Here is a 144,179-nt window from a genome sequence, read left to right as displayed (position 1 = left end):
CATTATTATTACACTTACTCCCAGAGAGAACTCAAAATGTATGAATGACATTTCTTTTATGCTTTATGGCACGAGCACGTTGTTACTAAGCAACCGCTCGGGTTAAGTAATGTTGGTTAAAACTCCATTATCAAATGTCCATTATAATTTTGTTTGCAATTGTAGTACGTTGTAATTACTGCCCCAATTGTAATTTCGGTTCAAAGTTTATATAGTCTGATTAGGATGTCACTTCCTCTGTCATTCTCTCTCTCCCTTTCAGCATTATAATACAAGACACTGAACATACTGTATGTGTGTGTGTGGGGGGGGTGGGGGGGGGGGGTGTTCCCTTAAGAAATAGACACATCAAGCAAATCCAGGGAAGAGACCTAATGGCCCTTTCAACAAAGGTTCCATACAAAGAAAACTGTGTGCGTCAACAGTTCAGGTCAGTGGTGGTGTAATGGTGTAGGGAATCATTTCTTGGCACATATTGGTGCCCATCTACTGCCAAGCTTGTATCATTTGAATGCTGTAATATTACTGGGGGTATTTTTCTTCCCTCAATGATGCCTCAATCGCTAACATCTAGGGGCAAGTTTAGAGCAGCCAATCCACCGTTTGCATATTAATGAAGGAGGATTATGAGGAGTGGATGTAAGCACCACATACACAAACTATACACAGTCAAGTCACATTATTATGACCACCAGCTAATATCCAGAGTAACCGGCGTGTGCAGCATGGACAGCAGCTAGACGGGCTGGGAGTGACTCAATAAGGTCCTGGTAGGTTGTCACAGGTATCTGAAGCCATGCTGACTGCAGTGCATCCCACAGCTGCTGGAGGGGGTGTTGGGGAGCATCCATAGAGCAAACACGACGATCAAGGTGGTCCCACAGATGCTCAATATAGTTCAAGTTTGGGGAATCAGGGGGCCAGGGTAATACTTGGAAGTCTTGCTCATGCTCTTCCAACCAATGTCAGACATCTCTAGCCGTGTGACATGTCGCATTGTCTTGCTGGAAGATCCCATCCGCCCCAGAGAAGACAGTTTTACCCATGACAGCAACGTAAATAATAACAATAACTCCTGCAAATTAAGACTCAGTTGTTACAATGCAATACATTTACATTTTCAGGATTAGGCAGACACTTTAATTCAAAGTGTATGGAATCCAAGCAATTGAGGATTAAGGGCCTTGCTCAAGGGGCCAACAGTGGCAATCTGGCAATGTGTGGCTTATACCTGCAGCCTTCTGATTACTAGTCCAGTACCTTACCAACTGAACTACCACAGTAGTTCCCTATGCAACACTTAGATAAACCGTGGCATGTAAACAAGGCTTAATGGGTATTGGGGGACCAAATGTTTAAGAAAACATTCCTCTTACGTAGACACAAACCAAATTCTGACCCTATAATGTGCATTTTGGGGCAAATATCAAGAACTGTCCATCGCCCACTGTAAGTTAAGACTTCAGTTTTGGCTGACAGCAGTAAAACCCAATGAGGTCAAAGTTCTGTATGTTGGCTTTTTCTGCAAACCATTAAATTACTGTAGACTTCCTGTCAATTTAACAAGTCTGGCTATTCTAACTAGAAAAATGCTGCTCACTGGATGTTTTTTCATCTATTTATTTATGCATTTTAGCGTAGCTAAATAGTCTTCCAATGCTGGTGATCCCGACACATGCGCAGTCCCTTAACCCCATTCTTTTTCAGCTGTGCTTCAGTGGATTCACACATGAGACTCATCCACTTCTGCACAGGCACTTCGATCTGCTAACCAGAGTCCTTACACAGTGTTTGAAGACCCCAGTCCGGTCTTTTCTCACCCAGCAGACTCAGTGACCAATTTTGTCTGCTGCACGCACTGCCAATTTAGCCACCTAGATGCGCCCTGCCGACTGGTAGCAGAGGAGAGATTCGAACCGGGGTGTAAAGAATCTTAGCGCTGGTGTGCTAGCGGAACATCTCGCTGTGCGATATATTGCGCATATATTGTTTATGCATTTTCTCCCCTTTTTCTCCTGACTTTTAGCGCATCCAATTGCCTGACTGTCATGCTTCCTCTCCACTAATGCTGGCCCCGGCTCTGTTTGAGGAGAACGAAGCTAACCCACACCCCCTCCGACACGTGGACAGCAGACGTATGCATTTTGTCACCGTACACAGGGCTGGTCCGCAGCTGATCTTGTCTAGTGTAGAAGAGACACACCTTGATCTGCTCTCTCTCCCTGTCTCTGTGCAGGCGCCATCAACCAGCCAGCAGAGGTCGTAGTTGCATCAGTTATGAGAGAGTCCCTATCCGGCTGAATGCCCCACCCCTATATGAACAACAGGCCAATCGTTGTTCATGTGACTGCTCAGCCCAGCCGGCAGACAGAGCCGAGACTTGATACGATGTATTCGAGATCCCGGCTCTGGTGTGCTAGCGTGTGTTTTTACCGCTGTACCACCTGAGCGGCTGGCTAACAGGACAATTACACAAATTATCAGATGTACAGGTGTTTCTAGTAATGTGGCTAGTCAGTGTAATAAAAGAAATCCAATGCAAAGAGAATCATTTATTCAATTAAATGAATGGGTTAAAATCAGAGACTAGATATACAAACAGAAGTACTGGGGTGAGACAGAGGTCCAAGGTCCAAAAACTGACAATATAATGGGGGATGGAGTCCACATAAGATTCTATAAATTACAAAAATAAATAATACTTGAACAATAACTGAATAAAAAAAAGAAAGAGCAGCACACTGTTTGGGTGATTGTGGAATTATCCCAATGGAGAATACATAGTGTCGTTATAACACCCAATTTATCCCTAGGTGTGAGAAATGACAACCAGGGGAAAAATCATGGAAATGAATGCGAATTATTAATCATTTGAATTTGTCTGACTTTTGAAGCATAGAATCCCACCCTATTTATAAGAGGCAGCAAAGTCTTGAGGTCCTTTGTGAAATATACCGAAATATCCCCTGTAGAAGGCCCAGTAATCAATTTGAGTTTAGCAGTCCACAGGCAAGAGCCAAACTGAAATGATGGTTTTATGACATAACAGACGCCGGATTAAATAAAGAGACACGGACAGGCTCAAACTATGACACAGCAAAAATTATTAGTACAACAACAAGCGTTTCATTGTGTTGTCTTGTGCTTTGGCTTTGTACTCCTATCTTTGTTAAATTTGCCTGTACTGAAGTCTTTATTATTTATTAAATGACCATTAGAGCACTTTTCTCCCACAAATGCTTCTAAAAGAAGTGCTGGCCACTTCCCTCTACCACCCACGCCTTAAATTTCTTCAATTCACATTGAGGCCTGATACTAGAGTGAAACAGGCATCCTGCAAAGTTCGGTTTGATAAAAATGGAAAGATTTTGGTTCGCTTGTGCTCAGTCGGTGCTGAAAAGTTCGCCGTCGGGACGGCCTGAGCATCGGTGCTCGTGTGCCTCTGTCAGGAAGAGGAACCGAGATGCAGTTTGTTAGGACGATCGGAGGATCGGTCCTGGAAGAGCTTCAAATCAGCTCGAGTACCTTTAAAAAGAGGACAAACACTTTGTTAGAAGACTGCCAGAACAGATTTACATACAGATTTAAGCACTAAATACGATTAACTCCATTCATTAAGAATTTCAAAAACAAATGACATCACTTTTGATAAATGGCATTTTTCCCAGCGTTGTACCAACTTTTTAATGCCATCAGCAAAAAAAGTGTTGGTTGAGCGAGAAGTCACTGATGCACCGCTGCTTTCACATCATCATCATATGAAAATCTTCTTCCCCTTAAAGCTTCGAGCATCCAAATAGGTGGAAATCAGATGGTGCCAGAGATGGGGATTCGAGTCGCACACACAACGACTTCAGACTTTACTCAGACTCGTTTCAAATGACTCGGACTCGACTCATGACTCGCAAAAAAATGACTCGTCAACAACAAGAGTCCCTAGCGTCTTAACCCGCAACGCACGCAATGGGTAAATGTTCCAGCCAGCTTCCGGTGTAGTGATGAAGCGTCACTCCCTACTCCCTACACAGTTTGAAGTTCACTTCATTTGAACATTTTCGTTACCTTTGGATTGGAATCTCACTTAAATGGTGGAATACCCTACGTAGTGCACTTCACATGAACAACTGGGGTGAATGGAACGCTCCTAGAGAATTGGCGCTAATGGTTGAAAGAACGCTTTCTGAACCAATCAGACCTTCTGATTGTAATTGTTAGTAAGAAATGCTGTTATTTGCATTTATTCAGTTTGCGTCACACAGATGTGTCAATGAAACGCTTGATTGGCTTTCTAATAAAATAACGGATTATATTCCTAATGTGACACACGCTTATAAATTTAATAGCATCTGGAAGAACATAAGCTAAGGTAAGCAGCGGTTATGATTTTTTTTGCTGTGTTTTGGATTTTGGCCGATGTGCTGTGATTTATCGTGCGCTTTTGTTTTGCAATGAACACAAAACATATCAGTTTAAGTTTTTAACTGGTACCAGAAATTACATTCATTTGCACAATGCCTAGGACAGTAAAAGCACAAAGTAAAACGGCAAAACACAGTCACTAATCTGTTGTTTTTTTTTATCTGAATTTACATATTATTTACACAAGGGGCCAGTGATAGCTCAGTGGTTAAGGTACTGGACTAGTAAACAGAAGGTTGCCGGTTCAAGCTCCGTCACCACCAAGTTGTCACTGTTGGGTCCCTGAGCAAGGCCCTTAACCCTCAATTGCTCATCGTGTTCCGCTCATTGTGCAAGTCGCTTTGGATAAAAGCGTCTGCTAAATGCTGAAAATGAAAATGTATTATTTGTTTATTTCTATGCTACATTTCCAATATATGTTTTGTGTATATTATATTGACTCGCGATTTGACTCGGACTCTAGCCTAAAGACTCGTGACTCGACTCGGACTCGTATTTTGTGACTTGCGAACATCTCTGGATGGTGCTGAATCCGGACACGACCCGACCAATTACTACTCCTCCCACCCTCACTGTTTCCAACCAAAATATAAAAGTGCAGAAACTTTTTGAAGATCCCTTGTAATTTTCGAACTTGTAAGACATCCTTAATTCTCCAGCCATTGGCATTCATATGGCATAATAATGACACTATGAGTCTGTCTGAAAACCTAGTGAGCGCTCTACATAGATGCAATTCACGTCATCCTACGCACTCCCGAGAAGAAGACATGTCTAAATTATTAGATACCTAAAAATGCTGCCTACTGAGGTGCCTTAATTCTAAGCGAATGACTAATTCTGACTGAATGACGAGAGCGCATCTGATGCTTCCTCAGCAGTGAAGGCAATCGCAGCATTCAGTACGGCACAACTTTTCACGTCTAAATAATCTGCCTTATACGTTCGATGTCTTATTAGAATCCTCTCTACTGGTTAAGAAAGACTGATACAGTGTATACGCAGCTTCATCTCTAAAAACAATGTACAGAATAATAAAGAAGCTGAATGATGTGACAATTCATGCACCAGAATAAAACCAATTTAATAATGTATATACATTTAAGAAAAAGTGGACGTACCTTGATTGTTCCTTGACTGTTAGCTGCAATCAGCACATTAGACTCCTGCGATTTGGAAAAAAAAGCACAAACATTAGAGGTGCCACTGCAAAATGTTAGAATAATCATTTAAAACTAAATGTTTTACCCTTAAAGCTCTAGCCTACTTTTAAAATGACTACATAACCTCTACATACTGTAATAATGATGAAGTGAAACCGTGCCTGTTTTTGCCAGACATAGCGCTTGCTGTCCAACCCAAATTTGAGTTCCTCAATTTAACACCGAGCGGGCTGTCATGTGCCTTTTACTCAAAAGTGGCTTCACTTTTTTAGAGTGACCACTGGGTTCCCTTCTAGCTCGAATGCCTAATCTGGCCAGACGAGCAACTTTCAGATTGGAGGCCACAGTGATGCAGGGAACAATAAAAGGATTTGTCCTAATCTATGCCTTATAAACTTCTGACTATGCAATTGTGGGCCCTAATGTAGGTTTTTTTAAGCCAAAAAAGGTACATGAACTTGTACACAATCGCCCTTTTGTGGAGGCTTTACATTAAATCTTGTAAACCACAGTGGGACCAGATTGTACAGAGTAGAGCAGAGAGCAGAGAAATTGAAACAGCTGGACTCAAGTTCTTGACACATCTCAATGATAATTAAAGCAAACCGGATGCACTCGACGACAATTTGGACAACCTTCGGTCTGATCAAGGAGAGCCGGAAAACCACATGCCCCTTTCGGCATGTATCCAATCTGTAGGCGCTTCTAAACACCTGCCAGTTTTGGGTTCCCACACAGAGCAGTATCACATATGGAGAGCTTAATGTGACTCCCAACCACTCGCACAGGCAGGCACCTGGACCAGTCCAGGAAATTGCATATCAGTGTAAAGAGATCCAGCCCGACCTTCCCTCCCTCAAACATGGCCAGTTTTTTTTGTGAGGACACTCAACCAGGTTGGTGACTCTGTGGAGACACTCAGCAGAGGTGTGCTGTCACATTAGACCGTTGCGCCACCTTAGTGCCACTCAAACGCCGCGCTAAACCATAGCGGTACCGGGCCGCCCAGAAATAATGAATAATTAAAGATCGCTACATGAAAACACTGCTTCCATTTCCAACATCCTATCACTGTGAAGCGGGATTTTCTGCAGTGACGGCAACCAAAACAAAGTTACGGAGTAGACTGGACATAGGGAACACGCTTGGGTGTTATTGTCTCCTATCGCCCCTAGGTTCCCACTAATTTTCCATCATTAGTGAGTAGTATTGTTGTGCACTCTGCGGTTTTTATTATGCTCACTGTATAATTTTATTTAAATCATCTCATCCCCCTCCCCTCCCTGGTCCATGAAATTATATCTTATATGAAACCATTCGATTATGCTGTTGCAGTGGTAAGAACTCTCAAGCACTCCTTAAAAATGTAAGCGATGAAGGCTTAAAACTCGTACCCCGTCTGGAAGAGCCCGCCAGCAGACGGCACTGACGAACTCGTTAGTGTCGTCTTCCTTCTTATCCTTGTCCAGCACGCTCTTTACAGTGTCAAACTTGAAGGTCAGCAACATTTTGGATAGCCCCTTGTAGTACAAGTACAGGGAGTTGTTTTCACTTCCTGTCAGCAGCAAAGACAAAAAGAAGAATCAGAAAAACTGCATTTACAAGTCCATCTAGGGTTAAAGTAGCTCCTAACTAGCCAAGACTGACTCTAAAATTACATATTAAAAATGTAACATTAAATTATTCAATGCTTTCAATGAATTTAGGGGTGTTTTCACACCCTTTAATAAGTCTGATTAAATTAGACTCAAGTTTGTTTCCCCTTCTCAGTTCGTTCATTAATTTGGGCAGATGTGAACACAGTAATATCATTTGGGACTGGACCAAAACATGGTCCAACCTTAATCCAGCCAAACTAGCATGTCATTGTACATTCTTAGGGTCTGTCTGCCAACCTAGTAATCTCTCTAGTCTACATAGACGCATTTTACGCCATCCTACGCACTCCCGAGAAGAAGGCTATCTAAGTTCTTAGATACCTACATGTTGCCTACTGAGGTGCCTTTATTCAAAGCTATAAACTGACTGAGCTGACCGATGCTTCCATAGCAGTGAAGGCGATCCCAGCATTCAGTGCGACAACTGTTCTCACCAAAAAATGACAAATATCCCACCAGAGCTGGGATCTTGAATACATCGTATCGAATCTCAGCACTGCCATCCGGCTGGGCTGGGCGGCCACATGAACAACGATTGGCTGTTGTTCAGGGGTGGGACGAGCCGGATCAGGGTTTCTCATAACTGGTGCAATTACGACCTCTGCTGGCTGATTGATGGGGAATAATGCTGATCAGGGTGTGGCTCTCTGTGCGTAATGCAACCAGGGTAATTGGATATGACTGGATTAGGGGAGAAAAAGAGGGTTTGGTTTGAATGGCCTCAGACTAAATGTGTTAGCTAAGTAAGCGAAAACTGTAGTGACGCAATCACTGTCTAAGTAGTGCGTCTAAATAACCTCCCTTATAAGTTTGATGACTTATTAAAATCCTCTCTACTTAGGCAGCTCACTAGGTTTTCCAGACCCCTATTATAAGCTCAATTATTCTGGCATTTTGCTGATATAGTTTAGCCCTGTATGTTGCCCAAATAATTACCACAGCTATAAACAAATGCCATCTTTGGCTGTACATTAGGTTTGATTGCATAGAAATACGCACTAGTCCTTTTAAGGTTAACGACTCATATACTGATTCAGACCAGAGTGAATGAATTAGAGGTGTGAAAATGCTCTAAATGTAAAAGGAACTAGTTTGTACAGTCTGTTTAGACTGTATTTGACATGGTAGCCTAGTGTTTAAGGTACAGGACTAGTAATCAGAAGGTTGCTGATTCAAACCTCACCAATGCCAGGTTACCACTGTTGGACCCTCGAGCAAGACCCTTAACCCTCAATTGCTTAGACTGCATAATGTAATGTAAACGGCTCACCACATGCTACATAGTCTCCGTTGGAGGCCAGACCCACGAAGTTCTTCTCATTGATGTGGCCTTTGAAGGAGCGCAGACAGTGAGGCTTGTTCACGTTCCACAGCTTAAGCTGGCTGTCTGTGGAGCTGTGGGAATAAGACAGTGCTCATAAATATTCCTAAGCTTACATGTAGGGGTATCTCTAAGTACTTTCCATTACTTATTTTATACTAATTAAATAATTAAACAATGAATTATATACATACGCAGACACGATCTCTTCTCCGTTGACGAACTTGGCATAGGACACGGCCTTCCGATGACCTTTGAACACCATGATGGGCTGTTTAGTGTTCCTCAGATCATAATAATGAACGCAGTGGTCTGAAAAGAATAGTGAGAAATTACTTTTAATGGTCTATGACCGCCAACCAAATACAATGTTGGGGTGCTTATGTGTTCCAAAAATTCTGAGCACCTCAGTGACTAATGCCACCAGGGTTCTACTACTGTGTGTAGTATGAATGTATTCCCACGTTCTCAGGGCTTAGGGGGGCAAATGGCTTGGAAATTGGGCAAAGACTAAGGGCTGTTTTGAGCTTTGTTTTGGTAACGTGATGGTATATAAAACCCTCAATTGATTGCACTGTATTCAGACATTGTATTTTATCCTTTACAATTAATGCCCATTTAATTCTCTTGCCACCTGTACCACCAAAATGCTGACAAATGACAGATGACTATCATGCACACCCTTCAACACTTCGGCGGATGCATCATTTCACCCGCCAGTAGCAAAGTCTTAAGGTAAGTCAACCAATAGACTCCGCAAATCAGCCATCACTAGAGCGGGTGCTTTGACCTGACACCAGATGGTGTACAAGTGCCAACCTCCTTCAGTAAGGATGCCCATTCAGATCAATAGCATCACCTGGAATTACCACTCAGGAGCATGAGATCTCAGCAGGTGGGCTGTGCCGTCTAAGCTCCCTCAAGGAGCAATTTCAAGAAGTCAGTTGACCTCCTGCATGTTTTGGGAGGTGGGAGAAATCCAATGGATACAGTAAACTAAACCACAAACGTATCCAGATGTTGCTCTGCAGAACCCACTATACCAACTGTGCCACCTTTGGGGGAATACGTCCAAGCACATTACTCCTGTTCTTAAGGGCAAATTATGCGTGAAAAGGCTACAACATTAGTAGTTAAACGATAAGTCTAGTACTCCCCAAATCAGACATCACTAGTGCAGGCGCTTTGGCCTGACACCAGAGGGATCAATAGCAACTAGGACCATGGGAGCTTAGAAGTGTTGGGCAGTGCTGCCTGAGTACCCCTCAAGGGACCATTTTAAGAAGGCAATTCACCTCATACATGTTTTTGGGAGGTGGGAGAAAACCCATGGACTAAAATACAGATGTAACCAGATGTTGCTCCGCAGAACCCACTATACCAACTGTGCCACCTTTGGGGGGATACGTCTAAGCACATTACTCCTGTTCTTAACAACATAAGTTATATGCACTAGCCAATCACCACTGAGTTTGAGTCTCAGCTGTGCTATAGACCAGCCGGGCCTCTCCATAGACATGATTGGCTGTGTCATTAGTGAAGGGACGTGGTCGAGCAGGGGTTCCTTGCTAACTGCGGCTACAATTATAGCCTTTGCTGGAAGGTCAAGGCACCTGCACAAGGGGCGGCTGATCAAGAGTGGCAGAGACCTCACCTCTGGCAAATGAACAGAAGAACGTGACAGTCTGTGACCCCTCTTGATTGAGGGTTGGGGCAATTTCAAGAAAAAAGTTACAATGGTGACAACTTTGCAACTATACACTGATCAGCCATAACATTAAAACCACCTCCTTGTATCTACACTCACTGTCCATTTTATCAGCTCCGCTTACCACATAGGAGCACTTTGTAGTTCTACAATTACTGACTGTAGTCCATCTATTTTTCTGCATGCTTTGTTAGGATGGTCAGGACCCCCGCAGGACCACTACAGAGCAGGTATTATTTGAGTGGTGGGTCATTCTCAGCACTGCAGTGACACTGACAAGGTGGTGGTGGTGTGTTAGTGTGTGTTGTGCTGGTATGAGTAGATCAGACACAGCAGCGCTGCTGGAGTTTTTAAACACCTCACTGTCACTGCTGGACTGAAAATTGTCCATCCAACCAAAAAACATCCAGCCAACAGCGCCCCATGGGCAGCGTCCTGTGACCACTGATGAAGGTCTAGAAGATGACCGACTCAAACAGCAGCAATAGATGAGCGATCGTCTCTGACTTTACATCTACAAGGTGGACCAACTAGGTAGGAGTGTCTAATAGAGTGGACAGTGAGTATTTAAAATCTCCAGCAGCGCTGCTGTGTCTGATCCACTCATATCAGAACACACACTAACACACCACCACCATGTCGGTGTCACTGCAGTGCTAAGAACAGGGTGAATGCAGGCTAAAAAAGGTATGTAGAGAAACAGATGGTCTACAGCCAGTAATTGTAGAACTACTGGTAAGTGGAGCTGATAAAATGGACAGTGAGTGTAGAAACAAGGAGGTGATTTTAACGTTATGGCTGATCAGTGTACAATGCCAATGGTTTTAATAGAACAGAGAAACTGCTAACTGCTGCAGATGGGTTCTACCTGCACAACCGAAGGCGAGATGGTACCGAGATGTTGGACTGAATTTGACACAGCATACATTGGCCTTTGCTTCTATGCTTGCAACCGAGTTGTCCAGGTTCGTAGACCACAATTTGACTGATGGGAAAGAAGAAAGAACATTTTGCTTTTATACTACATTTCTGAAGCTATGTTTTGATCTCTATTTATAATTGGTTGAATTACACACCTTTTGTATCATCTGAGCCTGAGGCCAAAAGTTTGGGATCCATGAGGTTAAAATCAACACTCCAACATCTCTTTTCATGCTCCTGTGGACACATTGTAGGCAATTAAGACAGGATACAGTCCTGTCTTACAATCCAAGTAAGTGATTGTTAAGGGAGTTACTCAAGGGCCCAACAGTCAAATCAAAAGCCTAATGACTTAACTGCTGAGTCATTCCAGCCCATAAAGACGACAACAAACATTTAATAACAGTTGTGGCCTAGCGGTTAGGGTACTGGACTAGTAATCAAAACGTTGCTGGTTCAAGGCCCACTACTGCCAGGTTTCCATTATTGGGCCCTTGAGCAAGGCACTTACCCCTCAATTGCTTAGACTATATACTGTCACAGTACTGTAAGTCACTTTGGATAAAAGCGTCTGCTACATTTACATTTACATTTTCAGCATTTAGCAGACGCTTTTATCCAAAGCGACTTACACAATGAGCGGAACACGATGAGCAATTGAGGGTTAAGGGCCTTGCTCAGGGACCCAACAGTGGCAACTTGGTGGTGGCGGGGCTTGAACCGGCAACCTTCTGTTTACTAGTCCAGTACCTTAACCACTGAGCTATCACTGGCCGGCTAAATGCCGAAAATGTAAATGTAATAAAGAACTAACCCAATTCCAAAAAAAGTTGGGACAGTAGTAAGCAATGATTTATAAATTGTCTAGATATTTAATTACCAACAGCACAAATAAATACTTTTATTAAAACGTACACTAATTCCTAAACTAATGCTAGTAGCACATTTAAAAAATATAGGACAAAGTCAAGTTAAAACCAACAAGGTAGGGAGGTGAAAAAAGTGCTGTCCTGATTGGTTATTTATGAGCAGCACAGTTTGGTGGGCAAAACAGTTTAAGAACAATGTGACTCCATGAACAACTGCAAGTAATTTAAAGAATTCACCATATACTGTCCTGAACTGTCTTGAAAGGTTTAGAAAAAAGACAACAGTATTGGATTTATATTGGATGCCCTGTGTGACCAACAATTCTTTAGATGGCACTGCATTAAAAATCTAAATGCTTCTGTAATAAATAATAGACACAGGCTTGGGAATACTACGGAAAGTCTGAAATGGGGTCTGTTCGAAAATCTAGTCAGCTGCCTTGCTGCCTACTGCCTTCCCTGGGCAGCTGCCAAAGTAGAGAGGATTCTAATAAGACACTGAACTTATAAGGCAGATTATTAAGACGCAGTGTATAGACAACAATTATCGTGATTACGTGACCACAGATCACAGATGCTTACTAAGCTAACACAGTTAGCCTCAGGCCATTCAAACCAACAGGTTGAGGCGGCACAACCCGCTAGCATGCCAGCTTACATCCTGCTCTGTCTCGGTGTACCGAAAACGGTTGAACTGTCACTCACGAGTCCGTAATTGCAAATACATTACACTTGTAAAATTATATTATAATTATTATTATACATATTATTATAATAAAATAATTACATTATACATATTATATTTCTGGGATTGCCTTTACCGATTAGGCAGCATCAGATGCTCCCTCGTTATTCAGTCAGATTATCACTCAGAAATAAGACACCTCGGTAGGTAGCATTTTATAAGGCATCTAGGATTTTAGACATGCCTTCTTGTCAGGAGTGTGAAGGATGACGTAAAATGCATCTATGTAGCGAGATCACTAAGTTTTCAGACAGACCCGTGGACTTAAGTTTGCTGCCATCTTGACAAAAGTCTTAATAAAAGGATGTCCCTGCTTGCTATAGCAAGGCAATTGTACATCAAAAACTGCACGTTACTAAAACTTTGCTTAATAGAAGAAAGAGAGTGCAAGTGCTAAACTGGCCTGCCTGTAGTTCAGATCTGGTTCCTACTGAAAACGTATGGAGAACTATAAAGTGCAACGTCACATCTTAGACTGTGACTTTTTGGGTGCTATATTAAGCAATAATGGAAACAACTACTAGTGTGACACGTGAATACAATAGACCACTGAAGTCGTGTCGTCACATTGTAGTCCACGCCATGTTATTATGCCCATATTTGGTAACCCGGGTCTAAGAGAGATTTTGAATGGGAAAAATGAATGGAGATTTTGAAAATTGCCTCTCTCGCATCCTGTAGTCATAAAAAATGTTGTTACGTTTTGTTTTATGGAGATTCTTCTGTCTATTATCACTGGGTCCTCATATGTCAAAATATGAATATTGCTACATGTAAGCCAATGCTACTGCGCACTGAATTGACAAAACTAGACTGGAAGCCTCTTAAATAACCGCACGAAGCAGCGCGATTCACCAGTGTATCAGTGGAGTGATATTCACAAGTTTTAGTTGAGATTTTTAGTAGCTAGCTACATTAAAGTAGAAAGCAAGGATGGTTGGGTGTTACGCCTTTGGTCGCAGTCACCAAACTGGAGGTATTGCGGGCTGCTCATTGTAGTTCAGTGACGTCTAATGAATGCGCAGTAGCATTAGCTTTCGTGTAGCATTATTAGTACTACGACCCAGTGATGTACAGGAGAAACATGTACATAGGACAAAACGTATAGGGTTCTGAACATGTTTATTAAGCACAGGACGCGTTAGAGCCGATTTTTTTGGAAATCGGGCTTAGACCCGGGTCTCCAAATATGGGCATAACGAGGACTACAGAATGACGCACGACTTCAGTGGTCTATGATAATGACGAATGACCATCAAACCACAGGGGCTACTGTACACGGGCTGTTAGTGTACCTGATAAACCTTCGACCTCTGCCCAGTGAAGCCATCCCAAAGGATTACTGTTCCCTCATAGTCGCTGCTCGCCAGTAGGTTTTTGTGATAACTGCTCCAGCTGATACAGCTACGTAAATGAGAACAAGACAAAACAATTAAATTAAACTGTTATGTTCTGTTCTGTTCTGTTAACAACACATGTTATTTTGAATTGAAAAACCCATAAAATACATTATTGTTTATGCACCTGATTTTGGAGTTGCACGTCATTTCGTTAACAGGATAATGAATGTCCACAGCATCCTGGATCACAGTCCCGTATTCGAAAACTTTGATCTTCTTGGTGACACCGGCAATGGCGAAGTAATCACAGTCACGGTCAAACTCAATGCTGTGTAGAGATTTTCGTATAATTAATCCATTAGCTTAAAGCAACCTATTTGAATATTAATCGAGAACGCTTTGGCCTGAACGTAGCAGCAACGTAAAATGTAAATACCGTGATGAAAGCTTGAAAGCCTTCAGAATGTAATTTACATTAGAAGTATTAATACATAATCAATAAGTGATGTAGATTTGCTTAGGGCATGATTGCCAGTAGTCATATTCCAAGAATACTGCAACAATAGAATGTTACTGGATGTGTACATGATGTATGTGATAAGAAGTGCGTTAATTGCATTGTATGGTGTCCAAAACCCAGTTCCTATGTTAACTGTGGAATCTCTCAGTGTCCTACAAGGTCACCTACAATATACACCGATGAGGCATAACATTATGACCACCTTCCTAACAATACATTGGTCCCCCTTTTGTCTGCTTGTCCAGCACATCCCACACATGCTCTATTGGATTGAGATCTGGGGAATTTGGAGGTCAAGTGAACACCTCAAACTGGTTGCTCCTCAAACCATTCCTGAAGCATTTTTGCTTTGTGGCAGGGCTCATTATCCTGCTGAAAGAGACCACAATCATCAGGGAATACCATTTCCACGAAAGGATGTACATGGTCTGCAACAATGCTTAGGTAGGAGGTACGTGTCAAAGTAATATTCACATGGATGGCAGGACCCAAGCCTTCTTCCATTGCTCCGTGGTCCAGTTCCAATGCTCACGTGCCCATTGTTGGCGCTTTCGGCGGTGGACAGGGGTCAGCATGTAGCCCCATACACAACAAACTGTGATGCGCTGTGTATTCTGACTCCTTTCTATAAGAACCAGCATTAACTTCTTCATCAATTTGAGCTACAGTAGCTCGTCTGTTGGATCGGACCACACGGGCCAGCCTTCGCTCCCCACGTGCATCAATGAGCCTTGGCCGCTCACTACCCTGTCACCGGTTTACCACTGTTCCTTCCTTGGACCACTTTTGATAGATACTGACCACTGCAGACCGGGAACACCCCACAAGAGCTGCAGTTTCGGAGATGCTCTGACCCAGTCGTCTAGCCATCACAATTTGGCCCTTTGCTTCTAACAGATCAACTTTGAGGATAAAATGTTCACTTGCTGCCTAATATATCCCACCCACTAACAGGTGCCGTGATGAAGAGATAATCAGTGTTATTCACTTCACCTCTCAGTAGTCATGATGTTATGCCTGGTAGGTGTATATAAGGATGTTTCTGTGTCTCTGTGTGAGACTGTATCGGTGTGATCCTTCTGTGCAGACAAGATTAAAACTCTTTTCTACTCACAATCCAGACTTTGAGGTACGTTATTAAAGGTTTTTCCACCACAGTACACAGGCTATACAGTTTTTTTTTAACGCTAGTCTTTTAGTACCACAGGCCTGGCATACCGCTTTACTAAAGCAAGTACTTTAATTGATGCAAATGTTAGTTGATCTGTTAATAAGCCCAATAATTTAATTACATATCAAGCCTGGTATACACCCATCCCATTCCCCCCCCCTATACAGGGCTGTGAAAGGGGGTCATCATCCTGTCTAAGAAGCAATTTGAGGCTGTCTTTTTGAGAATGAGCTGTCAACCTTCTCAAAACGGCAGCCTCCAATTGCTTCTAAGTCAGGATGATGATGCCCCTTCACAGCCCTGTACACAGGGGGGAAATAAAGGGAAAATGGGATGGGTGTATACCAGGCTTGTTATGTAATTAAATAATTAAGGCTGCCGTTTTGAGAATGAGCTGCCAACCTAATGTAACAAGATAAGTGAAACCCCATTAAGTAGGCCGTGACGTAGGCTGTTTTTTTCTAAGCAAATTCCATTATCAAGTATAATTTTTGATTTTGCTAACATTAATACACTGGAGGTGAGGCGATGCCTTACATCTAGTGAGTGGCCCAGTCATTACTATGTTTTTCTATATGTGGCCCTCAGTAAAAAAAAAAACTTGCCTACCCTAGTTTAAGGAAAACGTCTCTTTTGGTTCCAAGCAACAGTGATTTAAAATAAATAAATACATACAGTGTATCACAAAAGTAAGTACACCCCTCACATTTCTGCAAATATTTTATTATATCTTTTCATGGGACAACACTATAGACATGAAACTTGGATTTAAGTTAGAGTAGTCAGTGTACAGCTTGTATAGCAGTGTAGATTTACTGTCTTCTGAAAATAACTCAACACACAGCCATTAATGTCTAAATAGCTGGCAACATAAGTGAGTACACCCCACAGTGAACATGTCCAAATTGTGCCCAAAGTGTCAATATTTTGTGTGACCACCATTATTATCCAGCACTGCCTTAACCCTCCTGGGCATGGAATTCACCAGAGCTGCACAGGTTGCTACTGGAATCCTCTTCCACTCCTCCATGATGACATCACGGAGCTGGTGGATGTTAGACACCTTGAACTCCTCCACCTTCCACTTGAGGATGCGCCACAGGTGCACAATTGGGTTTAGTCCATCACCTTTACCTTCAGCTTCCTCAGCAAGGCAGTTGTCATCTTGGAGGTTGTGTTTGGGGTCGTTATCCTGTTGGAAAACTGCCATGAGGCCCAGTTTTCGAAGGGGGGGGGGGATCATGCTCTGTTTCAGAATGTCACAGTACATGTTGGAATTCATGTTTCCCTCAATGAACTGCAGCTCCCCAGTGCCAGCAACACTCATGCAGCCCAAGACCATGATGCTACCACCACCATGCTTGACTGTAGGCAAGATACAGTTGTCTTGGTACTTCTCACCAGGGCGCCGCCACACATGCTGGACACCATCTGAGCCAAACAAGTTTATCTTGGTCTCGTCAGACCACAGGGCATTCCAGTAATCCATGTTCTTGGACTGCTTGTCTTCAGCAAACTGTTTGCGGGCTTTCTTGTGCGTCAGCTTCCTTCTGGGATGACGACCATGCAGACCGAGTTGATGCAGTGTGCGGCGTATGAGCACTGACAGGCTGACCTCCCACGTCTTCAACCTCTGCAGCAATGCTGGCAGCACTCGTGTGTCTATTTTTTAAAGCCAACCTCTGGATATGACACCGAACACGTGGACTCAACTTCTTTGGTCGACCCTGGCGAAGCCTGTTCCGAGTGGAACCTGTCCTGGAAAACCGCTGTATGACCTTGGCCACCATGCTGTAGCTCAGTTTCAGGGTGTTAGCAATCTTCTTATAGCCCAGGCCATCTTTGTGGAGAGCAACAATTCTATTTCTCACATCCTCAGAGAGTTCTTTGCCATGAGGTGCCATGTTGAATATCCAGTGGCCAGTATGAGAGAATTGTACCCAAAACACCAAATTTAACAGCCCTGCTCCCCATTTACACCTGGGACCTTGACACATGACACCAGGGAGGGACAACGACACATTTGGGCACAATTTGGACATGTTCACTGTGGGGTGTACTCACTTATGTTGCCAGCTATTTAGACATTAATGGCTGTGTGTTGAGTTATTTTCAGAAGACAGTAAATCTACACTGCTATACAAGCTGTACACTGACTACTCTAAGTTATATCCAAGTTTCATGTCTATCGTGTTGTGCCATGAAAAGAAATAATGAAATATTTGCAGAAATATGACAGGTGTACTCACTTTTGTGATACACTGTACATTTGTTACCACCCAATTTTGCATACATTTTGCTAAACTAAAAAACACAGATCTATTACAAGCTCTACAGTAGTTTCCATATTAATGCATTTGGAGAACACATACATGAGATAATGTACTAACCTAGAAACAATACTAGAGCCATTGTAGAGGTCACTTGCATAAGACAAAGTGGCCAGAGGGCGCACCGAGTTATAACGTGTGAACTTGGACAGGCACTCCATGAAGTCATCCAGCTGGTTGACAGTCCTGCTATCATCTTAAAAAAACAAGAACAAGGACAGACTTGCATTTAAAATCTATTTAATCAGACTAGTCAAACAGACTAACAGTTAGCTGATTACCTGTACGGAACATGATCAATCTACCCAAACTTGTGTCCATGCAACAACTACTAGTACTGTTCCTGCAATGGTTTACACTGACCTGTAATTCCAGACATCCTGCTAGAGAAGTAGCACTGCTCCAAGTCCTCAAAGTGAGCCGTTAGTCTCTTTCTTCGTGAGGCCAAAGTGCTGTTGTACGATGTCTGTCTTTTCCCCTTATAAACACAGCAAACAAGCAAAATAAATTTAAAGTGTTATCTGTGTGAGATGCAATCCCGAGGAAGTGATAATGGTGCAATATTGTTGTTTACCTGTGCGCTTCCACCAAACTGTGGAGGCTGGATATACTCTGTAGGTTCTACCATGCTACTGCTGGAGAGAGAAATTTGAATTAAAAACAAACAAGACTTGCCAAGCGCATTAGTATGTACACCGATCAGGCATACATTATGACCACCTCCTTGTTTCTACACTTACTGACCATTTTATCAGCTCCACTTACCATATAGAAGCACTTCGTAGTTCTACAATTACTGACTGTAGTCCATCTGTTTCTCTACATACATTTTTCGCCTGCTTCACCCTGTTCTTCGATGGTTAGGACCCCCCAGGACCACCACAGAGCAGGTATTATTTAAGTGGTGAATCATTCTCAGCACTGCAGTGACACTGACATGGTGGTGGTGTGTTAGTGTGTGTTGTGCTGGTATGAGTGGCTCAGACACACAGCAGTGCTGCTGGAGTTTTTAAATACCGAGTCCACTCACGATTGCTCATCTATTGCTGCTGTTTGAGTTGGTCATCTTCTAGACCTTCATCAGTGGTCACAGGACGCTACCCACGGGGCGCTGTTGGCTGGATATTTTTGGTTGGTGGACTATTCTCAGTCCAGCAGTGACAGTGAGGTGTTTAAAAACTCCAGCAGCGCTGCTGTTGGATGCCAAAACAAAAAAGCCAGTACTTGCTTTACCAACGCACTAATAGAATATGAATTTAAGATAATAAAAAAAAGTTAATGTCTGGCGCCATCTAGTGTTAGAGCTTTGAAAATTATATTTTGCAAAATTCTGCATTAAATTGTTGTGAACTCTAAATGTCTTACTTTTGCAAAAACATCACTGGTAACAGAAAACCAAAAACCCCTTTTTTTTTATGTCCAATCATGGAATAAACAATGAATAAAAGGTTTACCCAAATGTAACATATAGTATTGGATTAAACACAGGGCTGATAGTCCTGCAGTGTTCATTATAAACACACATTGTTCACATATTAATCAGAAAGTCACCGGTTCAAGCCTTGCCTCCACCACTGTTGCCAGTGTTGGGCCACTGAGCAAGGTGTCATTATGTATAACTGGAATTTAATTATTTAGATAATTAAATATAATTATGTTGGGCTGATGGGAGCTATTTACATGACGAATGCAGCAGACATGAGACCTGAGTGAAAATCGTTATGGAGTCTCTAAATTAAAGACCATATAGATATTAAAGCTCATGGTCAGCCGTCCATTGTAAGAACCATGAAGTCGGATTATTACTCTATTAGTCTTAAGAAAACCCTTGCACCGTCTAAACTATGTGAATCACTTAAAATCACCACAAATACCACATGGCCACTTTTTATTGATTCAAAGGCCTTTTAAGCCAGACAGCACATAACCTATTTACACATGGCTTCCTTCAACAGAGAATATCCTGGAAGACCTCTCTGGGGTCCACTGGCAGGTACCTACTGGGAAGCTACATCATGATCTACAACCTTGGGGTCTGAGATCCGGGTTTGAACCTTAGCAACGCTATAGGTCGACCAGGCATCCACACAGACATGTTTGGTAATATCTAAAAGGGGATGGTCAAAGTCCTGCAATGAATTGGCACCCTGTCCTAGAGCAGTGTTTCCCAACCACTGTGCCGCGGCACATAAGTGTCCCGTGAGAAATCATCAGGTGTGCCGTGGAAGATTATCCAATTTCACCTGACTGGTACTGCGGTGTGTAGTGACAGGCAGAACAATTACATTCTCTTCCACTAGAGGGCAGTACAACTTCTTGGTGGTGTGCCTTGTGATTTTTCTAATGTGAAATATGTGCCGTGGCTCAAAAAGGTTGGGAAACACTGTCCTAGAGCATTAAGTAAGTTTTAAATGTATCAAATAGGGATTACTGGATCAATATTAGTCCCGAAATTGGCTTACCTGGGAGCAGGGGAGTTAGCTTCCCCAAACTGAGGAACAGTGCTGTCCAAATTAGGGTCCATGTCAACCACTGGCGAGTACAACCCACTCATTTCCTGAATACAGCACAAATAAGCTCAGCTGAGTGTAAACTCAAAACCAGTACATTAATCAACAAATAAAGCTCAGTTTCATTTTGTACCTGAACACTTTTTATGTCCTCTTCCAGGAAATTTAGCTCTTTCTGTAACTGCTCCAGTTGCTATACATATTAAAAGAAAAATAGATTTTAGGTCCTAGCATATTGCATTTATAATAGATTTGGAATCTCTGTTAAGCTCTGTAAAAATGACCTCTCTTTTATTCCGTCTAGCTTCTTTTAAAAACTCCATCAAGATTTGACGCTGCGCTGCTTGAGATTCCTGTGAAGAAACAAAAAAAAAAACTAATTGCAGGTTTAAACAAAGCGTATTAGCTACTACAGGAACACAAATGTTACTAAAATAACACTTTGATGACGACCCTGATCAAGCAGTCATCCCCTACTGCTCTAAACACAAAGTACTAGGGATGTAACGATACACTCTACCCACGATACGATGCGATTCACGATACGATTTTTTCCCGATTTTTTTTTTTAATTGAAGACAAATGATGACAGTTTCCTTTTATTATTTCTCTTAAAAAAAAAAAAAAAAGAAAATACTGTATTTGTGATTATCTTTTATTTATCTAAATAATGAATGCCCTTTCATTTCTGAGGTAGGCACAAACTATGCAAAACCATTTTGAATTAAGCCCAATTTGGCTCGAACCCCGAATTTGGCAACCAGGCGTATGGCACCAGTGACGTCATCAAGGCGAGGTGTGTAGCGCCAGTTCCCTCTGCTGTTTAAAGTGAATATCGATTCACTTTACATGTGAAATGGATTTGAATCGTGGAATTTTTGAATCGGTTATTAACTGTATTGTGGTGAATCATTACATCCCTACAAAGTACACTAAATACCGCCAAAGCAAAACTGACTTTTATCGACCGAAGATGCGCACATCTGTCGGAATCGAACTGAAACGAACTGATAAGGAAAAGATTAAATGTACATACGCGTCATCGGTATACCGCGAAGGGAATGAGTGAAAACCTGAGCACAGGTAAAATTCCATCCTTTGAGGGAGCATGTGAGCTCACTCTCTTAGAGAAGGAGGGAGATTTTACCTGTATTAGCGCTGTGTATCGGCACAACGAGACGGAGACTTATCATTGCGTGGTCAAAGGGGTCAAGAGGAGAAACCCAGGACGATGAGGTAGGTGCCAAATGTGTGTTTATTGAGTCCAATACATGCTCCAACAAGGTGAATATTATTTACAAATATTTACAAAACTGCACAAAAATAATAAATGGCTCATAGCAGCCTATTCCGTGTTCCAGAAATGGCAATTAAATCCGTATACTAGGACCGAGTCGGACCCGAATCAAATGACTCCGATTCCCACCGGCTGTCCGCTCGACTCATGAATCAAACTCGACTCAACTCGACTTAACTCAAACCAAGTATTTTAGTTGTGTAGATTATGGTGGTATATCGGCGACTGAGTGCTGACAGCGTTATGGGATGTACACATACGTATGACCACTGATGTGTTATTGTATATACCGATTCGGGTGTAAGGGATGCATAAGCGAGCGTACGGCCAACAGCGGGGGTTAGTTGGTTTGAGTTAAGTCGAGTTGTGAAGTGGAGCGAGCGAGAAAGCGAGAGACTGATTCATGAGTCGAGAGGACAGCGGAGTCATTTGATTCGGGTCCGACTCAGTCCTAGTATACGGACTTAATTGCCATTCTTGGAACACGGAATAGGCTGCTATGAGCCATTTATTATTTTAGTACAGCTTTGTAATATTTGTAATATTTGTGTGTTGTTGGAGCATGTATTGGACTCAATAAACGCACATTGCACTTTGGCACTTACCTCATCATCCTGGGTTTTTCCTCTTTTCTCCTCTTGACCCCTATGACCACACAATTTAATCTCAGCCTAGTGGCCAGCGCACACTAGTTTTATTTAGCAGCAGCGGGGTCACGTTTACAAACACGATGTGAATAGACAAAGTTAAGGCCATGAGCAATGCACTGAATTTTCAGCAAGCAGCCTAAGTTACACTGAACAAACAAAAAAAAAAAACTGGATAGGGCACTAGGGTGAAGCAGCAATTTAATGCTAGTCCACCACTGGTGTGATCTCTCCAGCTTGAACCTCAGCTATCTATCAGTGAATGGCAAAACATCCTCCAGCTTCATGTTTCAATTTTATAAAATGGTCTAATGATTCTAAAATCCTGTTAAGATTGTTAGACGTACATCAGTAAACGGAATATCATGACTTGGGATGCATCGATGCCATTTTTCCCCAACTGAGTACAAGTACAAGTACATGTATTTTTGTACTTGCCGATACCGATACCGATACCTATTTAGAATACCGTTTTTTTTTTTTTTTTTTAAACAAAAACACGTGAGAAGTGACGAGAAGTTTAATGATACCACGTCCAAAAATGCACGTCAACAAGTAGCGAGTGATCAAAGTGTTTGTGCGCTGATGTGATGAAATCAAGGAGGAAAAATAAATGAATCTGAGTGGATTTGGCAACACGAACAGCATGGATTGTTCTGTAATGAGTTGGAGGTTAATAAATATTTTTGCAATGTTGGTGTTTTGTTGTTATGTTTTGTAGAGAACGATCAGGTCAGAAATACTGTAAAACGTGTGTGTGTGTGTGCCGGTGTATTCTGATAGAAACTATATTATCCCCCTGTCCCACCTGTTTACACTCCTCTCCTGCGTTTCCCCTCACACCGTACCCTGCGTTCTCATTGGCTGTTCGACATGTCACTCATTCCCAGTCGCACATCTCAGATCAGATATCTGACGTGCTAGAAAACTCGAGCGCTCGGCGAGCCGGTCGGATCAAGTTGTTGGATAGTTCACACTTAGCGATCGAGAGCCGAGTTTCGATCGCCGAGCGAACGCCGAGTCGCTCCCGAGCCGGCAAATCTAGCGCCGACCAGCCGTCAGGGCAAAAATCGTGTAGTGTGAACCAGGCATAACGCAGCAACGTGCACTAGGCACACGGTATCGGATGTTTAGTATCGGAGCCTCGTTTGCGAGTACGAGTACGAGTTAATGAGCGCGGTATCGGGCAAATACCCGATACCAGTATCGGTACTCATGCATCTCTAATCATGACCATTACAAATAAAACATTTATTTAGCCACAATCAACCTACCAAAACATATAAAACAATATAAATATACTATAAATAGACAAACCGCTTCAAGTTGCTTCTTTTTCTGCACTAGGAGTTCCAACATGTAGTTGACGTTTGCTAAATCCAGATTCTCTTGTTCCGGGCCAAGAACATCTTGGAAATACTGCCATTTTGTTCCGTTCTATAAAACAAAGCACAATCAATCCAAACAGTGGCATTATTCAAATATAGACCAAAGCACTGTCCACTAAGCTGTGCATGTATTACAACTTCTTTAGGTTTTTAATACGTCTCTGATGTATGAGAAGACAGTGAGACCACCACAATGTAAATCAGGGTTTTTTTAAAACATGATTTTACCACGGCCCATGCAACACATCAAATTAATCAAGACATCAACTTCATGAAAACAACACATAAAATGAAATATACTAGCAATCTGGTCCCACTGTGGTTTACAAGGAGGCCTCCACATGGGGGCGTTCGTGTACAAGTTCAAAATTTGCTTATTTGATTATTATTATAGTCTGCGACCCATTTTTTGGCTCGCGACCACCCAGGGTTTGAGAAACCGTGATGTAAATGACAGAAATGGTACTGGTGTGGTGCTTAGTGTAGAAGTGTAACTGAGGTGCACTTACGGGGTGGTCCCGTTTCACCCGCTTTTCTTCGCATCTCTGTTTCTGCTTGAGGATCAGCTCGTTTACTACGAAAGAAAAAGACAATATGAATACACCTGATTTCTACTATTATTGCTAATCTGTTACATCTAAATGTTTCAAATTAATTTATTCATATTTATTTATTTATTAGGGTTTTAACGTCATGTTTTACAATTTGGTTACATTCATGACAGGAACGGTAGCTACTCATTACACAAGGTTCATCAGTTCACAAGTTTTATATCGAACACAGTCATGGACAATTCAGTGTCTCCAATTCACCTCACTTGCATGTCTTTGGACTGTGGGAGGAAACCGAAGCACCTGGAGGAAACCCACGTGGACACGGGGAGAACATGCAAACTCCACACAGAAAGGACCCGTACCGCCCCACCTGGGGATTGAACCCAGGACCTTCTTGCTGTGAGGCGACAGTGCTACCCACTTAGCCACTGTGCCGCCCCAATCATTTAAGTCAACATAGTGAAACAGTAGTCAGTTACAGTACATCAATGATGGGTTATCTTTGTCTATATTTGTATATAGTACTGCACTCACCTAAGAAGTTAGGGTATAGTTGATCCACGTTATCGATAATGTAATTACACTTCGGACACCTGTTACTGTCCTCCAAACTCCGTCGTATACATTTGTAACTGAAAACAAAAAGGCAAGAATAAACCTTGATGAAAGGAACATACTAGTGGAATTATATTCAGTAGAGAGAAACGTTAAATCTTACCAGAAACTGTGGCCACATTTTGTCATGTGAGCTTCTTCAATCATGTCAAAACATATGGGACTGCAAAGAGAATGTGATAGATGCAATCATAACATAATTCAATGTGTGGGATCAATCAATGCAATCTCAAAGATATTCTTCACAACATTAGTTAAAGATCAGCAGATGCGCCAAGGGCGGGACGACCAGACTATGTGGGTGGGGTTTTCAAATGATGTGCTGGGGCCCTGACTGGCAGATAGAGAGGCACCTGTGCAGAATGCATAGATGAAAAAGGGTTACGCAAAGGGCTGTGTGCGGGTCGAAGGAGTAAAATAAAAATATCAGCAGGATCCAACCTTCATGTTGGGCCATCAGGCAAAATATTAGGTATGTTTCTTGGATTACTATTAAAAAATGAGCTCCTAATGCCGAGTTCACACTACACGACTTTCCAAGTCGTCAGGTCGCTGTACAGTTCACACTACACGACTGAATCTCCTGCACTCGGGAGTCTTTCAGTCGGTGTATATTTCACACTACACGACTGATCGGTGATATGGGGTTTCACACTACACGATCCATCACCAACTGGAATCACTGGCGAGCTTCTCTGGTCTCGCTTTTTTTCTTTCTTTACAAAAACACACGTGAGAAGTGACGAGAAGTTTAACGATACCACGTCCAAAAATGCACGTCAACAAGTAGCGAGTGATCAAAGTGTTTGTGGTCTGATGTGCAGCGTAAAATCAAAGAGGAAAAATAAATGAATCTGAGTGGATTTGGCAACACGAACAGTATATGGCTTGTTCTGTAGTAGGTTTGAGGTTAATTAATAATTTTGTAATGCAGCGATGGTATTATGTTTTGTAGAGGACGATCAAATCAGAAATACTGTAAAACGTGTGCGTGCCGGTGTATTCTGATATAAATTATATCCTCTCCTGCGTTTCCCTTCACGCTGTATCCTGCGTTCTCATCGGCTGTTCGACATGCCACTCATTTCCAGTCGCACATCTGAGATCAGATATCTGACGTGCTAGAAAACTCAATCCAGTCGCCGAGCGGTCGGCGAGCCGGTCGGCGAGCCGGTCGGGTCAAGTTGTTGGGTAGTTCACACTTAGCGACTGAGAGCCGAGTTTTGATCGCCGAGTGAACGCTGAGTTGCTCCGACCCGGAAAATCAATCACCGACCAGTCGCCGAGCGAAAATCAGGGCAAAGTTCGTGTAGTGTGAACTAGGCATAACAGGGGATGCATCACAAAAAATGTTGCAATGTGCAAATGTGTCACATATCTCACTCATATCATTATAGCACCACATTACAGCCGTGCTAAACAAATCAAAGCATCTCAGATCTGTGTACATCTGCATTCAGAGTTCTATTAGGCATTAAAATCAAACGAATCAAAAGATCAATACATTTAGGCAGTTGTAGCTTAGAGGTTAAGGTACTGGACTAGTAATCGAAAGCTCGCTGGTTCAAGCCTCACCACTGCCAGGTTGCTACTGTTGGGCCCTTAACCATCAATTACTCAGACTGTATACTGTCATAGTACTGTAATTCGCTTTGGATAAAGGCGTCTGCTAAATGCTTAAAATGTAAATGTACATTTATTCAGATATAACTGGGAACTCTTCTGGAATGTTAAGTTATTCTGTCCCTAATTTATGTGTTAATGTTGTTTTGTTTTTGTTTATTAGGATTTTAACGTCATGTTTTACACTTTTGGTTACATTCATGACAGGAACGGTAGTTACTCATTACACAAGATTCGTCAGTTCACAAGGTTATATCGAACAAAGTCATGGACAATTTAGTATCTCCAGTTCACCTCACTTGCATGTCTTTGGACTGTGGGGGGAAACCGGAGCACCCGGAGGAAACCCACACAGACACGGGGAGAACATGCAAACTGCACACAGAAAGGACCCGGACCGCCCCACCTGGGAATCGAACCCAGGACCTTCTTGCTGTGGGGCAACAGTGCTACCCACTTAGCCACTGTGCCGCCCCAATCATTTAAGTCAACATAGTGAAATCAGTTACATCAATGATGTGTGAACTCTGTATTCAATTCAATTCAAAATTTCTGAAGGTATCTATGTTTTACAATCACACGGTTTTAAAACAAAAGTTATTGTGTAAAACACTCCACCTGTTGTTGATTATTATCTATCCACTTTTATTAATTATTATAATAATGGAAAATTAATGAACTTAATGACTTGTTAATATGGATGTTGGGTATACAAACTATTACACTTAATTGTGGACAACATGTTTGGGCATTTATAGACTTGAAACAGAGCTCAGCTATACATTAATATTGGGCATTAGTGCACAAAAGTAGTCTACAGACACGAATTAACAAATAAAAATACAAATAAAAGTGTTATCTTAATTCAAGTGTAACCTGTGATTTCTAACATCGTTGACGATATATCCACCAAGTTAGCAAGCTTGCTATGTTTATTGATTTAATGTTTATTAAATTGCTATGTTTATTGATACTACTTATTGCTGACACACAATGTTTAAGACGAATAAATATACTGTAATTAAAACACAACCTGATAGAATGTGAGCTTATTTTGGCGGAGGACGTTTTAAAAAGAAGGGAAAAGTAACGTAACATCTATAATTGTTAGCATTTTGCTAGCTTAGGCTGCGTCTCAAATCGCACAGTATGTACTAACCTAGTGTGTAAATAACAGCTACTTCTGTAGGACTGTAGAGCTCTCAATAGCACACTCTCTAATATTGAAGTATGCGATTTGAGACGCAGCCTTAGCAACAGTTAGCTACCAGCTAATAACAGCTCTGCTCGGCCTGTTTTCAAACAAATAAGCTACTCACCAGACAAAGTCGTTACTCTTATCTTCATAAGGATGAATAAGACCGTTATAAAGTGGTCTTTTTCTGCTGTTACTCGCTCCGGCTTTCTGCGAGCACAAAACATGCATGTCGTCCGAACCCACCTCTCGAAAACAGAATACTTTAGCACTGGCGCTACTACTGCTCTTATTAGCCATGCTAGCAGCAGCGGTGGTGCCAGAACTGGTTCCCGGTGCAGACCCCGAACCAGAGCCGGACTGCTGCTGTTGTTGTGGTTGTTGCCGACAGCCAGACATCCTGCAAGCCGCTCCTCAGCACCTTCTGTAGACCCGCCAGTAGCTAAGTGCTATTGTAGCGTTAGCTTCTTCCAGAGCTTTCACCGCATCCGGCCGGCTAATGCTGGCTAGGTAGCTGCTAATAAAAAGACTGGGAACGGGGAGCAGCTCCTCTCAGCAGACCTCGCTCTGATCCGTTAGTACATGAAGTACATGTCTGTTACAGAAAACAGAGTAAAATGAGGACCGAGTGATTAAAAATTGGAACTTAATACCGCAGCGATACCTCCGGCAAATCTGATGAATTTTACACATTCAGTTTATTGCAGAAGAACACTTCACCAAGGGCTGGGCTACAGATCACCAGTTCCACTGCCGCGGTGTGGTTTGGAGCTAACCTGTCTGTCAACCCTCTGCTGAACTGAGTATTTATTTATTTATTCATTTATTAAGGTTTTAACATCATGTTTTACACACTTTGGTTTACGAGTTTAATGTCAGACACAGTCATGGACGATTTTGTATCTCCAATTAACCTCACCTGCATGTCTTTGGACTGTGGGAGGAAACCGGAGCTCCCGGAGGAAACCCACGCAGAGAACCCACGAGGAGAACATGCAAACTCCACACAGTAAGGACCCAGACCGCCCCACCTGAGGATCAAACCCAGGACCTTCTTGCTGTGAGGCGACAGTACTACCCACCGTGCCGCCCCTGAGCTGAGCACTGATTTTTTTATACTTTAGACCTGTTGTCATTGGCAGACATTGAAAAGACATCCAGTCTGGTCCATATACAGTCTGGGTAATTCCGTATTTAAATTTATATACACCCGTGATGGACAGGTCGACAGTGAATTGCACCCACTGCAACCCTGACCTGGATAGAGCGGCAATAAAACAGACAATAAATAAATTAATTAATTTATATACATCCACATGTTTATAGCTATAGTATATATATATACAGTGTATCACAAAAGTGAGTACACCCCTCACATTTCTGCAGATATTGAAGTATATCTTTTCATGGGACAACACTGACAAAATGACACTTTGACACAATGAAAAGTAGTCTGTGTGCAGCTTATATAACAGTGTAAATTTATTCTTCCCTCAAAATAACTCAATATACAGCCATTAATGTCTAAACCACCGGCAACAAAAGTGAGTACACCCCTTAGTGAAAGTTCCTGAAGTGTCAATATTTTGTGTGGCCACCATTATTTCCCAGAACTGCCTTAACTCTCCTGGGCATGGAGTTTACCAGAGCTTCACAGGTTGCCACTGGAATGCTTTTCCACTCCTCCATGACGACATCACGGAGCTGTCGGATATTCGAGACTTTACGCTCCTCCACCTTCCGCTTGAGGATGCCCCAAAGATGTTCTATTGGGTTTAGGTCTGGAGACATGCTTGGCCAGTCCATCACCTTTACCCTCAGCCTCTTCAATAAAGCAGTGGTTGTCTTAGAGGTGTGTTTGGGGTCATTATCATGCTGGAACACTGCCCTGCGACCCAGTTTCCGGAGGGAGGGGATCATGCTCTGCTTCAGTATTTCACAGTACATATTGGAGTTCATGTGTCCCTCAATGAAATGTAACTCCCCAACACCTGCTGCACTCATGCAGCCCCAGACCATGGCATTCCCACCACCATGCTTGACTGTAGGCATGACACACTTATCTTTGTACTCCTCACCTGATTGCCGCCACACATGCTTGAGACCATCTGAACCAAACAAATTAATCTTGGTCTCATCAGACCATAGGACATGGTTCCAGTAATCCATGTCCTTTGTTGACATGTCTTCAGCAAACTGTTTGCGGGCTTTCTTGTGTAGAGACTTCAGAAGAGGCTTCCTTCTGGGGTGACAGCCATGCAGACCAATTTGATGTAGTGTGCGGCGTATGGTCTGAGCACTGACAGGCTGACCCCCCACCTTTTCAATCTCTGCAGCAATGCTGACAGCACTCCTGCGCCTATCTTTCAAAGACAGCAGTTGGATGTGACGCTGAGCACGTGCACTCAGCTTCTTTGGACGACCAACGCGAGGTCTGTTCTGAGTGGACTCTGCTCTTTTAAAACGCTGGATGATCTTGGCCACTGTGCTGCAGCTCAGTTTCAGGGTGTTGGCAATCTTCTTGTAGCCTTGGCCATCTTCATGTAGCGCAACAATTCGTCTTTTAAGATCCTCAGAGAGTTCTTTGCCATGAGGTGCCATGTTGGAACTTTCAGTGACCAGTATGAGAGAGTGTGAGAGCTGTACTACTAAATTGAACACACCTGCTCCCTATGCACACCTGAGACCTAGTAACACTAACAAATCACATGACATTTTGGAGGGAAAATGACAAGCAGTGCTCAATTTGGACATTTAGGGGTGTAGTCTCTTAGGGGTGTACTCACTTTTGTTGCCGGTGGTTTAGACATTAATGGCTGTATATTTAGTTATTTTGAGGGAAGAATAAATTTACACTGTTATATAAGCTGCACACAGACTACTTTTCATTGTGTCAAAGTGTCATTTTGTCAGTGTTGTCCCATGAAAAGATATACTTCAATATCTGCAGAAATGTGAGGGGTGTACTCACTTTTGTGATACACTGTATATATATTATTAGCTCCACTAATCAGCTCCACTTACCATATAGAAGAACTTTGTAGTTCTACAATTACTGACTGTAGTCCATCTGTTTCTCTGCATGCTTTGTTAGCCCCCTTTCATGCTGTTCATGCATCCACTACAGAGCAGGTATTATTTAGGTGGTGGATCATTCTCAGCACTGCAGTGACTGACATGGTGGTGGTGTGTTAGTGTGTGTTGTGCTAGTATGAGTGGATAAGACACAGCAGCACTGCTGGAGTTTTTAAATACTGTGTCCACTCACTGTCCACTCTATTGGACACTCTTACCTAGTTGGTCCACCTTGTAGATGTAAAGTCAGAGACGATCGCTCATCTATTGCTGCTGTTTGAGTTGGTCATCTTCTAGAACTTCATCAGTGGTCACAAGACACTGCCCAGGGTGAAAGCAGGCTAAAAAAGTATGTAGAGAAATAGATCGACTACAGTCAGTAATTGTAGAACTACAAAGTGCTCCTATATGGTAAGTAGAGCTGTGGACAGTGAGTGTAGAAACAAGGAGGTGGATTTAATGTTATGGCTGATCGGTGTACATCCACATGTTTTCATTGTATATACGTTGATGAGCCAAAACATGGCCATAGCTCAAATAACATGCATAGCAATGCCTTTTTCATAACAGCTGTATATACAGTGTATCACAAAAGTGAGTACACCCCTCACATTTCTGCAAATATTTCATTATATCTTTTCATGGGACAACACTATAGACATGAAACTTGGATATAACTTAGAGTAGTCAGTGTACAGCTTGTATAGCAGTGTAGATTTACTGTCTTCTGAAAATAACTCAACACACAGCCATTAATGTCTAAATAGCTGGCAACATAAGTGAGTACACCCCACAGTGAACATGTCCAAATTGTGCCCAAATGTGTCGTCGTCCCTCCCTGGTGTCATGTGTCAAGGTCCCAGGTGTAAATGGGGAGCAGGGCTGTTAAATTTGGTGTTTTGGGTACAATTCTCTCATACTGGCCACTGGATATTCAACATGGCACCTCATGGCAAAGAACTCTCTGAGGATGTGAGAAATAGAATTGTTGCTCTCCACAAAGATGGCCTGGGCTATAAGAAGATTGCTAACACCCTGAAACTGAGCTACAGCATGGTGGCCAAGGTCATACAGCGGTTTTCCAGGACAGGTTCCACTCGGAACAGGCTTCGCCAGGGTCGACCAAAGAAGTTGAGTCCACGTGTTCGGCGTCATATCCAGAGGTTGGCTTTAAAAAATAGACACATGAGTGCTGCCAGCATTGCTGCAGAGGTTGAAGACGTGGGAGGTCAGCCTGTCAGTGCTCAGACCATACGCCGCACACTGCATCAACTCGGTCTGCATGGTCGTCATCCCAGAAGGAAGCTGACACACAAGAAAGCCCGCAAACAGTTTGCTGAAGACAAGCAGTCCAAGAACATGGATTACTGGAATGCCCTGTGGTCTGACGAGACCAAGATAAACTTGTTTGGCTCAGATGGTGTCCAGCATGTGTGGCGGCGCCCTAATAAGAAGTACCAAGACAACTGTATCTTGCCTACAGTCAAGCATGGTGGTGGTAGCATCATGGTCTTGGGCTGCATGAGTGTTGCTGGCACTGGGGAGCTGCAGTTCATTGAGGGAAACATGAATTCCAACATGTACTGTGACATTCTGAAACAGAGCATGATCCCCTCTCTTCGAAAACTGGGCCTCATGGCAGTTTTCCAACAGGATAACGACCCCAAACACAACCTCCAAGATGACAACTGCCTTGCTGAGGAAGCTGAAGGTAAAGGTGATGGACTAAACCCAATTGAGCACCTGTGGCGCATCCTCAAGTGGAAGGTGGAGGAGTTCAAGGTGTCTAACATCCACCAGCTCCGTGATGTCATCATGGAGGAGTGGAAGAGGATTCCAGTAGCAACCTGTGCAGCTCTGGTGAATTCCATGCCCAGGAGGGTTAAGGCAGTGCTGGATAATAATGGTGGTCACACAAAATATTGACACTTTGGGCACAATTTGGACATGTTCACTGTGGGGTGTACTCACTTATGTTGCCAGCTATTTAGACATTAATGGCTGTGTGTTGAGTTATTTTCAGAAGACAGTAAATCTACACTGCTATACAAGTTGTACACTGACTACTCTAAGTTATATCCAAGTTTCATGTCTATAGTGTTGTCCCATGAAAAGATATAATAAAATATTTGCAGAAATGTGAGGGGTGTACTCACTTTTGTGATACACTGTATGTGTATAGGGTTTGAATAAGTGCACTTTTAATCAAATGAATTGTTTTATTTATATTGTGTTGAAAATAAGTGATTAATATTGCTTTAACAGCCCATTTTGATCATGTCTAAGGTGTCAATATTTGCAGAGAGAACTGTATACATTTACATTTTCAGCATTTAACAGACGCTTTTATCCAAAGCGACTTACACAATGAGCAATGGAGGGTTAAGGGCCTTGCTCAGGGACCCAACAGTGGCAACTTGGTGGTGGCGGGGCTTGAACCGGCAACCTTCTGTTTACTAGTCCAGTACCTTAACCACTGAGCTATCACTGGCCCCTAGCATGCACTTTAAAGTACAAAAAAGCAAAAATAAAAAAGATAAATTAGTACTTTGTTCTAACTTTGTTAGTATCTGGTATCTTTTTTAATTAATATTATAATTTAATATTTGATTACATAAACTGTAATCACTAAATGTGTGATCACGTGTGTGTATGTCTAAGGACTTTTTGCAGCCCAAATACAAATGTACTGTACATCTCAGTTAATTTTCATTTATGGTTAATAATCAGTTATTATTCAAGATTAACCACCACTTCTGTTGGGATACAAGGTTTGAATAATTGCACTTTTAATAAAGTGAATTGTTTTGTTTATAGTGTATTGAATTAAAGATTAAAAATAAGTAATAAATATTGCTTTTACAGCCCATTTTATTCATGTCTAGTGTGCCAATATTTGTGTGTACATAAAAGTAGCATTCACTTTATAATACTTAAAATTAGAAATTAAAAAAAGCAAAAAGTAAAAAAAAAAAAAAAGAAATTAAATTAATACGTTAGTATCTGGTTCCCTTTATAATTAATATTATAATCTTAACCGCTTATCCAATTGGGGTTGGGGGGGGGCTGGAGCCTATCCCAGCTTTTCAATGGGCGCAGGGCGCACAGTAACACCCTGGACGGGGCGCCAGTCCATCGCAGGGCAGACACACATACACACACCCATTCTCTTATAGGGCAATTCAGTGTCTCCAATTAACCTGACTGCATGTTTTTGGACTGTGGGAGGAAAAACAGACACGAGGAGAACATGCAAACTCCGCACAGAAAGAACCCGGACCGCCCCGCCTGGGAATCGAACCCAGGACCTTCTTGCTGTGAGGGGACAGTGCCACCCACCGAGCCACCGTGCCGCCCTACAAAAGAACATCTCAGTAAAATTTCATTTATGGTTAATAATCAGTTATTATTGAAAATTACACACCCAAGTAAAACTGTTACATTTAAAAATTTAATTAATATTACAAAATAATACAACAAAATTTTTAGCTAGATAATGTAAAGGTTTGACCTCTAGAGGGCAGAATGCAAATGCAAATATTAGAACACTGTATGTAATTTTCCTTTTTATCAGCACACAAATATATTGAAGTCGTCGTGAAACTACTACTACTACTACTACTACTATTATTATTATTATTATTATTATTATTATTATTATTATTATTATTATTATTATTATTATTCCATGGCGACCTTGACCAGGATAAAGCTGTTGTAAACCTAAAAAATTAAATGAATAATAATAATAATAATAATAATAATAATAATAATCTAGATACAATAAAATACTATAATAAAATAGATTACATAATACATTAAATATAAAAAATAAACCTAGTTGTGCCGTTAAAGGACACTTTGCATTGCAATTGGATATGCATACTTTAACACAAGTATGCTGTACATGCGTCCCAATTACTTTGTTGAAAGGTGCATCTGAAGATTTACTTTAAGCATTATATTTACATTCATCCCTCCAATCAATTCTTACCAGCTTCATTTGTCCCTGCCGCCGAGTGGAACCCCCATAGTATGATGCTGCTCCTATCATGTTTCACCATAGGGGTGATGGAGATCGGTGCATGACTCTCCACGCGTGATACAGTTTTCTGTATGAACCCGCCACATGCAGCTAAAAAGAAGCAGTTGGCTACTGCACGTGTCGAAGAGGGTGTGTGTTAGTCACGGCCATTCCTCGGTCAGGAGTGGAGGTCAGCAGCAGTAGAGAAGAATTATGACAGGGTAATTGAATACGACTTGATTGAAGGAAAACTGGGGAAAAAGCATAAAAAGTTACATTTGACTCATTAGACCAGAGAATCAACTCCAAACAGGTTGTCACATGCATTTTACTTACCATTTTACTTATGACTGACTTATGAAGTGCTGCAGAGATAGCTGTCCATCCCAAAGTTTCACCTATTTCGGCACTGAACTTTTGAAGCTCTATTGAAAAGACTGTTGAGTTGTGTCTTACCTCCTTGATCAAGCCCCTTCCTGCCTAATTTAGCCAGACAACCAAATCTAAGAAGGTCCAAGGTTGTGTTAAACTTGTTCCATTTTGATATTACTAAAATTACAACCACTTAAAGACTTAGATTGGTCAAGTATAATAACAGGATGCACCTGATCACGTTTTTTCCACAGATATATCTCGATTTATAAATGAAGCATTCATTGCTAATTAGTTATATAAAATGAATAATATGCTTACTTATATATAAATATGCGTCACAGGCTTTTACTGTTTTAGTATGACTTTGCCCCTGTGCACAAACCAAAGTCCATAAATACTTGATTTGATGATATATAAGTATAATAAGCATATTATATTAACAATTGATGAGGTTCAGAGCCCGCCCTTGAAGTGCCAATTAAAGAAACCAGCACTGTCAATAATCAGATACCTTAAAATCCTCCTTTTGTGTTTTCTGATAGAAAGCTCATTGATCACATAAAGTTCAAGTTTTTTGGAGTATCTGTACTTTACTGGAGTATAAAAATTGTCTGCAACTTTTACTTTTACTCCACTACATTTCCTAAAGAAAATGTGTACTTTTACTCTGATACATTTGCCGTATGTAAATTCGTTACCTGTACTACAAAAGAAAACGACAATTTTTTTTACCTAAATGATGTATCAAACTGACAAGATGTGTCACAGACTGAGACTGAGCAGGTTTGGCGAATCTGCGCTTGTAAGTTAGATCAGCAGTTAGTGCAAACAAACGTTCTCTGAAACCGACCGGAGTGAAGCGCGACGTTCACCCAAAGACACTGAAATATCGGCATTTCAGAACCTCGCCGTCCAACACACTGATGTAAGTTAAGAATGATTAACAAAGTAAAGCCACACCATCATCATAGTTTTCCGTTTCTTATTATTAGCATTAAGATTGTTCAGATATCTAGAAAAGTTCATAAACTCACCTCAACTAACTTCTGTATTACACCGGCAGAGGAAACGTTCATGGTGTTGAGGAGAATACACGTCTCTGTGTGATCTACCAATATTTTAGAGTTTAACACATTTTAATCAGGGAGTAGATCAGGCCCAGACAAGATTATTTAAATACAGCTTATTTTTAACCAAATATTTCGATTTAAACTAATGGTTGAGCAGATCATTAAAGTATTATATATTTCATGTTTTGTCTGGTCAACTTCATTTCAACTCTTAACATACTCATACATGCATTTTAGGCCTTCAACACATTCCAAAAAAGTTTGAACAGGGCAATTTAGGGCTAGTAAAGAGGTTAAAAAAAAACTAAATAATTACGATTTCAAACAGGTAATGTCAACAGCTGATTATAATCATGATCTGGCACAAATCATGTTCAGATAAAGGAATAAAATGTATTTAGTTCTATAAATTCTTATTTTGTGAAGACCTGGTTTTTCTGTAGGTGTAGGGTCGGCTCCATTGTTAAGGTGGTTTACAGGATTAAAAGAACAATGTTCATATTTTTCTAAATTCTGACCGCTTCCGTCTTTATTTACAGCATTTACTTCTACTTTTAATACTTAAGTACATTTAATATCAGAAAATTAATTTTGATACTTTAGTAGAATAAACATCAGATACTTTATGACTTTTACTCAAGTAATATTCTAAAAGGTGACTTTTACTTCTATCAAAGTAAATTTCTGGTAAGATACTTGTACTTTTACTCAAGTATGGCTTTCAGGTACTTTATACACCACTGAAGTTCATAAATATCAACAACCATCCAAGCCGCTAAAGCAGCAAAGCATCACCACACCATTGTTGTTTTTCTACTGGTAAGACCTGCTAACTGTAACTGATAATCTGTTTTTTTTTACTGTATAGACTCATCTTTTTGGCTACTTCTTGCCGATTCCTGCCAAACATTATTTAACAGTGACCAATATCAAGAAAAAATAGCTTTGTTAGGATTGTGTGACATTTATTTTGGCAACCTTATGTTATTTCTATACCTGTGTGTTAGTAACCCTGGCTTGCCACTTGAAAAGTGTCTTGTCTTTCAAGGGATTCATGGAGTATTTGGCACCTAATGTCTACATAAATGTGTTGCAAGCCTGGTGAGTATCTTATTTAGAGATAAGCGCAACAGCTTTGCCATTTAAAACATGTATCCATCTCATAGGGCTTCTGTTAGGGTTTTAAGCAGAGAGATAAACTACTTTCAGTACAAGGCCAATGTGTACTTAACGCACTTGATGGATTAAAAAAGGACAGGTTGGAAATAAATATCAAGGCCTGAACTTTCCAGGAACTACACACAAAGTGTTTTATTAAACATATGCAGTTTATTTTTTTATCTGGATTAAAAAGGTGCTTAATTCAGAGCCTATCCCAGCAACACTGGAAAAAGAGGTGGGAGAACACCTTCATGCTTTTAGAACCTGTAAAGAAACTGATATATCAGAGAAAATCCACAAACACACACAGAATAAAATGAAGCCCAGGATCAAGCCCTAGAGTTATGAGGCATCAATACTATCTGTAAGCAAAACACTAACGTACAGGGGGGCCAAAAAGTATTTAGTCAGCCACTGATTGTGCAGGTCTCCTACTTAGAAAGATGAGAGAGGTCTGTAATTTTCATTTTGAGAGACAAAATGAGAAAAAAAAATACAGGAAATCACATTGTAGGATTTTTAAAGAATTTATTTGTAAATTATGGTGGAAAATAAGTATTTGGTCAATAACAAAAGTTCAACTCAATACTTTGTAACATAACCTTTGTTGGCAATGACAGGTCAAACGTTTCCTGTAAGTCTTCACCAGGTTTGCACACACTGTAGCTGGTATTTTGGCCCATTCCTCCATGCAGATCTCCTCTAGAGCAGTGATGTTTTGGGGCTGTCGCTGGGCAACACGGACTCCACAAATTTTCTATGGGGTTGAGGTCTGGAGACTGGCTAGGCCACTCCAGGACCTTGAAATGCTTTTTACGGAGCCACTCCTTTGTTGCCCGAGCGGTGTGTTTGGGATCATTGTCATGCTGGAAGACCCAGCCACGTTCCATCTTCAATGCTCTCACTGATGGAAGGAGGTTTTGGCTTAAAATCTCACGATACATGGCCCCGTTCATTCTTCCCTTAACACGGATCAGTCGTCCTGTCCCCTTTGCAGAAAAACAGCCCCAAAGCATGATGTTTCCACCCCCATGCTTCACAGTAGGTATGGTGTTCTTGGGTTCTTCTTCTTCCTCCAAACACGACGAGTTGAGTTTTTACCAAAAAGTTCCATTTTGGTTTCATCTGACCACATGATATTCTCCCAATCCTCTTCTGGATCATCCATATGCTCTCTGGCAAACTTCAGACGGGCCTGGACATGTACTGGCTTAAGCAGGGGGACACGCCTGGCACTGCAGGATTTGAGTCCCTCTCGGTGTAGTATGTTACTGATGGTAGCCTTTGTTACTTTGGTCCCAGCTCTCTGCAGGTCATTCATCAGGTCCCTCCATGTAGTTCTGGGATTTTTACTCACCGTTCTCATGATCATTTTGACCCCACGGGATGAGATCTTGACCCCAAGGGAGATTATCAATGGTCTTGTATGTCTTCCATTTTCTTACAATTGCTCCCACAGTTGATTTATTCACACCAACCTGCTTGCCTATTGTAGAATCACTCTTCCCAGCCTGGTGCAGGTCTACAATTTTCTTCCTGGTGTCCTTCGACAGCTCTTTGGTCTTGGCCATGGTTGAGTTTGGAGTCTGACTGTTTGAGGCTGTGGACAGGTGTCTTTTATACAGATAACGAGGTCAAACAGGTGCCATTAATACAGGTAACGAGTGGAGGACAGAAGAGCTTCTTAAAGAAGAAGTTACAGGTCTGTGAGAGCCAGAAATCTTGCTTGTTTGTGGGTGACCAAATACTTATTTTCCACCATAATTTACAAATAAATTCTTAAAAAATCCTACAATGTGATTCCCTGGATTTTTTTTTTCTCATTTTGTCTCTCATAGTTGAAGTGTACCTATCATGAAAATTACAGACCTCTCTCATCTTTCTAAGTAGGAGAACCTGCACAATCAGTGGCTGACTAAATACTTTTTGACCCCACTGTAACTCTATGTAAAATCCCCAAAACACTACTGGTAATGATACACTGAGACCAGTACAACACACTAAAATAGGGTAGAAGGAGTGATAGGCTACAGTTACTGATTGAATACACACAAAGTGCATTTACATGTTAGGTTTAACTCATAAAGTGTACATAGTAAGATAGCTAAACCTGTTAAAGTGGCCGGTGAGGGTATGTACAGTGGTACCTTGAAACTTGACATCAATTAGTTCTGGGAGTGGCGTTGAGTTTAAAAGGCGTTGAGTTTTAAGGTATTTTTTCCCATAAGGATGTATGGGAAACCTGTTAATGCGTTCCATGGTCCAGCGGAACTGCATATATTTTAGGCTAATGTAAAATAATGGGGTTGTTTTATACACTGAAAATAACACAAATATAATATAATATATAAAAACACTGAGATATATATGAAAAAAATGCTTCTTAATTAGTGAAGAGAACAAATAAGCAGTAATAATTTAAGAGAGGTTTAGTGTTTCTATGTTGTTTTTTTAATACATTAAGTTACATTATTATTAATTTTTTTTTAATGATAAGTGTTTTAGACCCTCGGAAAAGCTCACTCTCACAATTTCTCAGAACCCTGAGCTATAACACAAGTTTAAAAGTGATAACAGGAGGAAATTCCAGATAAACACAGATACATGTGAACGCTTTAAGAGTGAATTTGATGGTTAAACCACAGAAATGCAGATTATATTGGATGTGGTTTGTAAAATACAGAGTGCAATTGTAAAAAAGTCTGAAATTGTTGGCAGACGCATTTTATCCAAAGTGACTTACAGTACTGGGACAGTATACAGTCTGAGCAATTGAGGATTAAGAGTCTTGCTAAAGGGCCCAACAGCAGCAACCTGGCAGTGGTGGGGCTTGAACCAGCGACCTTCTGATTACTAGTCTAGGCTACGACTTGCCTACTATATTACCAGCTGATGACACACAAGATTTGTTCATTCATTCAGTGTCTGTTTTACCACCATCTTATTCAGGGTCTCAATGGGTCTTGGACAGGTCGCCAGTCAATCACAGGACAAACACACACACACACACACACACACACACACACATATTTACTTCTAGGGCACTTTTAGCAGCTCAAACCTGAGTGCTTGTCTTTGGACTTTTTTTGGGGGGGGGGGGGGGGGGGTGGATGCAAACTCTACAAAGAAAGGACCCGTACTACTGCTGTATTTGGGAATCGAACCCAGAACCTTCTTGCTGTGAGGCAACAGTACTACCCACTGAGTCATTGTGCCACCCTATGACTTTTTCAAAACATTATCATGACTAATATACACTAATCAGCCATAACATTAAAACCACCTCCTTGTTTCTACACTCACTGTCCATTTTATCAGCTCCACTTACCATATAGAAGCACTTTGTAGTTCTACAATTACTGACTGTAGTCCATCTGTTTCTCTGCATGCTTTGTTAGCCCCCTCATGCTGTTCTTCAATAGTCAGGACTCTCCCAGGACCACTACAGAGCAGGCATTATTTAGGTGGTGGATCATTCTCAGCACTGCAGTGACACTGACATGGTGGTGGTGTGTTAGTGTGTGTTGTGCTGGTATGAGTGGATCAGACACAGCAATGCTGATGGACTTTATAAACACCTCACTGTTACTGCTGGACTGAGAATAGGCCACCAACCAAAACTATCCAGCCAACAGCGCCCCGTGGGCAGCGTCCTGTGCCCACTGATGAAGGTCTAGAAGATGGCCGACTCAAACAGCAGCAATAGATGAGCGATCGTCTCCGACTTTACATCTACAAGGTGGACCAACTAGGTAGGAGTGTCTAATAGAGTGGACAGTGAGTGGACACAGTATTTAAAAACTTCAGCAGCGCTGCTGTGTCTGATCCACTCGTACCAGCACAACACACACTAACACACCACCACCATGTCAGTGTCACTGCAGTGCTGAGAATGATCCACCACCCAAATAATACCTGCTCTGTGGTGGTCCTGTGGGGGTCCTGACCATTGAAGAACAGCATGAAAGGGGGCTAACAAAGTATGTAGAGACACAGATGGACTACGGTCAGTAATTGTAGAACTACAAAGTGATTCTATATGGTAAGTGGAGCTGATAAAATGCACAGTGAGTGTAGAAACAAGTAGAAACAAGGAGGTGGTTTTAATGTTATGGCTGATCAGTATATATACATATATATTTCTTTACCATTTAGTTTGGAACCTCATGTAAGATTTTAAAGCCATTGCCTATTTCGGTCACTTTAAATGGATTGGGGTTCGGTCCCCTCAAATAGGGGATAATCTCTTTGAGGTCCTTTACAGTGTTGGGGGTGGAGCCTAGGAGCTTCCATTCACCTTTTTCCCCCTTTTTTTAAGTTGCAGCTGGATCTCAATACATGTTATACAAAAAAGCTGAATGTTTTGCAAGGGGTTCCTCTGGATGGTTGTGAAATTCTTACCTCCCACTGTTTGAAGCCTTGTTCTCCCCCTAAAAGGGCCCCCACTGTAACTGCCAGAAACCCTAAGCTTGCAAATTGAGCCTGACGAAACCGGTGAGGGCAAACATCTTTAAGATCTTGGGCTTGTCCTACAGTATGTTTGGATATTGTGACTAGCTATGGAGTTATAGTTATTTGTTTATTGATTTGTATTTGCCTTAGTTGAAAAGGGTCTTACAGGCTAATCTAATATTCTAATTAGGGATGTCCCGATCACGTTTTTTTGTTCCCGATCCCGATCCCGATCATTAATTTTGATCCCGATCCAATACCGAGTCTCAAACCAATACTTGTATTTTCTAGATATTGACTAGATAGGAACTAAATAATACTGTTCACACAGTGCACACTTCAAGTACATTACAGTTATTCAAATTAATCCAATGTATATGTTTAACAACTGAATAGCTCTGCAGTGCTGTAGGAAAAAAATTGCCTTCATCCAAGCTATTGCTTAATGTTCTTTTATTTTTACAAAATAAAAGTAAACAAACTTAGTGCAGCATTGTAGTAGGAAAACTAGAACACTCAAAATGAAGTGAAGGTTCTTTTTGAGGAAAATCAGCATCTCTGCCGTGTTAGCGGACGGCCGGTTCCTCTTCTCATCATATAATAATAAACTCGCTGTATTCGACTGAGTGTTTATTTTTTAGGTGCCGTATCAAATTGGTAGTAATTGTAGATCGTTTGGTTAAATGATATCTGGTTTGTTTCTTATGAGCCACCATACTTGTATGCGTGTTGTAACTGTAACAAACTTTTCTGTGCTTGTATTGTGACAATGGTTTGATGGACGTTTCTACGCGAAGTGAGTGTGTTTTGACCCTTTGGGGCTTCCATAGTGCATGGAATAGCGTGCTTGGCTAACGCGATGACTCTAGCTGTCTGCTATTCGGTACTGTAACAGAAGAAGTTAATAAAGTGTTATGCTTCTGACAATTTGTGAATTTACCGTGTATTTATTTCTTTATTAAGCAAGTGCATCACTACGACGCTCGGTTACATAACTAAGCCAATCAGAGTGTTTGATACTGAGATGTCGTTCAGTCTTGTAACACGTAAACTGGTAAAAGCTGTATGTTATGGTCCTGAAGTTTTCATACTCGGATGAAAAGTTATTGTTTTGTAAACCGGTGTGATCCTCGACTCACACACCATATAAATAGTAAAATTCTACAGTAATGAACGCAGCTCTGCTCCTACCGCCTCGTGAAACGCTCGCATTGCAGACATTACACTTCGCTGTTGGACTTGTTTCACTTTCCAATTTAAAGTATTTCCACACAGCGGACATGCTGACGTAAAGCAAAGGATCGGGATTAGGATCGGCCTTAGTAAAGCCGATACCGATCAGTTAAAAAATGCCTTGAACGGCCCCGATTCCGATCTTTGAGATTGGATCGGGACATCCCTAATTCTAATTAATGAATCAACCACATATTTACTCATTTTATTTGTTACAGAGGATTTTCATCCCTTATTATACTGTATATCCCTTAATTCTTAACTGTCTCCCTGTCTCATGATGACGCCACTACCATGGAATAGTATTAGCCAGGTGATGTGCAGTACCAGTTTTTGGCAGACTTAGACCTTGCTGTTTTGCCCCAAGAGTCTTCTTTTGCGTCAGACCAGAGAATTATTTTCCTCATGTTGACAGAGTCATATGCCTTTTACTCTACAGCAGCTTCCGTCTAATCCCTCTTCCATAAAGACCTGCTGTTTTAAGTGCTGCGGAGATGGTTGTCCATCCAACAGGTTCATCCGCCTCTGCACATATCTTTCAAGGTCCATTTTGCACAAAATGCCTAAGAAGGTTTAAGGTTGGTTCTTCCATTACGTGATTATTTAGGCCAATGTGCTCCTAGCAACAACCATTAAATATTGTTTTATATCCCTGTCCTGAGCTATGTCTTGCCAAAATTTAATTGTTGAGATCCACAGACTGTTCCTTGGACTTTATGGCTTGTTTTTTCTCTTAAAATCCAGTATAAACTGTAGGCCCAGGTATAGATCCAGAAGTGCGCATTTCCAAACTATGTTCAAGACAAATCCCCAAGATAGTCAAAGAAAACAGCATCTGACCACAATTTATTTAATAAGTGCCAAAGCAAAGAGTCTACGTCTACGTCTTGCTTTATGTCTGTATGTGTGACTAGGTGCAGATCTTTAGTTAAAATCTCAATAATATAAATTTAAAATCAAATCCACAACACAACAAAATTTGCAAATAGTCAAGGGGTTTGAATATTGTCTGAATCCACTTTATATAAAGAATCATATCCTTGTTTCTACACTCACTGTCCATTTTATCAGCTCCACATACATACTTATATAGAAGCACTTTGTAGTTCAACAATTACTGACTGTAGTCCATCTGTTTCTCTACATAGTGTTTTAACCTGCTTTCACCCTTTTCTTCAATGGTCAGGACCCCCACAGGACCACCACAGAAGCAGGTATTATTTAGGTGGTGGATCATTCTCAGCACTGCAGTGACACTGACATGGTGGTGGTGTGTTAGTGTGTGTTGTGCTGGTATGAGTGGATCAGACACAGCAGCTTCTGGAGTTTATAAATACCGTGTCCACTCACTGTCCACTCTATTAGACACTCCTACCTAGTTGGTCCACCTTGTAGATGTAAAGTCAGAGACGATCGCTCATCTATTGCTGCTGTTTGAGTTGGTCATCTTTGAGATCTTCATCAGTGGGCACAGGACGCTGCCCACAGGGCACTGTTGGCTGGATATTTTTGGTTGGTGGACTATTCTCAGTCCATCAGTGACAGTAATGTGTTTAAAAACTCCAGCAGCATTGCTGTCATATCCACTCATACCAGCACAACACACACTAACACACCACCACCATGTCAGTGTCACTGCAGTGCTGAGAATGATCCACCACCCAAATAATACCTGCTCTGTAGTGGTCCTGGGAGAGTTCCTACCATTGAAGAACTGCATGAACTACAGTCAGTAATTGTAGAACTACAAAGTGTTTCTATGTGGTAAGTGGAGCTGATAAAGTGTACAATGTGTGGAGGTGGTTTTAATGTTATGGCTGATTGGTGTATATATTTAATATATCTGAATCACACATCTTTATGACCCGTCATTATCACTATTCAGTAAACTGAACATGAACAGACACGCTGCTTCTGGTTATTCCACAGCTATAGGTTCACACATGGAACAATGTATTCCCCAATGCAACTGGTCCCCTTTGTTACCCTGATAGATGGACACTACCTGCAGGAAGTGAAGCACTGTCAGTTAAAGACAGTAAATACTGGCAAAAGAAAGACAAATGTTAGAGGCTTTGATTTTTAAATACATGCACACTGGCGTAAAGTAAAATAAAGAAGTAATAATAATTTCAGTAAAAATATGACAATTCAGTAAAGTATTTTTACATATAATTTTACTTTTACTTGAAGATACATCACTGAAAATTTTGCAATACATTGTGCAATAAATGGCCCAATTTTGCTGTTTCAGACACTTCTGTAGCAACAATAATATAGCACATTATATTATTATATTATATTATTATATTATATTATAATATTAAATTAAACTTTTTTTTTTTGCTGTCTACTGCCTACCTAGGCAGCTGCCTAAGTAGAGAGGATTCTATTAAGTCATCGACTTATTAGTCAGGTTATTCGAACGCGGTACTTAGATAGCGATTACATCAGTTTTCGCTTACTAATCTAACACAGTTAGCCTCATGCCATTCAAACCAATGTTGGAACAGGAAGGGGCCATCCCCAAACTGTTTCCACAAAGTTGGGAGCATGAAATTGTCCAAAATCCCTTGGTATGCTGAAGCATTAAGAGTTCCTTTCACTGGAAAGGGGCTGAGCCCAACTCCTGAAAAACAACCCCACACCATAATCCCCCCTCCACCAAACTCCTGGCAACCGCCAAACCCAGACTCTTCCTTCGGATTGCCAGACGGAGAAGCGTGATTCGTCACTCCAGAGAACACGTCTCCACTGCTCTAGAGTCCAGTAGCGGCGTGCTTTACACCACTGCATCCGACGCTTTGCATTGCGCTTGGCTTCAGCTGCTCGGCCATGGAAAACCCATTCCATGAAGCTCACATGAAGGCCACATGAAGTTTGGAGGTCTGTAGCGATTGACTCTGCAGAAAGTTGGCAACCTCTGCGCACTATGCCCCTCAGCATCCGCTGACCCCGCTCTGTCATTTTACGAGGCTACCACTTCGTGGCTGAGTTGCTGTCTTTCCCAATCGCTTCCACTTTGTTATAATACCACTGACAGTTGACTGTGGAATATTTAGTAGTGAGGAAATTTCATGACTGGACTTGTTGCACAGGTGGCATCCTATCACGGTACCACGCTGGAATTCACTGAGCTCCTGAGAGCGACCCATTCTTTCAATTATGTTTGTAGAAGCAGTCTGCATGCCTAGGTGCTTGGTTTTATACACCTGTGGCCATGGAAGTGATTGGAACACCTGAATTCAATTATTTGGATGGGTGAGTGAATACTTTTGGCAATATAGTGTATATATAGAGTATATATACACTAATGTAATGTAACATGTAACATGTAAAAGTGTACTCACTTTTGTTGCCGGTGGTTTAGACATTAATGGCTGTATATTGAGTTATTTTGAGGGAAGAATAAATTTACACTGTTATATAAGCTGCACACAGACTACTTTTCATTGTGTCAAAGTGTCATTTTGTCAGTGTTGTCCCATGAAAAGATATACTTAAATATCTGCAGAAATGTGAGGGGTGTACTCACTTTTGTGATACACTGTATAATGAGGCGGTTTTTCATTTTCAAGCATTTTGACTCTTTATAAAATACATTTTAAGCCCCTTTGGTAACGAATACAGTTGTACATCTTTATGAGTACATCTGTTCAAGCTTTGCACACCTTAATATGTGCAGTTTTTTTCGTTCTTAATGGCAGATCTTCTCAAGCTTTAGGTCCCTGTAGCTAAGTAGCACCCTGATGGCATGATGCTGCTTCCACCACCATGTTTCACTGTAGGTAGGGTATTAGACAGATAATGAACAATGACTATTTTTCACCAGACAGTGTTTGCTGTCCTGGCTAAATAGTTCAATTGTTTTTCATCTGATGTAGTGTTTGCTCTCCTGGCTTAAATTTTCATCCTATTAGACCAGATAATCTTTTGTCAAAGTCTCTTACATGATGTTTAGCCATCTCCAAGTGGGCCGTTATATGCATTTTTTTCAACAGTGATCACTCTTGCCACTGCTTTAAAGTCCTGAGTTATGAAGTGTTGCGGAGATGATTGTCCATCCAAAAGGATCTCCATTTTTTTCAAAGAAATTTTGAGCTTCTTTGGTTGACTTTTTTATTACATCCATGACCTGCCAGATGCCCAGTTTTGCCGGACCGCCAACTTTAGGTTGCGCCAAGCTTTTCTCATTCTAAAATTATTGAGGTCACTGTGATCCTGAAAACACTCAAAATCTTTTATTTTATATCTTTGTTCTGATCTCAGCTCAGACATAATCTGGAGCCTATCACAGCTTTTCAATGGGCGCAAGGCACACAGTAACACCCTGGACGGAACGACAGTCCATCGCAGGGCAGACAGACACACTTACACACACACACACACATTCACTTATAGGACAATTCAGTGTCTCCAATTAACCTGACTGCATTTTTTTAGACTGTGGGAGGAAACCGGAGCTCCCGGAGGAAACCCACACAGACACAGGGAGAACATGCAAACTCCGCACAGAAAGGACTCGGACCACCCCCATCTGGGGATCGAACCCAGGACCTTCTTGCTGTGAGGCGACAGTGCTACCCACCGAGCCACCGTGCCGCCGGTAGTTGAATATAAATGAATAAATGTGTAACTTAGCCAGCAAGCCATAATGTTATGTTTAAGGCCTTACCAAATTCCTGTGCATTATGAAATTTGCTGTAAAGTTTAAAATTTAAGGTGTGTTTAGCGATTTAACATGTTTCATTCATGTAGGATTTGCGTTCACTGGTTAAAGTGGACTATGAGGCGGTCCTAGCAATCCTTCGGCAATTCAGCTAGCGAGTCTGAAAAACTCCCAACCAATTCTGTGGATGCAGAGAGGATTGTGTCTAAACAGGGACAAGAATTTTCGTCTTTAGACCGTCAATGAATGTTCTAGGTTTACGTTCAACCATTAAGTTAGGCTGTGCTGTGTATTGTAGCTTCTATTTCTTCTGTCAGTCCATATATAAGTGTAATTTAATGACTGCCGTGAAATGTGGCTCAGTGAGTAGCACTGTCACCTCACAGCAAGAAGGTCCTGGGTTCGATCCCCAGGTGGGGCGATCTGGGTCTTTTCTGTATGGAGTTTGCATGTTCTCCACGTGTCTGCGTGGGTTTCCTCCGGCAGCTCCGGTTTCCTCCCACAGTCCAAAGACATTCCAGTGAGGAGAATTGGAGACACTAAATTGTCCAAGACTGTGTTTGATATAACCTTGTAAACTGATGAACCTTGTGTGGTGAGTGGCTACCGTTCCTGTCATAAATGTAACCAGGGTGTTAAGCATGATGTTAAAATCCTAATAAACAAACAAACAAACAATATATGAGTGTAATTTAATGACTGCCATGAAATGTGGCTCAGTGGGTAGCACTGTCGCCTCACAGCAAGAAGGTCCTGGGTTCGATCCCCAGGTTGGGCGATCCGGGTCCTTTCTGTATGGAGTTTGCATGTTCTCCCCGTGTCTGTGTGGGTTTCCTCCAGGAGCTCCGGTTTCCTCCCACAGTCCAAAGACATGCAAGTGATGTAAACTGGAGATACAAAATTGTCCATGACTGTGTTTGACATTAAAAACTTGTGAACTGATGAACCCTGTGTAACGAGTAACTACAGTTTCTGTCATGAATGTAACCAAAGTGTGTAAAACATGACGTTAAAATCCTAATAAACAAACAAACAAACAAACAATATATGAGTGTAATTTAATGACTGCCATGAAATGTGGCTCAGTGGGTAGCACTGTCGCCTCACAGCAAGAAGGTCCTGGGTTCGATCCCCAGGTGGGGCGATCCGGGTCCTTTCTGTATGGAGTTTGCATGTTCTCCCCATGTCTGCGTGGGTTTCCTCCGGGAGCTCCGATTTCTTCCTACAGTCCGAAGACATGCCAGTGAGGTGAATTGGAGATTCAAAATTATCATTAAACATTAAAACTTGAACTGATGAATCTTGTGTAATGAGTAACTACCTGTGCTGTCATGAATGTAACCAAAGTGTGTGAAACATGACGTTAAAACCCTAATAAACAAACAAACAAACAATATATGAGTGTAATTTAATGACTGTCGTGAAATGTGGCTCAGTGGGTAGCACTGTCGCCTCACAGCAAGAAGGTCCTGGGTTCGATCCCCAGGTGGGGTTTGCATAATCTCCCAGTGTCTGCGTGGGTTTCCTCAGGGAGCTCCGGTTTCCTCCCACAGTCCAAAGACATGCAAGTGATGTGAATTGGAGATACAAAATTGATCATGACTGTGTTTGACATTAAACTTGTGAACTGATGACTACCTGTTCTGTCATAAATGTAACCAAAGTGTGTAAAACATGACGTTAAAATCCTAATAAATAAAAAAAGGGCCCTATTTATGTTATACAGCAACCAAATGGCCCAGGTTGCATTGCATGACTTGCATGACAAACATTATTAGGGTGTACAGTCAATTTATCCACATGGTGCATTTGGTTTTGCAATATGTATTGCTATCTAGCATTTTAGAGAAGCTGTTCTCTTCACATGTCTGGCAGATGTTCAGTGCAGCGTGCATGTGCATGGGAACCGAACGGGTGAGAAGATGTCAGAGACAACCTGAGGGTGCAGAAGCGCCGAGCGCGCGCGAGCTCTCCCCTCAGTGAAAGCGCGAGACGTGGGATGGTGGTGGGAGGGGGAGTTGCTGTCAGGCTGACGTCACACTTGAGAAATGAATAAAACGGTTAAAGCGCGTGAGTTTGAGCTTCACAGGAAAGAAACCTGAGAGGAACCGAGTGAGGCGGCTGAAGCGGGTAGAAGGAAAATATTCAGGGTTAAAAACATTAGACGCGAAATGCAGGTGGTCCTAAAGCTGTCATTTTTGTTGGGAAAGAAAATATCACTTACTATATTTGAGTTGAATGTAGTTTTCTGCCGGCTGTGACCCAGACGAGGACTTTTTCTTCACCTGCTGAGGAGAGATAAGTGATAACTAACTGTTATTCGACGTCTCCAGGCGGTAAAGCGATTTATTTTGTTCGGAAAATATCAGTTTTCCACCTGAAACTGTTAGTGTGGGAATATTTAAAGCGAGTGTGAAAAGTATTCAGACTTTTAATAACCGTTTGGATTTGAATTAATTTACCTCAACGGGCGAATTTTCTAGAAGCGAGTAACTGATTTGTATCATGTGATGCTGCGCCTTAACAGGTGACATTGCAGCGCGCGCAAATGCGCACGAGAGCTGTTTTGGTGTTATTCAATGGCTGTGAGCGAATCCTTTCATCCACAATGGGGCGCTAGTAATAATACACATTTTCTTATTAATAATCAATTAAAATCCGTGCAGTGTTAGAGAACCAGTAATAAGAACTGTTGTATTAATTTTTTTCATTATTATTCTCTATTTCCCTATCTAAATAAGTCATAAGTAACATAAGCAACCACTTAGTGCAGGGGCCCCTGTAACCAATAAAGAGTGCAAAAAGCAACTGCTTAATAAACACATCCTAAAAAGCTAAAACAACAAATAAAATAATAATACTTGTACATTCTTGTGATGTGCATTGACTTTTAAAGAGGCACAACAAGAAGTGTAGTTTAATTAGAATCGTATTCATTGCAGCCAATGTTTAATAGTACATTTCAGATAATCCAGATATTAATTAATTAATCAATATAATTTACACAGCTTTTTATGCGGTATTATAATTCTTACCCAGCTTGTTACCCAACCGATTTGCTGATATTATGTAAACAGGTCAAATTGGGAACATTTTGTTTTGCCACGGAATTTTATGCTGCTGTTAATGTTGGGCAATGACAATATAACAATAACAATATAATTTTGTTTATTGAACATTTGTTCTAAAATAATTTGCCTAACCCAAAGCTCTATTGTGACAGTTCCCGACACTACTAGCTATATGTACTAGTGCCAATAGATTCCTCTTGTGACAACATGAGTATGGGGTTGGGTGAGTTGAGTGAAACCAATTGCATGGGGTACTTTATTGTGTTTTTATTAAGTACATCTCTCACAGCCTGATTTTTATATATATGTGTATTGTGACTTTTGCAACAAAAGTAGTTTTGCAATGAAATGTGGTCAGTTCTATACATTATACCTTTTAATTCTAGCATTGGCTGGAACTTTGACAGTTAGAACACATCATTTTCCCCAATTTTTCAATTTGACATCAAAACTCAAAAATTAGGTCCATTAGGCCAGTTGATTCCACAATGTTTGTCCGACTACTGGCTCTATTTCTTGTTATATTTCACACATGGCTACTAACACTGGTTAAGTCAGACTATCATCAGCATTATAAGCGAAACCTGGCACAAAAAGCCGCCAAGAAACAGGCTGCTGATGAGCAGTGTGGTTCGGTCAGCCTCAATATCCCGGCAGTTCAACACTATCTTCTAGCAGGAATGCCAGGCAGATATACCCGTCTGACTGGCCAGCTTTCCAAACTAATCCCAGAGGTGGCCTCCTGCTTCAGTAGAAGCACTTCTGACACAAACGATGCACCTAGACTGCATGATGGACCTCTACCAGAAAGCAATGACCAAGACAAACTTGGTGATGTCTCATTACATATGCCTAATCAAGAGAGGAACCTGGAGATAAGGACCTATGAACCACAGATCTCTAGTAAACCTGATCCATGGGACAAAGATAATATTAACAGGTATCAGCAAGGGAAAAGCAGAAAGAGGACGCATTTAAATTTAAAAGGAGCACTGGACTTATCGTACATTCTCAGCTCTACTGCATTTTCCACTCTGAGAAATACAAATACAGAAAGTACAGTCGCAAGACCAGCATCAAACATGGAAAAACTCCAAATACCATGGACACGGAGTAAGAGGAGTAAGGATAGTTTCTCTTCAGGACGGAGAGTGCGTCGCAGCTCCATAAAGTTTCCAAGTGAAGTAAATAAGCATTCAGGGGAAGGAAACGAGGACTTCTCTAGAGAAGCAGATGATAAAAACAGTCAATCTGCCAAAGTTTGGCATACCAGGATCCAAAACATCCCTCCAAACTGGATGATGGCGCTGTATTTCAGTGGCCAGAGGGAGCAGTTAAAATTGAACCCAGCAGATATGGTGGAGCTCCCTCGCTCCAGCTTCACTCTAGAGCTGTGGGTCAAGCCTGAGGGAGGTCAAAACAATCCAGCAATAATAGCAGGTTAGTATCTCGGTTTTACATCAATAGATGCATGCCAGTAAGCAGATTGACTACTCTAATCTGACTATGTGTGTAGGTAAATAGGTTTTTGAGGGTTAAAAAACAAACTAAAATCTTTTATGGGAGTGGGGGGGGATTAAAGACTTACAACACTGAGGTTGCATAATTATGCACACACTTAAACTATTAGTTTATTTAAGCACATTTTGATTTGATGACTTGTTAGGACCAGGACTGGCTCACTGGGCACATGGCGGGAATGCACCCTCAACTGGGCATTATTCCATCCCAGTGCATCATACAGTCATTCACACAGATGTTTATTTTCATAACACATTCAGGGGTGTAGCAGGGGCATAACATAGCAGACTTACTAATAAAGAAATGCAGTTTTTTTCTTTACAGTTATTATCATGTAAAAACTAGGGGTGCACCGATCCGATACTCTTTATCGGTATCGGTCCGACATTGGCCCAAATCACTGGATTGGACATCGGAAGGAAAAAAACGTGTAAGGATCCGATCCTTACTGTTGCTTAATGTAAATAACACTTAATGTAAATAAGGCCATTCAGAAATTAAAACACACTGATCTACTAAAGAAAACCTATCTTGTCCCGGCTTGGAGATCTCTCACATCCTCGACGATTAATCCATTAGTGTTATGAAATAAAACAAACTACACCGTTTCCTGTTTAGCCACAGATGCCCTCTTCAAAATCCAGCAGGGTTTTTTAATAAGCACGCTTTGCTTTTCAATAATCTAAAAACGTGACAGAACTAACAGAAAATATCAACTCTGCCTCAATTCTAATTGGTCCATCGCTTTAAATTTTGTTTTAAATGTTTGTATGGTGCTGTTAAACAAGCCAAAAATGCTGCTAAATGTTCTGTGTGTAAAAGTGAAAATAAAAACAGCAGTTTTGCATAAGTGTGATGTTGTAGGTTCTGTATTTATTCCTTTAGAATATTTGTTTCACAGTCTGAGCATTGTTATTCAGATAGCTAGTTTAACCATGGTGCATTGAGACATGTATTATTACTGCTTAGTTGTTTGAGAGAAGAAATGATGGTATCGGATTGGTATCGGTACTCAATTTTCAGTATCGGTATCGGACATAAAAAAGTGGTATTAAAAACTATTTAATAAATCCTGACGTTTAGCAGACTATGCCTTTTCATGAAATATATTAGTTATTTAATTTGAAATGAATCGTGATATGCCCCATTTTTGACTTAAATCAATATGTGGGTGAATGCAGGAGTGAAGCAGATTTGCACCGCCGACTGAGATCTTTATTTCTGCTAAACTTTACATTTACAGATACATCTTGTAGACATAATGCTGAGTGATTGATGGTTAAAATGGCAGTTATACTCACAAATCCACAACACATAAAATGTGCAAACAGTCAATGGGTCTGAATATTTTCTGAATCCACTGTACATGTTTATCTTTATGAGTGTGGCAGTTAAATCACTGTACACTTGCAACAGCAAAAATGATCTTGACCAGATTCTGAATTCTCTGTTGTCATTATTTAAGGACATTTTGAAGACCATGACAGCAGTATTTCTGACATCAAAGTAAAATGTCAACTTTGTAGATGATTTGTTTTAACTTATGGTGTAAGTTCTGCTGACAAATATGAATTCCGACAAACAGAAAATACGTGCATATTGATATCGTCATGCAAAGACACGTTGTGCCATTCACCAATCCTAAGCCAATGCAAAGATTCTGCATGTATTTTAGTCCCTTCTGATCATTTGTTTTGAATTAATATTTCATTTTTCCAGTTTCCAGCAATGTGTGTGTGTGTGTGAGGGAGTTTGCGCATGTGTGGAGTTGGTGAAGGGGTTCCCTGACCTTTATCTGCCCTTCCACATGAACATCTGCTTTCCAGACTGTAGAAAAGCAGCTGGGTGGACCAGCGGCTGTGTGTAGTGAAAATGACTTAAACTCTTAAACTCCTTTAAATAATTAGATTCCAATTTCAAAACCTAACAGGAACACTGGAGAAATATTTCATGTGTGCTAATGTATCTTATGTGTGTTTTTTTTTCTAAGGTGTGTTCGACAATTGCTCCAGCCCTCACAGTGAGAGAGGGTGGTCTGTTGGCATCCGGACCTCTAAGCTCCTGGGGAAAAAAGATGCCTGCTTTTACTTTACTCTCCGCACAGATCGTGCCCTCAGATCCACCACGCTTTCAGGTCACCGGCACTACCAGCCAGGTGCATGGACTCATCTGGTCGCCAGGTATGACGGCCAACGGATGGCTCTGTTCATAGATGGTGCCAAGCTTGGAGAGAGCAGGCAGCAGTATGGGGACCTATACAGCCCTTTTATCAAGAGCTGCCGCACGTTTTTGCTGGGCGGTGACCTCTCTAATTTAAAACACGGCTTCCGAGGTTATCTAGGCAGCGCCGTCCTGTGGGATCACGCCAGAGATCTGAATGACCTTTTTAAAAGGGATACTTTGCATTCAAAGCAGCATAATCCTCTTTTGAAACTCTGGGCTGAATTTACAGAACTGGGCGAACAATGGTTGCCATACAAAGACAGCCAGCCTCCAACCATCGTCGTTTTACCAGCACCAGAGCAGGAGCAGGTGTCACCATCTCTGCCTCCCCCTTGTGGGGTGACCGTTTGTGACAATCCAGACGTCATCCAGAGCTACAATCAACACTGGGAGCTGTGCACTAGCAAGCGACTTCGATACCGCGTGGTAAATATTTGCAATGATGATGGCAGCAATCCCACAGTGTCACAGCAGCAAATTATTCGCCAACAACAGGCACTTGAGGAGGCATTCGGGCCATACAACCTGACCCTGGAGCTAACCGTGTTCACCGTACGCAACTCAACACTCCGACAACGCCTCGTGCTCAGCAACTGCCATGTGACCAAAGTGGGAGACCGACACTGTGATCGTGAATGCGACCACCCTCTCACGGGCCACGATGGGGGAGACTGTCTGCGCCCAGCTACCTGTTACAGCTGGATGAGGGGTGATGGGGTGTGCCAGCCTGAGTGTAACACCATCTACCACGATTATGATGACGGTGACTGCTGCGATCCAGAGATCACAGATATTACAAGAACCTGCTTTGACCCCGAGTCACCTGGAAGGTAAAGTTTTATTTATTTTTTGCAATGTTTAAAGTAAACTATGGAGATCAGAAATGGGATACTATATTATTATAGTGGTATAACATTCATTCATGTATTTAGTCCAGTTAAAAACAAAACACTGAAGAGTACAGGTTAAAATCAGAAAATAAGTGACCGCTAATTAGACACGGGTGCTAAACCTATCTAGACCTAGACATGTTCCACATCATCTGAATTCAGAGTATGACAAATTGGAAAAATCGCTGAGCATAATTTCTATTTATAGCTTATAGAAAGTATATATGTTAAAGTTTGTGCCTCAAGGATGATGATTGTATTTCTACTTCAAACTAGAGATGTACCGATCTGGGTTTTTGGCACCGATCTCCGATCTCCTTTCAGGGACATCGGCCGATAGCCGATTCCGATCGGGGAGGTTGGGGGGGTTTAGCAGTAAATAAAATAAATAAACTTAAAAAGAGCCTCACAGTGAAGATAAACCGGAGCAGCACGCGCGCCTTTAGAAGACACGCTTTGTTCACAGTATCGCTATAAGTGATTCATTGATTCATGAGTTGATTCGGTTTTATGTGAAGCGTAAGTTTCTCTTCTCGGTTATCTCTCCGTGTTTACTGTTATTAATTAAATGTCGTGGTTTTAAATAAACACCAACTACTACAGAACATTTTGTGTGACTCTCTTACATTAAAAAGCTTCATTAAAAAGCTTAATTAAACTGCTATTACCACAGATCTGTAACCGAGTCAGACTCGTTCCGTCTAAGGAGCTAAAAGTTTTCTGATCCTAAAAGTTCAGCAGATGATCCTGAACTAACGAATTTGCTAATGAATAAACTTTTGCCTCTGATTGGCTCTGTAACGTCTTCTGTTCTCATCTACATCACAAGTAAGAACCGCTTACGATTTACCAAAGTGAACCAGGAGTTTATATAACGTGCTGATAGAATCGATAGATGTGACCGGGTTGAATTATCTTTTTAAAGTAAATATTACAATCAGCAAAATTACATCGTATGTATGATGCACAACGTTAATGATGTTATTTTAGGTCATGAAGAGCTTTCACGATGGTTTCTGTACGATGGTTGATGAATGGTGATGCGATGGTTGGTGCTTCGTAGCTCAAAGTCTGGATCAATCCACTGAGCTGTTAACTTAACGTGATCTTTATATATCACACGATCGGATCGGCTACTTTTAGGAAATATCGGCCGATCGCCGATAGCATATTTTGATCAAAAAAATCGGCCGATACCGATTCGTAGCCGATCGATCGTCCCATCTCTACTTAAAACATAAACAAAACATGGATTTGAATAAAGGGTGTCAACAATTTTGCACAAGACATTTATGCAGTTCTGAGAAAACAACAGATTTGCCCCATTTCAATTTCTTCTGTTTTTGCATTTGTCACACTTATATGTTTCAGATCATGAAACTACTTTTAACATTACAAAGCAATTGATATCTTCCAATCTGGAAAGGTTTATTAATTATTATTTATTAATATTAGGATTTTAACGTCATGTTTTTACACATTTTGGTTACATTAATGACAGAAACGTTGACACAAGATTCATCAGTTCACAAGTTTAATGTCAGACACAGTCATGGACAATTTTGTATCTCCAATTCACCTCACTTGCACGTCTTTGGACTGTGGGAGGAAACCGGAGCTCCCAGAGAAAACCCACGCAGACACGGGGAGAACATGCAAACTCCACACAGAAAGGACCCGGATCGCCCCACCTGGGGATCGAACCCAGGACCTTCATGCTGTGAGGCGACAGTGCTACACAGTGCTACACAGCGCGACAGGACTAAACCAAACCCCAGTGAAAGTCATTATTCACAAATTGTGAAACTTGGAAACATTGGGAACCTTCCCAAGAGATGCTGGCCTACCAAAATTTCATCAAAAACGCATTGATATCTCCTGGATGTCACAAAAGAATCATGTCAATGTACATGATTCCAAGATAAGAACGAGACTGGAGAAATATAGCATCAATGGGAGAGTACAGGTCAAAAAGAACACAAGGGCAGCTGCCACATAAAAAACATCCAGATGACTTCTAGGTAATATAATAGTCTAGACTGAAAAATCTAAGGTAGAAAGGTGGATCTTTTTGGAAGACGTTTTTTTTTCTATTTTATTTATGCATTCTCTCAATTTAGCATAGTCAATTTGTCTTCTGCTCCTGGGGGATCCCTGATTGCAGTCGAGGTGTGTATATTGCTGCTGACGCCTCCTCCGACCAGCATGCAGCCCTTTGCGGAACCCCTTTTCACCGATGCACTCTGCACAGGTGCCTCCATCTACCAATCAGTGTCCTTACACACTTAGGCATCCAGCCCTAGCAGAACCGTGTCTGCTGCAGGCACTACCAATTATGCTAGCTAGATGGCGCCCAGCCGACCGGTGGCAAAGCCGAGTTTTGAACCGAGGAGTTCAGAATGTCCGTGCTGGTGTGCTAGTGGAATATCCCGCTGCGCCACCTGGGCACTTTGGAAGATGTTTTTGGAAGTCCCATTACATACATTATGGAACCATTAATTCTGCTCTTGATCAGAAAATCCTGAAGGAGAATTTCCACTTTTCAGTTTGTGACTTAAAGCTCAAGTGCAGCAGGACAATGACAAGTTGGGTTATGCAGAAGGACAATGATCCAAAGCACACAAGAAGGTCCATCTCTGAACGGATCAATAGAAACAAAATTAGGAGCGGCGGAGTCAAAGACCAGACCTGATTCTTACTGAGATGCTCAAAATCCCTTTAACATCAAGCAGCCAAATTCCTTCACTGTGATGTAAAAGATGCATCATAAGTTATTGCAAACGTTTTATTTGCAGTTGTAACCGCCATCGGTGGCACAATCATTTATGAGGGTTGGAGAAGAAAGAGGGGGGTAACTATCAGGTGTTCTCAAAACACCACTGGGGGAAAAGAGCCAGCTTTTTTATTCTAAAAGAATACTCTCCTAATATTTCTGCAACTGTCAGAAAGCAAAGCTGGAACTCTTTTAAAAGCAAGTCCATACTGACAGGGCCCAAAGTTTAGGCTGTATATCATCAAACAACAAAACCAAAAATCCTAGGTTAGTCAGTGTAACAGATTGAGCTGATTTAGCTCACGTATTCTGTGTGTGATGTCATGCCATGATGTATCTTTCGCTTATCTTTTTTTAAGAGCACTTTTTTAATGCACTGTTGGCACCGGGCCTACTTAAGCTGTTTTGATATAGGAGATGCACAAAGTAATGGAAACAATATGTTAATATGGAGGAATAAATGAGAAGTGGGGATACCCTTAAGAACAGCTATTATTGTTCTTAAATTGGAGTTTGTACCAGAATAAAAAATAGATAATAATAAATAATAATAATCATTTAGTTAATGAAGGAGGGATAAAGGATATGGAGCTTTGTTTCGCAGTCTGCTTTCCAAAACCTGCCCGTCATTGAGCTTTGATCTCCATTCCTTTTTGCTATGACTGCATCTAACAATTATTTTAAGTATTTAGTAATTCTATCATTGATACAGAGTTTATATACAACATTACATAGATAAATCTGTTAACAGTAGGATCGTTTCAGTCAGTAAACCAGCCTGTGAATACTGGCCTATATTATTCATTTGGTGATATACACTGATCAGCCATAACATTAAAACCACCTCCTTGTTTCTACACCCACTGTCCATTTTATCAGCTCCGCTTACCACATAGAAGCACTTTGTTGTTCTACAATTACTGACTGTAGTCCATCTGTTTCTCTGCATGCTTTGTTACCCCCTTTCATGCTGTTCTTCAATGGTCAGGACTCTCCCAGGACCACCACAGAGCAGGTATTATTTAGGTGGTGGATGATTCTCAGCACTGCAGTGACACTGACATGGTGGTGGTGTGTTAGTGTGTGTTGTGCTGGTATGAGTGGATCAGACACAGCAGCGCTGCTGGAGTTTTTAAATATCGTGTCCACTCACCGTCCACTCTATTAGACACTCCTACCTAGTTGGTCCACCTTGTAGATGTAAAGTCAGAGACGATCGCTCATCTATTGCTGCTGTTTGAGTCGGTCATCTTCTAGACCTTCATCAGTGGTCACAGGACGCTGCCCACAGGGCGCTGTAGGCTGGATATTTTTGGTTGGTGGACTATTCTCAGTCCAGCAGTGACACTGGAGGTGTTTAAGAACTCCAGCCGCGCTGCTGTGTCTGATCCACTCATACCAGCACAACACACACTAACACACCAATACCTGCTCTGTAGTGGTCCTGGGAGAGTTCTGACCATTGAAGAACAGCATGAAAGGGGGTTAACAAAGCATGCAGAGAAACAGATGGACTACGGTCAGTAATTGTAGAACAACAAAGTGCTTCTATGTGGTAAGCGGAGCTGATAGACTCTTTAGTACTTTATTGTTGCTCTTAAGTTGTTTTAAAAACCTTAAATACCAACATGCTAGCTGTCCGTTCTGTCCGAGAGTTAAAAAATCTCTTTGTTAAAGTCTCTGGTACTTTAGTCATATACAGGCAAGGAAGCCATTTAGCAGACAGGCTAGGGTGGCAGGCTATTAGTTATTAATCCTACTACGAGAAATCCTGGGACACGAGGTCTTTATTTATTTATATGTGAATTTAAGTGTAAACCTAACATGATGTAATTGACTTGAGTTTCTGAGATACATTTAAAGGTAAATAATAGCCAGTACCATTTGCCAGCACCATGTGAAAATCGTTTATATCCCTTATCGTTTCCGATGCTTTGTGCTTTGTCACTTCATACTGTTGTTGTGGTGCACATCGAGAAGTGCAGTGGTCAACACACTGTGCCATGGGGGCTTGTTTCGATCGTGTAGCCACTAGCCAGCTGTTGCAGTTTTATGGTTCGTTGCAGTTTTATGTTGTCGTTTTATGGGGAAGTAAAGGCAAAGAGGATTACTTCTGAAGGTGCCTATCTGTTCCTGTGGAATTCCCACTGTGATGAATGGGGCCCAAGTGATACTCGTTCATGGTGGTCTGAAAACTATTTTGCGTCAGTAAACTGGGCCATTTTTAAAGATGACAAAAGCAGGTATTTAGCCAAAGCCAAGAGCGGTCTTTGAAACAAAGACAGACGGAAAGAGAGAGAGAGCAATAAGACATGTATTGTATATATCATGAGGCTTGAGTTCACCTTTTATAGCAAACAAGCTGTTTATATTAATAAATACCATTTACCGTATTAGAGCATTTAAGTCAAGGTTTCTCCATATTCTTGACCAGTTATCCCATTTAAAGGATTTACAATATCTGTTACCCCACTACAACCCCACTCCTTATCTTGAGAGCATATTCCACAGAATGTTTTTTATTTGTCATTTCATTTTCATTCACTTTATCTTGGTCAAGGTCACGTCTGGTTCGATTTCACCGGGCTTAACGCAGGAATACTTGGGTAGAAATCCATTGCAGGTCTTCAACCATGGTTAATAGGTTGTAAAGCCTTTCTGCAAGCCCAACTGCATCTCAGGTCACTCAGTCTGGGGTCAAAACCTCATGGTTGAGAACCAATTGCCCATGTGCAAATATGTTTACTTCATTTCTATTTTTCCATTTATACAGTATGTTTGTTCAATTTCTAGATTTTATTCAACCACACCTTGGGTGTTCGTGTCTATGTGGGTGGGTTTCCTTTGTGTACTTTGTTTTTTCCCACTTCCACTTCCAAAAACATGTAGAGGGTAAAGCATCTACTTTAAATAACTCTGTGCTGTGGGTGAACGAGTGATTGTGAGGTGCCCTGTGATAAGTTTGCATCCTGCCAGGGGGTTTATTCCACTTAAACATTGTGTTTTAGGTACCATTAGTTCCACCACAACCTTGAACAATAAGAAGCAGTTTCTGAACATGAATGACCTGCATCACTTTAATGTATTATTTGAAACTAATATTTAATAATTGAAGTGGTAGACCACGTAAAATGACAGGCGCATAGCGCGCAGAGGTCACCGACTTTCCACAGAGTCAATCGCTACAGACCGCCAAACTTCATGTGGCCTTCAGATTAGCTCAAGAACAGTGTGTAGAGAGCTTCATGGAATGGGTCTCCACGGCCGAGCAGCTGCATCCAAGCCTTACATCACCAAGCGCAATGCAAAGCGTCGGATGCAGTGACGTAAAGCACACCGCCACTGGACTCTAGAGCTGTGGAGACGTGTTCTCTGGATTGACGAATCACGCTTCTCCGTCTGGCAATCCGATGGACGAGTGTGGGTTTGGCGGTTGCCAGGAGAACGGTACTCGTCTGACTGCATTGTGCCGAGTGTAAAGTTTGGTGGAGGGGGGATTATGGTGTGGGGTCGTTTTTCAGGAGTTGGGCTCGGCCCCTTAGTTCCAGTGAAAGGAACTCTTAATGCTTCAGCATACCAAGAGAGTCCTGACCTCAACCCGATAAAACACCTTTGGGATGAATTAGAGTGGAGACTGTGAGCCAGGCCTTCTCGTCTAACATCAGTGTCTAACCTCACTTCTAAAAGAATGGTCAAAAATTCCCATAAACACACTCCTAAACCTTGTGGAAAGTCTTCCCAGAAGAATTAAAGCTGTTATAGTTGCAAAGGGTGGGCCGACATCATATTAAACCCTGTGGATTAAGAATGGGACGTCACTCAGGTTCATGTGTGTGAAGGCAGACGAGCGAATACTTTTGGCAATATAGTGCATGTGTGTGTGTATGTGTGTGCATGTAATAAAGTAACTGAATATGTTTTCATTATATAACAAAGATTAAAAGTTTATTATTAATATTTACGACATGCGTACTTAGGCCAAATGTTAAGTTAAATTTTATGCTATTTTATGACACAGCCACTGTATGATATTTAGGATAATTTAAATTCTCAGAAACACTAAGCTCCTGTTTTCTTCCTCAATAAGTTTGCATGTCAGAAGTGAAAGTTGGACCAGGTCCAGAAAACAGTAGGTGATTTCGCTAATGAACCAGACCCTTTAGCATGTTACAATAGGCCATTAAGATTAAGACCATCTAAAGCAGCCAGACTAGTGATAGGAAGCTTTCCAGCTTTGAACACATAGGAGGAGAAAATGACTTGTGACATATTGAGCAGAAAAAACTCAAAAGCATACACTGCGCATTATCAATGCCTGAGAAAAGCCTGGATGTGTTTGTATGTATCACAGCAATAAAGTAGATTAAATAAGGCCTGTTAGGCAACATTTCAAATAATTATGTGCTTTTCGTTCAAGGCAATTGTTTACAAATTATTTAAAACAAGTGTGTGAAATTGTTCACTCTTAGTGTTAAAAAAAATCAGTTTATTTTTTTTTTTTACCTGATACAGTGGTACCTTGAAACTCGACATCAATTGGTTCTGGGAGTGGCGTTGAGTTTAAAAGGCATCGAGTTTTAAGGTATTTTTTCCCATAAGGATATATGGGAAACCTGTTAATGCGTTATATGGTCCCATAAAAATGTTTTTGACACTTATACACTGATCAGCCATAACATTAAAACCACCTCCTTGTTTCTACACTCCATTTTATCAGCTCCACTTACCATATAGAAGCACCTTGTAGCTCTACAATTACTGACTGTAGTCCATCTGTTTCTCTGCATACTTTCTTCACATTGTTCTTCAATGGTCAGGTCCACCACAGAGCAGGTATTATTTAGGTGGTGGATCATTCTCAGCACTGCAGTGACACTGACATGGTGGTGGTGTGTTAGTGTGTGTTGTGCTGGTATGAGTGGATAAGACAGCAGCGCTGCTGGAGTTTTTAAACACCTCACTGTCACTGCTGGACTGAGAATAGTCCCATCAACCAAAAATATCCAGCCAACAGCGCCCCATGGGCAGCAACCTGTGACCACTGATGAAGGTCTCTAGAAGATAACTCAAACAGCAGCAACAGATGAGCGATCGTCTCTGACTTCACATCCACAAGGTGGACAAACTAGGTAGGAGTGTTTAATAGAGTGGACAGTAAGTGGACACGGTATTTAAAAACTCCAGCTGCGCTGCTGTGTCTGGTCTACTCATACCAGCACAACACACACTAACACACCACCACCATGTCATTGTCACTGCAGTGCTGCGAATGATCCACCACCTAAATAATACCTGCTCTGTGGTGGTCCTGTGGGGGTCCTGACTATTGAAGAACAGGGTGAAAACTGGCTAAAAAGTATGTAGAGAAACAGATGGACTACAGTCAGTAATTGTAGAACTACAAAGTGCTTCTATATGGTAAGTGGAGCTGATAAAATGGACAGTTAGTGTAGAAACAAGGAGGTGGTTTTATTGTTATGGCTGATTGGTGTACACAAGTATAATATAAAAAACACTGAATACAATTAAAAAACTGTTAAAATCAATAAATAATACAATAAAAGGAAGAAGAACATAGTGTTAGTGTCTTAGTGGAGAGAACACATGAGCAGTAATAATTAAGAGAGGTTTAGTGTTTCTGTGTCGTTCCTTCAATACATTAAGTCACATTTTTTCACAGTTTTTTTTTATGATAACTGTTTTAGACTCTCTTAGAAAAGCTGATTCTCATCATTCCTCAGCACCACAAGCTATAACACAAGTTTAAAAGCGAAACAGGAGGAAAATCCAGCTAAACACAGATACATGTGGAGCTTTCAGAAGGAATTTGACGGTTATTCCACACAAATGCAGATTCGTCTCATATTCGCACTTTGACGTTTTATCGCACCACTCAAGCCAAGCGCTTGAGCTTTAAGGGAAACGTTGAGTTTAAGAGTACCAATTTCTTGACGAAGGGTGTCGAAGATTCAAATTTAGGGGACGTTGAGTTACACGGTACTGTATTAACAATATATGCTACTTCACCACTGATAACTAATTATTAAACACAAAAGTAGTTGCTTCAGGATTAAAAGAACAAAATTAGTTGAAGAAAAAGCAGATTTTTATTGTTCTGAATACACTGTCTTAAGACATTGCATTGCACATCAAGGAAACAAAATTTACCATCCATTTAGTTGATTTTTCAGACCATCTTGTTGAATTTTGATAGAATAAAATTGTTTGCAAAACTACTACTATCTACTTCTTTTTATAAGGTTAAAAAGTGTTTAGGATATCAGAAATGTCTAATAGCCACAGGCACAATTGAAAAATAAATATATATCTGGGTCAGGTTACTCTCCCACATCTGTTTCCATGTTTGTCTGTAGAATCAATTATTTGTTTTTCTTTTCTTAAAGTCTGAACGGTTGTAATCTCTCTACCGCAGGGCTTACCTGACTGTAAAGGAATTGAAGGAGCTGCTTCACTTGAGCAGCTCAGACACACTCAATGTATACTTTGCCAAATCAGCTCAGGAGGAACTTGCTGGGGCTGCGACATGGCCCTGGGCTAAAGAGGCCCTTACACACCAAGGTGAGAGCCAGTTTTTTCCCCCAAAACTTGCATAGGAAACTGCTAACATACTGATACTGATCATCTGGTGCATCTTAATAATAGTCATAGTAAGATCTTTACCTTCAGTCTAATTTCTAACACAAGCATTTAAAAATATTTAAATGACTATGTTTATAATCTCTCTTCTGGTAGATGGATGAATGGATGGATGAATAGATAGATAGAGGTACAAGGCAATAAAATGCAGTTAGCATCTACCAGAAGTGCAAATAGTAACACTGTGCAAGAAACAGAGAGTATCAGTAAACGTATATTCTATGATTAATATATAATTACAACTATAGCTATTTAGCGATGTAGTGTGGGGTAGTGTGGATAGAAACTGTTCTTGAGCCGACTGGTCCTGGCACGGATGCTCCTGTATCTCCTCCCAGAAGACTTTTGAAACATAATAACTGTAAAAAATACAATAGCCAAACAGCTTTTGTTAAAAACCAAGAAGTGTTTTTATCTCTAGTTAGAAATTGTTTGATGTGGTGGAATGTGATCTCCTCTGATGTTTAGGATACGTTAGGACTTTCCTGTCACACTCACTCACTTTCTTAACCGCTTATCCAACCACTTAACCACTTAGGGTCGGGATGGGGGGGGGCAAGGATGGCCTTGCGCCCATCTTTTCAATAGGCGCAAGACACACAGTAACACCCTAGACGGGATGCCAGTCCATTGTAGGTCAGACACACACAGACACGGGGAAAACATGCAAACTCCTCACAGAAAGGACCTAGATCGGCGTGCCTGGGGATCGAACCCAGGACCTTCATGCTGCAAGGCGACAGTGCTACCCACCGAGCCACCGTGCCGCCCCTTTTTTGTCACATCCTTATAAAAAATATTCGAAGAGGCGCCCAGGTGGCGCAGTGGGATATTCCACTAGCACGCCAGCGCAGAGATTCTGAACTCCTCGGTTCGAAACTCAGCGTTGCCACCGGTTGGCTGGGCACCATCTAATTGGCAGTGCCTGCAGCAGACACGGTTCTGCTAGGGCAGGGAGACCGGACTATGTGGGTGTGGTCTTCAAAAGCTGTGTAAGGCAGATAGGTGCCTGTGCAGAGTGCATGGGTGAAAAAGGGTTGCGCTAAGGGCTGCGTGCGGATCATCGGAGGTGTGAACAGCAATGTACCCACCTCGACTGCAATCAGGGATCCCCCAGCAGCGGAAGACAAATTGACTACGCTAAATTGGGAGAAAATAAATAAATAACTACAAAAAAAACTAATTTTAAATAGCTGTTGGTACTTTTAACCATATACCTGCCCACTCTTTTCTTCTTTTTTTTTTTTACATTTTCTCCCCCTTTACCGCGTCCAATTATCCAATTTGCATCACGCCTCCTCTCTGTCTATGCCGAACTCTGCCCTGACCGAGATCGAAGCTAACCTACATCCCCTCCGAAACATGAGCAGCAGCCGCCTGCATTTTTTCACCTACACATTGCCGAGTGTGGCGCCACCTAGCGTTGCATGCGGAGAGACACACCCTAAGAGCACTCCTTCCTCATCTCTTGTGCAGGCGCCTCTAATCAGCCGGCAGAGGTCGTAACTGCACCATTCTGACAGAGAGAAACCCACTTCCGGCCCCTTGTCCCGTCCCCCAACTGAACAACCGGCCAAACAAATCGTTGTTCATGTAGCCACTCAGCCTCGAGCCGGTAAGGCAGAGCTGGATTCGATACGATGTATCTGGAATCCAGCTCTGGTTGCAGCGTGTGCTTTTTTACCGCTGCGCCACCTGAGCGGCTCCCACCCTTTTGTTCTGTATAAACAGAGCAATAACGACATTACAAATGGAGTGTGATCAACTCATCTGACATTTAGGATACCTTAAGACTTTTCTGTCACATCCTTATTAAAATATTCTAAGAGCCAATTTAATAATAATAATAATAATAATAATAAGTTCGATTTATATAGCGCCTTACTTTCATACTCAAGGTCTCTTTACAAGAACGGAAAGATTGTTGTAAAGAGTTCTATAGTTTAGGGGCCATGACACCGAAAGATCTTCCCCCTGCCGAGACCAGTCTGAAAGTAGGGATGGCAAGGAGGCCAGCATCAGTGGGGGCAGGACCTTGCAGAGACTTGTAGTTTAGCAATTATAACAAAGCTCTTCATTGAAAACAATTAACAAGGTGTAGGGTCTTACAAAAGTCAGATCATTAAGAAAAAGTGAAGAAGACTTACATTAACATATTCCTTCCATTTACTATGTTGCCTCTAAAAATGCCACACACTTATTGTGCAATTCTTTGTTTGTGCTAGCATGTACGTACATCATCAGAGCTTTAAATCCTTTATTTTTTCTCAGTTCTCTTCCAACATTTTTTCCCTTTTCCTCCTCGTTCACAGCTCTCACATTTTACAAGATTAATGAGCCGTTATCCCAGGCATAAAAGTTAACACTTGAAACACGCATAGATTTCCCCCTGCAGGTTGCTCTCAATCATTAAGGCCATTGACTGAATGGAACGTAACAAAAGGAGGAAACAATCCTGGACCAACCACCACACAAAACAAAGGAGGAGTGCTTGCCCTTTTCTCCTTTCTCCTTGCCAGCTGATTTTATAGTATATGAGCTCATTTAAACAAAATAAAAGGGCACTTACATAAGATCAAAACTGCTTATGTAACTGCACCTCCTATTGATTTGCAGTGCATATTCAGACAGCTTGAGCTTGGCCTTTCTGGTTATGACTTTAACTAATGAGATCATTTTGGCATTTAATAATTAGCAAATGAGTGCAAATACCTGCTACAAGCTTTGTGTAGTTGTTAACTATTTAGATTGTAATGATTTAATGTATTAGTAATAACTTATAATGCATTTCAGTTTAGCTGCAGTACCACAGTATCAAAACACCTGATAAAAAGAGGAAGAAAAAAATAAATCAAAGAAACAGGCATTTTGTGATACCCAGGAGGCCAAGCGTACAACTCAGTGTGTTGCATTTAGACCCCAGGGATGGCATGCATTCCACACATGCAAAATGTTTCTTTCTCAGGTATGAACTGAGCACAGAAGAGTTGAACCCACACACCCATTGTTTTGGTTAACCTTTTGGTAACTTGATCAGACAACATTCCTCTTTTTCTCCGATTTTCGCCCCAAATTTTCTCCCCTAATCTTCACCTCTAACAATACAACCCTCCACTGCTGACTGAGGAGCTTTGCAACTGACACATGCCCCCTCCGACACGTGAGCACTACCGACTGCCTCTTTTCACCTGCACGACGCGAGTTCATATTCGGATCAGCCTTGTGCATGGAGAGCCACACCCTGATCAGCGTTATTCCCCAACTCTGAGCAGGCACCATCAATCAACCAGCAGAGGTCGTAATTGCATCAGTCATGAGGAACCCTGGTTCGACTCGTCCCACCCCTCGAACAACAGCGAACCGTTGTTCATGTGGTAGCCCTGACCAGCTGGATGTTAGAGCTGAAACCCGAAATGATGTATTCAAAATCCCTAGCTCTGGTGTGCTAGCGTATTTTACCGCTGTGCCACCTGAGCAGCTGTGATGATTTTATATTTGAAGTAAAAATATATTACATAGAGTATGTCCATGCAAACCTTTTGCCTTCTGAGGCTTAATAACATCATTATATAAATAACTCTAATAACACAAATGATGCCAGAGGAAAAACCTTTAGGCCACGTTAGTTATAATTAGTTCAGGCTTTTTGTTACAATTGTTAATTTATAAAGTACCTTTTTTTCTAGGTGGAATGATACTGAACCCCTCCTACTTCGGCACTGCTGGTCACAACAACACCATGATCCATGAGATGGGCCACATCTTCGGTTTGTACCACGTCTTCAAGGGGGTAAGCGAGCGCGAGTCATGCAACGACCCGTGTCAGGAGACCATGGCCTCTATGGAAACTGGGGATTTTTGCGCTGACACGGCTCCAACTCCAAAGACTAAAGCATGCAGAGACCCCGGCCCAGTCAACGACACCTGTGGACTAACACAATACCAGAATACACCATACAACAACTATATGAGCTACACAGGTATGAATGTATTTTATATTCACAATACATTCTTTTTTTAATTACATTTAGTGACATTCATTGTTAAATATAGCCAAATTATTTTCACATCTGATATGTAGTAATAGTGGAGCTAACTATGATGGCTAATCTTACTCCTGTACATGGATCTAATGCAGTGGCGGCTGCTGGTCTTTTAAAGAGGGGAAGCTCATTGTCGGCTTACATCATAAAATGTGTCAATTTATTTATATATAAATGTATAAATTCTCCCCTTTGTTAGTTTTCAAGAAAATGGCCTGAAATGGTTTGCAGTTTGTCTTTCGACTTCACTCGCAAAATCCGCGATGGGACTGAAGCTCTCAGTGATAGCTGTCAATCAAAACGGGATTCAGCCTTTCGACTGATCCTCCAATCATCTTGCAGAAGCTCAGCGTCCAGACCCGCCCACAGCCCCATTCACCCCCATAGACGCTCAGCGTCCGGGGGCGGGACAAAATCGTGGCATTTATCCAATGACCGGCGAGTTTCGAAGTCCCGCCCATGCAGCCCCATAGAAGCAAAGAGACGCTCAGCGTCTGCGGGTAAATGCATTGACGCTCCGGGAATGTATGAGTTAAGTTAACAAAATCGAGTCGATTTGTGATAAGCAGCTGATTCTGAACGAACTCGTCTTCAAGATGAACGTGTTCTAACGCATTTGTCAATGAAATGTTAACACAACTGTACATATTTGACCATTTAATTTTTGACATTTCAGGGGAAGCTGAGCTTCCCTTGCAGTCTGAGAGAAATCGCCACTGATCTAATGGCATTAACAGGAATGAGATCTGGCAGCCTAATACTGACTACTGAATATCCAGTTGTTTCTGGAACAGCTTCTTTTCCTCAGCTGTCACAGACTTAAAATATTACTAACAAGTCCTAAAGTCTTTAGTAACTATCAGCCTGGTATCACCTTTCACCTTCAAATTTTTATTTACCTTTGAACTTGTGTCTTCTTTTTATTACAGATGACAACTGCACCGACCACTTTACACCAAATCAAGTAGCTCGGATGCACTGCTATATTGACCTTGTGTACAAAAACTGGGTCATGGACAGAAAACCAACTCCCATTCCTCTTGCTCCAATGGTGATCAACCAAGATGACAACTCTGTTTCTATTCATTGGCTTCATCCAATCAGTGGGCCTCTCATGCAGAGGTAAAGTGAAAATCAACCAATTTCAGTTAATAATCTAGCCTAGGTTTGTTATTATTTTGAATATAGCAGGAATGATACTAAAATATATTTTAAAATAAAATATATTACATACACATCTTCCTGTAAAATATCAGACTGACCAATTCTAGCCAATTTCTCAGTATATGTGTTTTAATAACTAAGAAAACCCTGTAAAAACACAGTGTGACAGATTTCCACTTTAACTTTTTACCATAACTGCTCAACATTCTCTAATATTTGTGAGAATTTTGTCAGCTTGAAATACTTTGTACCATGTTCAAAGTCAGGCGTCTATGCTATAAACACAGGTCAGCCATAACATTAAAACCACCTCCTTGTTTCTACACTCACTGTCCTTTTTATCAGCTCCACTTACCATATAGGAGCACTTTGTAGTTCTACAATTACTGACTGTAGTCCATCTGTTTCTCCTCATACTTTGTTAGCCCCCTTTCACCCTGTTCTTCAATGGTCAGGACCCCCACAGGACCACCACAGAGCAGGTATTATTTAGGTGGTGGATCATTCTCAGCACTGCAGTGACACTGACATGGTGGTGGTGTGTTAGTGTGTGTCGTGCTGGTATGAGTGGATCAGACACAGCAGTGCTGCTGGAGTTTATAAACACCTCACTGTCACTGCTGGACTGAGAATAGTCCACCAACCAAAAATACATCCAGCCAACAGCACACCATGGGCAGCGTCCTGTGACCACTGATGAAGGTCTAGAAGATGACCGACTCAAACAGCAGCAACAGATGAGCGATCGTCTCTGACTTCACATCTACAAGGTGGAACAACTAGGTAGGAGTGTCTAATAGAGTGGACAGTGAGTGGACACGGTATTTAAAAACTCCAGCAGTGCTGCTGTGTCTGATCCACTCATACCAGCACAACACACACTAACACACCAAAGCAGGCTAACAAAGCATGCAGAGAAACAGATGGACTACAGTCAGTAATTGTAGAACTACAATGTGCATCTATATGGTAAGTGGAGCTGATAAAATGGACAGTGAGTGTAGAAACAAGAAGGTGGTTTTAATGTTGTGGCTGATCAGTGTATTTCTCCTGATACTGCCTTTTTTGCATTTTCTCATTCTGAGGCTTAGACTGTTAAGAAGATAAACAGCATAGCCAAATAGTTGTCCCTGTTTTATGTAAGTAGCAGAATATATATTATGTAAACAAAACAAAAATAATTGAATACACTATAGAAGTAATTTGATTCAGGAGCACACTTTGTAATAGGTTTGTTTTTGTGGACAATAGTTGTTGTTGCTGGACCAACAACAACCAGCACTGCAATAACACAATCATGGTAATGACATAGTAGTGTGTGTTGATCTAAAACAAGTTAAACATCGTAATGTAAAGCTCTTTTTAAACTTACTGGCCTCTTATTAGGAGCACGTACTCTGTTAATACTTGTTGAAGGTGTGCACTTGGAAACTAGAGCTATTTTCCTTTTTCGTGTGTTATTCCTCCTCTAGTTTTGTATTACTGGACAGCATCTGATAACATGGTGCTGTAGGCTTTAGATTTTTGGTTGGAGCATTGTTTTCCCCTCTTGCATTTACATGCATTGACATGTTAAAAAAATCCAATGACACTGGATCACTTTATTACCACGTTATTACCACGGTTTTGTCATTAAACTGCTAAGAATAATCTTTTATTTAAATAACATCGTCAGTGGGGATCATATGGGTGTCTCTTTTGTTTGATAAATAGGATATGGGGGTGACAAAGTGTACAGAGCAACAGATCATCATAATCAATGAATAAGTACCAGATAGATGTACCTAATAAAGTGCTCGGTGAGTGTAAAATAGAATATAGTGCAGTGCATTTGGTAAGGCTATGAATGTCACTGCCAGTCATATACACTGATCAGCCATAACATTAAAACCACCTCCTTGTTTGTACATGCACTGTCCATTTTATCAGCTCCACTTACCTTATGGAAGCACTTTGTAGTTCTACAAATACTGACTGTAGTCTATCTGTTTCTCTTCATGCTTTTTTAACCTGCTTTCACCCTGTTCTTTAATGGTCAGGACCCCCACAGAGTAAGTATTATTTAGGTGGTGGATGATTCTCAGCACTGCATTGACACTGACATGGTGGTGGTGTGTTAGTGTGTTGTGCTGGTATGAGTGGTGCTGGAGTTTTTAAATATCGTGTCCACTCACTGTCCACTCCTGTGTCTGATCCACTCATACCAGCACAACACACACTAACACACCACCACCATGTCAGTGTCACTGCAGTGCTGAGAATGACCCACCACCTAAATAATACCTGCTCTGTAGTGGTCCTGGGAGAGTCCTGACCATCGAAGAACAGCATGAAAGGGGGCTAACAAAGCATGCAGAGAAACAGATGGACTACAGTCAGTAATTGTAGAGCCACACAGTGCTTCTATATGGTTAGTGGAGCTGATAAAATGGACAGTGAGTGTAGAAACAAGGAGGTGGTTTTAATGTTATGGCTGATCAGTGTAAATGCTGTAAATGTGAATTGATGCCATATTTATAGGAAGTTGTTGTTCGCATTTATAGAGACGCCGGGGTGAATTGCCAGTTGTGTGACGAACACGGAGTGTTCCATCAATATGCCTACAAAGCCACATCGCCCCATTCTTGTGACACCAGTGGCTACTGGACTCCAGAAGAAGCCGTGGGTCAGTATAACACGATATCAGTATAACAGTATAACACGATAATCACAACATACTGTACAATTTGATTACGTAACTCGAGCTAGTCAGTCTCCTCTCAGACCATCCCAGTCCTGTTTTGTGTCATTTGTCTTGGAGGGGAAAAAAAAAACACTGACTAACATATGATTTCAGTTGAGGTGATCATGCCATTCATCCAGTCAGTGACTTAAAAAAAACCACCACCAGATTTTTGATTAATGAGGATTCAGAGCTTGGGCTGTTCTCACTTTTGCTGGCTCACTTGCCAGGAGGATCCTCATGGCCAGGTGCGTGCAAGTCCTTAGGAGTCTGGAAAAGCTTAGGCGATAAATTCTAAAATAATAATTGCCAGTACAAAGAACTCTCCCTCTCTCATGAAGAAGAAATAAATTGGCTAGGCTTCAAGTTTTTGGTAATATTGGGTAGCTTCCACACCTGGCTCATCATTAAAAAAAAGCTATGCGCATCCTGTATCATGTTTGAACTCATTTTTTATTAAAGCAGATGTTACTGATTATTCTAATCATGGCTTGCTCGCTGTTATCTGCCCACTCACTGACATATCATGGATTAAACTGTATATTTGTAACATGGAGGCAGGTCTTTTCATTTGCCCATACATGAGCTCCTTGAAAAGGAGAGCACGGTTAAACTTTGTGTGTGTGTGTGTGTGTGTGAAGTAGTAAAGTGATTTTTGGATTCGCATTTTGTTTTTCCTAACATTTTTCAACAGCATTAATTTCTGGAGTTGAAAAACTGAACTTCTTAAAGAGTTGGAGTCTCATGAGATAGTGGTGCTGTTTCAAGTCTGCAATACATTTCAATGCGACCTCTTGTTTTGAGTTTATTTTTAGTCATTTCATTGCCTTTAAAACAACAATAGTGTTTCAAGAACATAATATAGGGTTTGGGGTATGCCAGAAACAAGTTTGATTGTATTAGTGTGCGTGTGTGTGTGTGTGTGTGTCTAACCACAGCTGCAAATAACAGAAAGATGGTTTAGGCTGCTAACAGAAGGAGGGATGATGTGTGGACAGATCTCATCGCTTTCTTTCTTCCCAGTGGGGTCATTTGCACTGCATCTGATACAGCCATTAATTCCGACCTTGCTCTGTTTATCTGACCAATTGAGTTTTTATGGTTTGCCGTGGCCTACTGAGCTTTAACTAGCGTGCATCCACACACATGCAAGGCCATACTGGGTGCAAAGGAGCATGACTGCAAGCTTCTGTTTGCCTCTCTAGCTGTCTGTTTTTAAACTCAATCATTCTTTTCTACTTTTTTTTTCCTCTCCACGCCATGTCCGTCCTTCTGTTTCTCATTCGTCTTTGGCTGTCTTGTCTCTTCTGTCAACTTAGATTTACAGCCTTAATGACAGCTCATCCTGAAAGTTACAAAAGTTCTTAGAAAAAAAAACAAATAAGTAATTGTATAACCCCAAATCAGAAAAAGTTGGGACAGTATGGAAAATGCAAATAAAATAAAAATGCAGTGTTCCTTACATTTACTTTAACTTTTATTTCATTGCAGACAGGATGAACCTGAGATATTTCATGTTTTATCTGCTCAACTTCATTTCATTTATTAATAAACATCCATTCCTGCATTGCAGCGCTGCAACACATTCCAAAAAAAGTTGGGACAGGGGCAATTTAGGGCAAGTAATGAGGTGAAAAAACTGTATAATGATGTGATTCCAAACAGGTTATTGTAATCATGATTTGGTACCAAAGCAGTCTTTGATGAGCAAAGATGATCAGAGGATCTCCAGTTTGTCAACAAATGTGTGAGAAAATGATTGAAATGTTTATGCATATTTCTCCCTCTACAGTGCATAATATCATTAAACCATTCAAGGAATTGGGAGGAATTTCAGTGCATAAAGGCCAAGTGCGCGAGCTTAAGCTGAACACCCGTGAGCTTCGCCACTCAACAATAGCTGATATAACCACATGGGTGAGGGATTACTTTGGCAAACGTTTATCAAGCACTACAATACAGAGTTACATGAACAAATGCTACTTAAAACTTTACTGTGCAAAAAAGAAGCCTTATGTTAACCATGTCCAGAAGTGGTGTCAACTTCTCTGGGCTCAGAGGAATCTAGGATGGACCATCACACAGTGGAAACGTGTATTGTGGTCAGATGAATCAGCATTTTAGGTCTTTTTTGGAAAAAATGGACGCCGTGTGCTCCGGACCAAAGACAAAAAGGACCATCCAGACTGTTATCAGGAACAAGTCCAAAAGCCATGTCATGGTATGGCGCTGTGTCAGTGTCCTTGGCAAAGTTCATGTACACTTCTGTGATGCAGCATTAATGCAGAAAAGTACATTGAGATCTTAGAGCAACATATGCTGCCTTCAAGACGACTTTTTTTCCAGGGACGTTTATGCATTTTTCAACAAGACGATGCAAAACCACATGCTGCACACATTACAAAGGCATGGCTGTGGAAGAAGAGGGTACGGGTACTGGACTGGCCCGCCTGCAGTCCTGATCTGTCCCCAATACAGAATGTGTGGAGAATTTTGAAAGGAAAAATGAGACAACAACGACCCCGTACTGTTGCACATCTTAAGACGTGTTTGCAGGAAGAATGAGACAAAATAAAAGCTGAAACACTGAATCACTTGGTCTCCTCGGTGTCAAAACGTTTTTTAAGTGTGGTGAGAAGGAATGGCAACATTACAAAGTGGTAAATGCTTTACTGTCCCAACTTTTTTTGGAATGTGTTGCAGGCCTGAAATGCAGGAATGGATGTTTATTAATAAATGAAATGAAGTTGAGCAGATAAAACATGAAATATCTCAGGTTCATCCTGTCTGCAATGAAATAAAAGTCAAAGTAAATGTAAGAAACTGTAAGAAATTGTAAGAAATATGGGGTTGTAGACTCCTCTTATACCAAAGTTAACGTAATAACTTTAAATCACAAGCGATCTTGCAAAAATGGAATTCTCAATAGCACAAAATAATAAAAACATTGACATTATACCAACAATCAAACATGGCATGAAAGAGTTGTTTGCTGGCTCATGACCTGAATGATTGTTGGTATTGAGAGATAGATGAAAATTCTTTAGGCACATCCGTTAAGGCTTAACTGGGTTATGCAACAGGGCAATGATTCAAAAATACACACCACTATAAGAGATAAAATATAAGAGAATTAAAGTTTGGAGTGACCTAATCAAAATCCTGAATTGAATTCAACATAAATCTGTGTAAAGAGCGAAAACAAGGAAGTAACACACAAAGACCTGATTGATGGATCTGATTTAACACAGTTTGACATAGAAGATTAGTGTGAAAGAGCAATTTCAAATCATCATCATATCATCATCATCTTTTCAGCTTGTCCATTCAGGGTCGCGATGGTAACAGGGCAAGCAAGGAGGGTTCTCAGGTGTTCCCAGTCCAGTCGGGAGATATAATCCCTCTGCCACGGGTCTCCTTCCCATTGGCCATGCGGGAGGCATACGGGAGGCATCTTTATTAAATGCACAAACCACCTCAACTGGCTCCTCTCCATGCAAAGGAGCAGCGGTTTTACAGATCGCTGAGCTCCTTACCCGATCACAGAGAGTAAGCCCAACCACCCGCCAGTGAAGACTTATTTCAGCTGCTTATATCCACGATCTTGTTCTTTGGTCGTTACCCAGAGCTCATAACCATAGTTTTGTTTGTTTATTAGGAGTCATGTTTTACACTTTTGGTTACATTCATGACAGGACACAGTCATGGACAATTTTGTGTCTCCAGTTCACCTCACTTGCACGTCTTTGGACTGTGGGAGGAAACCGGAGCACCCGGAGGAAACCCACGTGGACACAGGGAGAACATGCAAACTCCACACCCCCACCTGGGGATCGAACCCAGGACCTTCTTGCTGTGAGGCGACAGTGTTACCCACTTAGCCACCGTGCCGCCCCATGACCATAGGTAAAAGTGGGGATATAGACTGACCAATAAATTGTAAGCTCTGCTTTTTGGTTCAGCTCCCTCTCATGGCTGTTAAAGGCAATGTTAGCAGTTATTAAGTTATGGAGCAACTATTATAATTATATTATGCTTTACTAAATGTTATGTTTGTTTACTTTACTAGGGTATTTACTTTTTACGCTAACGTAGGTGTGTTTTAATAAGGTGTGTCTTAAACGTCAGATATGTTCTTTCCAACTTGCTTGTATTAACTTTACCTGCTGAGATGCCGGTACTCTACTTTATCTTTGCCTGAAAGCTCAGTCAGCGTCATTGCACTTTCTGGCTATTAGAACTAAGTGTAGCTGGCCCCACATTAGGACACATGCCCAGCATGACTGTGCCAGTTGGTGGGATAAGGTGCTGCTTGTTCATTTCCATCCCCATCTCATTCTGGGTTTTGACTTTTTTCTGAGAACTTGCCCTTTTGTGGGCTATGGATGTTTTTGTGTCTTTCATTTCTTACTTTGTTTCAGTTACTGTGGTCACTGCTTTTATTTTCCTGTTACCCTGTTTGTTTGTGGCTTTTTAGCTATTTTATCATCCTACCTTGTTTAAGCTTCCTGCAATTTAGATTCATTTTCATTTGTTGAGGGTGTAGGGCTACACCTGGTGCCTCTGTGGCAATGTGCAACCTGTCTAGTTACAGTTGAGGGTGGCACTGTGGCTCGGTGGGTAGCACTGTCGCCTCACAGCAAGAAGGTCCTGGGTTCGATCCCCAGGCGGGGCGGTCCGGGTCCTTTCTGTGTGGAGTTTGCATGTTCTCCCCGTGTCTGCGTGGGTTTCCACCGGGAGGTCCGGTTTCCTCCCACAGTCCAAAAACATGCAGTCAGGGTAATTGGAGACACTGAATTGCCCTAGAGGTGAATGGGTGTGTGTATGTGTGTGTGTGTGTGTGTATATGTGTGTCTGCCCTGCGATGGACTGCCCCCTCGTCCAGGGTGTTACTGTGTGCCTTGCACCCATTGAAAAGCTGGGATAGGCTCCAGCAACCCCCCCGCGACCCTGATTGGATAAGCGGTTAAGAATGTGAGTGAGCTTGGGTTGTACTGATTGTAGGAATGTGTATGCAGATGCACAGCATTTTTATTGAATAAAGAGGTGAACACTCTTGTTTTTTTTTATTCTTTAGCATTATTATTATTATTATTATTATGATTATTATTATTATTTCAAACCCACATGTACACATTTTCCCATACATTTTTGTTTTACTAAAAAAATACAAAAATAAATAAATTGTGGATTCTTGTCCATCCTAATTAAGGCATTAGTTTTTGTTTTTTTTCCTTATTTTTATTTTTTTTTTTGCCCAGTTGCACCTGGGCCCTACAATCGACTGATGTCTGGGGAAGTGTGCTTCACATCTACTGCCAGGACATGTGGTTTTTCCCAGACTTACTACCTTCTCTCCCTCCTTCCTTTTCTCCTATTTTCTTCTCTCTCTCTATTTGTCTTTAGTCAAACCATTTTTTCCTACGTCCTTTACCAAATACAGCTGACATGACAGCACCTCCCTAGTTTTACAAACTTAACGTAGTGAAAAACAAACCAAAGCAATGTTAAAAGCAACTAAAGCACTATATATACACCGATCAACCATAACATTAAAACCACCTCCTTGTTTCTACACTCACTGTCCATTTTATCAGCTCCACTTACCATATAGAAGCACTTTGTAGTTCTACAATTACTGACTGTAGTCCATCTGTTTCTCTGCATGCTTTGTTAACCCCCTTTTCATGCTGTTCTTCAATGGTCAGGACCACTACAGAGTAGATATTATTTAGGTGGTGGGTCATGCTCAGCACTGCAGTGACACTGACATGGTGGTGGTGTGTTAGTGTGTGTTGTGCTGGTATGAGTGGATCAGACACAGCAGCGCTGCTGGAGTTTATAAACACCTCACTGTCACTGCTGGACTGAGAATAGTCCACCAACCAAAAATATCCAGCTAACAGCGCCCCGTGGGCAGCGTCCTGTGACCACTGATGAAGGTCTAGAGGATGACCAACTCAAACAGCAGCAATAGATGAGTGATCATCTCTGACTTTACATCTACAAGGTGGACCAACTAGATAGGAGTGTCTAATAGAGTGGACAGTGAGTGGACACGGTATTTAAAAACTCCAGCAGCGCTGCTGTGTCTGATCCACTCATACCAGCACAACACACACTAACACACCACCACCATGTCAGTGTCACTGCAGTGCTGAGAATGATCCACCACCTAAATAATACCTGCTCTGTGGTGGTCCTGTGGGGGTCCTGACCATTGAAGAACAGGGTGAAAGCAGGCTAAAAAAGCATGCAGAGAAACAGATAGACTACAGTCAGTAATTGTAGAACTACTAAATGCTTCTATGTGGTAAGTGGAGCTGATAAAATGGACAGTAGGTGTAGAAACAAGGAGGTGGTTTTAATGTTATGGCTGATCAGTGTATATCAAATCTTTGGTCGCAACAGTTGGCCTGATTGCATATGGTTGTACTTGTGGGAGGAAACTGGAGCACCCGGAGGAAACCCACACAGACACAAGGAAAACATGCAAACTCTGAGCTGCCTGGCCGGAGAATCAAGCCCAGGAATTTCTTGCTCTGACGCACTGCACCACCCTCCTGTCGCTATATAAGATGTTGATGTGTGTGTGTGAGTGTGTGTGTGATAGATTTTATTTAAGGAAGTCAGTAAAAGTGTGCTTAATTGTTTGTGTATAGGTGCTCCTGATGTCTACCAGCCATGTGAGCCAAGCATGCGTACCTGGAGCCCTGAGTTTAGCCTTTATGATGCCAATATGAGCTCTCCATGTCCTCAGACTGGGGGCTGTGTTCTGCAGTTGTACTTCCAGCATCCTGTTGTTCCAGACACTTTGAGTTTGTGGATCACGTACATTTCTATCAGTAAGTACTGGACTACTTCTGTTCTGTACCGATGAGTACCTGTAAGAATATCAAAAATATATATTAAAAATTTTAACTGTTTAAGTCATAATATTGTAGTTGGATTATATCCAAGTATTATTACGTATTCATACAATATACTGTAATCTATCTGGTATGTACATTTATTAATTATTTTATAATTATCTATAATATAGCTACCATGCGAATGAACTTGCAGACTGTAGCCCATCAGTGACTCTCTACATCGCACTGTACTACATTTATTAATCTAACAGGACCCTAACTGACCAGACGATATTTGGGTGATGGACTGCAAAGACAGTAACATGGCAATGTGTTGTTTTGGTGTGAGCGTATGAGGTGCAGAAGGGTCGGAGGGATTTTTAAACACCTTAATGTCATCATTGGAAAGAAAATTCCGACCAAAATATAAAGAGTTCCAACCAAAATATAAAGCCAGCATCTTGTGATGACAAATTTCCCACTAATAAAAGACTAGAGGAAGGTTAATACACATTAAACATGAAAAAAGAAAATAGCTCCAGCCTTTAACTGTACACTTACGATGAGTGCTAACAGGGCTTGGATGACTAGTCAAGAGGCCAGTAAGCCGGGACAGCATTTAAAAATTCCAGCAACATACACACATACCAACACAACATGTTAGAGTCACTGCAGTGTTGAGAATTGTCCACCACTCAAATCATATTTGGTCAGTGGGGTTCTATAAGGGTCTACCATCACCAGAACAATTCGTCTGAATGTCTGACTATAAGATGTGAGCTGGTGTACAGCTTTTTAATGGATATTTACATTACATTTACACTAGCAACACCCTAGCAACCATGTTAAAACCCCCTTCCAATCACTTGGGACACAATATCAGCCACATAGCCATAGTGTGACAACCCAGATTATAAAGACATCAAGGTTTTCTTCATTCAATTTTTATTTAATGTCTGACTGTAAGATGTGGGCTTGTGTACAGCTTTTAAAATGAGATATACATTACATTTACACTAGCAACACCCCAGCAACCATGTAGCAACCCCCTTCCAATTACTTGGGATACAATACCAAGCACATAGCAAAAGAGTGACAATTAATTAAGCAATAGAACACGAGAGGGAGTGTGTTATCGCGAATAACATCACGGCTGTGATGCCGTAGATCATCACAGCCGTGATGTTATTCGCGATAACACACGACCTCAAGTGTTCTATTGCTTTTATACAACAGTTTTTACAAAATAAAGAAAGAAAATAAATCCCTGAATATGCTTTAATACTGACAATACCTTCCGCCAAAAAGTAGTTCCACAACGATTTGCTGCTAGGCATACAGTTTAACACTACAAAGTAACGCTAGTTTGGAATAAAAATAATAAGTGAATATAAATAAGCGAAGATGAAAGGAAAAGGAGAAAAAGCTTAAAATAAAATTAATTAAGAATTAAAAGATAGAATTTGGTTATTTATTAGAGTTATTGCGTTATTTGTATATGTTACTCTGCACACTTCCGTTCATTGTGCAGTTAGAAAAAAAAGGCTGCTCGGTAGGATGTGCATCGGCATCAAACAGTCCGGCTTGTGTGCATGAAGCTTGTCGTTACTGGCAACGCGTCAGCGGGGAAATACAGTTGTGGTGTGAAAAGGTCTTGCTGTTGTCACAAATATCAGCACGGTTAGAACGCTTCTCAACCAATCAGATTGTAAAGTCGGAACTAACTGTTGTATAACTCAGATTATACATCAAGGTTTCCTTCATTTAACCTCTGGCTATGAAATATACACTGTGGATAGGTATTTTAATGTAATAAAGTTCATGTTTACTCTAATTTTTCCTTGTGAAAAAAATGGTTAATCAGAGAATCACATGCTCTGGAGATCAGCAGTGGCTCTGATCACAGAATCATGTCCATCTGCCCTGCCACTAATGGCCTGGCAGGGAACACAGAGGCACAGATGACTGTCTTTGGCATTCTTTTGAATGAGAAAGTCTCTGTGTCTCATCAGTGGTAATGCACTGCAACTGGGAGATCCTTTTAAAGGCTGGTTCATGCCTCTGTGAAAAGGGGCAACACCACCCTGTTACACTCACTCACTCACTCACAACTATGCCACATTTCAGATCAATATACCTGTGCTCCACAAACATTTTAGCACTGGAAGACAATAAATGCACTGTCTTATTGTTTTTTACAAAACTGTTTAAATGGTGGTTGATCTCCTGATAATTCTTTTTTTATATATAAATATCCCCAAAAACCAATATAATTTCGGTATTGTAATGCTCTTGGTGTTTTTACTCAGATGATCATTTTAATGCAAGAATAACTACATACAGTAAACTACATAAAAGCAGTTTGACATCATATTTCAACTAGCATTTTTATTGTGTCTGTTGTGCTTTTAGATAGCCAGGCAATCTCTGATGTGGAGTTCATTTTGGAGACGGGCGAATCAGTTCACACAGGACCCCAGCATGTTTTTTGCGATATTCCTCTTACTCTGCGTGTAAACAGCAACAAGAAAGTGAAGGCTGTAAAGATTTCCACCTTTGATAAGAAACTGGAGATCGATGCTGTGCTGTTAACCTCCCGACCTCAGAATCCTCTTTGCTCTGTCTGCCGTCCACTAATTTACCATGTGCTGCGAGATCCACCCATTAAGGAGGGCTCGGGAGCGGCCACTTTAAAACACAACACATACACAGACAGGTAGGATGCTGTTGGCCACACACACACACATACACACCAGTCAAACAGATGTGTATTATTTCAGTATAATGTACCCCGATTTATGTCACATTTGTCTGCTAAATAGTGTTGACCGAATCCTGGATAATTTCTCACAATAGGTCAAAACCTTTGAACATCAATGATTCAGAGCTGTTTCATCTCCAAAAAAGGTTCTTCCACTGACAAAAGAGAGAAAAATAAAATCAGAATAAAGTTACGTACAATAAAGGAGGAGAAAGACAAAAGAAAAGTGGAGAAACTGTAATTTAAACCAAATGTGACCATTTTATTCGTTTTTTTCACTGTTCTATCTGTCTTGCTTTATTACTAGAGGGTCAGGCTGCTCTAGAGTATGTGAGAAGTAAGTGACCTGTCATTTGGTGTGTCACGATGGTAGAATAGGAAAGTCCAGAGGAAGGGGCTGCACTGCCACCAAGAGGTCTTAAAAAACAAAGCTGTGGTCATTCTGCACATTATACTACAAGACATTATTGATGCTGCCTTTTAAAAATGCTTATTTGCAAAACATCACATCGATATAAGTCCTCTATTTGCTCGAACAGGAGTTTTATTACAAGACCAAATCTACAGTAGTTAGGTGAACTTACCAGACATAATTTAAGACAGTTATTAGTAACTCTAGCCAGCCTAACTGCATGTCTGTAGACTTGTGGAAAGAAACCAGAGCACCTGCAGAAAACCCATGCAGACAGAGAGATCATGCAAGTCCACACAAAAGGACCCTTGCCAGTAAATCCGAGCCCTTCTTGCTGTGAGGCGACAATGCTACCCACTTTTTGTGTTGTGATTTGAATAGATATGGAATTGCCATTTTTACCCAAGAATCTATCATTGCTGATTACTTAATTAACCTTATTACAGTTAAAACATGGTCTTTAAATATTTATACCAATCACAAACTGCAATGTCTCAACATGGTCTTTGAAAAATTCATGAGCTGAAAACTTTTATACATATATTATTCAGATTCTTTTTGGCACTCCAAGTTGTTGTCAGGTGCATCCTGTTTCTAGAACTCAATATGAGTCTACCTGTTGCATTTTCAGTTTAGCTGGAAGGCACACAATTGGGTCCCACAGTCATCACTGCATTTTCATGACAAATCAAGCCATTAGGTCCAAGAATCTTCATAATCAAATTATGCCAAGTGCTCCCAGAAACACAGTGACCTCAATAATACTGAAATAGGAGAAGATTTGCATAGCCTTGTACCTTCCTATAGTTTTCTGTCCAGCCAAATTGGGCATCCTGGCAAGAAGAGATTGGAGAACTTGTTTTCCTGCAGCACTCCATAAATCAGGCCTTTTTGTCACAGTGGCAAGATGGAAGCCACTGTTGAGTAAAGACATATGACAGCATGTAAAGAACTCTGGCAACATGAGGAAAAAGATTCTCTGGTCTGATGAGATGAAAAACTTTTCCCCTTTTTCTCCCCCTTTAGCGCATCCAATTGTTCAATTTGCATCGTGCTTCCTCTCTGTCTATGCCGAACCCCGCCCTGACCGAGGAGATTGAAGCTAACCCATATCCCCTCCGAAACATGGGCAGCAGCCGGATGCATTTTTGCCACCCGCACATTGATGAGTTTGGCGCCACCTAGCGTTGCATGCGGAGAGACACACCCTAAGGGCACTCTTCCTCATCTCTGTGCAGGCGCCTCTAATCAGCCGGCAGAGGTCGTAATCCAACCAAAGACCACCCCCCAACTGAGCAACCGGCCAATCGTTGCTCATACAGCCACTCAGCCTCAAACCGGTGAGGCAGAGCTGGATTCGATACGAGGTACTCAGAATCCAGCTATGGTTGCAGCGTGTCTTTTTACCGCTGCGCCACCTGAGCGGCAAAACTGACCTTTTTTTGCCCAGTACATCAAGCATACACAAACTCAGAATGTGATGACAGTTCACCTTTCAACACGACAATAGCCCAAACCATACAGCCAAAACAACACTAAAGTGGCTTCAAGGCAAGTCTCTGAATGTCCTTGAGTGGCCTAGCCAAAGCCCAGGTGTAAACCCTACTGAACATATGTGAAGAGACCTAAATATGTCTTTTAAAAAGTAGTGAATAAAGGGTCTAAGTAAGAGATTTCAGTTTTTAATTCTTACTAAAACTTGAAGACATTGAATCCTGCAGTTCTCTAAAGAAATTGTTTTCTGGTCTCTCTGGCTCTGAAAACATATCTATGATTTATAATTAATAGGGGTAATTTGTGGGGGTAGGTAAAGCTACCAGATAAGTCTTGCTAATGACCAAAAAAAACCAGCTGTAATGAATCAAGCTTATGTCAGTCCAAAAAGGGAACAGTTGTTTTTAAAGGTGTTTTGTTACACTCTGGTACCTGCAGAATGCCAGCCTAATAGGAGGACACTCCTATTTGAAAGTAAGGTTAGAACAGCCTCTGCTTGTGTATTGCTCACCTTGTGTGTGTGTGTCTGTGTGTATGTTCATGCATGGGTGTGTAGTAATGTAAAGCAAGGGGAGCGCTACAAGTACAGGATCCAGGTGGAGGTGGAAGGTTTGCTCAGTGAGCTCTCTCCCATTCTGATCTACACCCACGGAGAGCATTTCTGTGGAGATGGACGACAGCAGGGGTATATATTTATTAAGTTGCATATTTACAATATTGTAAAAGTCATGTCAGTAGCAGTTGTGGAAGGATGCAACATTAAATGTAATATATTTTAATCTGACACAACATATTCATTTTGTGTAGGACAGAGGAGTGTGATGACTGGAACCTGTTGGATGGAGATGGTTGCTCAAAAAAATGCCTCATCGAGCCAGGCTTTAATTGCACAGGTTAGTATTAGAGAGAGCAGACTTATAAAAAGTAATGAATAATAGTGTTTCTACCAACCAAACAGAACAAACACGCACCCTTTGGGCACCTCATTGTTGTTGATGTTTTTATCTGAGAACAGAAAAGCTGGAATGCGTTTTGACTTTTCTAAACTGCCCTGCATACCACAACTCCTGAATTTTAAAATCTGTCATAATTGGTAAATATTGTTGGTGAAAGCCGCTCAGGTGGCGCAGCGGTAAAAAGAGACGCGCTGCAACCAGGGCTGGATTCTGAGAACGTGGTATCGAATCCAGCCTTGCTTTACCGGTTCGAAGCTGAGTGGCTATATGAGCAACGATTGGCCGGTTGCTCATATGGGGGGTGGGACAAAGAACCGGATGTGGGTCTCTCTCTGTCAGAATGCGATTGCGTTCTCTGCCGGCTGATTGGAGGCGCTTACACAGAGATGGGAGGGGGTGCCCTTAGGGTGTGTCTCTCCGCATGCAACGCTGGGTGGCGCCAAAACTCGTCAATGTGTGGGTGGCAAAGATGCATCTGGTTGCTGCTCGTGTTTCGGAGGGGATACGGGTTAGCTTCAATCACCTCCGTCAGGGCAGGGTTCGGCATAGACAGAGAGGAAGCACGATGCCAATTGAACAATTGGATGCGCTAAAAAGGGGAGAAAAAAGGGGTAAAAAAATATATATACAGTGTATCACAAAAGTGAGTACACCCCTCACATTTCTGCAGATATTTAAGTATATCTTTTCATGGGACAACACTGACAAAATGACACTTTGACACAATGAAAAGTAGTCTGTGTGCAGCTTATATAACAGTGTAAATTTATTCTTCCCTCAAAATAACTCAATATACAGCCATTAACGTCTAAACCACCGGCAACAAAAGTGAGTACACCCCTAAGTGAAAGTTCCTGAAGTGTCAATATTTTGTGTGGCCACCATTATTTCCCAGAACTGCCTTAACTCTCCTGGGCATGGAGTTTACCAGAGCTTCACAGGTTGCCACTGGAATGCTTTTCCACTCCTCCATGACGACATCACGGAGCTGGCGGATATTCGAGACTTTGCGCTCCTCCACCTTCCGCTTGAGGATGCCCCAAAGATGTTCTATTGGGTTTAGGTCTGGAGACATGCTTGGCCAGTCCATCACCTTTACCCTCAGCCTCTTCAATAAAGCAGTGGTCGTCTTAGAGGTGTGTTTGGGGTCATTATCATGCTGGAACACTGCCCTGCGACCCAGTTTCCGGAGGGAGGGGATCATGCTCTGCTTCAGTATTTCACAGTACATATTGGAGTTCATGTGTCCCTCAATGAAATGTAACTCCCCAACACCTGCTGCACCCATGCAGCCCCAGACCATGGCATTCCCACCACCATGCTTGACTGTAGGCATGACACACTTATCTTTGTACTTCTCACCTGATTGCCGCCACACATGCTTGAGACCATCTGAACCAAACAAATTAATCTTGGTCTCATCAGACCATAGGACATGGTTCCAGTAATCCATGTCCTTTGTTGTTATGTCTTCAGCAAACTGTTTGCGGGCTTTCTTGTGTAGAGACTTCAGAAGAGGCTTCCTTCTGGGGTGACAGCCATGCAGACCAATTTGATGTAGTGTGCGGCGTATGGTCTGAGCACTGACAGGCTGACCCCCCACCTTTTCAATCTCTGCAGCAATGCTGACAGCACTCCTGCGCCTATCTTTCAAAGACAGCAGTTGGATGTGACGCTGAGCACGTGCACTCAGCTTCTTTGGACGACCAACGCGAGGTCTGTTCTGAGTGGACCCTGCTCTTTTAAAACGCTGGATGATCTTGGCCACTGTGCTGCAGCTCAGTTTCAGGGTGTTGGCAATCTTCTTGTAGCCTTGGCCATCTTCATGTAGCGCAACAATTCGTCTTTTAAGATCCTCAGAGAGTTCTTTGCCATGAGGTGCCATGTTGGAACTTTCAGTGACCAGTATGAGAGAGTGTGAGAGCTGTACTACTAAATTGAACACACCTGCTCCCTATGCACACCTGAGACCTAGTAACACTAACAAATCACATGACATTTTGGAGGGAAAATGACAAGCAGTGCTCAATTTGGACATTTAGGGGTGTAGTCTCTTAGGGGTGTACTCACTTTTGTTGCCGGTGGTTTAGACATTAATGGCTGTATATTGAGTTATTTTGAGGGAAGAATAAATTTACACTGTTATATAAGCTGCACACAGACTACTTTTCATTGTGTCAAAGTGTCATTTTGTCAGTGTTGTCCCATGAAAAGATATACTTAAATATCTGCAGAAATGTGAGGGGTGTACTCACTTTTGAGATACACTGTATATATTGTTGGTGAACAGCAGATTTCAAGTCTTGCCACAGATTCTTAATCAAATTGAGAACAACAGTTTGCTTAGGGCTGTTATCCAACTGAAAGGTAGACATACACTTCAATCTTAAGTCTTTTGTAGACTGGAACAGCTTTTTTCCTATGATTGCCCTCTGTTTGGCTGCATCAATATTGCCCTTACCCTGACCAGTTTTCAGTTCGTTGCTAATAAAAGCATTTCCACAACATAGTTGTGTGTAAGTGGAAGATTCACAAAGTAAGAATTTTATTGTACAGTGTAACTGCCTGTTTACTGAAAATATGACAATAAAACTCTTGAACATGAATGTTCCACCACCTACCGTAGCTTTGTGGTGATGACATTCGTAGGATGATGAGCAGTGTCTTAGAAGTCCTGAGGCCAGAAAGTTTTATTTTGGTTTGACATGCTTGCTACACTGATCAGCCATAACATTAAAACCACCTCATTGTTTCTACACTCACTGTCCATTTTATCAGCTCCACTTACCATATAGGAGCACTTTGTTGTTCTACAATAACTGACCATCTATTTCTCTACATTTCTTGTTTCAGCCTGCTTTCACTCTGTTCTTTAATGGTCAGGACTCCCCCAGGACCACCACAGAGTAGGTATTAGTCAGGTGGTGGATCATTCTCAGCACTGCAGTGACACTGACATGGTGGTGGTGTGTTAGTGTGTGTTGTGCTGGTATGAGTGGATCAGACATAGCAGTGCTGCTGGAGTTTTTAAATACCGTGTCCACTCACTGTCCACTCTATTAGACACTCCTACCTAGTTGGTCCACCTTGTAGATGTAAAGTCAGAGACGATCGCTCATCTATTGCTGCTGTTGAAGTTGGTCATCTTCTAGACCTTCATCAGTGGTCACAGGATGCTGCCTACGGGGTGCTGTTGACTGGATATTTTTGGTTGGTGGACTATTCTCAGTCCAGCAGTGACAGTGAGGTGTTTAAAAACTCCAGCAGCGCTGCTGTGTCTGATCCACTTATACCAGCACAACACACAATAAGACACCATCACTCCATCACCATGTCAGTGTCACTGCAGTGCTGAGAATGATCCACCACCTAAATAATACCTACTCTGTAGTGGTCCTGTGGTGGTCCTGACCATTGAAGAACAGCATGAAAGGGGGCTAACAAAGCATGCAGAGAAACAGATGGACTACAGTCAGTAATTGTAGAACTACAAAGTGCTTCTACATGGTAAGTGAAGCCAATAAAATGGACAATGTGTGTAGAAACAAGGCTGATCGGTGAAATGTTATGGCTGATTGGTGTAACTCCCAACATGCCCTTCAGATGAACTGTGGATCTTTTCAGCTTTAGTCAGTTACATTTTTGGCCAACCAGTTCTTTTTCTTCTTTTTCTTTTACATGAAACACAGTGTTAAATGTATTTAATATATTAATGGGTCCCTATAAGCTAATTGGTGAATGTTTAACCATTTTCAAATGTCAGTCAGTGATATTTTTAATAAGGTTATCAGAAAGAAATACTTTGAATTGCAATTAGTAATTCACTTTGCTTTTTTAATCTCTGCTTTAGTGGGAGAATGGCCTTCTGTTGTGCAGCGACACGTTGGTGGATCGAGTAGCTAGCGTGTTGCATTCAGCTGCAGCACAGCTCTAGCACCTCTTCCTCTAGTAGTAGAGTGCAATTATTTATCATGTTTTGTTTATAGACGTATTGGTTTTTGTCAGGGACGTTGGTGTTATTCCTTACTTGCAAGTGTACCAGTTAGCTCAGGCTGTAAAGCACTGGTTCAATTCCCGCTTTGGGTAATTGACTTTTTCTCTTTCATTGTTTCCCTTTGTCTGTTTATTCTATTCAGCCACTGCACTTAAGTCAAGAAATGTTTGGGTGGTGAGTCTGCTTTGGCAGCCACCCTCACTACCTTCCAGTTACAAAATAATTCAGTGAGTCATGGATCCAAAAAGCTAGACAAAAAGAGCCATTAAAAACCTGGCCAGTCTGAACTGGTACTTAAGCAGATTCTGTACGTTGTGCAGATCCTAGATTCAACCAAGGCTGTTGGTATGGTACCTGACCAGCCGATGCACCACCTGCCACTGAGGACCCTTCAAATATATCTGATAATGCCCCCAATTCAAGCGTTATGATGGGAAACCAAGATTTTCCAGGCTTCTTACTGCAAGGCTTATTGGCATTTGAGCTACAACCCTCACATGTCTCTACTGAGTGGTCAAAGGTTATATTGTCACTCTACATACAGGGTAAGCCCTAAAATTGACCTCTATGCAGACCTGCCAACATGTACGCATTTTGCGTAACAGCATTTTGACTTCCTAGTACGCTTGTACGATTCCATGTTCTAAAGTACGCATATTGTTTGATCTCGCATTTCGCCAGTTTCAGGTGACAGGTTGTCACTAAAGTTGATTCCGCCGCTGAGCCACAGAGATCTGCGCGTAAGCGGAGTGCTTTCGGCCAATCAGAGCACTTCATTTTCACCCAACCACCCCGCCCCGCGCTTCAGTCAGAGACCTTATTAATGATGAGAGCCGCCACCGGCTGCAGTATGAATGGGATTTCTCGCAACGTGAATCATGTCGTCCAAGGACAAAGTCCCGCCCTTCAACAAAAAGAGCCAATCAGCTTGCTGCTTGTGCCGAGAGCGGAGGGGGGTCAGCGTGCTAGTGGCGAACCCCCCCTCACTGTGGAGTTGTGCGCAGGCGCAGTAGCCATAACGAGCCGAAAAATCACGTTTTTTTGTGCAGTATTGAGAAAGACGCTACAAACTGTTCATGAGGTTTTTATCAGATTTTATCAATGATGTAAAATATGTTAATCAAATGGTAATCCCCTTTCGCCCGTTGGCTCTCAGTGACACCCGAGACTTTCAGTGACACACTACTTAAAAAAGCCAAATCTGCAACCTTTAACAAGTTAACAAATGCAACTGTCTAAACGTTATGCATGATAAATTTGAGTGTTCTTTTGTTGTTTGCACATAGAAAACTGATTTTGATATTAACAGCTATTTTTGCACATTTATTTTAATGTTTTTATTTATTTATTTACAAAGAATGTCTTCAGTTAACTTTCATTTCTGAAAAAATTCTCAGGTGGAAGGAGTTTCCATGGGCTATACCTCTTGAAGCACAGTTTGTTTTCAATGCAATGTTGGGTGTGTGGTGTGATTGCAGTAACTGTCCAAAAGTAATGGTTTACAAGTATATGCTTATGGAGTAACTAAGGAAAGCAAAGCATTGAGCTACATTTCAATGTTGCTTACACACAGCCCATGTGAAGCAACAAGCAGATAGCAAAAACAGTTTAAAGAAGTAACTGTGTTCTACAGTTAATCTGTATTGTTATTGTAATGACCGCAACACTGTTGTCAAAACTTGAGTGAAAGTATTATGCTTGGGGGGGGGGGGGGGGTTTGTAGTGGGTGCCACTTAAAGAAGTAAATGGATGATTTTCAGGAGAGTGTGTCTTAAGTGAGTCACTTAAAAACGAATTCTGGTCTGGCCATTCAGTTGGACAACGTCCTCTAGCAGTAGGAGCAGAGCCCTACTGACACATACTCTGGATCTTACCCTCATACTGGGCTTCTGTGGTTGCAGATCCAAAATTCAGCACTTGCTTAGTATCCGTGTGGGAACCTCAAGGGTTACCCAAGTTTACTAATCCAGGCTGCTGCAACACATGAGGCGATCAACCTGTTGATTGTTTTCCTAGAGTACTATCACCTTCAGAAAGTCTTCAGCAAATGTCATGCCTAATTCTCCCTCACCATTATCCCAATGACTGTGCAATCAACTTTCTCCTGGGAACTACATCACCCTAGGGGAGGTTGTTCTTTCTATGGCTCCAGGGCAATGAATAAATACATCTTTTAGGTAACAGTCATTGAATCCATCTGACACTCTACCTTGCCACTGAGTGCAGGGTTTTTATAAGTGAGAAAGGACAGGCCTTGTGTCCCTGCATTGAGTACCGTAGACTTACCAAAATTACTATCAAGAATCATTACCCCCTGCTGCTTATAAACTTTGCATTTGATGTTCAGCAGCAGGTCTTAGTTTCACCAAACTTGACTTACACAGTGTCTATACAAATCAGAGTTAGGTAGGGGGATGAATGGAATGTGACATTCTTTGTCCACTATGAATATATAGTGATGCCATTTGGGCTAATGAATGCCCCAGCCATCTTTCAACAGTTCATTAATGAAGTACTATGGGTGGCACAGGTTTGCTACATGTTTACCTTGTCTAACTTGATGATATCCTAATCTACAGTTAGACCTTGGAGAAACATTTGTCACAAATCAGGACATTCTTCACCTGCTCCTGGATAACCAGCTTGACTTGAAACTAAAGCCAAGCACTATAGCATTCCTAGGCATTGTGGTTTCCAGGAGTAGTGGGTTGCCCTTAGCCCACCTTAGTACAGCTGGTTCAATGTTTTCTGGGCTTGCTTTTTCCTCTGAAAATTCTGCCAGGATTTAAACACTATTACTTCACCTTTTACAAACCTCATCAAGAAAAATTCTGGTTGGTTTCTGTGAATTCCAGGAAGATTTTAAAGAGCATAAGAAGTGCTTTTTCTCAGCCCCAGTTCTCAGGCTTCCAGACTCCTCATCCGCTCATCATCGAGGTGCATGTATCTGATGTAAGGATGGGCAGTTCTTTTGAGTTCTTTTCCAACATGCAGTGCCAGACAACAAATTGCACCCTGTGCATACTTCTTCTACTGATTGACCCCAAGTGAGAGGAACTATGATGCTGGAAATGAAGAACTGCTGGCAGTCAAGCCCACTCTTTAGGAATAAACACATTGACTGAAGTTCCTGGTCTGGACAGAGCAAAAGAATTTGGTGTAAATACAAGTACCTTAAATCCTTGCCAAGCCAGATGAGCCCTGTTTTGTGGCTGATTTGACATTCTAGCATACTGACCCAACTCAAAAAAATAATCCAGATTCCTTATTCAGACAATGAGAGGCTCTGACCTCCTGTTCCCTCAGCAAGTCCATTATACTGGGATTCTGAATTGTAGCTCCCGCCAATGGAGGCTTGAGGAAGCAATTTGGGATCAGCAGAAGAGGCCTAATAATTGGTAAAAATTGTTAATTTTTACTTGATCCCACCTTTGGCCCCATCTGTTCCTCTACTTCATTGTGGGACTGCCCGCTTCTTAAGGCAACAGTGTGATTTTAGTTGTTCTTAAAGTCACTGCCAAACTCCACTTGGCCAAAGACACCATTCACACCAACCGTCCACAGGTTGTCATATGATCTGGTATCAGATCTGAGATGCCAGTTAACTAGCCAGTTTTGGAAAGCCTTCTGTCAGTCTGTCTTCCAGACTTCACATTCAGTCCAGTGGGCAAATGAAGAGGATCACTCAAGACCTCAAACAAACACTTTTATGTCTGGCCTTGGCAATTCCTGGGCCAGCTGAGTGAAGTATGCTTATAACACCCTCTGGCATTAATCTCACGCCATGTCACCGTTCAAAGACGAGTTTGGGTACTCTCTGCCCATGTTACCCGAGCAGAACTCTGATGTCAGCGCTACATCAGCCCAGCATTTAGTCCTGGCAGAAGGGCCATACTACAGTACACAGTCAGACGCCTACTTGACACTCATTGGGTGAAAAACAGCTCTGGGGAACAGTCTTGGGTCCCAGCCCACCACATTCTGGACCCAGATCTTATTCAGGAGTTGCACAGCCATCAAGCAGCAGAAGTAGTAACATCAGAGCCATTCCTAGGGAGGGGATACTCTAATGGTTCAGCCTGTGACATGCACATCTACCAGCAGAGGGAAGCACAGGCAGACACGTAGTTGTACACAGGGAACTACACATCCCAGAAGCTCCTGCATTTGTTGGTGCAAATGTAGTCCTGATTTCTTCCCCATGAGAGATCCGACCTCAGCTCCTTTAGGCACTGCAGTCATTACCTCATGTGACTTGAATTCCTCATTTCAGTACCACACAGAACCTCAGATGTACAGTAAATGTATTTGGGCACTCACTTTATTCAATTAGGGTCAACGGGGATGGGGTATGGGGGTGCTGGAGCCTATCTCAGTTTTTCAATAGGCGCAAGGCACACAGTAACACCCTGGACGGGGTGCCAGTCCGTCGCAGGGCAGACCCACATACACACACCCATTCACCTATAGGGCAATTCAGTGTCTCCAATTAACCTGACTGCATGGGGGGAAATTGGAGCTTCCAGAGGAATACCCACGCAGACACGGGGAGAACATGCAAACTCCGCACAGAAAGGACCAGACCGCCCCCGCCTGGGGATCGAACCCAGGACCTTCTTGCTGTGAGGCGACAGTGCTACCCACCAAGACACCGTGCCGCCCTGTATTTGGGCAAATATGGAGGATTAGATAGAAGTCAGCAAGTTTATTCAGCTTTTGGGTAGACATCACATGGGGGTTTGCAAAAGTAAAGAAGGACTAGTGTTGTCTTATATCTGCAGTAAGTACTGTGTTTTTGGGCACATTTTCATAGTTGCTAAGACATCATGATTCATTTGAACCCAAAACTTTCCAGGATGCTTCAAAATAGTGTGTGCATACACCTAACATAACTGCCAGTAGCTCTAGTCATGTAGGTTGGGTGGAATGAGGGAAGAAAGGAATTCTCCGTCTGTATGCAGACCTGATTTTCTTCATTTTTGGCCTCATAGACTTCAACAGTCATAGTTAATCTAGTTAGTACTTTCTTAACAAGAATCTGTTAGAATACTCAAATGATCTGTACATGGTTCTTGATGCCAGGAGTGAAAAGAGAAGAGAGGATGTTTTGCTGTAATTTTTCCAGCGGAATAACTGCCAGTTGAGCACTTGCTGCCAGTTCAATGAGGAGCTCACTGATCTTTCTATCAATTTCTATAAGGCAGATTTAATTTCAGATCGGTACTAGAGTCATGGCCCAGTAATTATTTACCTTAGTAATGATCAATTGTTCCATTTCATTGAAACGACTGCAAGACCGGCATGTGATTTACAACCAATTGGTTTCTGGCCTAATCAGAGTTGTTTACCTATTTGTTCTTCTCAATTTACAAATACCCAAGTTCAGCACACTAAGACTTGTATCAAATGTCAGTCATCTGTCTGTTTTCCAAAACATGTGGGGTAAGCCACTTTGAGATAACATTTTCTGTCCCATGCACATGCACAGACTAATTTTTAGCTTCTGGTCATGCATAGTTATTAAAATAATCAAGACAAAGAGTTGTATCCTTGGAATGATAGGACATGACCAGCCATAACATTAAAACCACCTCCTTGTTTCTACACTCACTGTCCATTTTATCAGCTCCACTTACCATATAGAAGCACTTTGTAGTTCTACAATTACTGACTGTAGTCCATCTGTTTCTTTACATACTTTTTTACCCTGCTTTCACCCTGTTCTTTATTGGTCAGGACTCTCCCAGGACCACCACAGAGCAGGTATTATTTGGGTAGTGGGTCATTCTCAGCACTGCAGTGACAATGACATGGTGGTGGTGTGTTAGTTTGTTTTTAAATACTGTGTCCACTCACTGTCCACTCTATTAGACACTCCTACCTAGTTGGTCCACCTTGTAGATGTAAAGTCAGAGACGATCGCTCATCTATTGCTGCTGTTTGAGTTGGTCATCTTCTAGACCTTCATCAGTGGTCACAGGACGCTGCCCACGGGGCGCTGTTGGCTGGATATATTTGGTTGGTGGACTATTCTCAGTCCAGCAGTGACAGTGAGGTGTTTAAAAACTCATAAAAAAGCATTGCTGTGTCTTATTCACTCATACCAGCACAACACACACTAACACACCACCACCATGTCAGTGTCACTGCTGTGCTAAGAATGATCCACCACCTAAATAATACCTGCTCTGTAGTGGTCCTGGGAGAGTCCTGACCATTGAAGAACAGCATGAAAGGGGGCTAACAAAGCATGCAGAGAAACAGATGGACTACAGTCAGTAATTGTAGAACTACAAAGTGCTTCTATATTGTAAGTGGAGCTGATAAAAAGGACAATGTGTGTAGAAACAAGGAGGTGGTTTTAATGTTATGGCTGATCGGTGTAAATTAATTTTTTATTTATTTTAGAAAATAGCTAATTAACTGCTTTGTCTTGTGGAGCCTCTTAATCCTAAGAGGAAATAACAATGGTTTTATGTCATCACACAGCTTTGAAAACCAAAGAGTCTTACATGGTGACTAGTGTTAATTGGCCTGTGCTGTCTCTCTCTGCAGGGCAGCCCAGCCGTTGTTACATTTTCGAAGGTGATGGAGTGTGTGAGGAATTTGAAAGGGGCTCCAGTGTTCAGGACTGTGGCTTCTTTACACCACAGGGCTTCAATGACCAATGGGCTTCTAGTGCTACAGCATCCCATGAGGATCGGCGGTGCCCTGCAAATTCTGCCACTGGAGAACCTGATCTTTATCAGGTACCAAACAATGCTCTGAACTTCTTCTTAACACTTTTGTAACACAATAATGCACTGAACAATCCAATTATTATTATCTAATGATCTTAGAGAAACAATGTTTGCCTTATGTTTGCTTTTTTCAAACTTATTTTGAGACTTGTATCCCTTATATTGACTTTTGTCCCTTGAAATGATTTGATTATTTGCTAGATAGCTAGTTAATTGGCCTGCAGTAGTGCATGGCACAGGTGAGTCTATCGTTTAATTCACTCAAAATGACTATTTTCGGTTGCCTGTTTTTTGTATGGACATATAGGCAGTTCAAATGGTCTAAAGGCATTTTGGTGCATGCAGTTGGTTACGACAGAGATTACAAAGATGCTGTACAATTGGCTGCCGCTCTAAAAGGAGCTGCGCCAACAGGCTAAGATTATGACTAGTATGGCCTATGGGGACATCACAGCAGCACAATGGGTAATTGGAGCATTCCCAGCAGCTGATGAAGCCATGCCAGCTGGAGAGCAGAGAGGTATTAGAACTAGAGAACACCAAGTCAATGCTGCACAGAGATCATCTAGGCCCTGAAAGATTAAGGGGAACACTCCAACCCAGTGAACTTGGAAGAACCTCTAGCAGAAGTTTTCACCCCGACCGGAATACACCAAGAAGGAGGCATACACCAGAAAATTGAAGGGATGTTGTGGTGGACTAGTAGCCTAAATGCCTAAATGACAAAAGGGGGCAATGTAGCTTTGGTGTGTAATATACTGTACAGTATAACAATGCTATAACATGCTTTTGTGGTTAGTAATAAGTTATGCAGTTTGAGGGCTTCTGGGTAATGTCTGTGTCAGCATAACAGCATTTTTATGCAGTGATCCTATTTCAAGGATCAAATCTTTGAATTCCCTGAATCTTTTTATGAGATTATGCACTGTAGAAGGTAAACTATGTACAATCCCTGCAATACTTCTTAAGGAACATTGTCCTTAAACTTTTGAATTGGTTGGTAATACACTTTTCGGGAAGGTGGCAAGCCTTGACCCCATCCTGTTTGTAAAGGACTAGGCCCTTCCTTTATGCATGCACTATATTCAGGAGGAGCTTATTCATACAACTCTTTAATACTATTTTATAGATAGTTTAAATATATTTAGAACCCAATCAAGTCCTACATCCTTGCATGAATGTTTTCAAGCCTGAGAGAGCTGAACCATTGTTACTTAAAGTCTTGTGTTTCTTGTCAGATGTGCAGGTCTCAGTATGTGGAGGTTAATGATGCTCTAATGCAGGATGCTTGGATCCCCTGCACGGCCCTATCTCAGTTCAACGGTTTCTGTGCGAAGGAGCAGCATGTGTGGCTCCGGGTATGCTCAAAAATGAAGTAAATTTTTTAACAAATATAGATAAACACATAAAATAATCGTCCGAATGAGCTCATGTCAGTTTTCCTTCTCTTTTTATTTAAGGTGGGATTTGAGCGGCCTGGGGTTGCAGCCTCCATTCTAATCTATTTGGCCTCTGATGGAGAGCTGCAGAACACTGGAGACAAGTGCAGGAAAACTGTGTCCATCCAACTTTGCGACACTAATGGCAAAAACCACACACTTGGTAAAGATGATGCAGAACATTTTATAGTAAAATTATTGTTTATATTACTGTATGTTTCTCCCATACAGCCAAAAAGTAAGACTCTAATTATGAAAACTGTTATAAAATAGTCTGAATAATATATCTAGGCGATGATACATGGCAGTACTACATTTATTTATGCTCACATTTACTCACGTTCCTTCAGTTTCAGACTTTACTCATTTGGTTTTTGTTTTGTTTACCATCACTCTTTTTGTTGACCTATTTTTTGTTTAAGATTTTCTACCCTGAACCCTGAGTTCTCATCACATTTTCATTAAGAATCTTAACTAAACATATAACAGAGCATTGTGTAGCTATTGTCTGCCTTTGGAGTAAATGTGTCTATTTGTGTTTATATACAGTAGGTGCTACAAATCTAAGACCATGAGTGAAAATGCATCTATTTATTTTTATTTATTTATTTTTAATTACAAATCACACAATTTGCATAACAGTTTGAGTGGAAAGTTTTGGTATGATTTCTAATAGGTGAAAAATGGGAAAAATGCATTACCGTGAACTACCTTCTGATAAGAAGAATTCACCTGTTCAGTCATGGAATTTATAGAAAGGATAAGACTCAAGGAAATGTAACCTTTTGTACAGAGGAATTAACATAGATAGATTGAGAGAGAGATAGATAGATAGATCAGTACAGGTACAAGGCAACGAAATGCAGTAAGTATCTACCAGAAGTGCAAATAGTAGCACTGTGCAAAAAGAGAGAATATCAGTAAACGTATATATCTATGATTTATATATAATTATAACTATATCTGTTTACAAATATGGCATTATGTCTATGTGCATAGTACTATACACATAATAGTAATACAGTAATCCCTCCTCGATCGCGGGGGTTGCGTTCCAGAACCCTCCGTGAAAGGTGAAAATCCGCGAAGTAAAAACATGTGTTTATATGGTTATTTTTATAACCCGATTCCATCGGCTTTAGCATTTAGCATCTTGTCATTAAAACCAATGGATTGAGGTAGCACAGCATGCTAACGTCAATATAACATCTCCCTTCATGTAACGATAACGGTTACATTTCCTGACAAGCCCGAACTTGCAAATAAAAACACTCGGTACGAGTTTATACAAGTTAAAAATCCATTCGTTTGTCCGTACCGTCAGCCATGTTTATTTTTCTGCGAGAGAGGAGCACCTGACCCGCAATGAATTCTGGGATTGTCTTGATCACTAAGGCAGCGTCAGATGCACACTCGTTTTTGAGTGAAAATAACGTTGAAATATTAAGAAGTGAGGATATTAAGGCATCTAGGATTTGGAACAGCCTCCTAATCGGGAGCGCGCACAGGATGACGTGAAATGCGTCTATGTAGAGAGAGAGCTAGCTTTTCGAACACACCCCTTGTGTGCAGAAATCCGCGAACCAGCGAAAAATCCGCGATTTATATTTGGACATGCTTGCAAATAAAATCCGCGATAGAGTGAAGCCGCAAAAGTCGAAGCGCGATATAGCGAGGGATTACTGTATTAGTAATAAAAAGCATATGAATAAAAATGGGATTAGTTAGGTATGTATTATAATAATAACAGTAGTAATAAAGATGTGTAAAATAAATAATTGTACAACTGTAACTATTACTGTATAAAGGCGCTGCTAAATAACTACATATACGGGTAAATAATTGTGCGGATATATACGTATATACAGTGTATCACAAAAGTGAGTACACCCCTCACATTTCTGCAGATATTTAAGTATATCTTTTCATGGGACAACACTGACAAAATGACACTTTGACACAATGAAAAGTAGTCTGTGTGCAGCTTATATAACAGTGTAAATTTATTCTTCCCTCAAAATAACTCAATATACAGCCATTAATGTCTAAACCACCGGCAACAAAAGTGAGTACACCCCTAAGAGACTACACCCCTAAATGTCCAAATTGAGCACTGCTTGTCATTTTCCCTCCAAAATGTCATGTGATTTGTTAGTGTTACTAGGTCTCAGGTGTGCATAGGGAGCAGGTGTGTTTAATTTAGTAGTACAGCTCTCACACTCTCTCATACTGGTCACTGAAAGTTCCAACATGGCACCTCATGGCAAAGAACTCTCTGAGGATCTTAAAAGACGAATTGTTGTGCTACATGAAGATGGCCAAGGCTACAAGAAGATTGCCAACACCCTGAAACTGAGCTGCAGCACAGTGGCCAAGATCATCCAGCGTTTTAAAAGAGCAGGGTCCACTCAGAACAGACCTCGCGTTGGTCATCCAAAGAAGCTGAGTGCACGTGCTCAGCGTCACATCCAACTGCTGTCTTTGAAAGATAGGTGCAGGAGTGCTGTCAGCATTGCTGCAGAGATTAAAAAGGTGGGGGGTCAGCCTGTCAGTGCTCAGACCATACGCCGCACACTACATCAAATTGGTCTGCATGGCTGTCACCCCAGAAGGAAGCCTCTTCTGAAGTCTCTACACAAGAAAGCCCGCAAACAGTTTGCTGAAGACATGTCAACAAAGGACATGGATTACTGGAACCATGTCCTATGGTCTGATGAGACCAAGATTAATTTGTTTGGTTCAGATGGTCTCAAGCATGTGTGGCGGCAATCAGGTGAGGAGTACAAAGATAAGTGTGTCATGCCTACAGTCAAGCATGGTGGTGGGAATGCCATGGTCTGGGGCTGCATGAGTGCAGCAGGTGTTGGGGAGTTACATTTCATTGAGGGACACATGAACTCCAATATGTACTATGAAATACTGAAGCAGAGCATGATCCCCTCCCTCTGGAAACTGGGTCGCAGGGCAGTGTTCCAGCATGATAATGACCCCAAACACACCTCTAAGATGACCACTGCTTTATTGAAGAGGCTGAGGGTAAAGGTGATGGACTGGCCAAGCATGTCTCCAGACCTAAACCCAATAGAACATCTTTGGGGCATCCTCAAGCGGAAGGTGGAGGAGCGCAAAGTCTGGAATATCCGCCAGCTCCGTGATGTCGTCATGGAGGAGTGGAAAAGCATTCCAGTGGCAACCTGTGAAGCTCTGGTAAACTCCATGCCCAGGAGAGTTAAGGCAGTTCTGGGAAATAATGGTGGCCACACAAAATATTGACACTTCAGGAACTTTCACTAAGGGGTGTACTCACTTTTGTTGCCGGTGGTTTAGACATTAATGGCTGTATATTGAGTTATTTTGAGGGAAGAATAAATTTACACTGTTATATAAGCTGCACACAGACTACTTTTCATTGTGTCAAAGTGTCATTTTGTCAGTGTTGTCCCATGAAAAGATATACTTAAATATCTGCAGAAATGTGAGGGGTGTACTCACTTTTGTGATACACTGTATGTATGTATGTATGTATGACATTTGTGGTGTTAGCGGTGAAGTGTGGTGTTCAGTAAAGTAATTAAGGTGGGATAGAAACTGTTCCTGAGCCGACTGGTCCTGGCACATATGCCCCTGAATGAACAACATCATAAAAAATACTTACTTTGTGTTTCAGTAGTGTCAAATGCTTCGAAATGTTATAATTGCTGCATTTGTGCACCTTTCACTCAGTGCAATGCTGATTAAAAATGTATTAAAGTAAAGAAAAGTGCTTAATAGAAGCACTAGACTTTTGACCCCCACTGTATGCGTATGTAATACTTATCATTCTTTTATCATATCTTTTATTAACCTGCATAAAAATATGTTGTGTGTGTGCGCAGGTACTCATGAGATGTCTTGCCAGCGTAACCCCCTGGTCGTAAATGTGACACACAACTTGAGCGTGCCCTTCTTCCAGACAACCGCGGTGCTGCTGAAGTTTTCCACAGCTCACGTGGCCGTGCTGGGAGTTGCGCTGCGTACATCCTGCCAATTCAGTGGCTTCGCCCTAACTGGGTGCGCTCAGGGTGGGCTCTACCACGCCTTCATGTACACACAGTGCACTTAGTTTGTTGTTTATGATCATAATTACGCTCGTGTCCAAAGCAGCTTAGAGTTGGGGCGACACGGTGGCTCGGTGGGTAGCACTGTCACCTCACAGCAAGAAGGTCCTGGGTTCGATCCCCAGGCGGGGCGGGGCGGTCCGGGTCCTTTCTGTGTGGAGTTTGCATGTTCTCCCCGTGTCTGCGTGGGTTTCCTCCGGGAGCAAAAACATGCAGTCAGTTTAACTGGAGACACTGAATTGCCCTCTAGGTGAATGGGTGTGTGTATCTGTGTGTGTATGTGTGTCTGCCCTGCGATGGACTGGAGCTCCTTCCAGGGTGTTACTGTGTGCCTTGCACCCATTGAAAAGCTGGGATAGGCTCCAGCACCCCGCCGTGACCCTGAATGGATAAGCAGTTAAGTGAGTGAGTGAGGTTAGAGTTGTATAATTGAGGCAACTTAGGGGGCCCTTGTTGTGATAATGTTTCAGCCACAGCAATTGCTAACAAGTGTAATCAATCAATTATATGAAGGAAATTATAATCTTCCAACTTTGCAGCAACTGTTTAGGGAAGGCCCTGTCCTTTCCTGTGCCCCACTGAACAGAGCAAAAAAGCTTGGTTTAAAGAAACTCAAAGAAACTTCTGCACAGAACCCTGGCACATCAGTGGAACATCAGTGCCCAGCCATACAAATGCTTTTTGACTGAATCAGCACACATTCCCACACACATACGTCAATGTTTTGTGAGAAGCCCTCCTATAAGAGTGATTGTTTTTATAGCCGAAAAGATCATCCAGAAGTCACACTATTTTAATACCGTTTGTTTTTTAATTGGGATGTCCAACAAGCTCATTGTGAAGTGTCCAGATACTTTTGACCATAACGTATCTAACGTATCTAACTGACATCTACCTTTGTATCAGGTGTGCACGCAGACCATGCACTGTGGATTCCTGTAGTGCTGTGAAGGTAGATCATGCTGCAGTCAGCTGCACCCCTGGGCTAGAACCCACACACTGCACCGTCGCTTGCCATAGAGGATACAGACTCCGTGTGCTCAGTGGGCCTCGTCTTCGACCTCAGCAGGTACTATTAGGGATCCAAAAACATGGGTAGAGCAATCCAACTATAATGCACACATACCCTGATCAGCCATAACATTAAAACCACCTCCCTGTTTCTACACTCACTGTCCATTTTATCAGCACTTTGTGGTTCTACAATTACTGACTGTAGTCCATCTGTTTCTCTACATACTTTTTTAAACCTGCTTTCACCCTGTTCTTTAATGGTCAGGACCACCACAGAGCAGGTATTATTTAGGTGGTGAATCATTCTCAGCACTGCAGTAACACTGACATGGTGGTGGTGTGTTAGTGTGTGTTGTGCTGGTATGAGTGGATCAAACACAGCAGTGCTGCTGGAGTTTTTAAATACCGTGTCCACTCATTGTCCACTCTATTAAACACTCCTACCTAGTTGGTCCACCTTGTAGATGTAAAGTCAGAGACGATCGCTCATCTATTGCTGCTGTTTGAGTCGGTCATCTTCTAGACCTTCATCAGTGGTCACAGGACGCTGCCCACAGGGCGCTGTTGGCTGGATATATTTTTGGTTGGTGGACTATTCTCAGTCCAGCAGTGACAGTGATGTGTTTTAAAACTCAATCAGCGCTGCTGTGTCTGATCCACTCATACCAGCACAACACACACTAACACACCACCACCATGTCAGTGTCACTGCAGTGCTGAGAATTATCCACCACCCAAATAATACCTACACTGTAGTGGTCCTGTGGGGGTCCTGACCATTGAAGAACAGCATGATAGGGGGCTAACAAAGCATGCAGAGAAACAGATGGACTACAGTCAGTAATTGTAGAACTACAAAGTGCTTCTCTATGGTAAGTGGAGCTGATAAAATGGACAGTGAGTGTTGAAACAAGGAGGTGGTTTTAATGTTATGGCTGATCGGTGTATACTGCATTGTCACCAAACATGTAAGACACATAGAAGGTTCGTAGGCTATGGCAAAAATATGGTGTAACTGCAGTGCTAGGTGGCGCTGCAACATGCAAGATAATGTTATGCAAATAAAGATTGTGTGATTGACATGAAATCACAGATTGGGCCACATTTACATTTAGTGGACGCTTTTATCCAGTACTGTGACAGTATACAATCCAAGCAATTGAGGGTTAAGGGCCCAACAGTGGCAACTTGGCAGCGGTGTTACTTGAACCGGCAACCTTCTGATTACTAGTCCAGTACTTTAACCACTAAGCTACAACTGCCCTCATTGGGCTTGAATCTCTGGGGATTCAAACCTTTGAATCTAGCAGTAGTGAGTTACCGTAATTTACTGATGTTCTACCCAAACACTGTATTATTATTATTATTATTATTATTATTATTTATTTTTTTATTTTTTCCCCTTTTTCTCCCCCTTTAGCGCATCCAATTGTTTAATTTGCACCGTGCTTCCTCTCTGTCTATGCCGAACCCCGCCCTGACCGAGGAGATCGAAGCTAACCCATACCCCCCCGAAACATGGACAGCAGCCGGATGCATTTTTGCCACCTACACGCTGATGAGTGTGGTGCCACCTAGCGTTGCATGCGGAGAGACACACCCTAAGGGCACTCTTCCTCATCTCTGTGCAGGCGCCTCTAATCAGCCGGCAGAGGTCGTAATCGCATTCTGACAGAGAGAGACCCACATCCGGTTCTTTGTCCCGCCCCCCCAACTGAGCAACCGGCCAATCGTTGCTCGTACAGCCACTCGGCCTCGAACCGGTAAGGCAGAGCTGTATTCGATACGATGTATCTGGAATCCGGCTCTGGTTGCAGCGTGTCTTTTTACCGCTGCGCCACCTGAGAGGCTATTATTATTATTATTATTAATAATCCCAGGGGTAACAGGGCATATTTAAGGTGGGGCTGTACCAGGAGGAGAGGCTAAAGTTGTATTCAACAGTCCTTGGTAACAGTGCACTTCTAAAGTCAGCATCAATGATAATAACACAAGTAATACAAGAAACCCAAGACACCCACACACACACACACACACACACACACACACAGCTAACAAGTTGTTGAAAGATAGTATTGAGTAAAGAGCTATTTGTTTACTTCCTAGAAGGAGACAGAGCTGAGCTGTGCGAATGGCATTTGGAACCGTATGGTTAGCTGTGAGCCTGTGGACTGTGGTGAACCCGATGAGTCTTATGTGTACTTCGCTTCCTTCACCTGCCCCTGGGGCACTACCTTTGGCAAGCAGTGTACTTTTTCCTGCAACACACCCTCCACACTGCAAGGTAATACCTCCATCCGCTTACGTATGTCTCTGCTTACTTGTTCTTTCCACATTTTGTCAGATTCAGGGAATATTTATGTATCCTCTACATTATTTTATGCATCCTTAATATACTTTTATGCATCCTTGAAGTCCGCCTTTATTCAGCTGGGGATGTAAATGTCTGTGTGGACTTGGCAAGCCACTCAGATCCTCTTTGGTAGGCCCCTTGCCTCTTGCTGTGTAAACAGGAAAGCAGGGCAGCACTCAAAAGAGAGGAAACATGGCAAAAACAAGGGAACGTGTCAAATACACTAAAGAAAAAATCCAGTCTGCCCCCTCCTGGGTGGCACAAGTGTCACCGTGGAACCACCATAGTTAATCTTGTTCGACTGTCACAGTTTCCACCTGTGTGTTGTATCTATGTTAAGAGATTGATCTTAATGCTTATCGAGACCTTTGACACAAAAAAATTCTAGGTCAGATTCATTAAAGTTAATTTTTCTATCACAAAGTGGCTTACTTGAATTTCTTGGAATATTGCTGCGGCTTAAAAGTAAACACACCGACGAGGCATAACATTATGACCATCTTCCTAATATTGTGTTGGTCCCCTTTTTGCTGCCCCATACGCAACACACTGTGATGCGCTGTGTATTCTGACACCTTTCTATCAGAACCAGCATTAACTTCTTCAGCAGTTTGAGCTACAGTAGGTCGTCTGTTGGAGCCTTCGCTCCCCACGTGTATCAATGAGCCTTGGCCGCCCATGACCCTGTCGCCGGTTTACCACTGTTCCTTTCTTTGGACCACTTTTGATAGACACTGAGCACTGCAGACTGGAAACACCCCACAAGAGCTGCAGTTTTGGAGATGCTCTGACCCAGTCGTCTAGCCCAGCGTTTCACGGACTGGTTGTAAAATGAGCTGTTTTCGTTGCAACGCTGCTCCCACCTAGGGGTGACAATAAGACAATAGCACCCGAAATAGAAGCAGTAAAAACTGCTTTTTTAGCAATCTCTAATTATTCACTCTTTCTGTGCGGCCCAGTAATAAATAGCCCACGGAGCAGTACCAGTCCACGGCCCGGTGCTTGGGGACCACTGGTCTAGCAGTTGTAGTCTAGAGGTTAAGGTACAGGACTAGTAATCGAAAGGTCACTGGTTCGAGCCCCACCACTGCCAGGTTGCCACTGTTGGGCCCTTAACCCTCAATTGCTTAGACTGTATACTGTCACTGTACTGTAAGTCGCTTTGGATAAAAACATTTGCTAAATGCCGAAAATGTAAATTTGGCCCTTGTAAAACTCGCCCATTTTTCCTGCTTCTAACATCAACTTTGAGGATAAAATGTTCACTTGCTGCTTAATATATCCCACCCACTAACAGGTGCCGTGATAATCGGTGTTATTCACTTCACCTGTCAGTGCTCATAATGTTATGCCTAGTCGATGTATATGTTTAAAAGAACACAGACTTGCAGCTCACGTTTATTTTGCTTATTTTGGCTCTAACTGACCAGTTTGCTGTTTACATTTACACTAAGGAAACACAAGTATGTAACCTGTTTTTATTTTCATTTTATTTCTTTTTCATCAACCACTTTATCTTGGCTGGCTTATTCCATCAGGAAACACTAGGCGTAAGGCAGGAATACCCTGTCTATGGCGCCAATCCATTGCGATACTTAGGCCATCCAACATACATAGCCTGTGTAGACACCTGGCTGACTGAAAGCATTGCTGAGATTCAAACCCGGATCTCAGCGGTGGCAGGCTAGCATAATAAACCACTGCGCACCCAAGCAGCCTTTAACCACAACAGAACTGATAATGAATTGATGGATTGACACCCTGTCTGAGTTGCTCATACCTTGCACTCAGTGTTCCCTGGTGGAATGGGACTCTAACCAAGATAAAGCGGTTGATAAAATCCCACAGTACCCACAGTGTGGTGTTTTTGGGATACATGCGCAACCCTTATTTTTTCAAACACAGCCAACTAAATGCCAAATGTGGAGTGTGATCCTAACCAAGATTAAGCGGTAGATAAAATCCCACAGTACCTCAGTATGGTGTTCTTGAGATATACACCGATCAGCCATAACATTAAAACCACCTCCTTGTTTCTACACTCACTGTCCATTTTATCAGCTACATTTACCACATAGAAGCATTTTGTAGTTCTACAATTACTGACTGTAGTCCATCTGTTTCTCTACATACTTTTCTTCAATGGTCAGGACCCCCACGGGGCCACCACAGAGCAGGTATTATTTAGGTGGCGGATCATTCTCAGCACTGCAGTGACAATGATATGGTGGTGGTGTGTTAGTGTGTGTCCACTCACTGTCCACTCTATTAGACACTCCTACCTAGTTGGTCCACCTTGTAGATGTAAAGTCAGAGACGATCGCTCATCTGTTGCTGCTTTTCTTCATCAGCGGTCACAGGATTCTGCCCACGGGGCGCTGTTGGCCGGATATTTGTGGTTGGTGGACTATTCTCAGTCCAGCAGTGACAGTGAGGTGTTTAAAAATTCCAGCAGCGCTGCTGTGTCTCATCCACTCATACCAGCACAACACACACTAACACACCACCACCATGTCAGTGTCACTGCAGTGCTGAGAGTGATCCACCACCCAAATAATACCTGCTCTGTAGTGGTCATGTGGGGGTCCTGACCATTGAAGAACAGCATGAAAGGGGGCAACAAAGCATGCAGAGAAACAGATGGACTACAGTCAGTAATTGTAGAACTACAAAGTGCTCCTATGTGGTAAGTGGAGCTGATAAAATGGACAGAGTGTTGAAACAAGGAGGTGGTTTTAATGTTATGGCTGTTCAGTTTTTTTGTTTGATCTGACCAGGGTGCATTGTTTTGATTTGTCAAAATGCTTATTGCTTGAATTTGTTGCTCGAATTTTTGCAACTCTTTTCCAGGGATTATTGGCATCTGTCTTCTTTTACTCATTTTTAGTGAGAGAACATCTGTATTTAAGATCATTTTAATTATTGCCATGTCAGTCTAGCAGCAGATACCCATTTGTAGTACAGGATTAGCTTTTGCATTGATGAGACGAGCATTTCACTCACTGACTTTCCTAGTGAATGATGATTCCTTTGCCACAGCGGATCAGTCATCCAATATTTATCCGGGACCAGCACTAAGGCTGCACTGATATGCGTCCCCCTAATGGCTAGATTTATACTGTATAATGCCATGCGCCTTCTGTATTTGTGAGCCCAGTACGGGACACAGACCCCTAAAACTCAGACACTGCTGTTATCAGTACTGTGGCTCCAATTGTTATTATAGATGCCCTTAGAGAGAAAAAAAAGCATTACCATTTTCGTCTTCCTTTGATTTCCTCCACATAGCTCCATCCTGATGTGCTGTAAAAATAAAATGTAGTTTGACTGATTACACTATATTACGTTTTTATTGCGCAAGGGTTCCATGTGTTATGCTCCTTAACCCAAGTTATGCAAGTTGTGCCTCCAGGTTGAATACGAAAAGTTCCCGAATGGCAGCCCTGTTATGAATTCTAGTTTTGTAATGCTCACTCACAATGTTTTGTGCCCAGTGCTGTAATGTTCCGTTCCTTTTTAAGACCCTAGATTTTCCGATGTACAATAATTAATTTTGTGTTTTAAGGTGAGAGCAATACATTGGTGTGCCTCGACGATGGACTGTGGTCTTTTCCTGAGGCATTTTGCAAGATCGAATGTCTGGATCCCCCAGCTGTGGAAAATGCCAAGCTGTTAACATCCCAGTGTAATCACAGGAGGCATGATGTTGGTTCTGTGTGCCACTACAAGTGCAACCCTGGCTACTACGTCACTGGTTCCCTGAGCAAGAAGCCATTGAAGTAAGTATTTCACACTCAACTTGCATTAAACCTTGTGTCCACTGTCTGTGTGGAGTTTGGCAGGTCGAACATGTACTAGCATATTATTATTTCATTAATTGGAATTACATAATTAATGACAATTAATACTTAATTATCAGACATTTTAAAGCAGTAGTTATTAATATTAAAGATGTAACACCTACGTTACATTAAGTCAGTTGGTGAGTTCAGGTGGTTTAGCCACACCCATCGCTGGTCTTTAATTAGTTTGGTCTAATTTATTAATGTATTTATTAGGATTTTAATGTCATGTTTTACATACTTTGGTTACATTCATGACAGGACAAGTAATTACTCGTTACACAAGATTCATCAGTTCACAAGGTTATATCGAGTCATGGACAATTTTGTATCTTCAATTCATCTCACTTACATGTTTTTGGACTGTGGGAGGCAAACAGAAACAGAACATGCAAACTCCACCAGGCCACCCAAGGAGTATATGGGGGTCCCTGCTGAGTCTGGTTCCTCTCAAGGTTTCATCGTGTAATTTTAAGGGAGTTTTTCCCTTGCCACTGTCGCCCTCGGCTTGCTTAACAGGGGTTTTTGGTCTGTTGGTCTTGGATTCTGTAATGTTGCTTTGAGACAATGTTAATTGTAAAAAGCGTTATACAAATAAATTTGACTTGACGCACAGAAAGGACCCAGACCACTTCATCTGGGAATCGAACCCTGGACCTTCTTGCTGTGAGGTGACAGTGCTACCCACCAAGCCACCGTGCCACCCCAGTTTGGTCTAATTAATTAGTTTAGACACACTTGTTACTTTGGAAGTATATATAAACTGATCAGCCATAACATTAAAACCACCTCCTTGTTTCTACACTCACTGTCCATTTTATCAGCTCCACTTACCATATAGAAGCACTTTGTACGTCTACAATTACTGACTGTAGTCCATCTGTTTTTCTGCATGCTTTGTTAGCCCCCTTTCATGCTGTTCTTCAATGGTCAGGACTCTCCCAGGACCACCACAGAGCAGGTATTATTTAGGTGGTGGATCATTCTCAGCACTGCAGTGACACTGACATGGTGGTGGTGTGTTAGTGTGTGTTGTGCTGGTATGAGTGGATCAGACACAGCAGCGCTGCTGGAGTTTTTAAATACCGTGTCCACTCACTGTCCACTCTATTAGACACTCCTACCTAGTTGGTCCACCTTGTAGATGTAAAGTCAGAGACGATCACTCATCTATTTTGGCAGCAATAACAGCTTCAAGGCATCTTGGGAAAGAAGCCCATTCCTCTTGACATATCCTTGCAAGCTCCGTCAGGTTGGATGTGGAGTGTCGGTACACAGTCATTTACAGCTCCTTCCACAGATGTTCGATTGGATTCAGGTCTGGGCTCTGGCTGGGCCACTCAGGAACATTCACAGACTTTCTCCAAAGCCACTCCTTTGTTTGCTTGGCTGTATGCTTCGGGTCATTGTCATGTTGGAAAGTAAACCTTCGCCCCAGTCTGAGGTCCAGAGCGCTCTGGAGCAGGTTTTCTTCAAGGATCTCGGTGTACTTAGCTGCATTCATATTTCCCTCTATCAGGACTAGTCACCCTGGTCCGGCTGCTGAAAAACATCCCCACGTCATGATGCTACCACCAACATGCTTCAATGTAGGGATGGCATTAGCCAGGTGATGAGCGGTGCCTGGTTTCCTCCAGACATGACGCTTGGTATTCAGGCCAAAAAGTTCAATTTTGGTTTCATCAGACCAGAGAATCTTGTTTCTCATGGTTCGAGAGTCCTCTAGGTGCCTTTTGGCAAACTTAAAGTGGGCTGTCATGTGCATTTTACTAATGTCTAAAAACCTGCTTTCACTTTGTCATTGTGGGCTATTTTGTGTAGAATTTTGTGCCAAAAATGATCTCAATCTATTGTAGAATGAGTATGTAATGTGATAAAACGTGGAGATGGTGAAAGGGGTGTGCAGACTTTTCGGCTTGACTGTATCTAGCACAAAGTTAACACAGCATTCCACAATAAGAACATTATTTTAATAATTACACATGGTGGTGATAGCTGGCAAGGGGTTGCTTTGTTTCTTTTGCTCTTCACTAGAAAAGCTCCTCATCAGAAATAAGAACACAATGATCCCAAGCACAAAACAAGTCCACTTATTAACAGCTTATAAGAGTTTGATTGTGTTGGTTCTGACTTGAACCTTATTGAGATACAACAGAATTACCTTTAACAGGCAGTTCATGTTTAAAAGCCTTATTTAGATAATTACTTCTCACACACTGAGTAAGTACATTTAGTCATAACTGTATTATTACAAATGTCTTAGAGTCTTTTTTTCCAGACAGACAAACCTAGTCCACTTATGGCACAAGAGCCCGTCCTGAATCCAGATGATTGGAACTCAGCACTTACGTGAATAACAGATCCATAAAAAACACTGTGCTGTGTTTTCCTTCTCATTTAAATGATCCATGTGCTTCTAATAATGAGTTTGTCTTTATGGGGGTCAGCTTTTGTGTTTGATGGATGTGCAGACCAGCCAATTGCATAGTCTATCCCTAAGCTGGCGTATTCAATTAGGTCAGACAGCACAGCTTATCACTAGTTAATAAGGTCAGAGGTTGCCAACATTTACACCTGCTATGACTTTATGGGTTATTAAACTGGCTGTTAAAATCTATGTGAACACCACCAATGTTCTTCTAATTAGCCTTTTTGCTGCACAAATGTGCTTAGCGGGTCTAATAAATGCTTATACATGTTCTTGTTTATTAATACCTGTGACAGCTATATTTCATAATGAGAGCTCAGCACACTGTTTATGGTTGTTCCCAGAGAAATGCTATGCTGTTAATCAAGGCTGGTACTATATTTGCTTCTGTGTGTTTTACCCTGTAAACAATTCTGTGCAAATCAGCAGTTTTAGACTTAAGTTGTAACAAATGGTTTAAAATGTATGTGAGTTCTCTAGATCCAAAGTCATGGATTAACCATAAGACAGTGAAATTGTGTGCTGTGGTTCACATTTCACCTCAGTTCAGCTTGTTTTGGTGAAAATTGGATGTTAAATTCTTCTTGGCAAAAAAAGGATCCAGGCTATTGTCAGTAAAAGCCAACATCTGTTGTAATATGACAGTGCGTCTTTACCTACCGCACTGCTGACTTGCATATGTGTGAAATTACCATCGACGGTGAATTGTACACCGACCGGCCATAACATTAAAACCACCTCCTTGTTTCTACACTCACTGTCAATTTTATCAGCTCCACTTACCATGTAGAAGCACTTTGTAGTCCATCTGTTTCTCTGCATGCTTTGTTAGCCCCCTTTCATGCTGTTCTTCAATGGTCAGGACTCTCCCAGGACCACCACAGAGCAGGTATTATTTAGGTGGTGGATCATTCTCAGCACTGCAGTGACACTGACATGGTGGTGGTGTGTTAGTGTGTGTTGTGCTGGTATGGGCGGATCAGACACAGCAGCGCTGATGGAGTTTTTAAACACCTCACTGTCACTACTGGACTGAGAATAGTCCACCAACCAAAAATATCCAGCCAGCAGCGCCCCGTGGGCAGCGTCCTGTGACCACTGATGAAGGTCTAGAAGATGACCGACTCAAACAGCAGCAATAGATGAGCGATCGTCTCTGACTTTACATCTACAAGGTGGACCAACTAGGTAGGAGTGTCTAATAGAGTGGACAGTGAGTGGACACGGTATTTAAAAACTCCAGCAGCGCTGTTGTGTCTGATTCACTCATACCAGCACAACACACACTGACACACCACCACCATGTCAGTGTCACTGCAGTGCTGAGAATGATCCACCACCTAAATAATACCTGCTCTGTAGTGGTCCTGTGGGGGTCCTGACCATTGAAGAACAGGGTGAAAGCAGGCTAAAAAGCATGTAGAGAAACAGATGGACTACAGTCAGTAATTGTAGAACTACTAAGTGCTTCTATATGGTAAGTGGAGCTGATAAAATGGACAGTGTGTGTAGGAACAAGGAGGTGGTTTTAATGTTATGGCTGATCAGTGTACGTATATCGGGATTCTAGAGAGACATGCTGCTATCAAAGCTGGAAAGTACATGGGTTTATTTTATTTTGCATGTGGTAAAACTAGGGATGTCCCGATCCGATCTCACAGATCGGGATCGGGGCCGATCAAGGCATTTTTAACTGATCGGAAATCGGCTTTACTAATGCCGATCATAACCCGATCTTTTGTTTTACGTCAGCATGTCCGCTGTCCAACAGCGAAGTGTAATGTCTGCACTGTGAGCGTTTCACGAGGCGGTAGGAGCAGAGCTGCGTTCATTACTGTAGAATTTTACTGTTTATATGGTGTGTGAGTCAAGGATCATACAGGTTTACAAAACAATAACTTTTAATCCGAGTATGAAAACTTCAGGACCATAACATACAGCTTTTACGAGTTTACGTGTTACAAGACTGAACGACATCTCAGTATCAAACACTCTGATTGGCTTAGTTATGTAACCGAGCGTCGTAGTGATGCACTTGCTTAATAAAGAAATAAAATACACGCTATATTCACAAATTGTCGGGAGCAAAACATTTTTTATTAACTTCTTCTGTTCCGAATAGCGGACAGCCACAACAAAAAAACATGATCGGGACATCCCTAGTTAAAACACCATGGCTTTATAGACACAGAGTTCATGTGCTTGACTGGAAGTCCATACCGGTCTGCTGTTGCCCAGGAGAATAAGAAGGGATTGATGGACTGTGCACATGTCGGAGGGAGTGTGCGTCAGGCGATTATACACCCTCCTTGGACGCTGTCGGGTCTCCAGCAGCGGATTGGCTACTCTAAATTGGGAGAAAGGAAAATAGGGGGTAAAATTCATAAAAACATAATTTAAAAAATGCATCACAAAGAGGGGAATCAGACAACAGCAACCATGGACTGTTGATCAGCTGTAGTGTTATACAGTGATAAACATGCCTCTGTCCCAACCAAGTTTGAAATTTCAATATGTGTGTGTGTGTGTGTGTGTGTGTTTTAGGAGATCTCTGAAGCTGGAGTGTTTAGAAGAAGGCAGGTGGCAGACAGGCGGTTGTTCCTCCGTCTCATGCCCTGCTCTACCTGCCATGTTTGAGGGCATGTACACATGCACCAGCCACCTGGATTTTAATAGTGTGTGCACTTTACACTGCCCTGACCCAACAGAAAGGGTAAAATATGATTGACTTTGATTGTACAGTGCAGTTCAGTTCAGTTTAATGATCAATCACGATTCATCCTAAATCTTCTTTTTGTCTTATTGCTGTAGCACACAATTCGCTGCACAAAAGATGGGCAATGGAGTGAGGAATTCTCCATGTGTAAAACAATGGAGGGATCATGCCAAGCCCCTCCAGAGCTCAACATGGTGGAGTACATCTGTGATGAGGTTTACAGTGTGGGTGAGGATTTATATTTTCAAATCATTCCACTTATTATCTTTCATTTTGCTTTTTTATCAGTTTTCATTAGCCAATTTATTTCTAGGTTGCAAGAAAAGTTGCAAAGTTTTGTTTACAAACCTTTCCATACAAAAAAAATATTCTTAAAATATATTGTATTTTGTATAAGTTTTTCTGTATGGGTAGCACGCCAGTTTGTTATATTTTTGTCACTACTGGTTGCTCGGTTACCTTTTCCGGTACTATGATGAGTGTTTGGGTTGTAATTAGAGATGGGACGATCGATCGGCTACGAATCGGTATCGGCCGATTTTTAATCAAAATATGCTATCGGCGATCGGCGATATTTCCTAAAAGTAGCCGATCCGATCGTGTGATATATAAAGATCACGTTAAGCTTAACAGCTCAGTGGGTCGATCCAGACTTTGAGCTACGAAGCACCAACCATCACATCACCATTCATCAACCATCGTACAGAAACCATCGTGAAAGCTCTTACGATGTAATTTTGCTGACTGTAATATTTACTTTAAAAAGATAATTCAACCCGGTCACATCTGAGTCGATTCTATCAGCACGTTATATAAACTCCTGGTTCACTTTGGTAAATCACGGTTCTTACTTGTGATGTAGATGAGAACAGAAAACGTTACAGAGCCAATCAGAGGCAAAAGTTTATTCATTACCAAATTCGTTAGTTTAGGATCATCTGCTGAACTTTTAGAAAACGTTTAGCTCCTTAGACGGAACGAGTCTGACTCGGTTACAGATCTGTGGTAATAGCAGTTTAATGAAGCTTTTTAATGTAAGAGAGTCACACAGAATGTTCTGTAGTAGCTGGTGTTTATTTAAAACCACGACATTTAATTAATAACAGTAAACACGGAGAGATAACCGAGAAGAGAAACTTACGCTTCACATAAAACGAATCAACTCATGAATCAATGAATCACTTATAGCGATACTGTGAACAAAGCGTCTCTTCTAAAGGCACAAACACACACACACACACACACACACACACACACACACGCGCGCGCTGCTCCGGTTTATCTTTACTGTGAGGCTCTTTTTAAGTTTATTTACTGCTAATCACCCCGACCGCCCCCCCCCCCCCCGATCGGAATCGGCTATCGGCCATCGGCCGATGTCCCTGAGAGGAGATCGGAATCGGTGCCAAAAACCCCGATCGGTCCATCTCTAGTTGTAATATCTCTAGTGGATTGAGTAGCTGGAGTAGTTGCACCCAATGGGGGTGTGCTATATCGTATCGTTCACGATAATACCGGTATAATTTTTAAAACTATACAAAAAAGCCCATATTGTAATAATAGCGATCTTCTGTGTTGTTTACGTAATGACGTCACATAGCTACGCAAATGGCGTACGTTCGTTACGTGGGTCATTTGGGCACAGCAACGAGTATGGCGGAAAGCGGCTCTGCGGTGGAGGAGCTCGTTCCAAAAACTCCAAGTCCACCATAAATTAATCTTTGGCAACCCAAACCCCAACCACCGCTTTGCCGGCAAGTATTTCTGCACGCAGGTTCACACAGGGACGCAATTCAACAGCGCACCTCCACCAAACAGTTCAGGGATACTCTTAACATTGATGTCAACCACCAACGCAGAAGTAGTGCTACTGTACTTAGTACTAATACTACTGCTACTTAGTACTACTACTACTGTACTTAGTAGTAATTGTGGCACGCTACGAGTAAAGGCGCCACCGGGCTCTGCGCGTTCCAGTGTTGCCAAATTGGGCGGATTTTGTTGGGAAACAATTTAATAGCAGTTAAATAACACTTCTATTTTAAAGAAAATATTCCGTTTTAAGAAGCTCCAGCATTGAAGAAGGTTATTAAAAGTAAAGTAAATTTTCAATGCTGATTTGGCTTAATAGTGTTGCTCAGTCTGTATCATATTGTTAAAAGAAAATTAAAATTAGTTTTCCATGCATTCACACTGGCATGTTCTGGGGTTCAATTAAGTGTCATCATTACACACAAGTTGGCAGCCAAATTATAAAGTATTGCAAAGGAATATCTTTGAAATTCTTCCTCATAATGTTAAGGTTGCTATATTTTGTCTTTTTTTACTTGTCAGGGAAACGTTGGGGGAACGTTTGTGGGGGAACGTTGGGCGAACATTCGTGTGGAAACATTAGGGGAACGTTCGTGAAGGAACATTGAGGGAACGTTCTTTGGGGAACGTTGAGGGAACGTTCGTGTTGAAACGTTGGGGGAACGTTCGTGGGGGAACGTTGGGCGAATGTTCGGGGGGAACGTTCGTGAAGGAACGTTGAGGGAACGTTCGTTGGGGGAATGTTCGAGGGGGATCGTCTGTGTGGAAACATTGAGGGAACGTTCGTGGGGGAATGTTGGGGGAACATTCGGGGGGAACGTTGGGGTAACGTTCGTGTGGAAACGTTGGGGGAACGTTCGGGGGGAATGTTCGGGGGGGAACATTGGGGGAACGTTCGTGAAGGAACGTTGAGGGAATGTTTGTGGGGGAACGTTGAGGGAGCGTTTGTGTGGAAACGTTGGGGTAACGTTCGGGGGGGGGAACGTTGGGGGAATGTTCAGGGGGAACGTTCGTGGGGGAACGTTGAGGGAACGTTCGGGGGGGAACGTTGGGGGAACGTTCGTGGGGGGACGTTGGGGGAATGTTCGAGGGGGAACGTTTGTGTGGAAACATTGAGGGAACGTTCGTGGGGGAACATTCGGGGGGAACGTTGGGGTAACGTTCGTGTGGAAACGTTCAGGGGGAATGTTCGGGGGGGAACATTGGGGGAACGTTCGTGAAGGAACGTTGAGGGAATGTTTGTGGGGGAACGTTGAGGGAGCGTTTGTGTGGAAACGTTGGGGGAACGTTCGGGGGGGGAACGTTGGGGGAATGTTCAGGGGGAACGTTCGTGGGGGAACGTTCGTGGGGGAACGTTGAGGGAACGTTCGGGGGGGAACGTTGGGGGAATGTTTTGCCAAATTGGGCGGATTTTGTTGGGAAACAATTTAATAGCAGTTAAATAACACTTCTATTTTAAAGAAAATATTCCGTTTTAAGAAGCTCCAGCATTGAAGAAGGTTATTAAAAGTAAAGTAAATTTTCAATGCTGATTTGGCTTAATAGTGTTGCTCAGTCTGTATCATATTGTTAAAAGAAAATTAAAATTAGTTTTCCATGCATTCACACTGGCATGTTCTGGGGTTCAATTAAGTGTCATCATTACACACAAGTTGGCAGCCAAATTATAAAGTATTGCAAAGGAATATCTTTGAAATTCTTCCTCATAATGTTAAGGTTGCTATATTTTGTCTTTTTTTACTTGTCAGGGAAACGTTGGGGGAACGTTTGTGGGGGAACGTTGGGCGAACATTCGTGTGGAAACATTAGGGGAACGTTCGTGAAGGAACATTGAGGGAACGTTCTTTGGGGAACGTTGAGGGAACGTTCGTGTTGAAACGTTGGGGGAACGTTCGTGGGGGAACGTTGGGCGAATGTTCGGGGGGAACGTTCGTGAAGGAACGTTGAGGGAACGTTCGTTGGGGGAATGTTCGAGGGGGATCGTCTGTGTGGAAACATTGAGGGAACGTTCGTGGGGGAATGTTGGGGGAACATTCGGGGGGAACGTTGGGGTAACGTTCGTGTGGAAACGTTGGGGGAACGTTCGGGGGGAATGTTCGGGGGGGAACATTGGGGGAACGTTCGTGAAGGAACGTTGAGGGAATGTTTGTGGGGGAACGTTGAGGGAGCGTTTGTGTGGAAACGTTGGGGTAACGTTCGGGGGGGGGAACGTTGGGGGAATGTTCAGGGGGAACGTTCGTGGGGGAACGTTGAGGGAACGTTCGGGGGGGAACGTTGGGGGAACGTTCGTGGGGGGACGTTGGGGGAATGTTCGAGGGGGAACGTTTGTGTGGAAACATTGAGGGAACGTTCGTGGGGGAACATTCGGGGGGAACGTTGGGGTAACGTTCGTGTGGAAACGTTCAGGGGGAATGTTCGGGGGGGAACATTGGGGGAACGTTCGTGAAGGAACGTTGAGGGAATGTTTGTGGGGGAACGTTGAGGGAGCGTTTGTGTGGAAACGTTGGGGGAACGTTCGGGGGGGGAACGTTGGGGGAATGTTCAGGGGGAACGTTCGTGGGGGAACGTTCGTGGGGGAACGTTGAGGGAACGTTCGGGGGGGAACGTTGGGGGAATGTTTTGGGGGAACGTTCGTGAAGCAACGTTGAGGGAACCACCCAACCATTCCCTCAACAATCCACCCAACCATTCCCTCGTTATTCATTTAAAAAACCAATATAAATATACAAGCGCATACACGCGCTGACATGCATGTATTTACTTCATATACAGTGTAAAAGTGTTGAGAAAGTAATAATAACGTAACGGTGCGTCTCCTGTTGTTCTGACTTGTGTGTTTGTATATGTGATGTGCATATATCTGTAAAAAACAAACAATATGGGGAGTGATTTCTGTACTGGATGTTGTACGTGGTCATGTTAGTTTATACTGGATGATCACCCGACGTCGTCATTTATTTTATTATCTTCTTTTTATAGTATTTCTTGTTGTCGGCCAATAAACAACCAAAAATTAATAAAATTGCATGAACTAACTCTGCAGCAAACAGCAATTAAACAACAAATAAAGCTGTTAAATAATAATAAAGTGCATGAAGCATTAAATGTTGTAATAGTTACACAGTAACATGAACCATTAGTTATACCTGTATTACAGAACTGAGTTCTATACGGTAAAAGAAAATATTATTGTAAATGTTGTGGCGACGGTGATGTAAAATAATTCAAAGTCCAAACACGTGAGGGGGGGGTTTAACGAGAACGCTACTTTTAATACCACACAAGCTCAGTGCAAAACAACAGAAGAACATGAGCACAGCCGGAAACGATAAATTCTGATACCTTCCCTACACACTCGCTCCCTGCGCCCTATAGTGCACTTAACATTCTTAAAGGGCCAGACAATATATTTGTAATTCACATTACACGACAGGAGATGCCTTAGAAACAACTTTCTTTTTCTTAGAATGGCTTTTTTTTTTTTTAAGTAAAAATAGTTCTTGTGTGAAGCTTCCCCAGCATGAATATGAATAAAAGTGCCTGTAAAAAATTTGGAACATGTAGCTTTGTCTCAGAAGTGTCTTTTTGTTATTACCTTATGGGATAAAAAAATATCGAGATATATATCGTATATTGCCGTTCAGTGGAAAAATATCGAGATATTACTTTTGATCCATATCGCCCAGCCGTAGCACCCAAGCGCTCTTAGGTTTCCTCTCCAAGACTGTCTCTGTCTTTCTGTTCTCACTGGCGATCACATGGAGTGCAGTGTTTCTACAACACTGATGCGGTCACCTGCCTTTTCTCTTCTCAAATCCAACTTCAAGCTGCAGCTCATGGTTCGGTTTCATTTGGTATTATGATTTGGTAAAATACTAACTACAGCGATCAGCCATAACATTAAAACCACCTCCTTGTTTCTACACTTACTGTCCATTTTATCGGCTCCACTTACCATATAAAAGCACTTTGTAGTTCTACAATTACTGACTTTAGTCCATCTGTTTCTCTGCATGCTTTGTTAGCCTGCTTTCACCCTGTTCTTCAATGGTCAGGACCCCCACAGGACCACCACAGACACTTACATGGTGGTGGTGTGTTAGTGGTATGAGTGGATCATGCTGGATCTGAAGGAGTTTTTAAACACCTCACTGTCACTGCTGGACTGAGAATAGTCCACCACCCAAAAATATCCAGCCAACAGCGCCCCATGGGCAGCGTCCTGTGACCACTGATGAAGGTCTAGAAGACGACCAAGTCAAACAGCAGCAATAGATGAGCGATCGTCTCTGACTTTACATCTACAAGGTGGACCAACTAGGTAGGAGGGTCTAATAGAGTGGACAGTGAGTAGACACGGTATTTAAAAACTCATACCAGCACAACACACACTTACACACCACCACCATGTCAGTGTCACTGCAGTGCTGAGAATGATCCACCACCCAAATAATACCTGCTCTGTGGTGGTCCTGTGGGGGTCCTGAGCATTGAAGAACAGGGTGAAAGCAGGCTAACAAAGCATGCAGAGAAACAGATGGACTACAGTCAGTAATTGTAGAACTTCAAAGTGCTTCTATATGGTAAGTGGAGCTAATAAAATGGACAGTGAGTGTAGAAACAAGGAGGTGGTTTTAATGCCAGTTAAGATATTGAAATTACATTTGTTTATGTATTACTAGTGTAGGTGGAATATGTTGGTCTAATCAAAATGAAGTCGGCGAAGATCAGACAAATTAAAAACCCGTCTTGGTACTGTTTATATCATGTGTCATGTTTATCCACCTGAAACAGATGATTTTAAAATTCTGTCTAACTAAGCTTTCTTTTGATCTATTCAGCAGATAAAACTGAAGGTTCACTTTGTATCGTTGCAGGTGCAGTCTGCCATCCGATATGCACCGTAGCCTTAAGTGACCCTGTTGTGTTGGCCAGTAACGCCACTGCTGATATTCTCAAACACTGGGTCCTTCCCACTGCAGTTCAGGTGAAGTAATTTGCTATTTGATACAATACCTCTGCTTTTCATTCTGACAGCTTAATGATATTTTCATACTGGTACATTTGTACATTGAATACAAAGGTAGCAGAGTAACTGTAATGAGTCTGTAAATGTTCTTTTAGCTTTGAGAAGAATATTGAAGTACTAAAAAGCTCTGGAGTGATTTTTATTTGTCAGTACCTGTTAGGGCTAAAAAAAAAAACTCTGCATAACCCCAGCCTGATCTTTTATCTGTTCATAAAAGAACACAATATTTTGCACACAATCAAGTTTGAGATGCAAAAAGTGTCCTTAAATCTGGAAGATATTATAAAAGGTGGTTTACAGATTTTCTCTACATAATTTAATATTTGAAAAGCAGGTTAACAAAGAATTCAGAGACCTAAACCGTTACCCAGAGACATACACCGACCGGGCATAACATTATGACCACTGACAGGTGAAGTGAATAACACTGATTATCTCTTCATCACGGCACCTGTTAGTAGGTGGGATATATTAGGCAGCAAGTGAACATTTTATCCTCAAAGTTGATGTTAGGAGCAGGAAAAATGGACGAGCGTGAGGATTTGAGCGAGTTTGACAAGGACCAAATTGTGATGGCTTGACGACTGGGTCAGAGCATCTCCAAAACTGCAGCTCTTGTGGGGTGTTCCCGGGAAGGAACAGTGGTAAACCGGCGACAGGGTCATGAGCGGCCAAGGCTCATTGATGCACGTGGGGAGTGAAGGCTGGCCCGTGTGGTCCGATCCAACAGACCAGCTACTGTAGCTCAGATTGATGAAGAAGTTAATGCTGGTTCTGATAGAAAGGTGTCAATACACAGTGCATCACAGTTTGTTGCGTATGGGGCTGCATAGCCGCAGACTACTCAGGGTGCCCATGCTGACCCCTGTCCACCACCGAAAGCGCCAACGATGAGCACGTGAGCATCCGAACTGGACCACAAAGCAATGGATGAAGGTGGCCTGGTCTGATGAATCACGTTTTTCTTTTACATCACGTGGATGGAGGGTGCATGTGCGTCGCTTACCTGGGGAACACACGGCACCAGGATGCACTGTGGGAAAAAGGCAAGCCGGCGGAGGCAGTGTGATGCTTTGGGCAATGTTCTGCTGGGAAACCTTGGGTCCTGCCATCCATGTGGATGTCACTTTGATACGTACCACCTACCTAAGCATTGTTGCAGACCATGTACACACTTTCATGGAAACGGTATTCCCTGATGGAAGGAACGGTTTGAGGAGCACAACGAGTTTGAGGTGTTCACTTGGCCTCCGAATTCCCCAGATCTCAATCTAATTGAGCATCTGTTGGATGTGCTGGACAAACAAGTCCGATCCATGGAGGCCCCAACTCACAACTTACAGGAGTAAAAGGATCACAGCACACCTTCAGGGGTCTAGTGGAGTGCTTGCCTCGACAGGTCAGGGCTGTTTTGGCAGCAAAAGGGGGACATAATGTTATGCCTTATCGGTGTTTATAGATTTACCCAAGTAACAATGACTGTTGACTATTCAGAGTGAAAAGGTTGTTTCTGTCTTCTTGTAATTGAACCAACTGGAAACTGTAATGATTTTGGTTGAAATGTTTATACAGGAGACAATTAAATTGCCACACACATTAACACTCCAGCACTCCGTCTCTCAGGGTATCGGGCATATTTCATTCTCTGTTTACATTCATAGAGCATGCTTTCCAGGAAGAGCTTAAAAAAACCTCACACAGATTGTGTAAGTGTGTTGGAGGAAAGGTCACACCAGAATAGAGCTGTTTTACATGTTGAAGTAATGGAAAGCACTACTTTTAGTCAACTTTACAAACTTGTTTATTAATACGTACTATAGTAATAACTATAAACATTACTATAAATATCAGTTAAGATACTGGCTTATTATTCTTATTCTATTCTATTCTATTCCATAAAGGTCCAGCATATTGCAATGCTCTGATCCTGAGCAGGACCTTGTACTTAATCACGTGATAATGACTTTATGTGCATGTCTGCTAAATGTAAGTGTAAAACTGGTAGAGAATTGCTAGGCTTTGCTGATACAAAATTGGTGACTACTCTGCATTTGTTTAAATATGAACCCTTGTGTAGTATTAACATTCTGTATACTCCTCTTGTCCTAAGAGTGTAAACTTACCAGCCCTTAATAAAGCAGCTTACTCACTTACCCACTCACTTTCTTAACCGCTTCTCCAATTAGGGTCGTGTTAGGGGGTGCTGGAGACTATCCTAGCTTTTCAATGGGCGCAAGGCACACTAACACCCTGGACGGGGCGCCAGTCAATCGCAGGGCAGACACACATACACACACCCATAGGGCAATTCAGTGTCTCTAATTAGCCTGAGTGCATGTTTTTGGACTGTTGGAGGGAACCGGAGCACCCAGAGGAAACCCGCACGGACACGGGGAGAACATGCAAACTCCACACAGAAAGGACCCGGAGCGTCCCACCTGGGGATCGAACCCAGGACAGTGCCACCCTAAATGTAAGTGTAAAACAGGTGGCGGGGCGGTCACTTGACAATAAGAAGGTCCTGGGTTCAATTCTCCCCTGTGTCTGCGTGGGTTTCCTCCGGGAGCTCCGGTTTCCTCCCACAGTCCAAAAACATGCAAGTGAGGTGAATTGGAGATTCATGATTGTGCTTGACATTAACATGCAAACTCCACACAGACAGAACCCGGACCGCTCCACCTGGGAATCGAACCCAGGACCTTCTTGTTGTGAAGTGACCGCCCCGCCACCTGTTTTACACTTACATTTAGGGCGGCAGCACTGTCGCTTCACAGCAAGAAGGTCCTGGGTTCGATCCCTAGGTCGGGCGGTCCGAGTCCTTTCTGTTTGGATTTTGCATGTTCTCCACGTGTCTGTGTGGGTTTCCTCCGGGTGCTCCGGTTTCCTCCCACAGTCCTGCCATGAATGTAACCAAAGTGTGTAAAACAAGACATTAAAAATCCTAATAAATAAATAAATTGGAGAAGAATTGCCACAGTGTTAATAAAAAAAAATATAAGAATAAATATTATATTATAGGAATAAATATTAACCCTTGTTTGGTATTAACATTCTGTATTCTCCCTTTGTCCTAAGAGTTAAGCCCTTATAACCTAATTTTAGATCCCAAATCTATTTTGCAGAAACATTGAAACAAACTTTTTAAATATCTGGGGTCATTCTAGCAAAAGTCATGAAAAAAAGATCATCAGGGGTTTTTTTTGCTGGTAAACATACTAGGGTGTCATTTTGCCAAAATGACAACACAGGGGTTTACACAAGCTATCTCTCTCTGTTTGGATGTGTGTTTTGCGTGGGTGTGCAGAGCATTGTGTGTACAGGTGCAATGAAATGGCATCCAAACCCAGAACGGATTCAGTGCATCCAGTCCTGTGAGGTGAGTCTTTTGCCAACAAATCTGGTTTGTACAGTCAGCATCCTCACACCCTTTTTTAAAAATGCCAGAATCATTGGTTGTACAACAGTGCATTAGAATTCTAGTATTATAAGTTGTGAAATACCTGCCCCAGTTTCATTTTGGGTACCTTTTTAGTTTGACCTCACCTTTGTTTACTTCCCAATGATTGTTTTAGTTTTGAGAGTCAATAATGGGGTCAATAATGGGGGTCACCTCCTTGTTTCTACACTTACTGTCCATTTTATCAGCTCCACTTACCATATAGGAGCACTTTGTAGTTCTACAATTACTGACTGTAGTCCATCTGTTTCTCTACATACTTTTTAATCCTGATTTCACCCAGTTCTTCAATAATCAGGACCCCCATAGAGCAATTGTTATTTAGGTAGTGGATCATCCTCAGCACTGCAGTGACACTGACATGGTGGTGGTGTGTTAGTGTGTGTTGTGCTGGTATGAGTGGATCAGACACAGCAGCGCTGCTGCAGTTTTTAAATACCTATTAGACGCTCCTACCTAGTTGGTCCACCTTGTAGATGTAAAGTCAGAGTCGATCGCTCATCTATTGCTGCTGTTTGAGTCGGTCATCTTCTAGACCTTCATCAGTGTTCATAGGGCGCTGCCCACGGGGCGCTGTTGGCTGGATATTTGTGGTTGGTGGACTATTTTCAGTCCAGCAGTGACAGTGAGGTGTTTAAAAACTCCAGCAGCACTGCTGTGTCTGATCCACTCATACCAGCACAACACACACTAACACACCACCACCATGTCATTGTAACTGCAGTGCTGAGAATGATCCACCACCTAAATAATACCTGCTCTGTGGTGGTCCTGACCATTGAAGAACTCTGCAAGTGGAGCTGATAAAATGGACAGTGAGTGTAGAAACAAGGAGGTGGTTTTAATGTTGTTGCTGTTTATTGACTCTGTTTATGTAGTATTTATTGTACTTTATGACAGTCTAAAACCATATGGAACAATTAATTCCTTTTTAAACATTTTATGTATCTGGTAGCCCCTTTTTTCTCATTTCTACTTGAGTGTTGCTAAGCAAAACAGTTAGTCATTACTCGCTCCATGACAACTTGATAGATTATATCATCACAACACCAGAGCGTATCCAGATGCTCATTCATCTAATGGGCCTATCATAATCCAAAGGGGTCAATTTGGGTAATTCTTTTTCCTGTAAGGAACTCTTAAATCTGTAGGTAAAAGACCACCCTAAAACACCGTAGTAAATCACACATTTAAATGTCCCTTTTGCCTTCGGAAGTTCATAAATCCAAGAAGATGTGTTCCTCTACTGGAATTCCTAACCATATGTTATCAGTCTTTAGTGACTTCTGGTGTTTGATATTAATAAAGCACCACAAGTGTTTTCAATTTTGCAGTAAATTCTCCGGTTGTACCATGTCAAAAACAGGCATGGTGCTGAATGATTTATATTTTGAATAATAAAGTCATAAATGTGGATTTGGACACCATGGAGTGAAACCTATGGTTAACAGGCGGATAAGCCAATAAATTTTTACAGAAAACTGTGTAACTGAGTTCAGTCCAAGAACGAATCATTGTAAAAGGACATACTGTATACTTATAAGAACACTGTGTTTTTTTAAAACTTGCTTTGTTTAAAACTCTGTTTACCCCTTTAAAATGTTAATGCACTTTGCCCAAGCGTTTTTGGTACAGCATGTTTTATGTTCATTTATTAATTTACTTCATTATTAAGTACTTCACATGGACGGGAATGTAATTAGCAGTTGTTCAGCTCTGGGGAGTCCCAATCAAGACCCACATAATTTACTGGAAGAAGATGCCAGCACTAACACTGAGCTTAATAACATAACGGCCTGTTTCCATGGCATTGATTCTTGGTAATCAAGTTCTGCACCAATCATTAGACATGGTTGGTTGGTTAGCCAGCAGTGTGTCTTTCTTCCACACCTCTGATATTTTAAATCCTTTAAAGTCATGTATACTGGTCCGCCATAACGTTAAAACCACCTCCTTGTTTCTACACTCACTGTCCATTGGACTGTAGTCCATCTGTTTCTCTGCATACTTTTTTAGCCTGCTTTCACCCTGTTCTTTAATGGTCAGGACCCCCACAGAGCAGGTATTATTTAAGTGGTGGATCATTCTCAGCACTGCAGTGACACTGACATGGTGGTGGTGTGTTAGTGTGTGTTGTGCTGGTATGAGTGGATCAGACACAGCACTGCTGCTGGAGTTTTTAAACACCATGTCCACTCACTGTCCACTCTGTTAGACACTCCTACCTAGTTGGTCCACCTTGTAGATGTAAAGTCAGAGACGATCGCTCATCTATTGCTGCTGTTTGAGTCGGTCATCTTCTAGACCTTCATCAGTGGTCACAGGTCGCTGCCCATAGGGCGCTGTTGGCTGAATATTTGTGGTTGGTGGACTATTCTCAGTCCAGTGTCTGATCCACTCATACCAGCACAACACACACTAACACACCACCACCATGTCAGTGTCACTGCAGTGCTGAGAATGATCCACCACCTAAATAATATCTGCTCTGTGGTGGTCCTGACCATTGAGGAACAGCATGAAAGGGGGCTAACAAAGCATGCAGAGGAACAGATGGACTACAGTCAGTAATTGTAGAACTACAAAGTGCTTCTATATGGTAAGTGGAGCTGATAAAATGGACAGTGAGTGTAGAAACAAGGAGGTGGTTTTAATGTTACGAAGATACATTGATTGAAATTTGATTTGTTTTGTTATCAATTCATAATTGAATGCTATGTTAAAGCAAGTTCTAAAAAAGTTATTTATATCCAAGGATAGAAAGCCTGTTTTACAGAACAACCCCGTGCGATTAAACTATTTTGAAAAACAGCCATAAATTTGAACCACTATTTGGCAATTAATACTATTTAGCAAGTTTCATCTAGATACATACAAGGCTTTGGTTCGAGCTTGAGAAGTAGTTGGGATTTTGATAAGCTCCCCTGTTGAAATCTCTCCTAGTGATTCAGCTATATCCTGTGGTCTGGAACAGTCAGCACCGCTGGAATATGCACATCAATCTTTCATATGAACACCTTCAGGAAATAAAACATTTGAATTATGTGGTATAAGGCCCTCCTCTCTTGGATGTAACTTAAGGAGCTGTCATTGATTTGTTGTAAGAAATGTCAGGCAGAAAAGTTGTGAAAGGTGAAAAGGGCAGCAAGAAGCTGTAGATACTATCATGAATTCAATCACAGGACTGTCCAACAGGAACATCTATACATACTCTATACCAATTTTTAAAAATGGGATGGGAGAAGCATAAAGTTTAAAATGCTTTTCTAATTTTAGTGGCCAATTATAATACAGTATAATGCATACAGTATATTTACACTACAAGTAGTTCCATATTCATAGAGTTTAGTGACATTTTAAACAGAGTAATCAGAACCCCAAATCAGAAACAGTTGGGACAGCATGGAAAATGCAAATAATAAAAGAAACACAGAGTTTCTTATATTTACTTTGACTTTTATTTGATTGCAGACAGGATGAACCTGAGATATTTCATGTTTTGTCTGCTCGACTTCATTTCATTTATAAATAAACATCCATTCCTGCATTTCAGGCCTGCAACACATTCCAAAAAAAATTGGACAGTTAAGCATTTACCACTTTGTAATGTTGCCATTCCTTCTCACCACACTTAAAATACGTTTTGGCACCGAGGAGACCAAGTGATTTAGTGTTTCAGCTTTTATTTTGTCTCATTCTTCCTGCAAACACGTCTTAAGATGTGCAACAGTACGTGGTCGTCGTTGTCGCATTTTTCCTTTCAAAATTCTCCACACATTCTCTATTGGGGACAGGTCAGGACTGCAGGCAGGCCAGTCCAGTACCCGTACCCTCTTCTTCCACAGCCATGCCTTTGTACTGTGTGCAGCATGTGGTTTTGCATCGTCTTGTTGAAAAATGCATGGACGTCCCTGGACAAGATGACGTCTTGAAAGCGTATGTTGCTCTAAGATCTCAATGTACTTTTCTGCATTAATGCTGCCATCACAGAAGTGTAAATGACCTTTGTCAAGGGCACTGACACAGCGCCATACCATGACAAGACCCTGGCTTTTGGACTTGTTCCTGATAACAGTCTGGATGGTCCTTTTTATCTTTGGTCCGGAGCACACAATACACGTTTCCACTGTGTGATGGTACATCCTAGATGCCTCCGAGCCCAGAGAAGTCGACGCCGCTTCTGGACATGGTTAACATAAGGCTTCTTTTTTGCACAGTAAAGTTTTAAGTGGCATTTGTGCATGTAACTCTGTATTGTAGTGCTTGACAAAGGTTTGCTAAAGTAATCCCTCACTCGTGGTTATATCAGCTATTGTTGAGTGGCGGTTCTTGATGCAGTGCCGTCTGAGGGATGGAAGATCACGGGTGTTCAGCTTAAGCTTGCACCCTTGGCTTTTACGCACTGAAATTCCTCCTGATTTCTTGAATCATTTAATGATAATTGTAGAGGGAGAAATATGCAAATCCCTTCCGATCTGTCTTCGTGGTACATTTTTTTTAAACATTTCAATCATTTTCTCACACATTTGTTGACAAACTGGAGATCATCTGATCAGCTTTGCTCATCAAAGACTCTGATGCTGTTTGTGTACCAAACCATGATTACAATCACCTGTTGACATCACCTGTTTGGAATCACATCATTATTTAGTTTTTTCACCTCATTACTAGCCCTAAATTGCAGGCCTGGAATGTGTTGCAGGCCTGAAATGCAGGAATGGATATTTATTAACAAATGAAATGAAGTTGAACAGACAAAACATGAAATATTTTCTGATTTGGGGTTGTAGAAGAGAAGACTTTTCCCTCTAACCGTAACTGGTGAATCGAATATGAAGAATCAGACAAGGTGAATCAGACCACTGATCCATTTAAAGATTAACTTTAATATACAGTATATTATGTCTTAGAGAGCTTTCTCTGAAGAAAATAATAATAATAATGCAGACACATCATCGACTGCCAACCTTACTGGCTAGTCAAGCACAGGCAAAGACTCTGAGCATTGAGTTCGAACGCAAAGCTCCTGGGACGTTTAGTTCATCTAGAATTACTGCTTGTTGACCTGATCTTTCCTCTGCCGGTGGAAGAGAGTGTCACAAGACAAATTGTTCACTTATACTTGGCACCAAGATAATTATTCTGCAATGGGGTTCTTGTAAATCAATATTAAGTTTGACTCACCCATAACATGTCAAAATGCAATGATTAGTGAGTTCTTCTTTCTTACAAAGGTGACTAATACGGTAGTAATTTCGTGCAAATGAAATATTTACTTGCTTAAAACGGTGTAGCTGAGAAGAAACTAAAACTTGGTTTGTGTGCTTTGAAATGAATTCTAAAGCAAAGTATTTTTAATTCTCCTTTAAAGCCATTTGGTGGAGATGGCTGGTGTGACACAATCAACAACCGAGCGTATTGCCAGTATGACGGAGGAGACTGCTGTCCATCCACCCTTTCTACTGGAAAGGTAAAATTGCATGTATTTGTAAAGAAAGTGTTATTTCTTCCTAATCCTGAATCCAGTGCAGGTTCCTTTTCATACCAGCTTAGCAGAATATCAGTCTCCACCATGGAAAACAGTGAGATCAGGGGAAAGATCGACTGTTGTAAATAAATGACCATCCTAAGTGGGTTTTATTAGTCCCAGACCAGGTGTAAATATTCATGAGAGACCGTAAAAGTGTTTTTAACAAGCAAATCCAGAGGAACTGAGGTAAATGGTGAGTGGAAGCATCCTGCCACTGTAGGTCCAACGTGAATTGTTACTTAGATGTTTACACAGGCGGTGGGAAAACATTCGACGTGTCGATGGCAGCTCTCCAGTTTAGAAGTTTCTAGGATCAGAGCTAGAATGAGTGAGAGCTAAACAGTGAGGACAGTTAATGATCAGCCATAACATTAAAACCACCTCCTTGTTTCTACACTCACTGTCCATTTTATCAGCTCCACTTACCATATAGAAGCACTTTGTAGTTCTACAATTACTGACTGTAGTCCATCTGTTTCTCTGCATGCTTTGTTAGCCCCCTTTCATGCTGTTCTTCAATGGTCAGGACTCTCACAGGACCACTACAGAGCAGGTATTATTTAGGTGGTGGATCATTCTCAGCACTGCAGTGACACTGACATGGTGGTGGTGTGTTAGTGTGTGTTGTGCTGGTATGAGTGGATCAGACACAGCAGCGCTGCTGGAGTTTTTAAACACCTCACTGTCACTGCTGGACTGAAAATAGTCCACCAACCAAAAATATCCAGCCAACAGTGTCATGTGGGCAGCGTCATGTGACCGCTGATGAAGGTCTAGAAGATGACCAACTCAAACAGCAGCAATAGATGAGCGATCGTCTCTGACTTTACATCTACAAGGTGGACCAACTAGGTAGGAGCGTCTAATAGAGTGGACAGTGAGTGGACACGGTATTTAAAATCTCCAGCAGCACTGCTATGTCTGATCCACTCATACCAGCACAACACACACTAACACACCACCACCATGTCAGTGTCACTGCAGTGCTGAGAATGATCCACCACCTAAATAATACCTGCTCTGTAGTGGTCCTGTGGGGGTCCTGACCATTGAAGAACAAGTAAGTGTAGAAACAAGGAGCTGGTTTTAATGTTGTGGCTGATCGGTGTATATCAACTACTATTTACAATCCATAAAAGTTGCCATAGTTACAGTTACCAAAAAAACCCTAATGCATAGTTATGCATCATAGCTTTCCCTTTTCCTGAGAGATGAGGTATCTGCCAGCTAAGATGCAGAGTTTGGCAAAACACTGTGTAGTTAATGCATGCTGCATTGAAAGGGTAAAATCTCATGATCATGTATAAATCATGAATACAATTCAATTAAAATGGATATTTATAAATTGTAAGGATAGTGTAGTCATCATCTGAATAGGGCTATAGATTGACACAAAGATTTATTTGATATATAGTGACTCTTGTATAGCCGTACTTTGCCACTGTTGACACTTATACTGTGGATTTAGAAAGTATCCAGAGCCTTTAATTTTTGTCCAGGAGGAAAGTCGAAAAATCAGTGACATCAGTCCTATTATTATTATTACTATTTATTATTATTATTATTAGTAGTAGTAGTAGTAGTAGTATTAGTGTTACTATAGCGTACCAACATGATAACCTATCTGTGAGCAGTTTACTTCTGACATTAATACACATATAGCATCTGTCATTGTTTACATTTATGAATCCAAGGCCCTATGAAGCACGTTTTGGTCCCTCTGTATTAATTTACTTTTGAAGATAGGCAACCAATAATATGTGTTTATATCTAATTGATGGAAAGGTCATCCAGTTTGGGGTGGAGTGTGACCTTGACGAATGCACCTGTCGTGACCCTGAGGCAGAGGAGAACAAGGCAAGGATGGGAAAGATTGAACCATAAAAGCTGTAACCAAAGCATTGCTACAACAAGACAAGAACAATACTGTAGAGGAACAGGAACTGCACTATAGTACACCAAACCAGCACATATACAAACTGCTATACATGTATACATTTGATACTATGCTACTGTATACTAATCTGTGTAAATCTACGAATATATTCGCCGAATCTGACATAAATGTAAGTATAGAATTGACCTACCATTTCAGATCATAAGCCTTTTTTAAATATCCAAACACTTTTTGTACATGAATAGTGCTAGCTTATTTTGTGACAATGTAAATCACTGATCTGTCACTTATCATTATCATGTAAATCTTCTGTAAAGATGCAGTTTTACATATGTATCAATAAAATACCCCATTAGAAATGACAATTTCTGAGTAATTTAAGTAATCAGACCTTACGCTGGTGCAGTGGGCCCTGGGTTCCTCCTGGTGCAGGACAATGCCCGGCTTCATGTGGCCAGAGTGTGTAGGCAGTTCCTGGGCGATGAAGGCACGTTCCCCTGACCTGAATCCAATTGAGAACCTCTGGGACTTTATGTATCAGTGCATTCGACAGACTGTCCAGGAGCTCAGTGATGCCCTGATCCAGGTCTGGAAGGACATCCCCCAGGACACCATCCGTTTCTCATCAGTAGCATGTCCAGCTGTTGCTGGGAGTGCATACAGGCACGTGGGAGCCATACACACTACTGAGTAGCAGTATGAGCCTATGATTTCAATGTTTTACTCTGATTTTTGGTATGAATTTGAGTCCTGCCCTCCATGGGTTGATGAATTTGGTTTCCAATGACTTTTATCATTTTGTTCTTAACTAATTACACAATTCATCAAGATCCGATTTGTGATTTAAGTCATAACATTAAAACCACCTTCTTGTTTCTACACTCACTGTCCATTTTATCAGCTCCACTTATCATATAGAAGCACTTTGTAGTTCTACAATTACTGACTGTAGTCAATCTGTTTCTCTACATGCTTTGTTAGCCCCCTTTCACCCTGTTCTTCAATGGTCAGGACCCCCACAGAGCAGGTATTATTTAGGTGGTGGATCATTCTCAGCACTGCAGTGACACTGACATTGTTGTGCTGGTATGAGTGGATCAGACACAGCAGCGCTGCTGGAGTTTTTAAATACCGTGTCCACTCACTGTCCACTCTATTAGACACTCCTACCTAGTTGGTTCACCTTGTAGATGTAAAGTCAGAGACGATCGCTCATCTGTTGCTGCTGTTTGAGTTGGTCATCTTCTAGACCTTCATCAGTGGTCACAGGACGCTGCCCACGGGGCGCTGTTGGCTGGATATTTTTGGTTGGTGGACTATTCTCAGTCCAGCAGGGACAGCATTGCTGTGTCTGATCCACTCATACCAGCACAACACACACTAACACACCACCACCATGTCATTGTCACTGCAGTGCTAAGAATGATCCACCACCTAAATAATACCTGCTCTGTAGTGGTACTGGGAGAGTCCTGACCATTGAAGAACAGGATGAAAGGGGGCTAACAAAGCATGCAGAGAAACAGAGAAGTAGAACTACAGTGCTCCTATATGGTAAGTGGAGCTGATAAAATGGACAGTGAGTGTAGAAACAAGGAGGTGGTTTTAATGTTATGGCTGATCAGTGTATAAATATATACAGTATGTATATACAGTCTTTACATCAGAGCCGTGCTGTTACCACAAAGTTTCTGACCACTCAGAGCTGTTGTGGTTGTATCATACAGAATATTATTTATTATAACTTCTCAGTTTTTGCTTTCTGTATCGATGGACACAAAGAAAGATGCGCTTAACACAATAAAGATTAGGCAACCTTTACTTCCAAATACAAAATCAGAAATATCAAGGAGACAGTTTATTGTAAACAATTCAGAAGCAGCTCTCAGTCTTCTTCCAACTGCTTGGAGTCCATTTCAAATGCGTTTGCTATTTAAATTTCAATACTACATTTAGTAAACTATCATTAAACATTAAATTTAAATTTGCTAGTCATTTATCAGTTACATAGTTAGTAGCTTTTTCATATCTATATAAACTACATACACTTTTACATACACTTTTAACACAAGGAGGTATAGATATGGTTCTCGTGTGTGGGGGGGGGGGAGGTATGGTTTGCTATACAAGCTGTATTTGAGAAAACACTTAAGCCTATATATAAATGCTGATTTACAAATGATTCGCTTTTTGAATGTACAAAAGTTCACATTTACAAATGTTGCTTTGTTGTATGTACTATATTAGGCAAAGATGATAACTTAAAAACATGTCACAAACCCAATGCTTTACTCACACCTTACATTAACATGCTAACTGTATGTACCTGGTGTTCAGCTGTACTCCTGAAAGTAGAAGCTGGAGTAGCGATAGTAGTGATTTTATATTTTACTTATTGTGCTTATTAATCCTTTATCTAGAAACTGGCCATGCTTGCAGCAGTGTTCATATAATTTGTGTGTTTGCTTCTTTTTCACTTTACCCAGAATAGCCACCTGACTAAGATCGGTCACAACTCACTCTGGAGGTGATGTGTGCATTTTATCTCTATCCTTCATGTAAAGTGTAAAGTGTGAGATGTATCATCGCTAGCGTAAAATACAACCCTAAATATAATAATAAAAAAACTCAGTTTCTTACATTCACTTTGACTTTTATTTCATTGCAGACAGGATGAACCTGAGATATGTCATTTTTTATCTGTTTAACTTTATTTCATTTATTAATAAACATTCATTCTGAATTTTAGGCCTGCAACACATTCCAAGAAAAAGTTGGGACAGTAAAGCATTTACCACTTTGTAATGTTGCCGTTCCTTTTCACCACACTTAAAAGACGTTTTGGCACCGAGGAGACCAAGTGATTTAGTGTTTCAGCTTTTATTTTGTCCCATTCTTCCTGCAAACACGTCTTAAGATGTGCAACAGTACGGGATCGGGATTCTCCACACATTCTCTATGGGGGACAGGTCAGGACTTCAGACTGTTTCTACTGTGTGATGGTCCATCCTAGATGCCTCAGAGCCCAGAGAAATCGACGCCGCTTCTGGACATGGTTAACATAAGGCTTCTTTTTAAGTGGCATTTGTGCATGTAACTCTGTATTGTAGTGCTCGACAAAGGTTTGCCAAAGTAATCCCTCACCCATGTGGTTATATCAGCTATTGTTGGGTGGCGGTTCTTGATGCAGTGCCGTCTGAGGGATCAAAGATCACAAGCGTTCAGGTTAAGCTTGCACCCTTGGCCTTTACGCACTGAAATTCCTCCTGATTCCTTGAATGGTTTAATGATATTATTCACTGTAGAAGGTGAAATGTGCAAATCCCTTCCAATCTTTATTTGAGGTACATTGTATTTAAACATTTCAATCATTTTCTTACATATTTGTTGACAAACTGGAGATCATCTGATCAGCTTTGCTCATCAAAGACTTACCTGTTTGGAATCACATAATTATTTAGTTTTTTCACCTCATTACTAGCCCTAAATTGCCCCCGTCCCAACTTTTTTTGGAATGTGTTGCAGGCCTGAAATGCAGGAATGGATGTTTATTAACAAATGAAATGAAGTTGAGCAGATAAAACATGAAATATCTCAGGTTCATCCTGTCTGCAATCAAATACAAGTCAAAGTGAATGTAAGGAACACTGTGTTTTTTATTTTATTTGCATTTTTCATTCTGTCCCAACCTTTTCCCAACTTTAAATGCACCCCGTTCAGAACAAATCTGATTATAAATCTTCCATAATAAGCCATCCCAAACTAATTGTTTGGTAAAAAAAAGGGTTATACATGCTGTAATCTTTTTAACCAGGTGCACTATGTACCAGACCAAGCATAGTTACTGTAATGTCAATTTATGAGAAGGGGAAAGTCTGCAAAAGTAATTCATAATACACTGCACAACACATTCTTTAAAGATTTCATTTCTGGCGTCGGTACCGTCAACAGAAACAGATGAAATGAGCAGTCAAGATTTATTTACATTGCAAATGAACTTCCCACAAATATATTTCCCTATAATTATAATACCCCATATCTTATGTTGGCATTATTATAGAATAAAATAACCAATTATACAGCATATACACTGATCAACCATAACATTAAACTACACTCACTGTCCATTTTATCAGCTTCACTTACCATATAGAAGCACTTTGTAGTTCTACAATTACTGACTGTAGTCCATCTGTTTTTCTACATACTTTTTTAGCCTGCTTTCACCCTGTTCTTCAATGGTCAGGACCACCACAGAGCAGGTATTATTTAGGTGGTGGATCATTCTCAGCACTGCAGTGACACTGACATGGCGGTGGTGTGTTAGTGTGTGTTGTGCTGGTATGAGTGAATAAGACACAGCAGCACTGCTGGAGTTTTTAAACACCTCACTGTCACTGCTGGACTGAGAATAGTCCACCAACCAAAAATATATCCAGCCAACAGCGCCCCGTGGGTCATCGTCTCTGACTTTACATCTACACGGTGGACCAACTAGGTAGGAGTGTCTAATAGAGTGGACAGTGAGTGGACATGGTATTTAAAAACTCCAGCAGCGCTTCAGTGTCTGATCCACTCATACCAGCACAACACACACTAACACACCACCACCATGTCATTGTTACTGCAGTGCTGAGAATCATCCACCACCCAAATAATACCTGCTATGTAGTGGTCCTGTGGGGGTCCTGACCATTGAAGAACAGGGTGAAAGCAGGCTAAAAAAAGTATGTAGAGAAACAGATGGACTACAGTCAGTAATTGTAGAACTACAAAGTGCTTCTTTATGGTAAGTGGAGCTGACAAGGATGTGGTTTTAATGTTATGGCTGATTAGTGTATTTTGTACTGGGCCCATCTGCCATATAGATTGTTAGGGGTGTGTGGGTTGTGGTACTATGCCCACCTGCCCCGTCTCTCCTCCAATCAAGCAGTTCACTGCAGCTGGGTAATATAGTTAAATACCGGCTTTATGGACCACCTTGTGGCTGGCTCATGCTGTAACGGGGCAGGTTGCACACTTATCATAAATGCCACTGTGAGTGGTATTCTGACATTTACTGGTTGTTCCCCATTGTTTTTTGTTTTTCTTATGACCCCACAGGTACACGATATTACAGAATGAGCCAGCTGCAAGCCAGTATTTAAAGGTCCCCCCCAGCTGTAGCAAAATGACGCGATGAGGCGCAGAGACTGCCTTTTTAACTCTAAATCTTGAAATCCTTAACCTTGTAGCTTCAGTACACTATGAACTAAATAAATGAAAAAAAATAATGAATTGACCATATTACTGGAGAGGTTTGTTAAACAATGACAAATTAACTGGTAAACTGGTGAACGAATGCAGAAGGAAGGTTTCAAATATGTCCCCAACAACTGGATGATGATTAAAGTTCTTTAGGTTCTCCGTAATCATTGTACATCATGGGCAGCGTTTGTTCATTACATGACTTGCGCAGCTCCTGGCCGAGCTCCATCCAACTCAGACTGAACGCCTTGGTGTCGGTATAACGACAAGCCAGAAATTTAAGCGATACTCTACGTAGGCCGATCTTGGGCTCCTGGAGGAGCCCTCGACACCAGCCGCTAAGGTCGTCAAGCTGCGACAGGATCAGGCCCGCTTTCCTGTAATTACACACACAAAAGTTTAATTATTGCAGGAATCTGTTCTCAAAGCCGACCGCCATTCTTTCCTTGATTGTGACGGACAGGTTGGCATCATTACAGGTGATGGATATTGCAGGGGTTATTCGAATACGTCTGAAAATGAGGTTGACACACAATGCTCCTGGCAGGGGCGCGAGCCTTTATTCCAGGAGTACTGAAAAACAGAGGAGAGGAATAGCGTAACGGTGAAGCCCTGACTGCTGGAGAGAGATCAAGGGGGGGAGACTAATAGAAAAACCCTAATTTATGAAATATGACACACTGCAAACTACTTAAAGAAACAGGTATGCTACCGTTCACTTCTAGATATCTTTTATAAATCGTCTGTGGTTCTACGGGCGTTCTGAAGAAACCAAACACGCTTACTGAAGTGAAGGTGGCACATACTGAAAGTATTGCACAGGGTTGGAAAAGTGGGTGAAGGCATTTCCCCCAGCAGGCGCAACCCTTCTTGAAAAGACGTGGCTGAAACGTGATAGCGAGGGCACGGAAAGAGGGTCTCATTCCTTAAAAATTGCTTCATTTTATCTGCGCTCCAAAACCAGAAGCTCGACGTTCTACGGTATGAGTGCTAAAACCCCGATGTGGCGGCGACCGATGAGGCTTCTGGGTAGACTCGAGGAGAAGGAGTGCTTTTGCGATTGGAACGCAGTTCGTGCGGTACCAACACCATGCTGAGATTCGGCCGACTGTTTTCAATTGAGGGATTGTCCAGACGGATTCATGTGACATCCGAATGGTAACCTGTGCGTTTTATTCTATTGAAGTCATTTACGCTGGCTCCCGCTACAGAAAATATCATAAAAAATAATTCATATCTGCTACAAAAATGCTGTCATCTACACTATACTGCCAAAAGTATTCACTCACCCATCCAAATCATTGAATTCAGGTGTTCCAATCACTTCCATGGCCACAGGTGTATAAAACCAAGCACTTAGGCATGCAGACTGCTTCTACTAACATTAGTGAAAGAATGGGTCGCTCTCAGGAGCTCAGTGAATTCCAGCGTGGTACCGTGATAGGATGCCACTTGTGCAACAAGTCCAGTCGTGAAATTTCCTCGCTACTAAATATTCCACAGTCGACTGTCAGTGCTATTATAACAAAGTGGAAGAGGTTAGGAAGGACAGCAACTTAAAGGCCACGTAAAATGACAGAGCGGGGTAAGCGGATGCCAGAGGTCGCCAAATTTCTGCAGAGTCGATCGCTACAGACCTCCAAACTTCATGTGGCCTTCAGATTAGCTCAAGAACAGTGTGTAGAGAGCTTCATGGAATGGGTCTCCATGGCCGAGCAGCTGCATCCAAGCCTTACATCACCAAGCGCAATGCAAAGCGTCGGATGCAGTGACGTAAAGCACACCACCACTGGACTCTAGAGCGGTGGAGACGTGTTCTCTGGAGTGACGAATCACGCTTCTCTGTCTGGCAATCCGATGGACGAGTCTGGGTTTGGCGGTTGCCAGGAGAACGGTACTCGTCTGACTGCATTGTGCCGAGTGTAAAGTTTGGTGGAGGGGGGATTATGGTGTGGGGTCGTTTTTCAGGAGTTGGACTCGGCCCCTTAGTTCCAGTGAAAGGAACTCTTAATGCTTCAGCATACCAAGAGATTTTGGACAATTTCATGCTCCCAACTTTGTGGGAACAGTTTGGGGATGGCCCCTTCCTGTTCCAACATGACTGCGCACCAGTGCACAAAGCAAGATCCATACAGACGTGGATGAGCGAGTTTGGTGTGGCAGAACTTGACTGGCCTGCACAGAGTCCTGACCTCAACCCGATAGATAGAACACCTTTGGGATGTTCTTCTCGTCCAACATCAGCGTCTGACCTCACAAATGTGCTTCTGGAAGAATGGTCAAAAACTCCCATAAACACACTCCTAAACCTTGTGGAAAGCCTTCCCAGAAGAGTTGAAGCTGTTATAGCTGCAAAGGGTGGGCCGACATCATATTAAACCCTATGGATTAAGAATGAGATGTCACTCAGGTTCATATGCGTGTACAGACAGACGAGCGAATACTTTTGGCAATACAGTGTATTTCAACGCATTTATGTTTCTAATATCGTGCCACATTTCACTGGTAACAGGAATTTAAATGTTTATTTGGTTAAGACAAAAACCTTGTGGTTTATTATGCTTTAATTTTTTCACGAAGGTACATTTCCTTTCCAAATAGCAACGGTCGTCACCATAAATCCAAGCATGTATGGAAGTGGAAAATGACTTCTCGCTTCCAAGTTTCATTCTCAACCTTTTGCACTATGCCAGCTCCCCTCTCTTTCAATTTCATTCTTTCTCTTCTCCTACTTATCCTTCTACTCATATCCACCAGACCGGGAGGACACAATCATCTGCATTCCTACGATACCCACAGTCGCAAAAACCGTCCCGGACGCGATGCCAAGGATGATCCGACTGCGCGGAACTTTTCCGGTTTGGCCGACACGTTCTACTGGGAGCATCTCTTTCTACTGACAGGCTTCAAACGGTAAATGTCACTGAGAACTTCCATCATGCGATGTTTATAGTCACAGTTAAATCTGGAGGATTAGAGCTCGTCTCCTTGCGGTTAACAAAATATTTATAAAAGCAGAAGGCACGCACCAGCATCATAATATTAGTGAAAAACAGCTCCATAGTGACCATAGAGAGGTACTCTAGGGTGGAAGCGCTCTAGGCGGCTATGAGATGGGGTACATTATATTTTATAGCAGCGGCCCCCAACCTTCACTTAATTTTTTCCCTCAAAATTCTACACACAAAGGGGCCGCTCAGGTGGCGCAGCCGTAAAAACACACGCTGCAACCGGAGCCAGCTCTGCCTTACCGGCCCAGGCTGAGCGGCTATATGAACAACGATTGGCCTGTTGTTCAGATGGGCGGGACTAAGGTCGAAAGTGGGTCTCTCTGGCTGATTAGAGGCGCCTACACGGAGATGAGGAAGGAGTGCTCTTAGGGTGTGTCTCTCCGCACGCAACGCTAGGTGGCGCAACACTCGTCAATGTGTGGGTGGCAAGATGCATACGGCTTGCTGCTCACGTGTCGGAGGGGATGTGGGTTAGCTTCGATCTCCTCATTTTTTTAGTACAACAAGCCACATTACGCTTCATTTTTAAAAAATATATTTTCTTTAAGCATTTTCTCCCCTTTTTCTCCCTTTTAGCGCGTCCAATTGCCCCATTGCATCATGCTCCCTCTCCACCAATGCCAATCCCTGCTCTGATTGAGGAGAACGGAGCTAACCCACGCCCCCTCCGACACGTGGGCAGCATGCCGAATGCATCTTATCACCTACACTTTTGACGAGTGCAGTGCAGATCAGCGTTGTGTACGGAGAGACACACCCCGAGAGAACTCTTTTCTCATCTCTGTGCAGGCGCCATCAATCAGCCAGCAGAGGTCGTAATTGCATTAGTCATGAGAGAGCGACCCCACCCGGCTTAGTCCCGCCCATATGAACAACAGGCCATTCGTTGTTCATGTGGCTGCTCAGCCTTAGACGGCAGGCAGAGGTAAGATTCGATACGATGTATTCGAGATCCCAGCTCTGGTTCCAGCGTGTCATGTAAAAGCACCCAAACCGGTACACTGTGACACGCCCACCGATGACGTCACGATACGCGCTGAAAAACCGAGTATTCTGTGGTGCCAGATTAGAACACTAGTTCGCTGTGTGGAACCTCACGGAACCGGTTTAAAATCAAGTTCGCGAACCGGAACTGAGCCGGATCTGCATCCGCGTCGGTGGAAAAGGGGTAGCCTAGTACCTTAACAGCTAATCCCCCACGGTCCACCACAAACCAGACAGAAGATTGTTTTTTTTTTTTAACAAAGACTGATCTACTGCCCTTACCATTCTGTTTTCGAATCTTGTTTACCCAGCCATCAAGAGTTTATATCCAGTGCACGGTCTGGGTGACTAATATTTTGTATTATGATTAGCTGATGAAAATTACATATAAATGCCCTGTCTTGTTTGTAAAAGGAAAACCCGAGTAATTTGGTGAACTTCAAAACATAGAAAGCAGAGCTGATTTGGCCAGCGTGACTAACTTTGTAGAGAAGCATCTGGGGAGATGAAAACATCTAAAGGAATTCCACAGACTCACGAGGGGTGTCCGGCTTCAGTAACTTCTAGAACCTGGTACGCCTTTGGTGTAAAGTGTAGTAAAAATTAACTATTTATAAGACACCCTGATGTAGGATTTTTTTGGGAGGGTTTTACCCATTAGCGAGGCAAAGTCTTCCAACAGCTAAGATCTCTATGTCCAAATAAACCTAATTAAATTAACTTCTACTGTGCAGCTGCATGGAAAATAGTTTTATGTAAAACACATGGCTAGGTTTGAAAGTAAATTATCTTGCTGGAGTTTTAAGAGGGTGTCCATGAGTTTTGTCCTTCTTATACAGCTAGATTAATAATGTTTGTAATATCTGATATATCGCAAATATATTGCATTTATATTTATTAGTTCTTTTTTTTAGGTATGAACATGGTACAACCCCAAATCAGAAAAAGTTGGGATAGTATGGAAAATGCAAATAAAATTAATAAAATAAAAATGCAGTGTTCCTTAAATTTACTTTGACTTTTATTTCATTGCACACAGGATGAACCTGAAATATTTCATGTTTTGTCTGCTCAACTTAATAATGTGATTCCAAACAGGTGATTATAATCATGGTTTGGTACAAAAGCAGCATCCAGGAAAGGCTCAATGATGAGCAAAGATGATCAGAGGATCTCCAGTTTCAAGGAATCGGGAGGAATTTCAGTGTGTAAAGGTCAAGTGCGCAAGCTTAATCCCTCAGACGGCACTGCATCAAGAACCGCCACTCAACAATAGCTGGTATAACCACATGGGTGAGGGATTACTTTGGCAAACCTTTGTCAAGCACTACAATACAGAGTTACATGCACAAATGCTACTTAATTCTTTACTGTGCAAAAAAGAAGCCTTATGTTAACCATGTCCAGAAGCGGCGTCGACTTCTCTGGGCTCGGTGGCATCTAGGATGGACCATCACACAGTGGAAACGTGTATTGTGGTCAGATGAATCAGCATTCCAGGTCTGTTTTTTTGGAAAAAATGGACTCCGGACCATCAGCAACAAGTCCAAAAGCTAGGGTCTGTCATGGTATGGGGCTGTGTCAGTGCCCTTGGCAAAGGTCATTTACACTTCTGTGATGCAGCATTAATGCAGAAAAGTACATTGAGATCTTAGAGCAACATGTGCTGCCTTCAAGACGTCATCTTTTCCAGGGACGTCCATGTATTTTTCAACAAGACGATGCAAAACCACCTGCTGCACACATTACAAAGGCATGGGTGAGAAAGAAGAGGGTACGGGTACTGGACTGGCCTGCCTGCAGTCCTGACCTGTCCCCAATAGAGAATGTGTGGAAAATTTTGAAACGACAAATACGACAACGATGACCCCGTACTGTTGCACATCTTAAGACGTGTTTGCAGCAAGAATGGGACAAAATAAAAGCTGAAACACTAAATCACTTGGTGCTGAAACGTCTTTTAAGTGTGGTTAAAAGGAATGGCAACATTACAAAGTGGTAAATGCTTTACAGTCCCAACTTGTTTTGGAATGTGTTGCAGGAATGCAGGAATGGATGTTTATTAATAAATGAAATGAAGTTGAGCAGATAAAACCTGAAATATCTCAGGTTCATCCTGTCTGCAATCAAATAAAAGTCAAAGTAAACTCAGTTTTTTTTTTTATGGTTTGCAATTTCCATGCCGTCCCAACTTTTTCTGATTTGGGGTTAAAAATTAAAAACTGTGTCTGAGTGTGTGTACGCTTTAACATTTTCCCAACCTGAGTAGAGTTAAACAGTGCAAAGTAAAGAATAAAAAAAAAACGAGGAGAACAAACCTGGGTCCGAGCTCATCCTCACACCGCCAGGTGAACTCCCCAAAGCTCTCATAGCGCTGGTTGTAGTGGTAGAGGACACGGTGCAGTGTGGGTGAGCCCACGTCCATCAGTGTGTTGTAGGCTGTCTGCTGCTCTTTCCCACTTGTGTAGCCATTGAACAGGTTGTAGATTTTGTCTGCTATTTCTGAAAGCACAAAACAGAAACATACTCGGCATACATGACTTCTTCCCTAGGTTAACCAATCAGCAAAGCAAAGTATTCCACGATAATGATGTTAAAAACCGATGTGCATATCCAAATCAACCGAACTAAATGTACTTCTCCTGTGTACTAAAATTCAGTTAAAAAGTTTGTATTGACATGTGCTCAGGTTTTACGCTACAGTTCCACAGGACCATGGAACGCATTAACAGGTTTTCCATATACCCGTATGGGAAAAAATACCTTGAAACTCAACGCCTTTTAAACTCGGTGCCACTCCCAGAACCAGTTGACATGAGTTTCAAGGTATCACTGTATAAGTATTAAATAATAAATCAAATAAACTGCAGTTGATTGCAGGTCTAGCTCCTTTATGGGCTGAACCCTAGAATGAACAGTAGCCATGTCTATTACTAGGATTTTTGTTACCCTAAGACCCTGCTAAATACGGCCATTTAAAGGTGATGGTAGATGGATG

The 144,179-nt window shown here is 41.9% G+C and overlaps 3 protein-coding genes and 1 long non-coding RNA gene across 9 annotated transcripts in view; 1 reads left to right on the top strand and 3 right to left on the bottom strand.

The window, feature by feature from the left end:
- Positions 1–2,539: 2,539 nt before the first annotated feature.
- cop1 (COP1 E3 ubiquitin ligase) lies at positions 2,540–35,148 on the bottom strand. 3 transcript variants are annotated; one of them, XM_062993012.1, is made up of 21 exons: positions 35,064–35,148; positions 28,119–28,589; positions 25,280–25,339; positions 25,096–25,193; positions 24,517–24,581; positions 23,937–24,056; positions 20,960–21,028; positions 20,809–20,868; positions 20,628–20,722; positions 18,740–18,800; positions 18,529–18,643; positions 18,226–18,361; positions 14,329–14,472; positions 14,100–14,208; positions 11,346–11,427; positions 11,138–11,254; positions 8,756–8,873; positions 8,511–8,635; positions 6,977–7,137; positions 5,541–5,585; positions 2,540–3,525 (listed from the first exon to the last, which is right to left on the bottom strand). In XM_062993012.1, the coding sequence occupies exons 2-21, from the start codon at positions 28,391–28,393 to the stop codon at positions 3,508–3,510; spliced, it is 2,073 nt and encodes a 690-aa protein (XP_062849082.1). In that variant the 5' UTR covers positions 28,394–28,589; positions 35,064–35,148; the 3' UTR covers positions 2,540–3,507. The 3 variants fall into 3 exon arrangements, with proteins under 3 accessions (XP_062849082.1, XP_062849084.1, XP_062849083.1); XM_062993014.1 differs by having other exon boundaries at positions 18,740–18,797; XM_062993013.1 differs by lacking the exon at positions 35,064–35,148 and having other exon boundaries at positions 28,119–28,601.
- A 13,952-nt stretch (positions 35,149–49,100) lies between these two features.
- On the bottom strand, positions 49,101–50,583 carry LOC134312187 (uncharacterized). Its single transcript, XR_010011512.1, has 5 exons — positions 50,516–50,583; positions 50,278–50,341; positions 49,990–50,093; positions 49,375–49,424; positions 49,101–49,275 (listed from the first exon to the last, which is right to left on the bottom strand). It is a non-coding gene; the product is annotated as an uncharacterized LOC134312187 (long non-coding RNA).
- Positions 50,584–51,612: 1,029 nt separating this feature from the next.
- On the top strand, positions 51,613–132,285 carry pappa2 (pappalysin 2). Its single transcript, XM_062993918.1, has 23 exons — positions 51,613–52,564; positions 54,636–55,698; positions 64,965–65,110; positions 68,875–69,168; positions 70,161–70,353; positions 72,939–73,060; positions 79,780–79,962; positions 82,381–82,684; positions 85,192–85,320; positions 85,443–85,528; positions 96,141–96,334; positions 97,564–97,683; positions 97,786–97,927; positions 101,640–101,814; positions 102,768–102,930; positions 104,982–105,159; positions 108,794–109,007; positions 114,043–114,211; positions 114,310–114,442; positions 120,904–121,013; positions 124,360–124,431; positions 129,884–129,982; positions 131,828–132,285. Exons 1-23 carry the CDS (start codon positions 51,613–51,615, stop codon positions 131,924–131,926), a joined length of 5,340 nt encoding a protein of 1,779 aa, XP_062849988.1. The 3' UTR covers positions 131,927–132,285.
- A 4,949-nt stretch (positions 132,286–137,234) lies between these two features.
- Positions 137,235–144,179, bottom strand: part of astn1 (astrotactin 1) — a 427,949-nt gene continuing 421,004 nt past the window's right edge. For all 4 annotated transcript variants that reach the window (XM_062993914.1, XM_062993915.1, XM_062993916.1 and 1 more), the window contains 2 exons: positions 143,500–143,683; positions 137,235–137,563 (listed from right to left, as the gene is read on the bottom strand). In XM_062993914.1, coding sequence (XP_062849984.1) covers positions 137,326–137,563; positions 143,500–143,683 — 422 coding nt within the window. In that variant the 3' untranslated portion in view covers positions 137,235–137,325. The remainder of the gene's footprint in view (positions 137,564–143,499; positions 143,684–144,179) is intronic.

Source organism: Trichomycterus rosablanca, chromosome 4 (genome assembly GCF_030014385.1).
Source record: "Trichomycterus rosablanca isolate fTriRos1 chromosome 4, fTriRos1.hap1, whole genome shotgun sequence".
Classification (NCBI taxonomy): Eukaryota; Metazoa; Chordata; class Actinopteri; order Siluriformes; family Trichomycteridae; genus Trichomycterus; species Trichomycterus rosablanca.
Note: the sequence above shows the minus strand (reverse complement) of the source record. Positions and strands in the feature narration are given on the sequence as shown.

Bases quoted from the DNA above. Each gene is read 5' to 3' on its own strand.
- cop1 (XM_062993012.1), bottom strand. From the start codon at position 28,393: ATGTCTGGCTGTCGGCAACAACCACAACAACAGCAGCAGTCCGGCTCT. The intron at 25,340-28,118 runs GTGAGTAGCTTA...TTCTCTTTGCAG, and splicing joins AAGAGTAACGACTTTGTCTG to TCCCATATGTTTTGACATGA. The intron at 24,582-25,095 runs GTGAGTGCAGTA...TTTCTTTCGTAG, and splicing joins ACTATACCCTAACTTCTTAG to TAAACGAGCTGATCCTCAAG.
- pappa2 (XM_062993918.1), top strand. From the start codon at position 51,613: ATGTTTGTCCGACTACTGGCTCTATTTCTTGTTATATTTCACACATGG. The intron at 55,699-64,964 runs GTAAAGTTTTAT...TCTCTACCGCAG, and splicing joins GACCCCGAGTCACCTGGAAG to GGCTTACCTGACTGTAAAGG. The intron at 124,432-129,883 runs GTGAGTCTTTTG...TCTCCTTTAAAG, and splicing joins AGTGCATCCAGTCCTGTGAG to CCATTTGGTGGAGATGGCTG.